At 53.0% G+C, this 143110-nt stretch overlaps 1 protein-coding gene across 1 annotated transcript; it reads right to left on the bottom strand.

The window, feature by feature from the left end:
* Positions 1–56518: 56518 nt before the first annotated feature.
* Positions 56519–127923, bottom strand: Rybp (RING1 and YY1 binding protein). The gene is made up of 5 exons (XM_077106185.1): positions 127874–127923; positions 127260–127385; positions 60833–61009; positions 60655–60753; positions 56519–60337 (listed from the first exon to the last, which is right to left on the bottom strand). Exons 1-5 carry the CDS (start codon positions 127903–127905, stop codon positions 60085–60087), a joined length of 687 nt encoding a protein of 228 aa, XP_076962300.1. The 5' UTR covers positions 127906–127923; the 3' UTR covers positions 56519–60084.
* Between the last annotated feature and the right edge of the window lie 15187 nt (positions 127924–143110).

The following is a 143110-nucleotide window of genomic DNA, read 5'->3' as shown; positions in this document are numbered from 1 at the left end:
GCCCACTGTCACCTGCTGCCTTCCCCCCACAGGACTGAAAATGAACCCCGGGGGACAGGGGCCACTGTCAATCACGCAGTGTCGGACGGAGGGCACAGGTGACTGTCAATCACGCAGAGTCGGACAGATGCAGGTCCTGGGTGTCGGACAGATGCAGGTCCTGGGTGTAGGACAGATGCAGGTCCTGGGTGTAGGACAGATGCAGGTCCTGGGTGTAGGACAGATGCAGGTCCTGGGTGCCGGACAGATGCAGGTCCTGGGTGCCGGACAGATGCAGGTCCTAGGTGTCGGACAGATGCAGGTCCTGGGTGTCGGACAGATGCAGGTCCTGGGTGTAGGACAGATGCGGGTCCTGGGTGTCGGACAGATGCGGGTCCTGGGTGCCGGACAGATGCGGGTCCTGGGTGCCGGACAGATGCGGGTCCTGGGTGTTGGACAGATGCGGGTCCTGGGTGCCGGACAGATGCGGGTCCTGGGTGCCGGACAGATGCGGGTCCCGAATGCCCGGGTTGTGGAGGAGGGTCAGGCGCTGGCCTTCGGCCACCCCCGGAGCACGCTGCACACTCTGGGGAGAGCGAGTTCAAGGCCACGTGGCGTTCCGTTCGAGGTTTCTCAGGCGCATCCAACTGTCCTTGTGCTAGAAGCAGCTGTGCCCGGCAGAGCCCTTGCCGGCTTATTCTGGAGCCTGTGGCATGTGAATGGAGGTTTGATCCCCGCGTTTGCTTGTCTCTGGATCCTCCTCTGCACAGTTCTGAGAGCCGGCTGGCGGATGTGCAAGGCCTGGAGACTTTTGAAGAACGTTCTCTTCCAAAAAAAAATGAAAAACAGCGCCGGCCTTCACTGGCAGAGCCCAGGGCCTGGTGGCCAAGTGCCTGGCATGAGCCAAGGCACAGGAGCGGCGTCCCAGGAGGCAGGTGGAGGCTCAGCCGTCGTCCTCCTCCTGGAGCAAGGCTAAGGACCGTCTTCCACATCCAGTGTGGATTAAGCACCTACTGTTTACAGCCTGCCATGTTACAGGCAGGAGAAGGCAATCTCCAAAAACAATCAGTCCGTGCGCTCGCTCCGTGGACCTCCTACCCCTTATCCTGGGGTCACTGACTCTGTCCATCCAAGGCCACTTAGTCAGTAACTCGCCCTCCCAGATCCAAAGGCCTCTGTGGCCAGTTCTCCACTCTTGTCACCGCAGCAGGAGGAGACCTGCAGGCAGCTGGGTGACGACAATCAGCCACACTGGGGACAATCAGCCAGACTGGGGACAATCAGCCAGACTCGATTCACAAAAACAGGGCTGGACAGATCCGGCCCTCAGGTCAAGGTCATAAGGTGGAACCATGTGACGTCACTGACCTCTGGCTGTGGCAGTTCCCACAAGGTCCCCCCAAAGGTCGGGGACACAAAGTAAACACAGACACCTCTCACACCAAGAGAGAGCCACGAAGCTGTGGTCAACGGAGGAGGACGTGGTCCTCCGAGCATTCCCGTGAAGCGAGCTGACGTTCCCAGTCAGGTGACCTCAAACCCGCGTCTCCTCGCCCTCCCCCTGGACGGACCACAGTGGCCTCTGCTCCCACGGTGACAGGTTCAGCCCTGGGCTCCCAGCAGGATGACACGGGGCCTGGCAGGTGCAAGAGCTTTGTAGAAGGGGGGACCCCTGGGGCTGCAGAGAAGCACGGTGTCACTGATGGGGACGGGCCAGCTCCCTGCAGCCGGCACAGCCTCTGCAATGTGCGTCTTGGACATCTCCACTCGCGGAGAGGGCGGGGTGCTGCCCCCGGCTGGATTGACCCAGAGGGACTTGGACTGTGACAGGCACCCTCCGCGGAACTCTAGGAAGACACATGAAATGCTTGGGCCTCGGGGAGCAGGTCCTTCCCAGAGCCACGTGACCCTCCAGTGATTGGCGGAGGCTGGAAGAGGGTGGGCGAGTGGACGGGGCTGCCATCAGCCGGAGCCTGCCCAGGGCCGTGGGGACGAGGGAGCCCAAGTTGATTTGGTTTGTCCCCCACTGAGTGCCCGCAGGTGGGGGGCCAGGGAGGAGCAGAGACTGCACACAGAGGGCTCTCGGGGGGCCCAGGAATTGGAGCCCCAGGTGCCTCTGGCGCAGGCCTAGGGCGGTGCTGAAACAGGACGCTGGGCTGGTGGTCGGGCAAACTTGGCGCCTTCAGTCCATCCAGCCCTCCCGGGCCCACAGCACCAGGCAGAGGCCTCAGTCTGCAGCTGGAGGGGCGGGTGACTCCCAGGGGAGGCCGGCCGGGGAGGCTGGCCGGAGAGGCTGGGTTCCTCAGGATTGCAGATCTATGCTCAAACAGGGAAGGCAGCCAGTATCTGTGCCCCGGAGAGGGAGGCTCAGACTTGCACCCCAACTCGGGTCCAGAACGCCCACTCTCCAGCTCAGCCGTCCTGCCACCAGCCACCACCCAGATACATGGGCGCACGCCCCGGGCAGGAGAGCCGAGTGCAAAGCCAAGGCCTATGGAATTCGTAATCAGAAAAAATCAGCTTTTCCAACCAGGGGACGAGCAGGGCTCTGGACATCGGAGGGGTTCCTCCAGCCCCACAGAAACCAAAACAGATTAAAAAAAGGGGCTGAGACGGAGGTCCTTGGGGACACTGGCCTCCAGGGAATCCTGGCCTCCTGGAGAGAGGTCCAGGAGAGCCAGCCCTCCCTGCTCCTGGCTGCACGTGGAATCCCACCCTCCTGCACCCGCAGCCGCCGTGGCCACCTGAGCCGGGAGAGGAGACCGAGGCAGCCCTCGTCACAGAGCCTGTGCTGGGCGGCTCTGACCGTGAAGCCCCCGAACTGAGAGCTGAATAAACCTCTTTGTCTGCATGAGCAGCCTGAGTCAGGTGTTTCGCTACAGTGACCCAGACCCCGGGACAGCCTGCAGGCCACACAAAGGACGGCATTATGCCACCCACGACGCACGTGCTTGTCCCCGGAGGGCAGAAGAACAAAACAGCAAACTTCCCCCTACCCCAGGAAGAGGGCATCTGTTCCCAGGGATGCCATTCCCTGGGCATGACGCAGTGTCACTCTCTGGACTTTGCACCCCTACCCTGGGTGACTGGCTCTTTCTATCCAAGGCCAGAGTCCATACGTTGCCTTCCCAGATCCGAAGGCCACTGTTGCACCGGAGCAGCCGCTGACGGCACAGTCTGTTCCGGAAACTTGCACAGCCAGACTAGCCAAGCTAGTGCCTTCATAAGGTGATTGTCGCGCGGCCTGGCCACCTGGCCAGGTGTTCAATCCCCAGCTTCCCTGGACCCTCCCCTGGAGATTCTGATTCAGTGGGCTGTGGTGACGGTGTCCAGAACATTCCAGAGCACACGCCGTTGGAACACACCAGGCCCCGGCCTGCTGAGGAGGCCGCCTCCGCCTGGACCCAGGCGTTCTAACAGTGGCCCTTTGAGATCCGGGACCCTGAATTCGGAGCTCTGCTCTCTGAGGGGCCTGGGGTCTGGGCCCTGCCGCAGCCATCGGATAGAAGGAGCTCAGATGCAGTGGCTTCTCGGGGGCCAGGCTGAGTCACCCTCCGTGGCCACCCGGGCATGGGGCTCCGGGGAGGCCGGCCTCAGCCCAGCGGAAGGCAGGAGGCTCTGGACGTCAGAGCTGCCCCTGATGGCAGAGGGCCTTGGGAGGCAGTCAGTCACCCCTCTGGTCCGGGAAGGAGCTGCCCTCCCTGGACCGGGGGCTGCTACTTGCAAGGGGGGTCTGCAGAGGCCCCCAGATCCCCGTCACCTCGGCCAAGGCAGGGCCCTGGCTCCGGAGGGTGCTTGTAGGCACCCCCAGTTATTCCAACGTGAAGTCCACACTGAGAGCCCAAGGGGGACCCCAGGGGACCCCGGGGAGCGGGGCTGGCAGTGAGCGACCTCTGGGCTCCTGTCCAGCCATCTGCATCTCAGAGAGGAGGCAGCAGAGGCCAAAGGGAGGAGGAGGATGCACGTCCCCTTCCCACAGCCCGGCCGTCACCTCAGATGAGTCGAAGTAGGGCAGAAGCGCAAAAAAAAATAAACCTGTCCAGCGCCAGGTGGACACGCACGGGGGCCACCCTGTCTGCTCCACAGAGGCCGCGTCGTTTCACCTGGACGCAGCCCCACGAGGGACGGTCAGGGGTCATCACCAACCCGTTTTAACTCACAGGAGACGGAGGCCCCGACGGTACGGAAGCTGCCCAGAGCAGCCCAGCGAGCCAGAGGTGGCCCTGGGAGTCGGACCTGGGGACAGCCCGGACCTGGGCCCTTAGGTACCCGGCTGCACTGCCTCGTCCAGAAGAGGGGCCTGTGGGAAGGAGGGGCCGCTGGACGGTCAGAGGGCTTCCTGGTGGGAGGACGGGGCCAGAGAGGTAGAAGGGAGTGGGTGTGCAGAGAGGGGAGCGAGGGGAGGCGCAGCGCAGCCAGCCAAGGTGGAGCCGGGAGAGGAGCGCAGGCAGTGCAGGGAGCAGGAGGGGACGGCTGGAGCCCGGGAGTGGATGGCTGGAGCCCGGGGGGTGGACGGCTGGAGCCCGGGGGGTGGACGGCTGGAGCCTGGGGGGTGGACGGCTGGAGCCTGGGGGGTGGACGGCTGGACCCCGGGGAGGGGACGGCTGGAGCCTGGGGAGTGGACAACTGGAGCCTGGGGGGTGGACGGCTGGAGCCTGGGGGGTGGACGGCTGGAGCCTGGGGGGTGGACGGCTGGAGCCTGGGGGGTGGACGGCTGGAGCCCAGGGCTGCCGCTCAAGCTCCCTGTAGACAGCCGCGTGGGCGCGAGCCTGCGTCTCAGGGGTCAGTGGCTCGCTCAAGGTCACTGGGCTGAGAGGCCGAGCCCAGACCCCACACCCAGGTCACATGTGCAGGAAACACGACTTCCTGTGAAGCCTGGTAGATAAAACGTGTTTTTCTCTGCTCCTTCCTGAGAGCTGCTAACTCAAGAGCAGAGGGATAAAAAACAAAGTCATAAATAAATCTGCAAGGAAGGGGGGACGTAAATGCCAGCCAGAGGGACCGCACGTGGCAGTGTCCGCCTGTGCTTGTGTGTGCGCGTGTGCATGCGTGTGCATGTGTGTGCATGTGTGTGAGCGTGTGCACATGTGTGAGAGCGCTGTGAGCGTGTGTGCATGTGTGTGCATATGTGTGAGCGTGTGCGCATGTGTGTGCTTTGTTTGCACACGTGTGCAGGTGTGTGCAGTGTGCACACATGTGTGCACGTCCCCATGCAGACATGAAGCCAAGAAGCGGGTGGGTGGATGGGGGGATGGCTCAGAGCCGCAGCAGCTCGGCCCAGGGAAGTGGTGGGAGGGGGGAAGCCGTCCGTCAGTCTGTACTTAGAGTCTCAACAGGGACCAAGGCAGAGGGTGGATTACAGCGTCCCTGAGGGAGAGCCAGATCCCCAGGTTCCTCCTAAAAGGGGGACCGGCCGCCCATCAGCAGAAAGGAGCTGCCACCCCGAGCTGACTCGAAGCCAACAGGCGCTGCTGTGGGCTCAGGGGCAGGGAGAGGGTGAGACCAAGGGAAGGGTCCAGAGAAGCTCCTCCCACCGCAGGCTTAGCGCTGGCTGACCCACTGTCCTGGTCACCCTGGGAGCAGTGGATTGTCAGGATGACGGCCTCAGGGCAACCACAGAGACCTGGGGAGACCAGGAGGAGGTGACTCCTTCTCACAAGCCTCCAAGGCAGGAGAAGCCCTTGCTGGGAAGTGGACGGCCAAGAGGCCCGGGAAGAAGGCAGTGAGAAGACAGAGGGAGGGGGAGGGGGGAGGCCTGAGACAACAGGCCACTCTGCAGATGGCAGGCAGCTGATGGGCGGGGGCTCTGGCCAGGGCAGCTGGGCAGGACAGGGCTGTCCACTCAGAGGCCGCGGCTAGGCATCTGGGACAAAGGACCACTGGTATGAAACAGCTCAGGGACGCCTGGAGGTCCTCAGGGCCAGCGTCTCATGAGTGTGGCACCGTGTAAGCACTCAGTGACAGGGCTGCTGGGGACCTCGAGGGCTTCCAGGGAGAAGGTCCACGCAGGGCAGTGGTGGGCACACCCAGCCTGGCCGCACGTTGCGATCTCATCCAGGTGGACCTGGGGAACATGGCCTGCCGTGCGATTCGTGCAATGCCCGGGTTGGTCCACCTGAGGGGACAGAGCAGGCCGGGGGTACGGGGTCTGCAGGTGGAGGGGAGGGGCAGCTTCCGAGGTTGGTTTGGGTGTCATGGAGGTGCCCAGGAGCAGGCAGAGGCGATGGTTTGTGGAGAGGGGAAGGCGGTAAAGGCCACCGAGCGGGGCACTATTAAAAGCGGCACGTTCTCTCTCTTATGTGCACGTAATGTGACTCACTCTTTAGAAAGCAATCTGGCGGAGTGAGACGCCATATGACTGGATCATCTGCCCCAGGCAAACACCAGCAGGAGCGTCTCAGACTAGGGCTGCACTCGTCTGTCCCCCGACCCGGGCCCTGTCCCCAGGAAGTCCTGGACAGAAACGGGACAAAGCAGGCCTGCTCTCAACAAGAGCCAGGACCGTCCCCTCCCTGGAGCCGTAACATGGGACACCTCAAGGGGTCTCGCCACAAGAAAATGAACTCATACATCAATCAATAAAAGTAAGCCCAAGCCGGGCCCCGTGGTGCACGCCTGTGATCCCAGGGGCTCAGGAGGCTGAGGCAGGAGGATGGCAAGTTCAAAGCCAGCCTCAGCAACATCGAGGCACTAAGCAACTCAGTGAGACCCTGTCTCTAAATAAAATACAGAATAGGGCTGGGGATGGGGCTCAGTGCACCAGAGTTTAATCCCTGGTACCAAAAATAAATAAATAACCCCCTCCCAATAAATGAGGGAAACACACACATAGAGCTTTGGCCAGTTTCCTGCCACCTGACCCCCAGCAGCCCTCAAGGCCCTGAATACCCCCGCAGGCCTTGGTGAGCTCTGCGATTCTCTCGCATGCACAAGGACCCACTGGCTTCCGGAATGTTCTCGTGAGAAACCGTCCATATAGACCGTGCTTTGTGCCACGGCCCTTGGGTTTGTTTGGGAAACACAGTTAGGAAGGAAAAGGCACGCTTGTTTTTCCCTGCGCAGACCTGGGGGAATTGTCTCTGCTGCTCCGAGGGACCATAAATACACCGCATTCCAGCCGGCCACAGGCAGCGGGCGGCCCAGGAATGCAGAGCCCCGAGCCCTGCCCGGGCCCCACGCGTCCCAGGGACTTGCAAGCCGCCCCAGCTCAGTCTGCTGGTCCAACAACACGTTCTCCTTTGCAGCAAAATGCTTTTTCTTTTTATGAAGGACTTTGACATCTGCAACCACTAGACATAAGGCCGGCTCATGGATGGAGCTGGAGAAAGACCCAGGGACCCAGAGTCCCTCCTCCTTCCCTCTCTAGTGCCCGCCAAGGGACTGCTCATCAAAGACACCCAGGGTTCCCCAGAGCACCTTTTGCTAACCCCGCTCTGGTCTGTGTCCCCACTGGACATTTCCAGAAGCCACACAAGCATGTGTCCCCCTCGGCCGTGAGCCTGGGATGTGGGGGGGGGTGCCCCAATCTGCGAGGGAGCAGTGGGCCCCCGAACGCAGTCTCAGGGCTGATGGGAGAAGCCGCCGTGAGCACAGCGGGGACCAAGAGGGGCCGCAGAAGGACGGCAGGTGACACAGGGGAGGGACGTCCTCCGGGCCAATGAAATCGTGTCCTGTGAGGGTGTCTTTCATACTGGACGGAAGTTATTTGCATGACCAGGGGACCAAGATTATTTGCAAGTTCTCCGTCTTGCAAACATGGGATCATCACCCGTTCCAGAGTCTGGGCCCAAACCCGTCCTAAAAGTGTGAATCAAACAGCGCGGGTTCTGCGAGGGCGGGCTCAGCCAGCTTCGCTGCAGTGGGGCAGACGTCAATCATCTCCAGCACGTCATGGGCCCCCTGGTCCCCAGGGCCACCACCCGGCTCAGCCATGGAGGCACAGGGAAGGCAGCGGGCACGGGACACACCTGCATGGGGGTGCTGTGTTCCTAAGGAACCCTCTTTACAAATTCAGGCCGCAGCCACCTTTGCCCGCGCCCCAAGGAGTCAGGCAGCCTGAGTGTGCGGGCCTGGCGTCCAGAGGACACACAGTCATCCCTCGGCCTATTTCCAAGCTCCACGGGCTTTTTCTTAACATAGAAACCAGAGAGGGAAAGCAACTTGGCTAAGGAGACACAGCCGAGCCGGGCTTGAAGCCACAGATCTGCTGGATCTTTGGCAGCAGGGACGCTGCCCACCGCCGTGGCCCCGGGGGAAGGCAGGCTGGTTCCGGGTGCAGTCTCCACATACAGAGCCCCTCACATTTCCCCCGAGGGGGGTACCCTCCCCTGCCTCTCCAGGGGAGGCCTCCCTCTGACTGCATGGGGAATCTTTGCTCTGTCACCCAAAGAAGGTTCTGGAAGACTGCAAAGCCCCAGGGCGGCGGCAGGGCAGGGAGCCCCTGCTGGACACGCCCCGTCTTGATGCTCAAATGCAAGCCAAGTGCGAGATGTGGCAGAACAGCCTGGTGGGAAGCGTGGGCACTGCCAAGGCCCTGGCAGACTGATTCGGGGGACGGTAAGGAGGCCATCGGACCCCAGAGACTTGCAAATAAAAGCACTTTGTTCCTTTTCCCCAAACCTACCATGGACGGTCTCTCCAGCATTACAGCGAGGCCCAGGGATTTTTAACGGGCTGTGGTGCTGGGCTGGGCCCGGCCCTGGAGGCCAGCTGCTATGTCCTGGGGAGGAGAAATGGGAGGGGAGGCCCTTACCTAGGAGCAGGGGAGGGGGACATGTCGCTTGGTTTCATAGCACCTACTATGTGCTGCGGAGACCTCTCCCCCTGGTTCATCTTTCCCTTGCTGCTGCCCGGGTTCAGATGCCCGGGCACAAGGACAAAGCTCAAGCATACCTGGAGGCGCTTCGTGCCCAGGCCTTGGTGCCCACTGACCCTCCATCATCTCCGGCACCTGGTGAGGGGCACGTGGTCAGCACCCAGGTCAGAAGAGGAAGGCCAGGCGTCCGGAGCACAGTCGGGGCTCGAAGCAGAGCCATGGGACTTTAGAGACTGTGTCCACCCGTCACACTGTCACCTCCCAGGAGGCCAACCAGCAGGCGCCAATCAAGAGGGCCAAAGAGGTGCCCGGATGCTTCCAAGGCGCACAGAGGGGTACGTAAGGCCAACCCCCAGGGGCAGGCCCTGTTCTACCTCTGGATCATTGGCTCCTAGGAAAGGGTCCTGGGCAGGAAGATGAGATGTGCCCTGGGTCACCCACGTCCCCACCACGTAATGGAAAGGACATCTCCCTGCAGTCCCTCCCACTGCCCAAGATGTCCCTAGGGAGAAGACGCAGGTGATGGACAACCTGCTGCCAGGTCACCACCCTCCTCCCAGAGACCAGGGCTCCCCGGGGCAGGTCTGGACACCCGGCTCTGGGGACTGGGTCGTGATCTATCTAAGCGACTCAGGGTGGCTCTGTCCCCGGGGACCCTTTCTGAGCCTGCTGGGCCCACAGCTGCTACCCTGGGCCGCCCCTGGCCAAGGCCAGGAGGGCCAAGGGCAGGTGCAGGAGGAGACCTGCTCAGGATCCTGCTGAGCTGGGAGTCGCCCTCGGCTCCGCCCGGTCTGGGTGCCCACCCCGCCTTGACCCCAGGAAGTCCCCCTGTGGGCACCGCAGCCTGTGGGCAGCGGCCACAGAGCAGGGTGGGCGTCAGGAAAGCCAGGGCCCCCCGGCTGCCCTCCCAGCTCCCTGCCCTGAGGTCCCAGCCAGGGTGTCCCCAGCTCAGCCGCCTCCTCTCAGGAAGAAGCTGCAGCCCCCTCCGCCTGCGCCTGGACCCTGGCCAGCACTGAGCCAGAGGATCAGCCTCCCCAGTGCCCCCTGCAGCGCGGAGCGCAGGGCCCTCCACAGCCAGGAGCAGGGCCAGCAGGCGGGGGGCGGGAGGGCGCTGCAGAGCTGCCCCACCACAGGCCGAGGCGGCCCGAGGCTGCCCCTCTGCCCTGGAGCTCCAACGTCAGCTGCACGGCACGTGGCTGCCCAGGACAGAGATGCCACCACAGCCTCTGCAGCTGCACAGGCCACGGGGCCTCTGCCTGGCCAGTGGGCGTGGAAGGAAGTGAGACGCAGAGCCCGGTGCCTGCAGAGCAAGGGCCTGCTTCTTCCTCCTCCCTTCCGGCCACCCTGCAGGCTGGGGACAAACCCACCGGGCAGGGCCAGGACTGCAGGGGGTGGGGGTGCCCCCGCCCCGGGAAGGCACTGCTCCCAGGGTGCAGGATGCAGACCCAGAGCAGCGGCCCTCACCACTGACCCAGAGCGGTGGCCCTCACCACCGCGCCCCACGCTTCACCCCCCATCACATCTGTGATCTGGCCCCCGTGGACCAGGCAGCCGCTGGCCCTGGAGACCCTGACAGCACCTAAGAGTAGAGTCCCGGCTCAGTCACTCCACCACGCAGTCCAGCAGCGGGGTGGGCAGCCAGCGCCACGCAGAGCAGAGCAGAGTGCCTGGTCAGCAGCCCCGCGCTGTCCCCCGGGGCCGAGGGCACCCATGCGGGCTCCCCCAGCCCCCTCTCCCAGCTACGGCAGGGACAGGCCCTCCAAGACAAGACGCGCCATTGTTCTTAGAATAACTCAGAAACCACAAACAGGAGAGTGTCCTCCCCGCCCGGTCACGCCCTGCTGGCCCTTCCTTCCTCAGGCTCTGTCCCCACCTTCCTTGTGCCCCTGGAAGCCCCCACAGTGGCACAAGTGTCTCTCTCTGCCTGCCAGCGCTGCCTGACCCTGCAGGTCTCAGCTGGAGCCTGTCACCTGCCTGACGGTGGCGGGGGCGCTCCCGTCCCATGTCCCAGGCCTGCCCTTCCCCATGCCACCTGCATGGTCCCCTCGGAGGCTCTCCTCCGGCTCCAGCTCCTCAGCTGGGTCCCCGCCATCACCGTGCAGCCCCCAGGCCCAGTGCGGTGCTGGCCCCCGTGGGGTGCTCGGAAGCAGCTGGTGAAGGAGGATGTGGGCTCTGCTGGAACACGGGCACAGTGGCCGCGGCTGACCCCCACTCAGGTCCTCGAGCGGGCTTCACGGCCTCCGGTTCAGCTCACTACCCTGTCCCCGGGTCATGGAGTGAAGCCCCACAGCGTGCCCTGACCCTGACCTTGGTTCCAAGTCCAGTGCTATTAACCGCCCACCTGCGGCGGGCAGGTCCCAGGGACGCACCAAGCCAGCGTCACCACAGGGAAATCATCGGGGACTCCTGGGGTCTGCTGTTCCCTCTGCTTAAGATCACCATGATTCCCAAAGCGCTGAGCTTGGAGGGAAGGCTGGGCAGGGTCAGGATGGCCACCGTCCACTGAAGCCGGTCAGTTTTGCTCACCCCCTGCCTGTGGGCAGGGCCGTGGATCCTGCACCCCAGAGGAGACTGAAAAGGGACCACGTGCAGGATCCAGGCCCGGAGGCAGGAGGATCCCAAGTTCAAAGCCAGCCTCAGCGACTTAGCGGGACCTTAAGTAACAAAACGCACTGCGGCTGTAGCTCAGTGGTCGGGCTTGGTCCCTGGCACCAGAAAAGCAAAGAAATGCTGGGGGAGGGGAATCAGCTGGGGGAGGGGAATCAGCAGGGGGAGGGGAATCAGCAGGGAGAGGGGAATCAGCAGGGGGAGGGTGCCGCAATCGATTAGTGATGTCTGTCACTGGCAGGGGACGGGCGCAGGTGGTCGATCAAACATTTTAGCACCCAACTGGAGCGCTGGGAGGAGTCAAGGGGGCGTAAATAGGGACACTGGGTCAACAGGCGTAAACTGGGAGTGTCCCCATAAAGCCAGAGCACCCCAGTCACCCCACTTCCATGCAAAGACTGTTGTGGATCGGATGCTCTCGTAACAGAGCTCAGAGGGAAGCAAACTAGAGGCTGTCTAGACCGACGAGCCCCTGAGATCCCACACGTTAATTTTTCTTTTAAGTACTCTGTTTCGGGGTATGGTTAGGTATGAGGAATTGTTCTAAAGGACACATTAAAAATTAATTAAAAGAGTTTCCTCCAGTACTTAATCTCAGCAGCCGCGTACTCAGAGTGCTGTATTCCCAGGCAGCGCGTCAGGTCCTGAATAATTAAACGAGAAGGGGAGTCTGGCTCAGCCGCCGGAGAAAGTTCTGGGGGGTTTCGGAATCAGCCCAGAACCCAGGACCCCCCCCCCTGCTCCACGCCGGCTGGGGAGCCCCTTCCGGCCTCAGCTCCTGAGGCTGGCCTCAATCTGGAGGCACCGGGGAGGTGGGCGCTCACGGCTCTGCAGACGGCAGCCCCCCGCACCCCCTTCCCTGCTCCCAGTGAGTTATGGGAGCCTCGGGGCTCCTCCGCCAGCTCAGCGCCTCGTATTTCCTGGCCTGCGACACACGCGTCTCGGTTTTGTAACAGTTTGAGAAATCAGGACAGGAGTTAAAATCAATGGGAGGATTTAAGGGGGCGATCCTGGAGGTGTCGTGGGAGACGGTTAGGAGCAGGCGTCCGGAGACTCAGTCCTGCCCACCCTGGCTCCGCGTGGGCTGGTGACCCCAGGCCTACGCATCTGCGCTGTCAATGCCCGTCGCGACCACAGCACCTCGTGGAGACGGTGACAGGGTGTCCCAGCTCACTCCGTGGTGACCCCAGGGTACTGCCGCTTCTGCCTGGTTCTGACGCTGGGCAGGGACATGCACGTTGGACGGTGGGACTTTCTGACATCGCGGATACTCAGCTCAGTGCAGGAGGGTGCAGATTCTCTTCCCGACTCCTCGTCCTGGGACTGGACTCCCCCGGGACAGGAGCTTTCTTCTCTCCCCTTCCCAGGGCTTGCCAAGGTGCCCACTCTGGCCCTGAGCTCGCGATCCACCTGCCTCTGCCTCCCGCGCAGCTGGGTGACCAGCGCGAGTCACCGGGCCCCGGAGCAGGTCTCCAGTTTTAGCCCTCGATGTTCGTCATTAGGTCCCTGGAAGTGTGGCTGTCCCTGGGGCAGCTGTCCATGGACTAAGGCAGCCAGAGCCGGTCACCAGGGCCAGTGAGGGGCGTCGGAGGCCTGGGGGTTCTGAGAGATGGTGAAAAACCCAGCTCTGAGCTGGCCCCTCAGTGCCCCTGGCCACCGCGTCTGCCACGTGGGGTGGACAGACCAGCCTCAGGGAAAATCCTTCTCGAAGCGTTTGCCATTGTTGACGCCCCAAAGCCCCTTAAGCCCACATCAGGCAGGGATGTCGGGGACAAAGGGCAGAACCAGCTCCAGCTTTCGTTAAGCAGGAAAGGATTTGTCACAGGGGCTCGAAAAGCCCGTGCCCGGGAGGGCGGCGGAGGGCCACCGTGAAGCCCACACGGCCAGCCCCACCGTGGGGACTCTAGAGAAATCCCTCTTCCCTTGTCACAGCAGGAGGTCCTTGGACACCCAGAGCTGGAGCCGAGTCCCTGTCCAGGCTGACCCTGGAGCAGAATTCCTCAGCCACAAAGCGCGCAGGTGACCAGGGCTCTGACCACTGGGCTCCCGAGGGTGCGTCCGACGCACAGGACGGCCGGACGCCATCCAGGACACCAGGGGATCCAGGAATGTGGGAAATGACCAAGACAGAGGGAGCGGGTCCCCAGGTGAGCAGCATCGACCCCGTGCCACTCTGCCACTAGGGACTCTGTCCTTCGGTGACTCGGCTTAGACCTCTGTCTGAGTGACGCAGCTCCCATCACCTCTGCCCTGGCCTGGGCCAGCTTCTAAGAGCCCAGGTCCCCCTCCACCGTGTCCCCTGCCTCCGGTGGCCCTGGGAAGCAGCAGCCCAGGCTTCCCCATCGCCTTGAGGGGACAGTCCCCAGGGTGGTCCTCCTGTCCCCGGGACGCTGGCGCACCTGGGGGCCCTGCTGGCCCAGAGCCCCCCACTGGCTGAGTCCCAGCTGCCTGCCCTTGGCTGGAAGGTGGCAGCACCTGACCTCCACCGGGGCCCTGGAGGACATCACGCCACGTCCACCTTTCTCCTGGCCTCCCTGAAGCAGAGTCCGAGGCTGAGCTTTAAACACAGGAGTGTGCCCAGCAGGTGACGGGCGCCCCAGGGCGGGAGGGGGTGCGAGGTGTCACAGCGGGAGCCTGGTAAAGGGCACAACAACGAGCTGGTGGCCACTGCGGGCAGCTGGGGCTCCCTCGGCTGGCATCCTCTGAGAGCGCAGGGCACGTGGAGGGCACAAGGATGCTGGGTAACCACCCGCTAACTCCCGTCCCTTACGGGCTGAGGGCTGCGGGTGCCCCCAGGGACATGAGGCCTGGCACTGCAGCCGGCTGGACTTGCGTCTGCCTTCAGGAAAAGCCCCCGGGGAGAGCGGCCAGGGCTGCCGGGAGACCACCCTGCATGTCCACGCAGCAGGTGACCCCGGGGGGCTTGGGAGGACTGCCTACTCCTCCAGTCCTGCCGTGACCGTCCCCACAGCCAACGGCTTTGATCAACAGAAGCATAAAAGTGAGGAGGGCAGAATCAAGGGGGTCCCTGGGCCCCGCTCCTCCTGCAGGCCTTGGGGGGTGGGGGGACTTCCCTGCGGCTCCCGGGGTCCTCCGAGTCTTCACTGTGGCTGTGTCTGAATCCCCCTTAATAAGGGCAGCAGTTGTGCTGGGCAAAGGTCCACCTGCTGCAGTGACCTCGGCTACATGGCACTCTGAGGCTCAGGGGTCGGGGCCTCGACGTGTGCCCATGAGGCCTGTTCCTCAAGGGCAGCCCGAGGTAGACGGGCCTCTCCCCGTATCCCCAGGAGCAAATCACAGCTCCGAAGGGACATGGGACCCGCCCAGGGACTCCCAGTGCAGCTGCTTCAGGGCTGGAAGCCAGACAGTCCCAGCTCAGGCTGAACTCTCGCTTTTCGTCCTGCGGTACCCACCAGCGCCCAGGGTGGCCGTAAAGAAGAGCTGGCGAAGGCTCAGCCTGCAAACCCGATTCCCAAGGTCAAGATTCACCTCCGTGGCCAGCCGCTCTGAGGCATCTGCGTATCCTTGAGCCCCCGAAGGCTCGGCTTCCCGAATCTGGAAACTGGGAATCAGGACGGTCCCTGCGCGGCCACCTGAGGATTCAAGTGGCGATTCACTGAGATAAGGTGGAAAGCCTGACCGCCGTGGGCAGCAGCGTCGTCACGGTCAGTACTGTCCCGGTACCAGGGGTCGTCTTGGCCTTGAAGTCTCACGAGACACATCTACACAAGGGTCGTCTGCGTTTCCAAGCCACAGGCTGACCATTTCCGTCTCTTCCCACATTGTCCACGTGTGAGCCTCGGTGCAGACAGGATGGGCTGCTGGGCCGGGGGGTGCCAGCCCTTCTCCCCTAGCCCTGCACGTCCTGACCAAGGGCCCCCCCCCCCCCCCGGGCTGGCGAAGGCCCAGGTTACGAGAGACGAAGGAGGCAGTGACAAAGCAGCACTTCCTAATTGGCCTGCCGCTCGCGGCTCTCTCGGGGCCCCCTCCCAGGTGCAGGGTCTCCAGGGCACATTCAGAGCCCCCGTCTGGACCTCCTCCGGCCCAGCAAGGAGCACCCGAGGAATGTGAGGTCCCCCGGGGCACGGCAGACTTCCAGGAGCCCGCAGGGGCGCTGCCAGGGCTGGGCAGAGCCGGCTGACCGGCCCCAGTGCACGTGAGCGCGCGGGGCTCTTGGTTGGTCCAGCTCAGCTCCTCCTACGGGCCTCGGCATGGGGTGGAGAGCCGACACGGGTCTGAACAGGTAGCTGGGGCTCGCCCGGGGCTCCCCCTGGCCAGAAACCAATACATCAAAAGTGGGTGCTGACAGACAGGGGAGGATGGTTCAGTCTCTGCCCGGCCCTGCACAGCCCACCCCGGCCAGCTGGGGTCCTGGGCACCTGGAGCGGCCTCCCCACTGGCTCTTCCCCCGTGTGCCATGTGCCCACATTGTTCCTGGGCAGGATGCTCCCAGGCGCTTCCCAGCACCCCCCCCCCCGAGAAGCCCCTGAGCTCAGGGACTTTGGAGAGTGTGGGCCCAGGACATGCTGGGGAGTCAGAGCTGGAGAGGCCGGGGGAGCTGCCGTCAGACAGGGGAATGGGCTGGCAGAGGGGTGCCCAGACTGCTCGCTGCCAGCCTGGCACAGACGGTGACCACTGGAGACAGATGCAGGCCACAAACACCCCTTAGCTGCTTGATGCTCCTGGGGAGCTCCCGGGACAGCGGCAGATCATTAGGAGCCTGTTGGAAGTGCAGGGTCCCCTGACGTCCTCCCTACGTGACAAATAGGAGTCTCCTTTGGAACCAGCTTTTCAACCTTTGGCAAGATTTATCTGGGTTTGGCGGGTGGTGCTGGGAAAGGACGGGGATTCCGTCCTCTCTGTCCTTTCCCCAGGGACAGCCTGGGGAGACCTGGACCTCGGCACTCTCTGAGGCTCTCAGGCCGTGCTGTGAGCTGCCCAGGAGAAGCGCCCATGCGCCCGTCTCTGCCACCTTCTTAATTAGCTTGGTCAGGAGAAGGCTCCGCTTTGGAGGGTCTGAGTGGCTGCCGCGGGTCCCCGTCTGCACACCCAGCATGGGCTCTGACCTGCTCTGCCCCGCACGGAGGGGTCGTGCTGGTGGGGTCCACCTTGAACGTGTCCACCAGCTGGGGCAGCTTGGGCCTCTGAGTCAGGGGGCCAGTGAGTGCGGACCCCTGGCTTTGACCATGGCGGGGGCGGGGCAGGTGCTAAACATGACCATCTCCTCAACCGCGTCCCGGAGCCAGAGAGAAACAGACAAGGACTTCTCACCCTGCTGGGTGTCCTGGACCCTGGGCGTCTGACGAAGCCGCTGGACCCTTTTCAGAAAGATGCTTTTATATTCCGTCATAAGGCTGAGGAGCGAGACGGTTTGGAAACACGTCCATCAGTCTGTCAAAGGAGCTGTGCGTGTGCGGTACCAACGCCTCAACCACAGCGCCCGGGACGCGGCTGGTGGGGACTGTCCCGCCGCGGGGGAGCCTCCGTGATTGTCCTGGGGACAGAGTCCCCCAGTTCCACTGTGGCTGGTCACTGACGTCCAAACCCTCAACCCTGGTCAGAAGTGAGGGGAAGTCATGCACCGTCCTCCACGCAGGTCCACCACCGGCCTTGCCCTCACTAGTTACATATCCTGGGCTGTGCCACCAAGTCCCCGACCTCTCAGGGTTGGGCTCCCACACCTGGGGAACAGGCCACCAGGGCTGCCTCAGTGTGACGGGAGGTGCCTGCGAGGAGTGCGTGACACCTGGCTCTCGGGCTGACGCCTTTTCCGCTGAGCCCTCTGCATCCTGTGGCCCTGGGACACGGTGGCTCTGCGGACGGCTGCTTCAGCCTCACCTCCTGGTCTGCTTCCTTGGCTGGACCGAGCAGGACACCAGGGGCAGAGAGGGCTGTGTCCCCGAGGGAGGCCATGGCTGGCTGTGTGGGGTTGGATGGAAAGGCTGGCGCAGGGGGACCGTCCCTGCCCTGGGCTGGCTGCTGGAGGGTCACCGTCCCCCCCTCTGCTCAGGCCTTAGTGACACTGACAGCCACACAGCTTCGGGGAGGGTGTGACATCCCCGTCCAGCCAGGTGCTGGGGCTCAGGACGGGCCCCTTGTGGTGGCGAGAGCTCCTGTCTCCACGGGCACCGGCACGGGGAGAGGGAGTCAAGATGCCATTGAGCAAGCTCAGGAAGGGGGAGCCCCGAACAGAGGACCCTAGAACACAGAGCCACCGACGGAGGTGGGCGGAGCAGAGACACCAGGTCCTGGAGACTCATCCAAGTGGCTGGATGTCACTGTGCCTGAAGCTCGCCCCGTCCAGCCCCTGCTTGTTAAAAACCAGCTTCGGTTGGGGTCTGTGCCTTTTAGCCGTGAAGTCCTGATACGGGTTTGGACCTCAGCGGAGCCTCGGGGGGGCTGTGTGGCCTTGTGCAAGTCTTGATCTCTCTGAACCTCAGAGTCTTCATCTGTGGAACCAACAAAGCCCGTCCAAGGTCACGGTGAGGACCAGGAGAAACCACGCAGGTCCAGAGCTTGGTATCTACCCCATAAACAGCAGCCACGATTAGCTGATTGTCAGTCCCAGGGTGGCAGATGCTCGCTCCCAACACGGCCCGTGTTGGCACAGAAGGGGAAGCACTTAGCCTAAAGGACTGGGCAGCCTGAGGGTTAGCGGCCACCCAAGAAGGGAGAAGGCCCAACTCCATCCGGGAGAAGAGGACCCAGGAGGGCGTGTCCTGGCCCGGCTGCCTGGCTCCAGGCCCTGATTTGGCCCTGACCCTCTGACCCCGAGTCCGTCCAGCAGGGCCCTAGGAAGCCAGGCTCTGCCTCTCTGGGTACTGGACGGTCTGATAGGCCCGGCCCTCCTAATTGTGTTGTATTGACAAATATATTTGTTTGGAACCAGCGAACGTATGGCAGGCAGGAAACGGACCAATTCCAAGAATTTATTCTGCTTTTTGGCACCGCCGAGCCGGGCTTAGCATTCATTACACGCCCGGGGAAAATGGCCGCGCAGCACGCTGGCCTGAGTTATCTTCTTAATTATATTTATTTTTCCAGCTGCATTTCGGATCATGGACAAATGCGAAGCTGGGCGGGGGGGGACCCTCCCGCCTCCCTGGAAATCGCGTAGCAGGGATTAAATGTTCAGAGACAGGAGACAGACCCCGCCCCGCAGACACGGGCCATTATCCCCGACGGATGGGAGATGGGGTTAAGTCACTCAAATCCCCGCTCTCGGGCCAGGGGAGTCCACGGAAACCCAGTCCTGGTCTCCAGGGCGACGTGGGGATCCGATCTGAGCAGAGAGACAGAGAGGTCGGTGGAAGGCACCGTGGAGGGGACTGCTGGGAGTCACCATGTCACCATGTCACGGTGCGCCTGGCAGCCACCTCGACGTGTGGCCCTTCCCCCTGAGTGGATGAGAAGCCAGCACCTGACCCCAGAAGGGTCAATCGGAGACCCTGCTGGGGACGCCTGGCCGGTGCAGGACACCATGCTAGAGGCCACGTGCCCAGAGGAGAGGCAAAGGCCAAGCAGAGGGACACGAGGTGGAGACACCAGGAGCCGCCCTCCCTGGGCTCTCGATGCTCCCCTCCTGGCCCTGCTGGACATAGTGTCCTCTCACTTACCTCCGTACAAGGGTCAGCTCTGCAGAAAGCAAAGGAAGCCGAGCAAGAGAATCAACATGAAAAGGTGCCCGGGACCCTCAAACGCCCCCTCCCCTCCCCGCTTCCAGATGCTCACTGCGCACCTACTGTGTGCCGGAAGCTGTGTGGACGCCAGGAGTGGGTGGTGGCCCTGGTCAGGCTCCCCGTCTGGGTGCAAGACGTCAGGAAAGACAGGGACGAGCCACTTCACTAGGAAGAGACACGCCAGCCCAAGGCAGGGGGTGTCCCATCCCAGGGAGCCCAGCCAGAGCCCAGTGCTGCCGGCCAGCTGCCTGAGACCTGGGTTCCAAAGCCGCCAGGAAATCCTAGAGCCTCGCGCTCCAGGAACATCTCAGGAAAAAAACGTCACCCCGGGCCCCGCCTTGCCAATTAACTAGAATGCCCAGGTTTTCTCCCCATTCCTAAGGCCACGTTGTCAGGAGCATCCGGGGATACACGTGGGTCACCAAATAATTACACCAATCCGTCACGCATAGACGGACGCGCATTGATGCAATCCTCATAAGGACTCCAGAAGATCGGCGCTCTGTGTTCCGGAAAACGGAGGTGGTGCAGAGAGGCCGAGTCACCAGCCTAAAGTCACACAGCTAAGAGGAAGTAGAGACGGAACTCCAACCCAAGGCGTCCGGCTCCAGGAACCTGCGGGCGCTGATCTGCTCTGCAGAACTGGAGATGGAACCCGGGGCCTCCCACAAGCCAGACAAGGGCTCTCCCACCGACTGTGCCGCTACCTGTGACGCCTTGTCCAACAAGCCCTGAGCATCTTGGCTGCGGCTGGGTGAGAGCTGCAGGGGCCACCGGGTCCCCACATGTGGGGACACCTCCCTGTCTCTTCCGAGCCAAGTGCCCAGCCTCCTGCAGTCGAGAGGGGCCCCAAAGCAAGGCTGCCTGAGCCCCGCAGGGTCCGTGCCTCTAAAGGCTCACGTCCACGCTCTCCCGTGGGGCGGCCACACAGCCAGGGGGTCCCCCTCGGGAAGGTTCTGGAAGCAGTCTCAGGCGTGCCCAGAAGATCCTGACCTCCAGCCACCTGGGCCCCGGGCAGGCCTCCCTTTCCCACAGTCCTGGGGTCCTCCCTGACCCTCTGCTCCTGATGGGAGCCAGTCCAGCCCACAGGCCGGGTCATTTTAGCCTTAAATTCCAAAGTGAGACCAGGATGGCAGATTCTTGTCTCCCAGGAAACTCCTCAGTCCCTGGAGTGGACGGAGGAAAGTCCTCAGTCCCTGGAGTGGACGGAGGAATGACATCACTTTTTGAAAAAGATAAAGAGGTGTTTGTGGCACAACCCAGAAGCGTCAGCGCTCGGAACGCAGACGGGAATGTCGGGGAAGAGAGTCCTCCCGGGCAGACCCACCAACGCCTGGCCCTGCTGACACGACGCAGCTTCTGTCCAGGGAGTGGACACATCCAGCCTTCGTCTTGTCCTGAGGCTCCTCCTCCTTCTCCACGTCTCAATCTGCACCACTTACTGAGGTAATGAAGGTCAGTTTGAAATGTCCCCCAAGAAGCGGTGGCCTGTCCCTCCCCCGGTGGCCACCCCACACGGGTGCTGGCAGACCCTCCATCACAACGTGGTGAGTAGAAGGCGGCCCTGGCCAACACGGCCTTGGGTATCTCTGGAATCAGACTCCACGCCTGCGGCCCAGCACCGCCCTCCCCTGGCCCCAGCCCTCCCGCTGCCCCCAGCCCTCCCGCTGCCCAGGGACGGCCAGGCCAGCCTCTCGTTCTGGAGAATGGGAACCCACTGAGTGCTCGCCTTCCTCCAGAGAGCGGCCCGTGCATTTCCTGAAGTGACCGGTCAACTGGGAAGGGGGCCAGGGTGGGCCTTTGACGTGGTCAGCCGCAGAGCGAGGGGAAAGAAGAGGAGGCAGCCCGGAGCCGGGTGGAAAGGGCGCTGCTGTCCCTGTGGAGACAGATCAAGGCTGGCAGAAAGCTGACTCGCACACCCCCGCCACACTGGACTGCCCAGAGCAGACATCACCAATCGATCGCAGCCATTGACTCCCCCAGACCAGCCCGGCCCAGCAGGCCCGCTGCCAACGCCGAGCGCAGTAGACGCCTGTTCTCCCCGGTACTCAGCCAGGACCACTAGCACCTCCTGAGTGCCATTCTGAGTGGCTGCTCCCCTCTGACTCAGGCAGAGGTCCATCGGCATCAGGGAACCTGCCCTGGGTGTCCACCCTCTGCACACGCCTTGGTCTGCCACTCTGTTCCCAGCACCCGGCCACTGCCTCCTCTTACCCCCAGGGGCCGTGGGAACAGGAGTGGTCACCCTGCAGCCAACTCCACTCCCATCCCGCCAGCCTGCTGGGTGGCCTGGGGCAAAACTCTGAACTTCTCTGTGCAGCTCAAGAGACCCGAGCAGCAGCCAGCACCAACCCTTCAAGGTATTTGATGTTCAAAGGCGTCGGCTGATGCCCAGGGCTCCCAACACTCCCGGCCACAGAGCAACCCAGGACGGGCTCCGCCCGACAGCAGGGGCTCTGTACGTGTCCCCCCAGGGCCCCATCCAGGCCTCAGACTAGGAACTTGCTTTATTGAATAGGAAGGTTGGAGAGCTGGGCACGTAAGTCCTAGAGAGGCCAAGCAACTTGTCCAAGGCCACACAGCAAGTTGGAGGCCGAGCCTCTGCCTCCTCCAGTTCCGCTGCACCGGGCACGCACCTTGTGGGGAGGCCGGGCAGCAGCAGCTGCCGGAGCCCCTGCAAAGGCCAGAGCTGCTCGTTCCACACCGCAGCGTCGTCCAGCCTCACATGCAAGACGGTAATGGACGAGCCCCGGTGCTGCTGCTGTTAGATTGTAATTGATTCACACTGAAACTCAAACCCACCCTCGACCCCACAGCCGGCAGCTTTTACAGGGTCTGGACCGCTCGGGCCGGGGGTCGCCTTTCTCCACTGCGAGTGTTTTAAAACCCGTGTACCTTGCAGCCTGCCCAGGACTGTCCACTGACCCCTGCTGCCCGTGAACTCGGAAGGAAGACTTGGTTCTCCAAATCGCCGGCTCCACGCCTCGCCAAAGCGCGCGTCTGTGATCAGATACCGCAAAGGCCCTGCTCAGGATCCGCTGGGCTAAGGCCTTATTAACGCTTCACCTTTTTAAATGTTTCTACCAGAAAATTGAGATTTCACAGGACACTCACGCTCCAGTCCCTGGGGGCGCTGGGTTCCGAGGGACGGGCCTGCAGGAGATGGGTCCCGGGCTGGCTGGCTCCAGAGGGCAGGACTGTGCACGCTGGGCTTCTTGGGAGGCCGCGCTGGCCCGGGGTCCGGCTCCCAGGCCTCCCGCACAGGCCTGGGAGCCGCTGGGGATTAGCGTTAATGCTTCCCTGCAGGCCGGCGGGAAGGTCAAGGGCCCGTGCAGCCACCGCTGCCCAATTAATCCCAGCGAGGGAAGAGGGCCGAGGAGGCGGCGGGGAAGGTTCCCAGGGAGCGGGGGAGCGTTGGCCTGCCTTCTCCCACTGTCCTGTCCAGGGGGGGTTCCCCAGGGCTGCAGTGGGGCCCTCACCTCCCGGGACCTCCTGGGCCTTGGGCTGCCCGGCTGTCTTCCCAATTCTCCAAGCCGCGGCCCAGATACGGGAATCACCCACGCTGCCTCTGCTGCTCAGATTTCTGAGCGGGGGACGTGGGGGACGTGGTGTTCCATTGACGCATTTTAAAGCTGGTAGCTGGGCACAGTGGTGCCCGCCTATGATCCCCGTGCCTCGGGAGGCTGAGGCAGGAGGATCGCAACTTTGAGGCCAGCCTCGGCAACTTAGCAAGCCCCTATGTCAAAATGAAAATAAAAAGGGCTGGGGACCTAAGTCGGTGGTAGAGCACTCCTGGGTTCAATCTCAAGTACCAAAAATAAGAGGAAAGCCACCCTGGTTCACTCACAGGGTGGCACCCGGGGCAGGCGTGTGGATCCTGGGGCCTCAACTGGATCCCAGCTGAGCCCAGGCTCCTGTCCCCGAGGCTGCACTGGGTGATGTCATCTTTGGGGCCTTGGACGGTCACAGCGCCTCACTCACGGGGAGGCTATTGACCGAGTATTCAGGAAGGTCTCAGAACACAGCCTGGTCATCCGGGGAATGGCCCCCAGCCAGGTCCCCTGCAGGGAGGCCCGGCCAGCCCGGGTGTGGGATCCCTGCACACCGCCAGCTCGCTCCACGGCTCCAGCAAACAACTGCTCCCAAGGCCTCGTTCCAAATGGGCCATCAATCAGAGCCAGGGGCTCCCGCGGCCGCGGCTGGCAGCCAGGGCCCTCCCCCGGGTAATCGGAAGCAGATGTTGCTGCCTGAGGGGTCCCCGGAGGCCCGTGTACCTGGCTGCTCCGTCACAGCAGTTGGCCCAAGAATTTCCAGGAGCCTTTAAATCAAAGGCTGTCAGGAGGACCGGCCTCCGGGGCTGCCAGATGTGTGGCTGCTCCTTCCAAGGGGCCAGGCAGGCAGAGAGGTGGCCCGCGGTGCAGGGGCAGGAGGCTGAGGGCCTGGGGCGGCCTCTCTGCTCCTCCCTCCCCAGCCCGGGGCCCCACGGGGAAGGAGGGGCCACCCGTGGACCTCAGCGTCCTCCCCTGTGAAACGGGTGCGGTGCCGCCCATCCCGCAGGCACTCGGAGGGTGGGGAGGAATGGAAGTCAAAGCTCCAACGCGGTGAGCCAGCAGGGCCCCCCCAGACAGAAGGCCATCAGATGCCAGCCCCGGGCAGCCTGTCCCCCGCCCACCGGGCGCCCTGCCGGCCGGAGCAGGCCAGGAAGACTTTCCCGGCCACAGCTCCTGCGCCCCAGGCTCTGGGAAGGTCCCCAGCCCCTCGCCAGGTGGCTCTCTTAGGGGAAAGGAGTCCCCTTGAGCTGTCTGTCACTCCTGAGGGACCCGCCCCCGGGGGGTCTCCCCCAGGGTCTCTTCTCCAGGCCTCGGTTTCTTCGCCTGCAAAATGGGGGGGTGATGAGTGGCATTTCTCGGCGTGGCTGTGGGGCCATCGGAGGTGCGTGGACTGCAGGCGGGGACCCAGCCGTGGTCACGGGCTCAGAAGGCATCGCCCCGTGAGCGTCCTGGGGACAGGTGCTCCACACACAGGTCCCAGCCTGTCCTCTGTGTCATCAAGGTTAACAAGCTCCTGGGGCCACCTCCGCAGCGCTGGTGGCGGCCTGGACCCTGCGGACGTTTAGAGGTCCCGGGACCTGGGCCTCTGGAAGCCAGTAGCGGCCGGTCCCAGCTGTGACATCACGGATGTCTCTGAGACGCTGCCAAGTGTCCCCGGGGAGGGGGGTCTCTCGGTCCCTTGAGAGCCACTGTGATCACAGAATAAAACGCAGACCTATGTTCCCCCGACCGAGAGTCAGACCCCGACGCACGCAGGGACCTCCGCCGCCGTCCCCCGGGAAGCTGCCTCCGTGTCCCCTCGGAGTCCCCAAGGGCCAGGGAGGAGACACCACCTCCCACGCTCAGCTGCGCCACGGTCTTCCTGCCCCGGGAGGGTCAGCTGCACGGAAGAGAGACTGTCCCTCTCAAAATGGGCGCTTCCTGCTGGGGCTCGCTGGACGCCGGGGCAGGGCAGGCCCAGGGGGTTCTCGTGTCCACGCTCCCATGGGGTGTAAGGTGGCCGTGACCTGGAGGGTGCCGGCCAGCTGGGGACAGGGGCACCTGCAGGTGGACTCTGGGGACCTCGCTCTCCTCAGGCAGCCTGGCCTCCCCTCGCTGGCCTCCTGGGTGACCGTCTCGCCCCGTGACGGTGGCTTCGCGGCTGTGTGGCCCAGGCAGTCAGGCCCAGCGCTCAGAGGTGCCCGGGCTCGGTCCTGCTGCTACCTGGAATGGCCACTTTCTGAACTCAGGGCCCCTATTTACACCTTGTCCCGGCCCCATACGTCACATGTCCCTGTCACCGCCCACTGCAGCTCCGCGGAGAGGGTCGCACAGGACCAGCCACAGGATGCTGGGCCCCCGGCCACCCCAGGAGCTCAGGCCACCAGGCTGCAGGCATGCCAGGGCCACCTCAGAAGAAGTCCCCAACCAGGGCCAGGACCGTGGCTTCCGGGACTTGGAGAGGCTGGTGTTTGTCACCCTCGCCGCACCATCTGTTTCCTGTGGCCATGACTGCTCACATGGAAAGGCCTGTGGGGGACCTGGGAGGGGACAGGCAGGACGAGGCGGGGCAGCAGGCCGGGAAGAGAGTCCCCTGGGAGAGGCCAGCAGCACCAGGGCCACCCGGGGCCTCAAGGGGAGGGAGGCCGGTCCGACTCTGCAGCCTCCAGGGAGGGGGAGGGCTGCAAGCGTGGAGCTGGCTCTCGGGGTCAGCCGTCCACCCTGCGGACCTCAGTTTCCACTAGACGCTCGGGACAGGCTGTGTGCGGGCCACCAGGGCCAGGCAGGGACACCTAGGGCCTATCCTCCCCGTCACTGCCACCACGGACGGGGGCCAGGCCCCGTCCATCCCCACATGTCCTCAGAACAGGTGTCCCTAAGGGACAAGGAGAAGGTGCCAGTCCACAGCTCACCGCTGGGGGCTGCCCGGACCCGTCCTGCCCACCCCAAAGGCAGCCCCCCAGGGTCCTCAGGAAGGACAGGCCGCGCAGCTCCTGGCCACCAACAGTGAGGTAGCCCAGGGAGTGACCCAAGGCTGGCACTGACGGGCCCCTGGGGCATCCCGGGCTGGTGACCAAGGCATGCTCCTGGTGCTACGTCCACTCTGCCCACCGGGCCCTGGGTCCCCTGTCACACTGCTTCCCCTCCCCACCCAGGCCCCAGTGTCCCCGTCCCCAGCTCCTGCCCTGGCCCACACTCGGGGTCAGTCCCCCCCAGGCCAGGCCTGGTCCTCAGGGCGCCGGGCCCTGGGCTCTGCTGAGTGTCCCCAGAGGCCGTGACACACCACAGCTGGCCGCGGGAGGAGGGCCGGGAAGCAGGGCTCCAGGGACCGAAGCCACATCCGTGCACACTCGAGGGGTCACGTCCCAGCACGTCTCCCAGGACGCCGACGAGACCCAGGCGAGGACTGGCCCACGAAGCTGAGACAGGCTCTCGGCAGGGACCCCCAGAGCAGCCCCATGGGCACCCCGCAGAGAGGAGCCGCCTGACACTTCCCAACGGCACCGCAGAGGTCCCAGCCGGCAGGTCTCCTCAGGGGTGGCCGTGCCCCTGGCCGCAGGGAGCCTGCCCCCAGCCAGGCACAGCCCCGGGACCGCCTAGGCCCACACGGATGGCCTGAGGGGTCCCTTCCTCCTGCTCCCCATCGCGGGCTGCGGCCCTGGGCTCAGGAGCTCGGGTCCCCGTCCCCCACACCCAGGCCCCAGCCACAGACAGATGAGCGCAAGGGACAGGTGAGTCCAAGAGCCGGCTCGGGGCCACATCCGCCCAGACTCAGGAGACGCCCAGGGAGCCACCGTGCAGCAGGCCCCAGTGGTGGGGGGGGGGACCGTGGCACCAAGAGCCTGCCCACAGCAGGACGACTGACCACTGGACACACCCCAGAATCGTGGGGTCCCCAGGCCCCGCAGATGGCTCCCCGCCATGGGCCCACCCAGTAGGAGGCCTGATCTCAGGAGACACAGCACCCTAGTGCCACCTGAATGTGGGTCGGCAAGGGTCCAGACTGCAGACCCCCAGGTGGCCTTTGGGACCAGTGGCGCCAGCACTGGGGACAGGACGTCACCGGAGCAGTTTGGCGTGGTGCCTACTGTTTGCAGAAGAGGGCTGCGGAGGTGACACTCAGAACTTGGACATCTGCAGACGCCTGCCCACCCCACCCCGCACCCCATTCCAGGAGAAACGCCCAGGTTTCCTCCAAAATCAGAGGAGCGGCCCCGCTGGGGTGGCGGTTTCTCGTGGCAACAGCTGGCCAGAGCCGGACACTGGTGTGGTGCTCCCTGGCCAGTGGGCCCAGGCCCTGACAGTCCCTCCTGCCCAATGCACCAGGCCCGGCTCACCGCAGGAGGCTGCCCAGCTCACGGCTGTAGGATCTCCAAGGTGCGTGCGTGGGCTCCGCCGGCCCCTGCCCAGCCGCTGTGTGGCCTTGAGCTCTCCTCTGCCTCTCTGTTCAGCTGAGATAGCCCTGCCTTGGAGCCCTGGGTGAGGGGCCAGTGGAGATGCCTGCGGAGGGGGGACGGCCCCAAGCTCTGGCGGGTCGCAGGGAGCTCCGGATAAGGGCAATCCGGATCACGAGAGCCGCTTGCTGTGGAGGCCTGGCTCCCTCCCGCCATCCCCTGGGCTCCGACTCAGCCCACACAAGCTGCCCACCAACCCCACCTCTGAAAGCCACCCGGGAGAGCGCCAGCGGACGGGCAGCGGCCCAGCCACAGCCCTGCCTTTGAATGTAAATATTAGTGTTGGCCCGGCCGGCCGGGCGCCCTGGCTACAGGAGGCCAGCAACTGCAGCCCGGAGCACCGCCGGCCAGCAGCGGCCAGGCGGAGGGACCACCCCACGGGCCCTGCAGGCTGTAGCCCGGAGAACTTGCTCTTGGCAACGGGTGGACCCCACCCCACCAGGAGGGCTGATCTGGGCCCCGGCCAAGGCCACCCGGTCGACCCTGATGGCAGAGAACATCTCACCCCCTGCTCTCAGGGAGCTGCTGGGGAGCAGGGGGCGGACAGCAGCCTGGTCCCCGTCACAGTGTCCAGCGTCCCCGGGCAGCTTCTTCCTGGCTCAGAGCCCAGCACGGGGGCGGAGCTGCCAACCAGGGCTGCTTAGGACAAGTGGAATGATGGCCGCCATTCCTGGCCACGCTGGGCACTTCACCTGGACAGCCACATGGGGGTTACTGCTGGGGACACGGCCACCCAGGGGACGTCCCCCTGGGCAGTGCTGCTCCTCCTGGCGTCACCGTAGCTCCCAGGCTGGAGATGCAGGGTCCCCACGGGAGCAGGTGGGCCACCCGTGCCCTGCTCTGTCTGGGCCAGAGACGCTCCACATTGGCCCCTTTGCTCTAAGTCACGTCACTCTTGGGGCCAGCGTCAGGATGCCTTCGACTGGGTGGCTGGCCCGCAGCAGAGAGTGATCTCCCTCGGCTCTGGGCGCAGAACCGTCCAGACCCAGGGTGAGGACAGACCCTGGCCTGGCAGCCCCGCCCCTGGCCCTGGTGGCCTCTGTTGCTGGGTGGGAGACACAGGAGCCCTGGGGGCCCTGTGGGAAAGGCGCTGGGTGGCCCCACCCTGCAGGGCGGCCACCTCCCAAGTCCCTACCCTCACTGCACCCCTTCGGGGGCGGTTCCATCCCTGTGGACCTGGGCAGGGGACCTGGGCCTGGGCCCCTCTGCTCACTCCAGCCCATCTCCTCTCTGAAACCCGGGCTTTGTCCACACGTTGGCAGCCCAGGCCACCCGTCCTGGGGCTGGTCTCCCACCTGCTTGCCTGGGGCTGCCCGCGGAGGGGACAGGGCCAGCACAGGCCTTTGCAGTTTGAATGAATGTCCCCAGGAGCCAAGGATCCAACTTCTGGCCTCCCTGCACCAACCCGCTGCCTGGCAGGCCGGGGCCTGTCCCTGCTCAGGGCCAGGAGCCCACAGGTCCCGAGAGGCCACTTCCTCCTTTGGCAGTGACACGGCGCTTTCTCCCCCGCAGGCCCTGCCGCTCCCGGATGCGTGCCACCTGGCCGGGGGTGGGTGGGAGGCCCACCGTGCCCTAGCACCACAGACCCCGTGCCCCATTGCCCTCCCCGGGCTGCACCGCGCACCATCCTGTCCCTCTCCCTCACGGTCCCCCTCACCAGAGCCACCAACACCCATCGCAACTGTTTCTTGAGCACATTCTACGTGCCAGACACTGTCCTGGGACAGCACATACAACAGGAAAGTCCCTGTCCTCTGGGGCTGGCGTCCTGGTGACGAGAGGCAGAGCCAGGGGTCACGTGGTAGAAACGGGGGGACTGGGCGGGAGTGTGACTGGGAAAGAGGACAGAGAATGGGGGATAGCGAGGACAGGCCTCAATGAGCAGGTGACATTTGAGCCACGGCAGGGGACAGGGAAGAAGTGACGCTGCGGACGGCAGCGGGAGGCAGCTCAGGCCGCGGGAACGGCAGAGGTCATTCGGGGGCAGCGCGAGCCTCTGTGTCCAGGCAAGAGCTGGGAGCCCAGGCTGGGAGCACCCCATAAAGAACCCGCTCTGCAGTGATGACCTCCGTCTGTTCCTGGGGACAGAGCCCTCAAGACCCGTCCCCTCCTAAAAGGCCGCCCCTCCCAACACAGTGGCTTTGTAGCCTGAGCTCCCGGGACCTGCGCACCGCGAAAGCCGTAGCCGTGACCTCCCTGGGTCCCCAGCGCTGAGCACAAACCCTTCACTCGCATTTCCCATGAAGTCCCTCCACGTCCCCCGCCAGCCCAGGGCCCGGCTCCCCCATGGGCTTCCAGCAGGTGCCTGGACTCCACCATTGTCCAGTCATGGATGCGGGGGAAGCGTCCTCCCTCATGGGGCTGGACAGACTCACCCTCCCCAGCCCAGAACCACTGGCTCCCCTGGGGGGTGTCCCCGGGGGGTGTCCCCGTGGAGCTGCCGCAAGCAGCCTCTACCGCGGAGGCTCCAGAGGGTGTCAAGGGTCGGGGGAGGCAGAGCCGGGGGAACCGAGTGGGGGTCACCATTTGACCTGGGCTCCGAGGTCCAGGTGCTAGGGTCTGGGCTGGTGTCCCAGGGAGAGGACACTGGGCTTGGCTCGTGGGAGGAGCCAGGACTTGCGCCCTTCAGGGTCCCCACTGTGAACTGGAGAGCCGGCCTGATGGCACCTGTGACCTCCAGGGCCACTCCGGGGTGACGGCCTGCAGGGGCAGCATCTACGAAAGGTCCCGGCACCTCAGGGGTTTCAGAAGCTATGAGTCACCTCAGGGAGATCAAAATCAAGCGCCCTCAAGCCACAGCCACCCCGCCTTCCCCAGATGTCACACCTCCTCCTGGGCTCGGCTTCGGGGCGCTGGGCACCCAGCGGGTGCAGGGAAGGCACTTCCCCCCGGGCAGCCCCTGGCCAGGCCCCAGGTGGCCTCCAGGTGTGGCTCCGGCAGACGGTGAGCTCACCCGGCTTGTTAGTGAGCTCGGTCGCTGAGCCAGGGCCCCGGCTCGCTGCCCAGGCCCTGTCCCCTCCCGAGGAGCCCGGCCACAAGAGGACAATAATCAGTCCTGAGTGCTTCAGCCGGGGGACGCCCCGACATTTCCTAGGGTCCTCACCCAGGCCTGCTGCCCAGGGACATCACCGTCTGGTTTCCCAAGTGAGAGCCGGTGGCCCAGGGCACCCTCGGGCCTCCCTGCTGGCTGCAGACCCCACCTGCCGTGGGGTGCGGTGGACTCTTCACACTGTCATCTTTCCAGAATCAGTGACCACGAGGAGAGAGCGGCCGCGGGCTTATGTGTCGCGGGTGTGCCCCAGAGCCAACCAACCCACTCCTCTGCCGTCCTCCCCACACGCATGGACTCCACCTGTCCACCCCTCTATAGCCAGGGTCCACCGCACCCCAACCCACCCTCCCAGAACCCACCCTCCCAGAACCCACCCTCCATTCCCCCTGTGCACACCACCCCGCCCACCGCCCTCCCCAGCCGACCCAGAGGGTCACCCAGGGATGCGCAGTGAGCACCTACTAGCCACTCACGTACTCACCAGTCCACACAGAAAACCTCACTATGGATCCCGTCCACTCACTGCACAAGCCAGTGTGTCTACACCATGGGGTCTGGTCTGTCCTTCGGGCCACCAGCGCCTACTAACCGCTACGGACTCACATGGTGATGGTGAAGCCGTTGGCCATTACACATTCATCCTATCTACACTGACTGGCCATTGTCTGAATGTGTCCTCCGGGGCGCTGGGGGGCCATCACTGACTGCTGCTGGACCCTGCTGCAGACCGAGGGACCTGTGGTGCTTAGGACAAAGTCCCTGCCTTCAAGCGAGAGTCCAAGCCAGGCAGGACACCACCCACAGACCCCCACTCTGCACGCTTCAGCAGCTGGACAGGGACCCTCCCGGAGCACAGGGCGGCCCCAGGGTGTGTGGAGTCCAGTCTGGACGCTCTAGAGAGGGACTCCCGACGGGGACAGGCGAGCAGGGCTGCACTTGGGCTTGAAGTTCAAGCCGCGGACCCCCAGCTGTCCCCCTCCCTGTGCCTTGAGGCTGTGCCTTTCCAGTAGATGTCGGGCCTGCCACCTGTGCTACGGGGACAATGTCAGTACTTCGCCTGGTGGAACTGTGGGGTCGGGACAGAAGGGCCCCGGCCTCCTAGATGAGAAGCAGGCCGGGCACGTCCACGGTGCCCACCTGCCCTGCTGGGCTTGTGGCCCGAGTCTGGACACCCTGAGCTGGCCACGGGCTGGGTGGAGTGGACGCGGGGCTGCAGGCGCACCGGGCAGGTCTCCAGGTGGGTCTGCCATCAGAGGCTCCTCCAGGCCCAGAGCACAGGACACGGGGGCCCGGAGTCCAGTGGGCAGGGGTGCTGCTCCTGGGAGGGGGTGGGCACTGCCTCACCTGGGGGCAGCCTCACCTGGGCACAGCCTCACCTGGGGACCCCTTACTCCCAACCAGAGAGAGTCTGGGACCTCCTCCCCTGGGGACCCTTCATTCCCAAGGAGAGGGGTGGCCTCTGGTTGGGAGGTTAGGGTCCCAGGACGAGGCTCAGCACGTTCTGGGGACAAGCAGCCCTCCCCACCTCCGCCTGTCACGCGGGGGACCTCGCAGGAAACAATGGGCCTCCCAGAGCCCTGCGTTGGCGGCTGGCGGGCGGGCGTCAGGCTCACAATGACTCGCATTTCCTAGGAAACGGAGCGGGCTTGCACCTTCCCTGGGAGCCTCCGCATTTGGGGCGGTCACGTGACTCGGGAGCTATTTTTAGCCTCCCTGGCCCTGTGTTGTAGGAGGAATGATTTGATGAAAATACTAAACTCATTAAAGCCTGGGGGAGGGGAGGGCAGGCGCTGCGGGCGCCGGAGCAGGGAGGCTGCAGCCTCGGATTCTGGCTGTGCAGAGGCACGGAGGCCACAGGGCCACCTGGGCTCTGTGCCCGGCAGAGCCTCCCAGTGGGACCGACTCTAGCACCCGTCCTTCACTGTGGGTCCCAGAGCCACAGCTGCGCTCCACGCCACTTGTACCCACCCATGGCAGTCCTAGAACGTGACACCAACACCCCTCCGTCTTGCAGATGAAGAGACTGAGGGTCCTAAGGGCTAAGGAAGTGGCTCAAGGTCATAGGCAGGAAAACTGGGAATCCGGGGCTCTGACCCAGGTGGGCTGACCCAGGAGCTTGCTCCTCCCCATCCCCCTGCTGGGAACCCCATCTGTCCCCAGGGCTGTTCAAAATCGGGGAGCAGGGCCCAAGCAATTGTACAGGTGGAAGGCGCCTGAGCCTGGGTAACTGCTCTGTGTCTTCAAACCGCCGTCTCACTGAGGATTGAACCCAGGGCACTGGGCCACTGAGCTACACCCCAGGTCTCACCATATTGCCGAGGGCCTCAAACCTGCCATCCTCCGGCCTCAGCCTCCCGAGTCCCTGGGCTCACGTGGGCTCCAGCCTGCCTGGCTCAACCTTTCCGTCTGGGACCTGCACTGTGGCTTTGCACGGGGTCTGGCCCGGGGTGTAGCGGGCCCTGCGGACTCGGCTGCTCTCGGCCAACCCCTGGACCTGCATGTTCACAGCGGCTCCATGTGTTTTCCTCCCAGGATCAAGGAGGACTTTCCTCCCCTCCCGGGCAGTGGGATCCGGGTCCTGGAGACAGACGGGGCCTCGTGCACAGGCACGGGCCCCGGACCTGCTCTCCACAGCCCCCTCCTGCGGTGGCTCGTGGCCTGCGGTCCTTGGAGAGTGCCCCTCGCTGGCCCCAGTGTCAAAACAGCCACGTGGGCAGCCAGGCCAAGGGCAGGCGACACTCCCAGAATCCTCAGGGGCTGAAATCCTCTGGAGCGCAGAGCAAAGCCCCGCGTCCCAGGCTGCTCCGGGGAGGCCCAGGCGTCCGCTCTGCCGCGTCATTAAACACACCCATACCCAGCGTCTCCTGCCCTCCCGCAGCCCCAGGGGGCTGGCCATGAGAAGAGACTCCATTTACAGATGTGGAAGAATGGACGTGGCCATTCAGCCAGGGTCATGGCCAGAAGGCGGCACAGCCAAGGCTAGACTCCCAGCCCCACCGCGAGTCCAGTACAAGTGTCAGATCCCACCTGGGCTAGGCCCACCGCTTGTCCCCTTGGCCCACAGAAAAGGGTGGCTTTGGCTTCTGCCTGCGGCCCCTTCCTCCAAAGACTCAGGGTCAACGAGGGGGTGGAGGGAGGACTGACCCTGGACCTGAACCTCCAGCTGTGTGCCTGCTCACGTTCCCCGGAGCCAGAGTACCTCTCACCATCAAGGGTCCACTGTCACGGTCCATGGTCAGCCATGCACAGCCTCGGCTGACCCTGGGGCAGCTTAGATGAAGAGGGCTCCGTCTCAGCAGACAGGAGCCGGCCCCCTTCCCTCATTTGTTCTGTGACCTTGGGTAAGTCAGCTCACCTCTCGGAACCTCAGGCTCTTCTTCATCTATAGGAGAGGGTTGGGGTGATAGTTGGCTCTCTGTATTCTGATTATGAATTGATGCCGTGACCATCAGAATCGGGGACTCAGACTCCAAACCCTGCAGCTAAAGGTACCCCGACTGCGTACCCCACACACATTGGCCACGTATCCATGCTGGAGAAGTTGATGGTAGAGGCAGCTTCCAACTGGTTCCAGAAGTTTCCAGAAGCATCTGGGAAACAGACAGATGGGCCCTGGGTGTTTTCCCTGGTCCACCAACCAGAGCCCTCCCACTCCAGTGCCCAGAAGTCCACCTCAGGCCCCACGGGGCAGGCAGGTGTCTCTGTGGCCTGCCAGGGGTCCCGGGGTGCTCTCCATGGAGGGGCGGCTGGGGGCAGGGCTGGGCAGTGGCCTTTGGGGGGATGGGCAGGCCTCTGGACACTGTGATGTCCACGGGGAGCCTTTTTCTTCCCAGGCTTGTCACCCAGCAGGGTGGCCCTGAGAGCTGGCCCTCTTCCTGGGAAGCAGGAAATGGCCGGTCTGTGGTCAGCAGGAGAGGAACAGGCTTCCGGGGCCCTCGGGCCTGGAAATTAAGGGCTGCTGCTGCCACGGCCACCCCCTGGCCCTAAGCCCTCAGAGGGTGTCACCACTGCCCGGCATGTTTCCAAAGTCACAGGGGCTTCCCGGGGCTGCCCGGCGGGCGGGGAGGCAGCCCCCGGGCACTCGGCCCTGTCAGGGGCACGGGCCAGCCCCGGGCACTCGGCCCTGTCAGGGGCACGGGCCGGCCCCGCCCCACCCCGCCGCTCCCAGGAGGGTTCACAGGTGAGACATTTCTGGTCCTCCCTAGAGCCATTGTCACCGGGAGTCCTGCCCCCAGATCAGGATGCCCTCTGCCACCCCTTCCTCCGCAAGAAGTGGACTCCTGCCTCCCGTCTCCCTGCATTCCTGGGCCAGGCCAGTCCCCGGGGGGGCCGTGATGAGCCCCCGCCCAGGCCGCAGGCTCTCTGGAGAAGCTTAAGTGAGGTCTAAACCCAGGCTGCAAGAGGAGGCCGTCATGGACAGGCAGGGTCACCCGACAGGAGCCACCAGGCCTCAATGGAGGGCCCCCCGCGTGGCCTGCTTGGCTGGGGGGTCTGCAACCAGGGCCACCTTAAAGAGGAGGGCGGGAGGACCCAAGCCCCACGTCAGCAGGGCAGCCCAGGGGTCCGAAGGGGTCCAGAGCCCCCTCTGCCAGGAACACGGCCCCTCCGGTGGAAGGCAGCCCTGTCCCTCTGAAGTGGACAGTGCTCCCTGACCTCGGGGATCCAGGTCTCTCCCCGCTGGACTCCAGCCAGTGCTGCTGGTACCCAGAGCCCCTGGGAGCCCCTGCCCCAGGGAGAGCCTCGGCCCAGGGAACCCGGAGAGAGACACCTCCCTGCCCAGCCTTCCCGCCAACCCTGCCCCAGAGGAGCCGGAAGGAGCAGAGGCCCAGCGGGCGGGTCCAGGACACCAGGCCCTGCGGGAAGGAGCCCCAGAGGGCTGGCTGCTGGGCAGGCGGAAGCCCCGAGAGCAGGGCTGGGGGAGGTGGGGACAGGACGTCCTGAAGTGGGCAGGCAGCCAAGGAGAGGGCGCGGTGTGGCCTTGGGGGGGGACGCAGGCGTGTGAACAGGGTGTGACTGTGAGTGTGTGTGGTGGGCAGGGGAGGGAGGGTGTGTGGTGGGCGCCAGGGCAGGGCCAGGAGGAGGAGGCAGCTTGGGCCTTGCTCCAGGCAGACGGAGGGGAGGAGGGAGAGGAGGAGGGAAAGGAGGGAAGAGGGAGGAGGGGGAGGGGGAGGAAGGAGGAGGAAGCAAGGACAATCTCCCCAGTCCCCCTGCCCCTCTCTACTGGCAGGGGGCACCCAGGTGGGTGGGCAGCAGGGCCCTATGTCTCCTGGCTGGGAGAACCCAGTGGGTGGGCAGCCTGCCCAGTGTCTCCTGGCTGGGAGAACCCAGTGGGTGGCAGCTGGGCCCCGTATCTCCTGGCTGGGGGCACCCAGGTGGGTGGGCAGCCTGCCCCGTGTCTCCTGGCTGGGGGCACCCAGGTGGGTGGGCAGCCTGCCCTGTGTCTCCTGGTAGGGGGCACCCAGTGGGTGGCAGCTGGGCCCCGTATCTCCTGGTAGGGGGCACCCAGGTGGGTGGGCAGCGTGCCCTGTATCTCCTGGCTGGGAGAACCCAGTGGGTGGGCAGCCTGCCCAGTGTCTCCTGGCTGGGAGAACCCAGTGGGTGGCAGCTGGGCCCTGTATCTCCTGGCTGGGGGCACCCAGGTGGGTGGGCAGCAGGACCCTATGTCTCCTGGCAGGGGACACCCAGGTGGGTGGGCAGCCTGCCCTGTGTCTCCTGGTAGGGGGCACCCAGTGGGTGGCAGCTGGGCCCCGTATCTCCTGGTAGGGGGCACCCAGGTGGGTGGGCAGCGTGCCCTGTATCTCCTGGCTGGGGGCACCCAGGTGGGTGGGCAGCGTGCCCTGTATCTCCTGGCTGGGGGCACCCAGGTGGGTGGGCAGCGTGCCCTGTATCTCCTGGCTGGGGGCACCCAGGTGGGTGGGCAGCGTGCCCTGTGTCTCCTGGCTGGGGGCACCCAGGTGGGTGGGCAGCAGGACCCTATGTCTCCTGGCAGGGGACACCCAGGTGGGTGGGCAGCCTACCCCTTGTCTCCTGCCTTCTGACCCAGCTGACCTCCCCAGCAGGTCACCCACCGGTCCCCGCCCCATCGTGCCTGATGAATCAGGAGCAGGGCAGCACCCTGAAGGCCGCAAGGCAGGCAGGGCGTGACTTGAGGCTCCTGTGGGAGCCTGTGGGTGCCTGGTGCTGCTGACGGGGTGGGGTGACGGGCTGGTTGTCACAGATGGGCTTTCCAAGGCAGGCAACTGGGGGTGGGACTGACCAGGCCAGCGAGGGCGGGCGCCTGGGTCAACCCGGCCAGCTCTCTGCTTTGGTGACTTGCTCTCGCTGAGACAGCACCTCTGACCTGGGGCCGGTGGCCACGGGAGCCCTTTTCCAGGACAGTGAGGTAGTCACACTGCTGCAGGCCGCCCGCCCCTCCTGCCTGCATAGTGCCCTGGGTGACACTGTGACTTCGGAGCACTCCACCCCCACCACCTTCTGCTCCCGTGTCCAGGAGGAGCGTGGAGTGTGGGCACAGGTGTCCAGGTCAGCACCCCACGCTCGGCCTCACTGGCCTCACACTCCCCTCACACTTCCCGTCCCCACAGGCCAGCGGTCAGTGACTTTCCCTTCCAGTGACTGGTACCCAGGAACCTGTCCCCTGGGATGCCTGCAGCTGCACGAGGGATGGCACCTGACTGGCCAGGTGACCTCTGACCGGCTCCCTGACACACGAGGCCAGCTGGCTGCCCACCTCCTCCAGACCGACCGGCCAGGGAGCTCCCTGGGGGGGGGGCTGTCCTACTGCCCACTGTGGCTGAGTCAGTGTGCCTGGCCAGAGGACACAGGCTGATGACCGCCTGGGTGACCCGCTGAGTTCTGCCAGTGCTGAGTGACAGTGTCCCCAGGCGCTTGTTGAGGAGCCCGATGGGTGGCTGGAGGACTGCTGCCCCTTAGGGTGCCTGGGTGGCTTCGTGACACCTGGACAGCATCTCTGCTCCCGAGGAGGGGCGGCTGGCTGCCTGGGGCTTTTTCATGGCCGTTCCCGGCAGGGCTGTGGACAGTGGCTGCCTGGGACTAATGTCCTGTCCACTACAGGCCTACAGAAGGCCTGGCCTCTGCCTTGGTTATTGAAACCTGGCTGTCCACTGCCCAGGTGGACCAGCTGCTGGGAGAGGGCTGGCGCCCTGTGGTGTGAGCCGTGGTTTCTGATGGGACAGCTGTGACTCCTCCCTGGACGGCGGGTGGAACGTGCAGACTGATCCAATCGGCTGTGGCGGACTGGTGGCCACGACTGGCTGTTGGCAATGACCACCTGGCCCTGCCTTGGCTGATGGACCGATGGTGGGTGGCCTGAGGTTGGCCAGGTGGCCCGAGACCTGCTAGGCAGTGACTCCAGTGGGGGAGGCCGTGCGTGACCTTAGGTATGAGGTGTCCCCCAGCAGCTCCGTGGGAGGTGGTGCAAGGAGGTCAGAGGAGATGGCCGGCTGTGGGGCCCAGTCTGGTCCGTGGGTTAGTCCACCTGGGGATTGGCTGGACGGTGACTGTGGGCAGTGGGCGGGTGCAGGAGGTGGCCCCTGGGGCTGCCGCTCGGGTTCATACTTTGTCCCTGGTGAGCGGAGCTCGGGTGACCCTCTGAGCTGCCTTCCTCCTGCACGCCCTCCGCCATGATGAGACCAACGGGGGCCACCTCGGACAGAGAGCCACGGAGTCGGCCATCGATGGACGAAGCCTCTGAAACCAGGAGCGCCAAGTTAACTCTCCTTCCTCTAAAATTGGGCTCGTTGGGTCATTTGGTCACTAAAGCAGAGTGCCAGGAAGCTGACCATAGACGGTGGCTCCACAACAACCAGTCGGCCGAGATCAGCTGGGCTTCCAGGTGACCCACCACAACTGTGACTTCCCCTGAGCCTCCGTGACCCCGACAAGTGTGGCCGTAAGAGCGGCCACTTACCTGACTGGCCGAGCGTGCTGACCGGCTGACCGTGGCTGTGACTCACCTACATGTGGCCACACCATGCTGGGTGGCCCTGGCTGGGTCTGGGAGTCTGACGGGGACAATGGCAGACGGACTGGCTTTCCCTGGCTGACCGCCTCCCGGTCTCCTTCCCAGAACTATTACAGGGCCCAAGTGGGAGCGGGCCCAGCCCGAGGGGGACAGAGTGGCCTCTGTGGAGTGGCAGGGCAGGAAGGGGGAGGTCGGAGCCCGAGGGGAACAGGAATAGGCCCTGCCCAGGGCTGGGCCCAGATGGAAAGTTGTCCGCCTGGCCCGCGGCCGGGCCCTGGCAGGCCTTCTCGGTGGCTCCTGGCCATCTCACTGGGCCTTTGTCGGGGGCAGGTGGGAGGGGGCGGGGACCTATGAAACCACGGGGCAGGACCCGCCTTCGGTGTGGGAGGGGGCCGCCAGGAGCCGGAACCCTGCGGGTGGGACTGAGTTCATGGGCTTGGACGGGGGCCAGGGCTGTCCTGGCAGAGCAGGGGAATGCAAGGAGCGGACACTCCGTGGCCACACTGTAGCCCAGGGAGCAGAGGCCCGCAGCCCTCAAGGGCCCGGAGGACGCCCCAGACCTGGCCCTCGGGGTGGCTGCAGACCCCACAGGTGGTGGGCCCCGGGACGCTCTCCGGCTCCAGGCCTTGGGACCGGGGGGACGGCCTTGGCTAGCCCTCTGCCCCTCTGAGCCTGTCCCACCTGTTGGAGGGACACGGCGAATGGGACGGGTGGGCTCCAGCAGGGAGGCTTGACCCTGGTGCCCAGTTTCCTCGACCCCCAGAGGGAGGGGTCGGGGACAGCGCCTCTTGCGCCAGCTCCTTGGGAGGCAAGAAGACACACCCCAGGGGAAGGCTTCAGCCCCAGACGCCACCGACAACCAGTGACCCCTGGGACTGGCCTCTCGGGAGGTGCTCAGGACACACCAAGGCCTCCCAGGTCAGCGTCCTGGGGACCCACGACCTCAGCCCCTGGGAGCGGCCAGGCAGCTGGTAGAGTCTGATCAGAGGGCCAGCAGAGCACCCCAGAATGCCCTGCTCCCCCAAAGGACCCCCGCTGCTCCTGCCACTCAGCCACGGGAGCCTGTCCCTGGGACAGAGCAGGAAGCCACAGGGTCATTCCCCAGGGTCCCCTGGGAAGGACCAAAGGCCCGGTGGGGAGGGGGAAGGGGAGGCCCGGCTCTTCTCTGGAGCTGAGGGGAGGCAGGGAGGCTCAGGAGGAACACTTCCTGTGGGAGGCTGGGAACCTGGACTTGGGATCCCTCACGTCCAAGGGCTGCCGAGGAGGGGGCTCAGGGTGCCCTTCACGGCACCTACCGCAGGCGGGAAGGCAGCCAGCCGGGTGACAGCGCCCTCAAGGTCAGGGCCAAGGACCGCTGCAGGCCACGGCCACCCATCCCTCCCTCGCCGTCCTGCCTGCAGGGAGTCTGCTGAGCGCTCAGGGCTGCCCACCCCACAGGGCACCCAACCTGACCCAGCGTCCCAGCCGGCTCAGCCACAGACCAGACCTGCCCAGCTTCTTCCCCTCTGCAGCGGGGACGTGGCCCCCCCTTCCCAGGGGAGGCCAGTGCCCTCCACTCCTGCTGCCTCCAGAGCGGGCAGGACTGGCCAGGGTCATGAGCAGCCAGGGGCCTCCTCACCCGGCTCCCCAGGTGCTGTGCAGGTCAGGTAGACCCGACCCCCTGGGAGGTCCACGGTGGCCCTGGGGGGCACAGAGACGGGCTGTGGACAGGCGCTCCTGGCCTCTCCCCTGCAGCAGGGGAAACAGAGAGGGCAAGAAACACTGAAATGCAGATGGACACAGCTCAGCGGGGGCACAGGAACCCAGGGGGCACAGGAATCGGGGGGCACAGGAATTGGGGGGGCAGGTGCAGAAGGGGAGAGGGTCCCGGGCGGGTCTGAGCCCGCGGGAGCTCCTGGGCAGGGAACCTTGCTCAGGCCTGGGGACAGAGAGGGGGAGCATCTAGGGACACCTTGGACCCAGGAGGATGAGGCAGGGAGGGGCCCTGGTCTGGCCTGGGGCGGGGCCAGCTGAGCAGGGCTCTGGGCTCCCAGGCACCCGGGCTCCTCCTGGAGACCTTGCCCCAGGGCGGGTGCAGCTGCTCAGCCAGCTCTGCAGCCTCAGCGCTGAAGGCCCAGGAGGAGGGGTTCCCTGCCTCTGCTCCCAGGCAGGGCCTCTTCCCAGGTGGCTTTAACCCCTTGCGTGGCCCGTGCCAGCTGGTCCTCTGACCTTTGCCACCTCTCACGAGGGCCCCCTGATGGCCTGTCCCTGGAGATAATCTGCTCATCTCAGGATCCTTAACACATCTGCAGAGCCCCTCCAGCCCCAGGGACTCTGCACCAGCTGTCCTCTCTGCCCGCAGGGCCTTTCTCCCGGAGGCCCACACGGCTCTTCCCTTCACTCCTCAGGATGGAGCCCCATCCGGGTTCTCCTCCTGCCTCTGACGGGGCTTCACTTTTCTGTGCTCCTCTGGTCACTCGCGTCTTGGTTGTGGGTTTTTCACCAGAGTGTGGGTGGCCCTAGGTGGGTCTTGTCCTGAGGATCCCAGCGCCCGGCACAGCACCTAGCTCACAGCAGGAACTCCAGATAGACACAGCGGGGATGCAGAAGTGGGGGAGCTGCCCAGGCGAGCAGCGGAAAGCGGGGACCTGCCCTCGGCTGCCCGGTGACGGGGCTGGGGGTGCCCGTCCGGCTGAGGGCGCAGCTCGGGGCCTACCCTGCTGGCACCACGCTCGCGAGGTCTGAGGGTGGGTGCAGGAGGCCCTCCGCCATGCATGGGGACGGGCCATCACGCTCGGGGCCGTCTCCACACATCATCTATTCACCACCCGTCCACCTACTTATCTCTCTAGCTGTCCATCTGTCAGCCCAGTCCTGGGAATTCGGGGGTTGGGGTCTCTGGCGGGTCCCTCTCCCGCCCGCTGGCCCTGAGGTCTGGGTGAGCAGACTCGGGCACAAGTGGGCATCAGCGATCCCCGTCTTCTACCCCCAGGTCCCGGCCACATCCTCCGCCCCCCTGCCCATGGCTCCCAGTGCCCCTGGCTTTAGCGACGGGGTCCACCCAGCAATCCTGAGAGCGAGCCCCCTCCTGAGGCTCCGCCGTCCAAGCCTGGGGCCGGTGACAGCCACGGCAGCTCTCCCTGCTGCACTGGGCTGGGCGGCCAGGCGGCGGGACAGACTCTGGCCAGACGTGTCCTCCCCAACGCGTCCTCCCTCCCCCGGAATTCAGAAAACCCAAAGCAGACACTTGGTGTGTCTCCCGGCCTCCTCCCTCCACGCTGCAGGGCGGACTTGCTGTCCCTCCTTGGGAAGAAAAAGGCCACAGGAAGGCGGGGATCCCTGGCCTCCGTGGCCACCCCTGCCAAGACGGGGCGGGGGGAGAGGCGCCAGGGTCCCTGGGCTGGCCATGGCAGGGGCATCAGAGGGCCCTCGTGAGAGGTGGCAAAGGTCAGAGGACCAGCTGGCACGGGCCACGCAAGGGGTTAAAGCCACCTGGGAAGAGGCCCCGCCTGGGAGCAGAGGCAGGGAACCCCTCCTCCTGGGCCTTCAGCGCTGAGGCTGCAGAGCTGGCTGAGCAGCTGCACCCGCCCTGGGGCAAGGTCTCCAGGAGGAGCCCGGGTGCCTGGGAGCCCAGAGCCCTGCTCAGCTGGCCCTGCCCCAGGCCAGACCAGGCCCCTCTTCCTGCCTCATCCTCCTGGGTCCAAGGTGTCCCTAGATGCTCCCCCTCTCTGTCCCCAGGCCTGAGCAAGGCTCCCTGCCCAGGAGCTCCCGCGGGCTCAGACCCGCCAGGGACCCTCTCCCCTTCCGCACCTGCCCCCCCATTCCTGTGCCCCCCATTCCTGTGCCCCCCGATTCCTGTGCCCCCCGATTCCTGTGCCCCCGGTTTCCTGTGCCCCCCGGTTCCTGTGTCTTGCCCCCTGATTCCTGAGCCCCCCGGGTTCCTGTGTCCCCCGCTGAGCTGTGTCCATCTGCATTTCAGTGTTTCTTGCCCTCTCTGTTTCCCCTGCTGCAGGGGAGAGGCCAGGAGCGCCTGGTCCACAGCCCGTCTCTGTGCCCCCCAGGGCCACCGTGGACCTCCCAGGGGGTCGGGTCTACCTGACCCGCACAGCGCCTGGGGAGCCGGGTGAGGAGGCCCACGGCTGCTCATGACCCCGGCCAGTCCTGCCCGCTCTGGAGGCAGCAGGAGTGGAGGGCACTGGCCTCCCCTGGGAAGGGGGGCCACGTCCCCGCTGCAGAGGGGAAGAAGCTGGGCAGGTCTGGTCTGTGGCTGAGCCGGCTGGGACGCTGGGGTCAGGTTGGGTGCCCTGTGGGGTGGGCAGCCCTGAGCGCTCAGCAGACTCCCTGCAGGCAGGACGGCGAGGGAGGGATGGGTGGCCGTGGCCTGCAGCGGTCCTTGGCCCTGACCTTGAGGGCCTGTCACCCGGCTGGCTGCCTTCCCGCCTGCGGTAGGTGCCGTGAAGGGCATCCTGAGCCCCCTCCTCGGCAGCCCTTGGACGTGAGGGATCCCAAGTCCAGGTTCCCAGCCTCCCACGGGAAGTGTTCCTCCTGAGCCTCCCTGCCTCCCCTCAGCTCCAGAGAAGAGCCCCAGGCCTCCCCTTCCCCCTCCCCACAGGGCCTTTGGTCCTTCCCAGGGGACCCTGGGGAATGACCCTGTGGCTTCCTGCTCTGTCCCAGGGACAGGCTCCCGTGGCTGAGTGGCAGGAGCAGCGGGGGTCCTTTGGGGGAGCAGGGCATTCTGGGGTGCTCTGCTGGCCCTCTGATCAGACTCTACCAGCTGCCTGGCCGCTCCCAGGGGCTGAGCTCGTGGGTCCCCAGGACGCTGACCTGGGAGGCCTTGGTGTGTCCTGAGCACCTCCCGAGGGGCCAGTCCCAGGGGTCACTGGTTGTCGGTGGCGTCTGGGGCTGAAGCCTGGACAGGACATCCACCCCTGGACAGACAGCTTGCTGCCCTGTCTGATCATTGAGTCTCTGTCTGGTGCCCAACAGAGTCTTTAAAAGGCCAGCGGCAGCCGGGCAGATCTCCAGGGACCAAACCCAGCCCCTTCCTCCCTCCTCAGAAATGGCCAGCCAGAGAAAGGGGCCAGTGACGGCTGCTTGGGAGCAAGCTGACCCCAGGGCCCACTCAGTGTCCCCAGGGTGCATCCTGGAGAGGCTGTGGGCTATGGCTGGGCTTCCCTGGGCAGGGCGACACTGTGGGTCAAGTGTTGAACAGGGACTCAGGTCCCAGGCCTGGTGCGTTGACCGGAGGCCACCAGAGTGGCACCTTCAAGTCTTGACCTCTGGGACCTCTGTGTGTGGCTTTAGCTGGAAAAGGTCTTTACAAGATGTCATTAAATTAAGGATCTTAAGAGGTAGCTTCACTGCCCTTGCCCCCACCCCTGAAGCCAGCTGACCCTGCCGTGTCCCCAGGACTGTGGAGAGGCCGTCTCCCTGGCGGTCAACCGTCCAGTGTGGGCAGCCAGGGAACTCACCTGCTGGGGAAGAGGGAGTTCACCTTTTTCTTCAACCCCATGAGGAAGCTGCTTCCAAGAGTCACGACTTCTCTTCTGGATGGGACAGCAGCCCGAGTCCCCTGACCTGGCCTACATCTGTGATGCCCAGACAGGGCGGTGCCCCCAGGAGGGGGCTGGGGTGGGAGCACGGTGGACATAGGGAACATGGTTTGCATTCCCAGGTGCCATGGGGGCCTGCCTTCCCTTGACCACTGCCCAGGAGCCTCCTGTGTCCAGGAGATGGGCTCAGTGGATGGAGAGCAGGGCTGGCCTCGCTGTGGGGCCAGGATGGCGGTGGCAGTCCCAGGTGCTAATCCTTCTGGGCCCAGAGATGGTGTCATGGTTTAGATGTGAGGTGTCCCCAAAAGCCAGTGTGTGAGACGGCAAGAAACCTCAGAGGGGAAGTGGCTGGGCTAGGCGAGGCCAGCCTGGTCAGCGGTCAGTCTCCCGGTGGGATCGGCCGGGCGGTGACGGGGGCAGGTCCCTGGGGAAAGCCTGTGGGGCTGATATTCCGTCAGCTGAGCTTCGTCTCTCTCTCTCTGCCTCCTGGTGCCACGTCCTTCCCTCCTGGCCCCTCCCACCAGGATGCCCAGCCTCACCTGGGCCCAGAGCTGACCAGGACTGCGACCACTGGCACTGTGAGCCCCGCAGCAAACGGTTCCTCCTTGAATGTCCCTGTCGGTCCTTTTTGATCACAGTGGCAAAAAAAGCAGGCAGCCAGAGGATCAATGGTCAGTGTTCACAGTGTCCAGAAGTGGGTCAGGTGTCCAGCCCTGATGACACTGGGGTCACCTCAAGCTCCCACCTCCAGATCACAGGACTGAGGAGGAGGAGGAGGAGGAGGGTCACCAGAGGGGAGGTGGCCAGCCCACCAGCAGAGGAGGGTTCCAGTGAGCGGACCCTGGACACTCTGGGCCTCTGTGCTTCTCCCACTACTCTCCAGTAAGGGTCCCTGAGAAACGTCCAGCCCCCCGTGATGGACAGAGGCAGCAAGGCCCTTGCCCACCATGGCAGGACCAGATGGCCTATACATGGCGGTAAGTGCCCCGTGCGTCCCTGTCCCTGGTGTGGGCATGGCCATCGGGCTCCTGTAGCCCAGAGTGAAGGTGCGTGGGCAGCACGGGCTTCGCCTGTGCCCCTGGGGCGGGACGTGGACCTTGGTCCACAGGAGGCGCCCTCTGCACAGCCTCGGATTCCAGGCCTGGAGCCCAGCTGCCCCGGGTGCCCCAGAGCCATGGGCAAGGCAGGTCCTGGTGCTGGCCACCGCTCTGAGAGCCTGTGGGGCACTGCGGGGGCCTCCTCCCAGGGCCGAGCCAGGCGACCCTTGGACCCTGGAGCTCTGCCTGAGGGACTCTGCCCTTGGCAGCCGGTCATCTCTGAGCTGTGGCCATCTCGGCCTCCTGGGTGTCCCTGGGGACCTGCACAGGCACAGTGTTTGAATGCAGCAGCCACAAATCCAGTCCCGAGAGAGGACGTCCCCAAAGGGGCTTCCGGGACTTTTCTGGAGCCTGAGATTTGTGCCCCCCTCTGTCTTGTAGGATCTGGATACTGCATGACCTGAGGCCAGGCCTGTGCCTTCTGCCAGCCTTCATTTATTCTGCAAAAAAAAAAAAAAAGACACTGCTCTTAGCTCCAGTGACTGGAGAAAGGCCAGGGAAGGCCCAGGATTGTGCCCTGCACCTGGGAGCTGAGGAATCGGGTCCTTCCAGAGGCAACGGTGATCTGGGTTTGGGGGGTTTGAATTTTTTTTTTTTTCTGTTAGTTGCTGGGTTTTGATTCAGGTAAACTCACGGAGTTGATCCCTTTGATTATTCATCATACAAAGGGTGCAAAGAGGCCGGGCCGGAGGCACACGCCTGTCATCCCATCAGCTCGGGAAGCCGAGATAGGAGGATCGTGCATTCAAGCCTGCCTCAGTAACAGCAAGGCTGGGGAGGTGGCTCAGTGGTCAAGTGTCCCTAAGTTCAATCTCTGCTAACAAAAAAATAAAAAATAAATAGAAGTGTGAAGATTAACAGCCTCCATCACCCCCAGCTCCTGGGAAGGGCCGTGCTGGAACAGAACCCAGACCAGCAGGCGGGGCACACGGAGCTCCCACGCCTCCATGTGAGGCTGGATCTCAAGCCGCTGGACAGACCCGCCCAGTCGAGGCTTGCTCAGGCCCTGCCCTTCCTGTCCTGGGAGGTGGCTGCTGCCTGCCATCTCGGCTGAGGTGTGTCACACTTGGGGGACCCTCCGCGATGTGCCACGTCCCACAGCCAGCTGGGGTGAACCCGGGACCTGAACTTGGCTCTGATTCGAAGCCTGAGCCCTGGGTCCCGCTGAGGCCACCCAGCATAGCCCTGGGTCTGTCCACCCCAGTGGACGCCAGGTCATCTTGTAGGTCGTCAGTGTGGTAAGATGAATAGAATGGGGGCCGTTATTGGAGAGTGGAGTCCAGGAAAGCAGAGCAGCACTGGGGGACATTGAAGTGTTAAGGTCCCCAAGGCCTGGAGCCCGTCCTGAGGAACTGTGAATGAAGCAGCCCCCAGCAAACAGGGAGGTGCTCATCCAAAAGCCGCCCCAGGCCCGTCCTGCCCAGATGAGTCCTGCAGCCCTCCTGTCCCCCACCTGTTGGGCCTTCCCACCTGCATTCCATCACTGAAAGGTAACGGAAACAGAGGACAGGAGGGTGGGGAAGCTGAAAGAAGAACTTAGCTGTAAAAAGGGAAGACCTGCCCCTTCCACGGAGTCCGCCTTTTGGGTCCCCTTCTTCCTCCGGGAGAAGTCTTTTCTGCTGTTCCTAATAAAGCCTTCCACTGTCCACTGTCCACTCGCCTCGGCCTGCTTCTCTGGTGTTCTACTTCAGCATCGGGGAAGCAAGGACTCAGCCCCAGAGAGCAGCTCGGCCTCCTGAGGGCCTGACTCGCCTCTCTGCACCTGCTCCAGGGGTGGGGATGACCATGAGGCTGCTGCCCCTTCAGAGACCCCCCTGGCCACATCCGGGAGAGCACAGACCTTCTGCCCTCCTAGCCAGCTCCTCGGCCAGGGCTTTGGAAGCAGATGTCCATCCCGCCCCCCACCCTAGGCACTGAGCAAGGAGCTGCAGAGCCACAGTCCACGGCCAGCACCACGTGTCCCCGCTGTGTGGCCTCCGCCCAGGGCCTCGGCTCCCCTGGCTACAAGACTGGCCACAACTTGGCTCAGTGGTTTCCTTGTTCAAACCATTTGGGCTGGACCTGGCCACGCCGTCTCCTCTTGCTCAGCCTCCTCATGGAGGGCCCGAGGGAACCAGTGACCTTCCAGGCCCCGCACAGGAAGGAGGCCCCGGGAGAGCTGAGGGGAGGGACTGTGGGCGGGTCCGTGGGAGAGACCTTGGGAGGGGCCGCGGGAGGGACGGTGGGAGGGGCCACAAGAGGGACGGTGGGAGGGGCTGTGGATGGGTCTATGGGAGGGGTCATGGGTGTGTTGTGGGAGGGACAGTGACAAGATTCGTGGGAGGGGCCGTGGAAGGGACCATGAGAAGGGCCATGGGTGGGGCCGTGGGCAGGACGGTGGCCACACTCAGGTGGAGCGCTGGCCCAGGCGTTTGGAGACGGGCTCTTTACAGAGGCAGTTCACAGCAGGTCATTAGCTGACCTCCAAGCCCACAGGACTGGGGTCCTTACGCCAAGGGGACACCTGAAGGGGCAAGAGGACGTGGGGACTCAGGCAGAGGGCAGCCACAGCCATGGCCAGCAGCCTGGAGCAGGTCCTCCCCGCACAGCCCCAGTAGGAAGCCACTTGCCTGAGCCCCTCCAGCCTCCGGACCCCAGGCCGGGAGCTCCGGCCCTCCAGCCGTCCAGCCATGGGCAGCCTGGTGACAAGGACGGCCCCAGGAGGCACCTGTTTTCACTAGCCTTTCCCACCCCATGGCCCACTGGAGCCTCGCCCCCTGCCCCAGGGGCCCAGGCACATGCCCTGCAAACCCGCGAGGGCCCGGGCACGTGGAGTCCACCAGGGAGTGGCTCTGGGGGAAGCTGAGGTCAGACAACCAAAGCGGAGGTTCAACGATGGCTCGGAGACGGGTCCGTGAGGTCCCAGATTAAAAGGAGGACAGGACCTGGAGCCAGGACCCGGCTGGGGCCCCGAGAGGCTGCAGGACCCGGCTGGTGCGAGGAAGATGACGTTTCAAAGAAAGGGCGGATGGATCAGCCTCTACCTGCTGTCCACCGGCCCCCCATAGGCACCGTGAGGACACGGGGACTCCATCAGGAGGCTCGGCTGATGGCTAAATCAGAGTCTGTTCTCTCTGTTTGGCGGAGCAATCCCAGGTCACCCGCACAGGCTGACCACAGGTCCCCGAGCGCTGCTTCCCATCTTCTCAGGACGACTCCTTGAGCCCCCTATTTGGGGTCGCAGACCCGGGCGGGCTCAGCACGACCCTCTCCTGGTTCCGGGAGACCCCAGACGGAGCGCACCTCCCCGACAGGCGGAGGGCGCAGGCTGCCCGGAAACCACCTCTGACCCTCCCACCATCCCGAAGGGGGTGCTGCTGCCTTTTCTTTTCCTTCCAGACCAAAGACCCCCATCTTTTCCACACGTGGTCCTGATTGTGAACCTAAAAGGGTCTCAAGTTCTGGCCCCGCCGCGGGCGTCACGGCGCCGCAGTGGCTGTTCCAACCAGGCCCAGGCGCTTGCTCCAGCTCCAGGGACGGTCAGGCTGCGGGTACCCCTCAGCCTCAGGAGCTGGACAGGCCTGGCCTGGTCCTGCAGGTCTCCAGCGGTGGCCACACCCCTCCCTGCCCCCCAAGCCTCACGTTGGGTGCAGAGGGCCCTGGGTCTGTCTGCCTGGCCCCTCCCTGCCGGCTGGCATCTCACCAGGTGGTCACTACGGTGGTCAGCTCCTGGTGACGCAGGTCCTTGATGCAGGAGGAGACCATCCTAGATCTGTGTTCAGAGGACAGGCACAAGGCCCCTGGGACCTGCACTTGGTGGGTCAAGGTCATGCTTTCTGCTTTTTGTTTTTTAATCTCTGTGCACTAGGGATACCAAGAATCGAGTTTTCCCCTGATGGACGGTCCAGACAGCAGGCCGATCACCAAGTCAATACTAATGATGATTACGACAAAATGTACCCAGCTCGGACCGTGCCGTCACTCAAAGCACATCGTCTTGCTGGATTCCCAAGACACTCCTCTGAGCTGAGATCAGCACTCTGGAAACCACCAGCACTCCGGAAAGATGAAGAAAGCGAAGCGTTGGAAAGACTAAGGAACTCGCCCAACATCACGTGACGGGTAAGACTCCAATCCAGTCAGTCCGGTTCAGGGTCTTCTGACCACGAACACAGAGCAAGCAAAGGAAACGGGAGGGCATGACATCAGTTGAGCCCCTGAATCCAGCCATGCCTGAAGCTATCCCCAGATTTCACAGTAAATACAAACCAATCCATGCCTCCCATTGGCTCAAGCTGCTTGATTTCCACATTCTGCTTGGGCAGAAGATGGGAGAAAAGGATGTTGGTGTCTCCTGGAGTCCACGTAACAGGGCTCTGCCCACGAACACAACATCTCTTCCTGTGGTCCTACTACTAATCCTGCCCTAGGAAACTGAGGGTAAAGAGATTAAGCTCCTCATCCAAGTCTATGCAGCCAATCAGTGACAGGTGGGCTGGAGTTCACTGTAAGCTGCCTGACCAAATGTCCCTGACCTTGACCTCCTCCATTAGAATCCAGAGTGTCCTTATGTCGATTTGTAAGGCACAGCCCAACCTCCCCAAAAATTGGCATCAAGGATTCCCATAGAGACCCAGAAGCCAGGGCAGATAAAATGGGGCTTTAAAGAGATAATAATAACAGACGGGCGTGATGGCGTGAGCCTGTAATCCCAGCAGCTTGGGAGGCTGAGGCAGGCGGCTCACAAGTTCAAAGCCAGCCTCAGCAACTTAGTGAGGCCCTAAGTAATTCAGTGAGAGACCCTGTCTCTAAATAAAACACAAAATAGGGCTGGGATGTGGCAGATTCGTGCACTCACAGGAGTCTGGGACCGCTCTGTCCAGACCACAGCAACCATCCTTAGCAAGCCAAGTCTCCTCACTCTGTTGTTCAAGTGCAAAAGCTTTCCATCTTATGGCGTCCGATGCATTCCCAGTTCCTTGGTTGCCTTTGGCCTCACGTAAGAAAGCTTGCCACCTCAAAGGGATGAAGACACAGCTGCAGGTTTTCTTCTAAGCCTTCTATGTTTGTAGCTCTTGCAGTGAGGTCTTTTGAGTTATTTTGCACTTAGTATGAAGTAGGAGTCTATTTCTATTATTTTGCAGGTGGCTCTATAGTGGTCCCAGCGAAATTTGTCAAAAAAAAGACTTCTTTTCCCTGTTTAATGGCTTTGGCCTCCCTGTCAAAAATCAATGCACCGTGAACGTGAGGCTTTATTTCTGGACTTTGGATTCTGTCCCACCGACCCACGTGTCGACCCCGATGGCACCACCGTAGGCACCCTGATTCCTGCTGTTCTGCGTGAAGTTTTCAGATCGGGAAACGTGGACCTTTAACTTCGTTCTTTTTCAAGATGCTTTTGGCTACGCCGGGTCCCTTGCGTTTCCATGTGAATATTAGGACTGCCTGTCAATTTCTGCCCAGAGGCCACCTGGGATCCTGACAGGGATTACACTGAGCCTGCGGGTCCACTGAGGAACATGGGTCCTCAGCAAGTCTCTGGCCTGCGGACTCGGGGTGTCTCTGTCTTATTTCTTCTGACCACTTTAGGGCAATTCTTTTTCTTAAAATTGTTCCTGTTTTGTTCTTTAGGATGCTATTACGGGATGGAATTGTTTTCTAAGTTTCTTTTTCCAATGGCTCATTGCAAATGTACAGAAAGGCGATTGATTCTGTACCTTGATCTTTTCGCATGCAAAATTCTGGAACCTGGTCATTGAGACCTGGTTTGGGGAGCAGCATCCTTTGGATTTGCTATAGACGAGATTACGTCATCTGTAAACAGAGATCACATCACTCCTTCCCTTCCAGGCCACACACCTCTTATCTCATTTTCTGAACTAAGCCCTGGCTGGAGGCCCAGGACCGAGGTCAGGAGGAACGGCGAGGTGGATGCCCCTGGCCTGCTCCTGACCGGGAGGTCACACGTGCCCTTCCACCCTGGGTCTGCCATACCCTGCAGGCGCATCCCAGCCAGCTGTTCTGCTGGGTGAACCGCAGTCTTATAAACAGACCTGAGATAAAGGTGAACCTCCCCCACCGCAAAATAACCACAGCTTCGTGAAAAATGGAAGGAGATAAAAAGAACAAGATGGAGAACAGATGGCCCTGACCAGAGAGAGCCCGGTCCTGCGCCAACCTGTGAAAACCAAGAAGAAACCAAATCTTCCAAGAGGCCAGGAACTGATGGCTCTTGTAATTCCAAAAGGGAGGTAAAGGGTGGCCAGGAGAAAGCCAGGACTGGTTGGAAGCTGCCCCAGAAGGAGGCGGCTCTGTGTTCCTGCCCTTCCTCCCTGCCCACTGCTGGGCAGGCAGCTTCATGCCTAGAGAAGCAGCCCTGGGAGGCCTGGAGGCTCCGCACAACGGAGGCCAGACACCCACAGACATTTGCATTTGGGTCCCAGCTCAGTCCCGGCAAGTCCCCCAGAGCTGCCCACTTGGGGCTTGGTGCTGGGGCTCCTCCTCCTCCAACCTTCAACAGGAGGTTTCCAGAGACCTGAGCAAAGCCCGGGGCGGAGACTAACCAGAACCTCAACCGTCCCAGGGGCCAGGCCGGGCAAAGACGGCTCCACATAGATACAGCCTCCATTCTCTCAGAGCCACGAGGGAACGTACGGCAGGCAGGAACCAAAGCAGAGGGTGCAACGCCGAGGAAAGGAGCCCAACAGAAAACAGCGTGGGAAAACCGGAACCTGACAGCAGACATGGGACACTCAGCCGCGAGAGGCAGAGGTGACGATGCCCAGAGCTGCCACCACGGGGTGGCTCAACAAGGGACATCCAGCTCCGCGGGTGCAGGGTCCTTCTCGTGGGAGAGAGCGTTTCATCGCTGGGGAAATACCCGAGAAAACAACGGGGAGGGAGAAAGGCTTCCTTTGGCTCAGGGTTTCGGAGTCCACGGTTGGCCGGTCCCCCTGTCTGGGGTCAGCGAGGCCGAGCATCATGGCGGAGGCGTGGGGAGGGAGGCCCACTCAGTCCTCCGCAGCCAGGAAGCAGAGTCGGGAGGCCAGGTGAGTTGAGCCTTCCAGGGCACAGCCCAGTGACCCACCTCCTCGGCCACGCCCACTCACTCGGCCACGCCCACTCACTCAGCCACCTCCAAGGCCACACCCACCCTCAGTCACGCCCACTTCCTCACCACGCCCACCTCCAAGGCCACGCCCACTTCCTCACATGCCCACCTCCAAGGCCACGCCCACCTCCCAGGCTCCACCCACCTCCATCCAGCACCAGTGAATTAATCCACCAAGGAGGTCGAAACCCTGTAATCCACTCACCTCCCAAAGCCCTACCTCCCGACAGGCTGCAGCCCTGGGCACAGGGGCCTTTGTGGAGCACTCCAGGTCCATGCCACAGAGTCCCTCCTGCAGAATCCGACGGGGAGTCCATGCCAGGCTGCCCTCCTGGGGTCTGGGGTGGCTGGTGATTTTGGAGTTCCTGCCCAGACCTCTGCCTTCACCTTCACATAGCAGTCTCTGTGTGTGTGTCCCTGTATCCAGTGTCCCCTATTATGAGGAGACAGTCACCCTAATAACCTCATCTTAACCTGGTCATCCCAAAGAGCCTATTTCTGAGAAGGGCACATTCACAGGCCCTGGGGTGGGGATGCCAACATCTTCTGGGGGCACAACTCAAGCCGAATCACGAGGAACTCTCTTTCCACGAAGAACAAAACCCCCAAGAGATAAAGCACCAAAGAGCAGCCATAGGAAAATGAGAGGAGATGCAACATCTGAATAACGGAGCTGAGATAGCCCAGGGAAGGCGGCCAGCCCTGAGCCAGCCCCAGCAGCTGCCTGGAGTCCAGGGCATAGCTATGAAGTCAGTGCCCAGGCCCTGACCTGGTGACGCTCTGGCTTCCCAGGGACGCCAAAACCACAGCCACGCTGTGTTTGGGTCTGTGGTCAGAATGCCCAACCTTCCGTTCTGCAGCCAGGTGGTGTTTGGTGCCTGAGATTGGCCCCCATCAGTCCCCGTGAGGCCCCAGGATGCAAAATGAGCTATCACTTTGCAAGCTCCCGTGGTTCCCAAGGGGCCCCTCCAGTGGGAAATGCAGATTTCAGGATACCAGAGTTCCCCAGGGCAAGGCAGGAACTAAGGTTCTGAGCACCGACCAGGAGGCAGGAATTTATCAGCTAAAAGCCTTACAAATTGCCATTCTACAGAGACAAAGATGGGGTTCAGAGAGGCTTGATGGTTAGCTGAAAATCAGAAACGTCATTCATACTAGTAGGCTTCAACTACAAGCCCCTTGCTCTGCTCACTAAACCCTTGCTCCAAGTCGTGTCTGTTGGCAGAAGGTACTCACGTGTCACCACCATAGCAAAGAGAGTCAAGTGAGTCTCTTTCATAGACTTTTCAATCACTGTTCCAATAAAACAATTTGCAGGCATTAAAATCTGAATGTCATATGATTTTCGCAAATCATACCTATTATTCTTTAAAAATATTTTCAGCCACTCGTGCCAGGCACAGTGTGCATGCCTGTCATCCCAACAACTTGGCAGGCTGAGGCGGGAGGATTGCAAGTTCGAGGCCAGCCATAAGCAACTGCTAACAAGAACCTGTTTCAAAATAAAAAGGGGTGGGGATGTCGCTCAGTGGTAAAGGGCCTCAGGGTTCAATCCCCCGGCACCAAAAAAAATTAAAAAAAAATAAAAATTTTCAACCACTTGAAACTGTGAAAGTCCCGTGCATGCCTCGGGAGGCCTACAAGACCAAGACGGAACCCGTAAAAGCTGCCTCCCTTATTGCTAACGTAAGTTGGGCTCTGGGGATGCCCCTCCACGTTCCGCAGAACTGTCACAGGGCTGGGAAGGTATAGCGGTCACAGGGAGGAGGCCCTGCACCACTAGGCCCCAACACACCCTCTCTGTGTGGCACCTCTTCCCGTGGGGACATTTCTGCCTTTAGGAGGAGCCATGTGCCTGGCTGTCCCCTCTTAGCAGCCCCCTGAAGTGGCTCCTGCCTCTTCCGACTGGTGGCCTGGCGACGGGCCGCCTGCTCCAGGGTGAGTGGGGGCCGCCCGGCTCCTCTCCCTCCCATTACCTGATCTGTTCCTAGGCTCCGTGGGTGCTGCCACGGAGATCCCCGCAGCAGGCGTCCCCTGGAACTTCACGGCATCCTGTGACAGGTGGTTTCGCCCCACGGGGACGTCTCAGACTTGCACGTTTTTTCAGACTGTCTCCCCTGCGGCCAGTTGGAGGTCTCCGGCCGACCCCTCTAAGTGGGCACATCCCTCTGCGCACAGGCCAGGAGGGCAACCCTTTACAACTGCCTCGCTCCACACCTGGGCCACCATGATGGCAGGATATAGGCGTCCACTCTGCAGACTGTTGGTGGCTCATCCAGAGGCGGTAGCTCCACCGTCTCTGTCCTGGGGGCTTGGAGATTTGTGCGGCACGAGAAAATCCTATTCTCAATTAACAATAGGGACTAAGCATGAACTCAGGCTTGCTAACACTGAAACAGTGGCAGGCGGCCAGGAATAATGAGTTCTCCCACCGACGCCATAAACTGTAAAAAAAATGAAAGAGACAGTAAACATCACTGAAACAAAAAATGAACTTTCAATGACGAGAAGAGAAACCACATTCGTCCCAATGTTGCTTGTAAATGCAGAAAAGTCAAGTATGTGTCAAAAATATCACAGGATTGGGCTGGGGCTAGGGCTCAGTGGCAGAGCGCTTGCCTGGCCTGTGTGAGGCACTGAGTTCGACTCTTAGCACTGCTTATAGATAAATGAAATAAAGGTCCATCAACAAGTAAAAAACATTAAAAAAAAAAAAAAAAAAAAACACGGGATTTCGTTTTGCATGTGGCCCTGAATAGATTTGTTCCTTTCTTTCTCTGGGCCACAGAAAATAGTGAAATTAAACAGCCTAAGACAATCCCAAAACGCTTTTCATCCCTGGTGTTATCAGTGAAGCACCAGAATCAAAGTGCAGGGGGGGGGAAATGGGGAGAACAGGCTCCAGAGACTGTTAGAGCCACCACCCACTGCGGGGTCCCGAGTCTTGAGCAGAGGCCAGGGACACACTCCTGGGGGCCTGAGGTGGGCCTGGGGCTCTGACCACCTGAACAACATCCCTCTGTGTCCTGCGGTGACTTCTGGGGCCGACAGAGTCGGGGGGACAGCCTGGGCAGGACCTTGTCCACAGGGCCTTGGGATCTGGGACTGGGGACTGCCCTTCCAGCCAGTACTGGACGGAGGCCCTTCCACCCGGGCCTTGCTCTGGACAGGAAGCTGAGCTCTTGAGAGTGACTTTCGACTCCCCTGAGGTCTCCGGGGGGCCCTGGATTCCAGTGTCCATGACAGAGGACTGCATCCCAGCTGTTGGGGTGGGTTCTTCCAGGGCAGGAATGGCTAACGTGTGGCCGGGGAGGCCAAGTCTGGACTTGGCTGGAAGGGAACACTCTGCTCCGTGGTGCTGGGCAAAGCCCGAGGGTGGACGGGGCCCACGGGTGGACGTTTTATGCCACTGACTGGCCTTGCAGGTCCAGCTCACCAGTGCCTGCAGGGAGGGCCGTTTGTCCCCCCCACCCCACCCCCTGCACACACCACAGCCACCCTGTGCGCTGTACTGGGCAGCCCTGGAGAATGGCTGGGACCAGGGACATGCTCAGGGGCTGGCTGCCTTCCTGTGCCCCCGCCGACCCAGGTCTGCCCAGCCCCAGCCCCCTCCTATTTCTGACCATCCTGTGTCCTTCCTAGGGAAGTCGGGGCCTTCCCTGCAGTGCCCAGCTGGGCAACGCATCTCCCTCCAACGACCGGTGGACGGGACCTTGCTCCACCTCCAATCCCACAGGGCGGCTCCAACTCCACCTGGACACCACCTCAAGGCTCTGAGCAGCTCTCTCTGCACTACTGCTGAGAGGTCAGGGCGAGATGCCCAGGACCTGATGCTGACCCTGCCTCCTGCCCCCAGCAAAGGTGGCCAACTCACAGGAGTGTGGCAGCAGATGGTTGGCACAGGCCCACGCACACTGCAGCTGGAGAGGGGTCTACCTTTAGTCAGGGTGGCTTCAGCCTGGTCTTCCTGACCATGTCACCTGGCCCCACACCTCAGCAGGGGCCTGGACGCTTGCCCTCAACGCTGGACCACTAGACCAGAAGCCCAGGCCTCCTTTCCCATCCCAGGGCTGCAAGGAGCGAGCCGGCCCTCTCCTAAGAGGCACACCTGCACCATGGGGCTCCAGCAGTGGGTGCCAGGCCAGCCTCTGGCAGAAGAGCGAGGGGAGGGCTTGCAGATGACCTCTCATCTAAAACTGGCAGGGGAGCGCTGGTAAGGTTTCCTTCCAACGGAATCTCTGCCACTCAGGACCCCCATCAGGGTCCCCAGGAGGGCACGGTGGTGGCGCACATCTATAATCCCAGCTCAAGAGGCTGAGGAAGGAGGACTGCAAGTTCAAAGCCACCTCAGAGACTTGGCGGGGTCCTGGGTAACTGGGGACATGGGTCAGTGAGTGGTTAGGCGCCCCTGGGTTCAATCTCCAATGCTGAAATGGGACCAACAGGGCAGCAGCCGGTGACCCCGTCCAGCCCCATCCCCTGGGGCTGGACACCCTTTCTTCCACATTTCCCAGCTCAGCTGCATTTTCACCTGCGTCTCAGAGGCACTGGCCCCCAAACGACTTTAGCTCTGAAGGACGGAGGAGCCGAAGGAGTGGCCCTGGCCCTGGCCCTGGCGATCCTGCCCGGGTTCACCCCATAGGGGCAGAGGGGAGACGCTCTCCTAAGGGCAGGCGCTCTGCGTGACACAAAAATAAAGATTTTCCAATGTAAATTTTACTATTTTATTTGTGAAAAAACTACAAGCAGAATTCATAAATAGACATTTCTATTTAAAGCAGGAAAATGATAAAGTGGCTTCTAATAACATAGTCGTGCACATGCCAGTAACAGGAATATATTAACATCTTTTATTTGCTAGACAAAGAGCAGTGTCCAATATAAATTTCCCCAAAACATTTAAGACCTGTGAATTTCTGACCAGTTCACAAAACCACCAACTGACACTTTAGCATGAAGAGAAAACAAACCTAACAGACCGTCAGCTCTAGAGACCTTACAGAGCAGAAACTTCCAAAAGCGTTATACAAGCTGTCTTTCTGGGCAAATGGAAAATAGAGCTCGTATAATACATGAACAAAAATTCACAAGGTAAGATTATGTTTTGACATACTTAACAAGCATTCTCTATTTGTCTCCAACAAACAAAGCTAAGGAAATAATGTAACCATCTTTACACAGTAAATTAAGGTTACGAGTCATACACAAGAACAGAACTGCTTGCGCATTAGAAACTGTCCGGCTCCATCGTCCAACTCTAAATGTCGGCTCTTACACCATTTTCGGTTACATACAAGCAAAGGTTATTATATATTCAGCAATTAATAAACTTTCAATAATTTAAGATACGGTAGCTTAAAAAAGTAGACTGAGAATGGTCTCGGTAAGGCAGGTGGAACATCATATGGAAGGACTCACAGAAGCTCCTGCCGACGTTGTGTTTGAATATCCAGATTGGAACGGAAAGGTTTGGGTTCAAATAGTTAGTGGGAGTCGGAGGTCTTGACCTCTGTCTTAACTGCGCGACGCAAGCAGAGCGGACAGGTCAGCTGCCGCACGCGAGTGACATCGTGTGGTGTCGAAACAAAGGGAAACTTGCGTTAACACTGTGCTTTTTGTTTTGATTTTTCACCTGCTTTCTGTGCCACTGAACACCGAGTGTTTCTGGTCCTTTCAAGGTACATCCTCATCACCTACGCTAGTGTTCGGACGCACTGCCTAGGAACCGCAGGGCGGGATGCAGCCGTGGGAAGTGGGATCCCGTTTCCAGAGATCCTGCCTGAGGGATGTCACCAATTTTGGAAATTCAAGGTCTCGGGTCCCCACCACCTCGCTGCCCCAGACACGAGGCAGCTGTGGGCTGGCCCTGTGACATCTGGTGCTTGGACAACACGCCCTCCGTCTTGCCCCAAAGGCAAGCTGGGCCCACTCGTCCTAAAGCCAACCCCCCTTTCCTTCACCTCTCCCCATTCTTTAATTGATCACGGAGGCAAAACCAAAAAACCAAGACACTGGCGATGGATCACTGAGCAGCCTCTGAGTAGCTGGATCGTCAGCTTTTCCACTCATTAGGGGTCCAATCACTTTACATGAAACTGATTTGCAAAAGCACACAGTGTTCGTGAACAAAGTGCATGCCAACACTGACTGGTTCCAAAAGCAGTGCAACCCACGAGTTTGGTGGCATTTAATTTTTTTAAAAAAGTTAATTAAAAAACTTAGCAATTCCTTACACCTCTGGAAAATAAATATGGCTGACTAATTTACCCTCCCTGAGACCCGTAATAAAAGGAATATTAAAACTTTTTAGAAGGAATGTCTTTGCAATATCCCACTAATATTAAAACGTGGATTTAAAATTCATAGTCAAATCACTATGTATTATATATTCTGATGCTTATAGAAAGCACCTGATTTCCTTTGGTTCATTAATAAATACTTTAAAAAGGTATTTAAAAAGATAAGCACAGCTTGCATCCCAGATACAAGCATTATTTTAAAAAGAAGGGAACATTGTCCATGCATTTGAGAATAGGACCACAGCAACGAATGGCACTGCTTTATAATCTATGGTACATTGGTGACTACAGCATCGTTTTAATGTAAATGTGAGAGGAACCTTTCCTGCTGGCTACTCAATTCAAGCTGTTAATTTTTTTTTCCTTTTACTTGTTGCCTCCAGATAGAAATTAGTTCTATTATTAAGGAAACCAGGTTCTTAACACCAAAATGTGGTGCTTCATTACATAACACACCCTCCCGTGAGTCCTTAAAGCAAGATCAAATAAAGGAAGGTTAACATCAAGTTCCCACGCCCGAAATGACTCTGGTGTACTACCAACTCAGTGGGTGTGAATGGGAAAGTCGGGGAGAAGAGAGACCCCCAAATCCAAACAAAAGCAAAGCAAAGCAAGCAAAGGCCGTGAATCAAGGAGGATGGTGTCACTAGATCAGATGAGTGGCTGCCCCCCCCCCCCCCAGGACAGTCAAGAGAGGATAAGGAACTCTGGAGCACGCGCTCTGGCCAGGGGTCTCTGCCAGGGGAGGCCTCGCGGGGCAGGCAGCATGGCCTTACCCTGAGCCTCGGCCACTCAGCGCCAGAGTCCCCGCCCTGGGGGATCTCGAGCTGGGTCTCCAGCACGGGCTCCGCTGGGGGCCTCTCGTGTGGCCGCGACCTTTGCGGAGGAGAATGAACCACAGTAGGTTTTAAGAAAGAACAAGGAGGGAGTCTCACGTCTGCACCAGCAGGGCGAGGGTCTGAGTGACAGGGACGTGAGGCAACCAAGTCCAACTGTAAAGCCCCCACAGCCAGGACCCCGGAGGTGGAGGCCAGGGTGGCCCTGGGGCCCAGGCCTGAGGGGAGGCCTGGAAGATGGGTGGACCCAGGGAAAGCCCGTGAGGCCGGGTGCTTGTGCACAACAGCAACGTCAGCGTGTGGCCGTGACTCACACCAACACGTGGCATTTGGAGCTCCTTCAGGTACTCCTGGGCGACAGAGCCCCCACTGCACCACCTGTGATTTGTCATTACCCCCTGCCAATGCAGGCCATCTGGAGCAGTCTTTACCTCTGAGATCACATTGTTTAAAAAATAGAGAATCTTTCTATCGTCAGGACTCATTAGACAGATGAGAGTCAGGTTCCCACGTGGGTGGGACATACTCCACGCGAGACCGACTGTGACTCAGTCTCAGCACTTTCTGGAAGGGACTGTCCCAGATCTGCACTGTTCCATGTTGTCTTCACAGTGTATCAAGCACCAGCGCTGCCGTGGATTGGTTTCAAATAACCCTTTATATATAATTTTATATTTATATATATATAGTTATATCAAAACTGATAGTACATAGTATAACTGGAAGAAAGAACTAAACTTAAAGGATATGCTGAAAGGATGGAGTTGTGAACACAATAAATAAAAGTCCCCCCCCCACGCCCCCTCAACAAAACAAAAACAAAAAACCAGTTGTCATGTACATGGAAAATTGTGCACAGCAGATTTTTTTTTATATAAAAAGTAGATTCAGGAGCACATCCAATTATAAATGATTGTTAGGAAAATCATATAAAACAATGGAATACATAAAAGTGTCACGAGTAACCGTCAGGGTGCGAAATTCCTGGGTGGCCAGATGCCCGTGGCGAGCAGGAAGCATCCTGCAGAGAGGCAGTGGCCGTCCACAGAGACTCCAGGCGCAGGCGCACGGGCAGGTGGCGGGCTGCATCCTATACCCTGATGCGAGGTCCTCACTGCCCCACGTGCGGCCTCAGAAGGACTCGTCCTGCACTGCTGACATGTCGCCCTTTGGCGTGGAGGAGCGGGAGGAGCCCTTGTCTGTGCTCTCTGACCCCGAGCTGCTCTGGTTCTGCTGTTCTGACCCTGCACTGGAGGTCACTGTGGACGAGGACGTTGAAGAGGAGCGAGTCTTTTCTTTAAAGTCTGTGATAATGACGGTGACGTTGCCCACAGTTACTGCCAACTGCTGTGCGGTGCTCCTGTCCACGTTTTTCAGCCGGGGCCTGAAATGCCAGGGGGAAGGGCGGTTAAGAAAGGTGTGGTTTAACAGCAGCTTCCAGCAGAGGGTCACCCCACCAGGACCTGCTGGCACCAGGGCTCCAAATCCAAGGGGCCTGTCACAGATGCCCAGGGATGCCAAAATGGCCACTGCCGCTGCCACCCACCCACCACGGGTGCTGTCAGCCGGCTGAGCTCCGCCCATCACAATCCTGTTCCTCACCGTCCCCACCCAGCTCCTCGCCCACCCCCAGGGGCCGCCCTGGGCTCTGCACTGTGACTACAGACTGACCGGTCAGCGCCTGGTCCTGGCCCCGCGTACCTGGAGGTGTGATTCGCTTCGCTGGTCTTTGCTGTGGCGTTGGCAGACTGTATGCTGTTGGCTTCGCTAGGAGGGTCTTTCAGGATGTCCGACTTTGGTCTGGGGAAGAGGCAGGGCGTTAGCTGCATGCACCCCAGGGAGCCGCCCCCCGCCCCCAGCGGAGCCACCCCCGACTCACTTGGTTTTCTTGTTGGTGTTCTTCTTGGTGACACTAGGACTGATCTCCTTCTCCTTCTCGGGCTTCTCCTTGTCCTGCTTCTCCACTTTCTCCTTCTTCTCCTTCTTCGGGGGTGGTGGAGTGGCATACTGCTGAGCCACCTGTTGTGCCACCAGCTGAGAGTTGATCCGAGGTTTTCTGAAACATTGAAGGAAAGGTGGCGTTCAGTGGTTTTAAGTATCTTAAACACTCACTCTTGCTTGCTGCCTTGTTAGGTATTTCATTACAGACATCTGGCGACTCAAGGCCAGATTCTGTGGTGCTGCTTGAACGTTCATTTCCATACAGATAGACGAGGCACAGAAGTTCTCCTTGTTCAAAGGAGGTGACACACTCACACTGCTGTGTGGCCAATAAAAGAGGACAGTATTCTCAGAGTGCCAAGAACACTACTTCTTTTGAGCTGTCAAGATTATACTGACTGACATCTTTCAAACACTCCTGCAGCACAAGGTTAATCTCGTTTTATTAAATGGACATCAGTAATCCCTTGAAAAGAATGAAATTAGAAGTGTGACATCCACTCCTCCGTCTAACTGCTCCGGCGCTCCCTGCAGCTATGAGTGGCAGGGACGACCCACAGGAGCGAGGGGACGCCGCAACTGCAGCTCACACCAGCTCCCAGGGGTGCAGACTGGAAGTCACTATGGGAAAGTCAGACAGTGGCATATTCATCATGCCATCAGCCGTTACGTCTGTGCCAATCTCCAGCTGACACTGGCGCGTAGCACTATGCTCACAGAATCCGCGTGGTGTGGAGCGCTTTCCAACGCGTGACCACTGGGACCCGAGGAAGAGAGGAGCAGACACCTGTGCGTTTCCTCCCTGGGTGGACCTCCTCAACTGCCATGAGACATCCCAAGGCTCCCCACGGGTGCCAGATCCACTCGATGGGTGGAGACAGACCTGATACCCCCACAACTACCAACTGATCTCAGGCCAAACAGCTCACACAGTGTGGGGATGCTGGACAAAGGGACAACTCGTGTCCAGGTCAGGACAACATGCTATGCTGCAAGTTCTTTGCAAGACTTGGGAAAGCGTGCAACTAAAAATCCATGAAATGTTTATTTCTGGAATTTTCCACTTGAATTTTTTTTTTTTTAAACTGTGGTTGACCACGGGTAACTGAAACTGAAAAATGAAACCTGGGATAAGAGGACTCTTGTAATACTAATTTCCAAAGACCCCCTCATTGACACAGACATGCCCTGCAGAGAACACACTCCCCAGGTGCGAGCCAACTGGGCCGTCCACAAGCTGAGGGACTGGAGGCCTCAGAGCAAGGACCACCCTCAATCTCGAGCTCCCCTCCATTCTCCAGCACAGACAAGCATGGCTGGCCCAAGAAAGGGGGCGCCTGGACCAGCGTCAGAGTTGGTCTGCGAGGAAAAAAAGAGGCTGGGAAAACCCAGGCGATTCTGCTGTTCTTCCTGGGGTGCAGCAGGGTAGGACAGCCACCCCAGGCAGCAGCAGGGGAGCCTGGGTGCTGCTTGTGACGGGGCTCAGTGGTGAGCACACAGCTGCAATCTCTCCACTGGCTGCCACCCAGCCTCCAGGTGTGCTGGCTGGAGAGCAGGCCACGGGGCACCCAGGCCATTGGCCACTAAGAGGCCCCTAGAGGAGGGGAGCCAAGGCCCTGCAGACACTAGCACGTCCTCTAGGCCTCTCCTGTCTCTTCGTACAGTCTAACAACTGAAGTGGCAGCTACTCTGACCCATACCACCATCTTTAGAGGATGGCCTGTTAAGGCTCACAGATGACAGTGACACTGTATGACACTTCACAGCCTGCACAGGAATACGACCCATCACAAGCCTCAGGGAGCACCTCAAGTCCCAGCAGGGTCACAACAAACCGCCATGCATAAACCAACCCTCAGGTGCTCACACAAAGTGCCTCAGCCCATTCAGTGAAAAAGCGGCCTGAACTTCATGCCAAAGAACCCCTCGAGGGAGATTTTCAATTAAAGCCACCATGGATAGTTTCTTCCAGAGAAAGGCCACTCAAAGATCAGAGGGTGGCCGACCCTGGTGCATGGGCTCCCCCAAAAGAGAATCAGAGGCCAAGGGACTGGCCACAGAGAGTCCCCCAGCAGTCACCAGCCTCCCCAGCCCGAGTCTGAGAGGCTGCTTGAGTCGGGACATCGGGCCACCAGGCAGTTTCATGATGCCACTCACAAGTTGCGCCTTAACTGCCAAGCCACCATGCACCCTGAAGGCAAGGACTACACGTGTTCAGCACAGTGCTAGGCCAACTTAGGAGGTAAGGCAATGTGGGGTGCAGGCTGGCGTTAAGGGTGCAGCTCTGGACTGGAAGGAGACCCAGGCATGTGGGGTCACCAGAAGCCAGGGACAGGACAGCCAGAAAGAGCACAGAACTGTCACTGAGCTCCTCCTGAGAAGAGTGGGGCCTGGGCTGAGTGGTCTGCTGCTGAGCGACAGGCACTGTGCAGGCCAGCTCCTGGGTCATGAGCTCCAGAGAGGGACAGGCCAGGTGAGAGGGGTGTGTAGGGCAAAGGACAGTCCATCTTGGGGAAAGGCTTGGTCCCTTCCAATGAGTCAAGAGGGCTCTGAGGGAAAGCCAGTGGACACTTCTGCCGCCAAGAGGATGGTCCGAAGAGCCTCTCAGCTAGCTGTTCCCACCCATGAAGTGGTGACAGGAGGAGCTGGGTGGGGTGGCGGGCTACATTTGGGAAAGTTGGAGAAGAGACCTGGAAACCATGGAGATGGGAAGCGGCACCAGGCTTGCCAGGTTATATTGTGGGAGGAGCTGGACATGGAGAGCAGGAGGCGGCTACCTGGCTCACAAGGCCACAGGGCGCGCTCTGCTCCCCAGGGCTCAGGGTTCGCCCAGCAGCAGCAGCAGCAGCAGCAGCAGCAGCCCGCGCTGGTGAGCGCTCTGCCTCTGGAGGTGCTGTGCACTGCAGTCAGGAGGCTCCCAGAGTCAGCTCCAGGCCCCACCCAGGTAAACAGTGGCCACAGCCCTGGTGGCGGAGGAGCACAGGGCTGCCAGCCTCACCCTGCCCGCCCCTGAGACTTCCAACCAGAGCAGTGACAAAGTGCGTGTTCCTTCCTCTGCACACATCAAAGTTTCCCAAAAAGAAAAGGACCCAAGGCTGTGTGGGATCTGATCATCACCAAGAATGGGACGTCTGCAGGCCCTCGTGTTGTCTGGAGACTCTCTTCTCGTATGTTGAGTGAACGTGGCATCCTGTGGGCCCTCCGATGCCCTCTGACAGCAAAACACATAGGCACTCAGTACTTCTGACCAATTAACTGTCTTCAATCCAGGTGTCTCAGCAAGAGCGACAGTACTTCTAGGGTCAGGGGCACTTTCCTAAGTAGGAAACCCACCTTTGGGCAGGGGGAGGAAAGCCACCAGTGGGTACGCACTCTCCCAAGGAAAGGTGCTCCTGCGAGCACGCGCTCTGGGAGCACGGCCACCTGCCCCTTCCTTCTTTCCAGGCCAAGACTCTCCCGGCTGCCAGGAGAGCAGGATGAGCAGCCCTGACGGGAGGGAGCCTCAGTCCTTACCGGCCCTTCAGTCCTGGGGGCCATCCTCCAGACAAGGCATGCCAACTGTGCCCGAGCAGGAGAGGCCATCACAGGGCAGGCACACAATGCTCCAGAGAAGGACTATCCACTCCCTTTTATGAATTCAGAATGCAGGAGGACAATGTTAAACTTGGCTATGGTTCAGTAATGAGGCGTTCAAACCCAGTTTTGCCCGGACACTCCAGCAACTGCTCTCAAAAAGGTGTCCACAAACTGGCCTGGCACCTGAGACATCCCAGCAGACTGTGTGTGTGTCTGTGTCTTGGGTGAGGGGGTGACTTGGGCACAAGGTACTAGGGATGAAAGGCTCTGGTGAAGGCACAATTTAGGCAGACACCTCCCTGAAACCCCGGGCCCTCATTAGTTTCCCCTCACCACACTTGGGCAAGAGGGGGCTGCTGGGTTGTCCCTGAAGAAGAGAAAAGGGTGTGGTGAGCTGGCTAGGGTGCGTTCCTTGCTTCCTACTGCACCTGGAACATTCCCTTAAGAAATGAATCCCATCCCGACAATGAACCTTGCTGACCAGTGAGAAATAACTTCCCACCAACCCAGGTTGCTTCATGGAGTCCCCACAAGCGACAAGCTAAGCCACTGTGTTGACAGGCGGAGCTTCCTCACATCTGCAGCCGACTGCTTCAGAGCCAGGGCTCCCAGCGCACAGCCAAGACAGCCGTCGGCATGGCTGCAGCTCCCAGCATCTCTGCCTCAAACTGAAACCAAACACGGCAACCACAACCACCACCGGCCAAAACCAAAACCACGCGTTTCCCGCATTAAGTGTGGCACAGGCAAGTTTCCGGAATCTTCTTCAAGATGACAACTTCTTATGAAAAAATACCACCTTCTTGAAATTAAAATGTGCTATGAAATTTCAATAACAGGCATCATGAGGAAAACACGTCTATTTGTTTGCATTTAAACAACAAATTTTATTTCACAAGAGTCCATTCCATAAAAACTAAAGCGAATCTTTACTTGGGGACACCCATGATTTCTGAAGCAGCAGCATCCTAGAGAGTGCCCGTGGGCACAGGAAGTCTTTCTGGATGGCCTGGATCTGTGTTTACTCCTGGGTGTACTCAAGTGCCTTTCACAGTTCAGCCACAGGAAGTGACAAGCACAAGGCCACCTTCTGGTGTCAGCAACACAAAGCCAGAATTTTTTCAATGAACTGTCTTCTGTTCATCCTTTACTGAATGCACGGTTCAATGAATGAATGCCACCTTTCAATGAAACTACCTTAAAGACTCTGGACCCATACCATCAGCTCAACTGCAGGGCGGGAGGGCGGGCGGGGTGTGTGTGTGTGTGTGTGTGTGCGCAGGGGGTGCTTTACCATCCTGAAAATTCACATCTCCACCACCAACCTTGAGTTCTGTGTCCTCCCTGGCACTGGACATTTGTAGTGAAGAATGGTCAGCTAGGAGATGGCCCTTCCAGAACAGGCACTCTCTTAGCAAGAGTAGGTGGCATCCCCACCCCGGGTGGGAGGGGCTACTTCACTGCAAAGGAGCCTCCTCTGGGGACTCTCTTCCCTACGTTCAAGTGCTCAGGTCACACCCACGCACAGGGTTTGACTAGGATGCATTTGACCATCAACACTAACTGGGTCTTTGTATTACGGACACCCCCAAATCTGTTATGTTCCAGCAAAAAACATTCCAAAACATTCAGCTATTATTTGGTGGCACCTGCTAATGAAAGTATCTTGGGTGGGGGGACAGTAAATCGTGACTTCAGGGAACTGGTAGGCCAAGAAGGAGAACATGCTATTATAAACTGCAAAAGTGTCTTGTTAAAGCCACTCTGGAGCTAAATAAATCCGATCATTGTTGGACTGGCCTATATAATGTTTCCCAAGTTCTAAGTGACCAAATTACAAATATTCTGGACTACAAACCATTCTTTAAACTGGGCAATTCTTACATGGACCTCTAAGGCAATCAGGTGTTAACCTAAATGTGCCCTTCACAACAGCAGCATCCACTAAACACCAATGGCCCCCAGGTCCCGTGACCACAACTTGTCCTGCCAGGCTCCTGCGCCACTGCACTTTTAAGTATCAAGGAGGCTCTGTGGCCTGGTGATTTCATGTCAGCCCAGCCATCATTACCACATGGACAATCTGAAACCTCAACGGTCACTGAACTTGACTAAGACCACACTCGGCGGGGTAGCATTAATGTCTTGGGCTCCCAAACGGTGCCTCTTTTACAGGGCTCTTTCTTTCCTACGCCTTTCCTCTTGCAAGGAAACACTGTCTTCCATGCCTCTACTCCCTGGGCTCATCTTTAAGAAGCCTCCACTGGGTGACCCTGAGAGAACTCAGTCCACTTCAGGCTACTCTTTCCCACAAGTACACATCTCTGAGTGTGCTCTGTATTAGAAACTAAACGTGGACCGGGGTACTGCTCACTTGGTAGAGTGCAAAACGCACAAGGTCCTGGGTTCAATCCCCAGCACCAAAAGAAGGAAGGAGGAAGGGAGGGAGGGAGGGAGGGAAGGGGAAGATGTGGGGAGGAGAGGGGATGGGAGGGGAGGGAAAGGGGGGATCGACCAAACGTCTCCCACAAACCCAACTCTTGCTAATCAAATTTAAAAGCCCAGGCCACACCCTTTTTTAAAAAATCTCATATCCTTCCTTCTGTTGCAGGGAGAAGGCAGCAGAAAGGGAGAGTGGAGACTCTGTGGAGGAGACTGCCCTCTGGACCACCAGGCCTTGGACTGAGTGCACACAAGTCCCTTGGCATGGGAACGGGGCTGCACCTCATCTCCCAGGGCTGGAGTTGAGATGAAAGAGGTGACCGGCACCGCCCCACACGGCACGGCACTCCTGTCAGAGCACCTGGAGACATCTGACAAGAGGACTCTGGTGAGACTCACACACACGTCAATCACTACATCTCCAGCTGTAGACGTCTACTGCCCTTGCTCAGATCCTGGGAGGCAAATGGAGACACAAATCCTTTGCGCATGGCAGTGTGCTGAAGTTAATTAATTATGCCACTGCAAGGGCAGCGCTGAGGAAGCCCCCTCAGCCCAGCTGCCGATCTCCCTGTGTTTTAGAGAGAATCCTGGTTTGTGGTTCTCCCTTCAGAGGAGGCTACCTCAACATGTCTATCACAGCCTCATTGGAGGCAGCTGGTCAGAACCAGCGGCTCCAACAGAACTAGCAAGCATCCTAGCAGCAGATCAGTGCTCAACTCTGGATTCAAAACTGTCCCTGTGAATACTGACTCCCCTCCTGTGCCCTGAGAACACACTCACTCTTTTGAGTGCCAGGAAGGGAAGGCGCTGTAACTTTCCTGCAACTCAGAAACACACAGTCACACAGCAAGCATGACTAGTGGATTGGATTATTGGAAACAAAACACCTAGTTCATAAAGCAGTCTGGTAGCCACTCACAAATATCTCAAGTGTGGTGGCTCTCCAAAAAAGAAAAAAAGAAAAAAAAAACCAGCCTGGCATCTCCTGAGGTCCCCAAGACTTTTCAGAAGGATCTACAAGGTACAAACTACTTTCGCAGTAATTCTAAAATCATGTCTTCTCCCTTTCATTATCTCACAAGTTTACAAGAAGCTTCCTGAAGACTCGGCGACATGGGACAACATCCTGGACAGACAGAGCTCAGCGGGATCTCAGTGCCCCAGCTCTCCCCTCTGCTGTCGGTACTCACTTTGGTGCCCTCACTCTGACTTTGAATAACTCACACAGGCTCTTCACACCTGACTCCTCGTTGACCAATGGAAGTGAGCTCTAGGATTCTTTTAAGTCAGACACTTGCATTCAATATTTAAGAAGGACAACTTAATATTAATAAAGTTATGTTTATTTTTGTTTTTGTACTTGAAATTGAACCCAGAGGCACTCTTACACTGAGCCACATTTCCAGACCTTTGTATCTTTGGCGGGGTGGAGGGTACCAGGGATTGAACTTGGCCACTGAGTCACAACCCCAGCCCTATTAAACTATTATTAGAGACAGGGCCTCACTGATTTGCTTAGTGCCTTGCTTACGAAGAGGCTGGCCCCCCACGCCTCTTCAAAGATGGAGAATTACAGGCATGCCCCCAGCTGTACTTTTTGAGATAGTGTCTCCTTAAGTTGCTTGGGGACTTGCTAGTTGCTGAGACTGCCTTTGAACTTGAGGTTCTTCTGCCTCAACCTCCTAAGCTTCTAGGATTACAGGCTTGGCCACTATACCCAGCTATGAAGTATTTATTCTTGATAGTTTGCTGTTCAAGCTAGTAACTTGGTTTGCCTATTTTCAAGTCAAACAAAAATACCAGATGTTACAAACATGCTTCAAACTATGTGCTGTTACAATTATTTGGACAAATGACCTCTCCTCCTTCCTCCAAATGATACACAAAATTACCTTATGAACCAGGTCAGTGACCAAAATGAATCCTAGAAACTACAAATCTCTAAGCTAACTATAGTTTCAGATGTAGGAGAGTAAAATCAATTCTTTCTCCGTGAAATACTCCATTCAAAGCAATTCAATATGGTCTGCAAATTACCTCACAGTTGTCAGTGTCCCCATGTAAAATGTATGCAACCATTTTTTGAAAGTACAGCTCATGCAACAAATGCATTTGTAAACCACAGAAGAATCAATCAGTAATTCTTTAAAAAAAAAAACAACAACAACAACTATGATAAAGAAAGTGAAGCTCTAACAAACACTTAATTAGCTGACCTCCTCATGTATGTTTCCCCACCCACCTATTAAGTCAAGGGTTGTATGCCTAAGGTGACATAAGGTCTCCTTCAAATCTGAACTTTAAAAGAAAACAAAAGCTTCAGTACTAGAAAATAACAGTTGTAATAAACAAGTTAATTCCTGATCAAATGCTCAGGTTGGGATGGTTTTCCCACTGCCACCCAGGAAGGACCAGCAGCTCACCTGCACAGCGACTCAATGGCAGCAGGTGACACTCCGGGGCCTGTGTGCTCTGTGGCCTTATCACATGTTCAGCAGCCCTACAGATGCCAGCAGCACCACCACCCCAGGTTAGAGACAAATGGAGGGGGTGGTAATTGCAGACACAAAACCACACCCAGGTGAGAATCACCTTTCTCATCTTACCCAGGTGAGAATCTACCCCTACCACAGAAGTGGCATAAGGGACAGGACTCTGTCCCCCAACCAGACTCCCTGGGCTTCACAGGAAGACACCACAGGGGCTGACGCGGATCAAGCTGGGCCACACTCTGCTCAGCCCAGGCCCTCGAGGGCAGGCTACGCCATGTCTCCCCAGTCACCACCAGCTGCACTTCAGACACTCCTGGTCAGCCTCAATCTTCACTTCGATGAAGGAGGAGACTCTGAGGGTATCTTTACTTCAAATGGTTCAAGAACCAGAGGTGAATGGAGGCCAACACTGCAAAACCCTTCAGACAGATACTAGCACTGAGTTCTGGGGTTTTTTTTTTTTTGGGGGGGGGGTGGTGCATGTGGCCAGGTAGACAACAGGAACTCACACTTCAATTCAAACAAGGTCAATCACATTTATTACACATGGGCGAGTTACTTCTCAGAATGATGAAAATAATTACTTGCCTAAAGTACAGAAACCCAAGTCAAGATGGAAACATCAATACGCTCAACATGCATATATTCCAACATGCCCAAGCACACACTAGGCCTCAGCGCCTTAAGAAAGCCACAAGTATGAAGTCCGCTGCAGCTAAAGAAGGCATTTCAGAGAATCTTGTAACCAGCTCCTTCTAGGCTGTACTGGCCCTGAGGGATGACAGAAAGCAGCATCTGACATTAACAAGTATTTCTATAGGGCGCTAGGGCAGGAAGATGCCGAGCAAGGCCAGTCTGGGCAACTGCACGGGACTCTCTCTCAAAATAAAAGGGCTAGGATGTAACTCCATGGTAGAGCACTTGCCTGGCACCCGTCAGGCCCTGAGTTCAATTCCCAGTGGCTTAAAATAATAATAATAATAATAAATCTATACAAAAAGTGAATTCTCTGTACCCTCTGCCTCCAAGTACTTTTCTTGCCTAAGCAAAGTTCTCAAAGCAACTTGCCTGCAGTAAGTGTAGCAAGCTGATGCCAAATTCCCCTTTCTAGGGTGCCGGCCCAGCCCAGGTTTTCACACCAGGTACCTGCGCTCCTGTGCGCCTATTCTGGCGCACCAACTCTTGCCCTCCTCCTCATTCTGAGCACACAAAGGGGACCACATCAGAAAAGGCTCTCCAAGGGCTGAGGCTGTAATTCAGTGGTAGGGCGCTCGCCTAGCATGTGTGAGGCACTAGGTTCGATCCTCAGCACCACATGAAAATAAAGATACTGTGTCCACCTATAACTAAAAAATAAATATATATATAAAAAAATAATTACCTTTAAAAAAAAAAAAAGGCTCTTTCCAATGCATCCCACCCTCGTGGTTCTCCTCCATCCTAGAAAGGACCTAGCGGCTTCTTCCACAAGGTCCCTTTTGATCTTCCATCTGTCTTTCATGCTACCAGATCATGGATCCGAAAAAGAAAAGGTGATCTGATTGCCGAGACCACTGAGGAACACCTCTGTGGCCACTGAGGCTGCATACAGAAGGCCATCTCCATCCCCAGTGTGACATGCTTGGGCTCCTGGGTTTTCCTCCACCAGTCTACACTGGCTAAAAGTCACACTGGACTTCTCCATACCTCTCTCACAAAACATTTCTCGCCACTCGCCGTGTTGCTTTGTCTGCTACTCCTTCCTTTTTGTTTTTTGTTGTTAAGTGTCTCCCTGCATTGCCCAGGCTGGCCTCACACTGCAGTCCTCCTGCCCTTGCCTCCCAAGGCACTGCTACCCTTAGCTTCTTAAACACCCTTCTCCATACTTCACCGGCAAAGCCTTCACCTCCCAAAGACCATGCTTGAATGCCACTTCCTTCCCAAACTCTCCTGGGCAAGGAGCAGACTATGGCCAGATTTTCAGAGTTTCCAAACATCCTGACATCTGTCTACCACTTAACACTTCTCATTATCATTTACCACTTATGTGTCTATGTCTCCCCTCTAGACTCTGAACATCTCCAAGGCGGCACTGACCCTTCCAATGTTATGCTATATTCCAAAAACCTGCTTCAAAATGATGGTTTCCTGACAATAGTAGCTCAGTTAATGCTGGCTGGAAGTATGTATATCCTCTGTATAATGTGGCTGCTGTCTAGCAGATGCCGTGTCGGCATGTGGCATAACATTGCAATATAATGCTGTACTTAACTGTTTGGCTGAGCCTCAGAACAGAGCCCTTCAGGGATTTTATACAGCTGCTTCATCTTCTATACTGCCATTCCCTAGCAAGAAGCCTGGGACACGGTAGGTTCTCAACTCCACAGATGAGAAAGGCCAAGGGAGGAGGCATCATGCCGAGTGTCTACACAGCCTCTTCCTGGAGTTATTAGAGGAAACAAAGGCTGAAGCTCCAATAGGAAATCCAGCACCAGACTGGTCAAAGTTACCTTGAGTTGAACCCAAGTTCCTGCTCCCCACTAAACTGCTCTGCCCACCCAGCAAACTGCACCTTGACAAGGGAAATAAACAGAAGCCCATGAAAGGAAGCGAAGGAGAATGGAGCACCACTTCAGAAAGGAGGGAAGAATGGGAGTGCTCAGAGTGCAACGCGGAGGACAGCAGGCCCCGGGTCTGACCTCAAGGCGGGGACTTCTAAACCTGGCTTTCCTGACCCCTGCACTAGACCAGGAACATGCCCCTTTAGTCCTGTCTCCACACCCCAACCAAGCGTCCTCCACTTATACCACAGTTCAATGTGAAGAAAGGGACGTCCCTCATCTGCTTTGTATGTCTGCAACTGTGAACATACAGGGCCAAGGAGCCAGAAGACTCTTAGAATGTGATCTTCTGGGAATGCTGCTCTTCACTCCTTTCTATTTCTCATGCAAGTAAGAAAGATGTATGGGGACAGTAAACAGAGCCTAGCACATGAATAAACCTGCTCACACTGTCACCAGTGCAGCAACTCTGGCATCCGCTGGGGTTCCCATTATAGACTTCTCCAAATCCTTGGCTTATAAAAAGCAACGCAGGGATCAACTGGGCTGATCCCAGACTGCGTTCACCACAGCACCTGATGGGCAGACTCACCCCGACACGACACGAGAGACCTTCCAGCCAGGCAGGGTGATGCTCCCTGTAATTTGGAAACTTGGGAGGTGAGGGAAGATGATTGCAAGTTCAAGGCCAGCCTGGGTAATACAGCAAGACCCTGTCTCAAAATGAAAACTAAAAAGAGCTGGGGTGTAGCTCTGCTGTAGACCCACCTGGGTTCTATCCCCAGTACGCCAAGAACAGACAGACAAACAAGACCTTGTCAACCTGGCATCCACTTCAAATTAAGCATCTGCCTTGGGCATCAGAGCAATTCCACTTCCATTCCTTGCGAAGCTCCTGGCATTCCAGGAGTCTGTATTCCTTAATGACTCAAGGCCTGAGAAGGGCTCTTCCCCTTCTTAAATTTCTACAAGTACACTTTCTGCAAAGATTTTCCAAAATTTAAATTTACAAATTTGAGGACAAAATAGATCTTTTCCAAATGCATTTTTAAAGAATTATCGTTATTATTTTTTAGTTGTCAATGGACCTTTAAAATATTTATTTATATGCACTGCTGAGGAGCGAACCCAGTGCCTCACACACACACCCGGCAGGTGCTCCACCACTGAGCCCCAGCCCTAGCCCTGGGAGTAGAAATTTTAAATGTTTCATAAACAGCAGAGTTCCCACAACCTCACCCCAGTTCCCGTAGTGTTAGGGGCTTACAGAAACACAGCACAACAACCCACACACCAGAATACCTGTCCCACACTGTCACCTAAACTGCAGTTCCTTTTAGGATGTCCCCAGTTTTCTCTCTGAAGTCCTGTCTGTTGCAGGGTCTGGCCTAGGCTGTCACACCACAGGCTACTGCTTTCATTCCTTCAGTGTCCTCCTATCTGACAGCCTCTCAGTCCTCCCTGGGCCTGGTGCCTCTGAAGCCTGCTGTTCAGTCTGTCTGTGTAAAAGCCCCTCCCCTGGGGCCTGGTGTTCTCTTGGGATGGGATGGGGCCACATTTCTAGGGTTCCTGGTGCTGCTGAGTCTTACTTCTCCACCTTGAAGTTTCTTTCAAATAAACATCTTGGTGGAGATGCGTTTAACTGTACAAAGCACTTTCTCCTTAAACTCTCAGCCACTAATTCTAGCATCCAAATGTGGGCTCCACACAGTGACTACTATTTTTCAGTCAGTGGGTTTCCTTCCTTATTTCCTTCTGTGGTTTACTCGTGATCTTCCAGTTCCCTCTTTCCTTTCACATTCATTGACTGCAATTTTTCTTAAGATCCATTTCTTCTTTCCCATGTACTTATTTTATTCTATGGGTCAAAACCCAAAACTATCATTATGTGTTTTCCCCCTCAAACTGTTCTGGCTTTGGCTCTGAGGCTTTGGCTCTCCTTTCTCAGGCTGACCCCTGTGGTCTTCCTTTAGAGAAAACCCCCATCATTGTTTGAGTGCTTAGAAGGCCATTAAGATTTTTTGGATCTAATGATCCTTGCGCTGTGATCCATTCATAAGCAGTGTATTTGAAAACTAATGCAGACCATATAGAGAGAAATAAAACATTTTTTAAGCTTGTCAATTCGGCACGGTGGTAAATCATCACACTCCATGCAGCCCAGTCCTGACAACAGCACTGTTATCAAAAGCAGGCAGGTGTCTACGTACCTCACTCAGTCCTGGGATATCAAGGCCACATCTTCTGAGTTTTTTGTTGTTGTTGTTGTTAATATTTATTTTTTGCAGTTGTAATTGGACACAATAACTTTATAACCCCAGCCCATCTTCTGAGTTTTAATCTAAATTACACCACTAATGTAATACCTCTACTAATGAAAAACTGCTGTGTTTGAAAGACACTTGATATCAAACAATACGTGGCCAGAAGTAGAAGTGCTGAGAGAATCAAGGACAGATTCCAGTTAGATGAAGTGTTCTCAAAGACGTAAAATACAGCTGAGGAAAAAGAGAAGATCTCAAACTTCAAGAAACTGCAGCTCGTCTGTCCAGGAACTCGGTCTGGAGAGAGCCAGCAGCCTGCTGTGCGGGAAGCAGTGGAGAGAGAGAAAGGGCGTGCTCTTCATTCATGCGCAGCCCCTGGGCATCACTAACAGAACTGAGGGTCAAGGGGGCTCCAAATACCTTTCTCTCCCCCCTCAGAGGTGCCTCCAAACATGGCCATTCAAACAGAAGCCGAGGGCAAGATCAGCAGGTGCTGCAGTTTACTGACCTGCTTGACTTGGCCCATTTTTATCTTAATAAAATGGACAATTTTTATTTTATTTTTTATTTGTTTTACTTAGCTGTACATGACAGCAGAATTCATTTCAATTCTTCATACACAAACGGAGTGCAACATTTCAATTCTCTAGTTGTACATGGCGTAGAGACGCACCACTTGTGCCTAGGATAAATTATAACAGGGTCCAATTTACATGTGCAGGGGATTTTTGGTGTGTTGTTTTGTTTGTGGAAGAAAGGATACAGGGATTTACCATGTTGCCCTTGAGCTCCTAGGCTCAAGCAATCCTCCCGACTCTTGACTTCTGAGCAGCTAAAACTATGGACCATGCATGTACACTGTATGTATACACTTTAAGAAGTTGTTACAACAAATGTACACAGCAGTTGAATCGCCACCCCAGTCCTCCTTTGTGCCCGATCACAGACAATCCAACTCCAGCTCCAGGAGGACAGTGATCCACTTTCTGTCACTATGAATTAAATTTGTTTCCTCCAACTTCACATGTGAATCGTACACTATACACGCTCCTTGTGATGGCTACATCCTCAGAGCACTATGTTCCTGAGATTCATTCATGTTGCATGTGTTGTTTATCCAGTCTCCTACTGATAGACTGGTTAGGCTTTTTCCAATTTTAAGCAATCATGAATAAAGTTGAGATGAACATTCAAGTATAAATCTTTGTGTGGACATATGTTTTCATTTCTCTTGGCTAAAAGATCTCCGGCAAGTCTATATTCAACTTCTAAGAAACTGCCAAGCTCTTTCAGAGTGATTATGCCATTCACGTCCCTCCAGCAAAGCCTGCGCATTCTGAAGGCTGCGCTTCCTCAACAGCACTGGGTACTGTCAGTCTTTTCAATCCGGAGCCCTGTGAGTGGGCGTGCAGCAGCGTCTCAGTGTGCTCTAACTTGCGACTCTGGTGACTGGCGATGAGGTGCCACCTCTTGCCTCCATGCAAACAGCACAAGCCTGGCCTCCAGAGCACCGGGCCTGTACACCATTCATGAACACCAACAAGACCACCCGGTCAACGGTCAGGCCAGCCATGAACAGGAGGCTGATACTGTCCAAGTTTCAATTAGATCCATTCTTAAAAGTCAAAAATAAACAGGCCACAAGAAGCCTGCTGGACTACAGGCCTAGAGAAATTAATGTCTTACTTCAGAGCTATAAACAGTTAAAATGACACCTGTCCAAGGGAGGGAAAGAGTAAAAGAATTTAACATTTCTTAACTTGGGATGAACAGCTTTACAAGAATCTAAGATCGGGTTGGGATGTGGCTCGGTTACAGAACGCTTGCTTGGCCTACGTAAGGAGGCCCTGGGTTCGATCTTTAGCGCCTCAAAAACCACCACCACCTCCACCCTACAATCAACAATGTCTTCAAAATTAACCCCCAGAGCAGGGTAAATCACAAGCTCAAGGCCAACCATAGCAATTTAGCAAGGCCCTGCCTCAGAATTTAAAAAATAAAAAAAAAAACAAGTCAGGGGAAAGGGGGGGCGGCGACAGGGACAGGACTGGGTGTAGCTCAGAGTAGAGTATTTCTGGGTTCCAACCCCAGTACCAGCTCCACCACCCCACTGAGTAAGAACATGTACTTATACGAAGGTTTGCAAAATCAGTGAGTTAGATGTAGACTCAGTGGACAAGTGACAAGGCTGCAAAAGGATGGCTGGAGGGACACTTAGATAACAGAATCAAACCTGAAGGGCTCGGTGAGCTGGAATAATGGATTTGCGATCAGACAATAAGATTTCACAGGACAGCAATATTTATGGAGATAATCTGCTTGCTGTAATTCCCATTCTGAATGTAAATGGTCTACTGGAAAGAGTAATAGGATGTTAAGAAAATGGAGGTTCAGCCCTGGCCTTTCAGCAATCTGCACATGAATTACAACAGGAACCAGAGATTCAGACTTGGTTTTCCTAGCTGTTAAAAAGAAGAAAACAGCAGTCCCACATTACTCTCACATAGGGTTGAAGATGAAATGTTGGAACTCACGAAATATATCCTTGAGGGAATACCGAAGGACAATTTTGTTTCCCCCATTTTTGGATATATAGTCATAAAACAAATTCAAGTTGAAAAAATCTTTGCTTTGGCTGGTCCTCGTGGCACATACCAGTTATCCCAGCAACTAGGGAGGCTGACACAAGAGGATTTCAAGTTCCAGGCCAGAACCTCTTCGGGGTGGGGGGTTGCTGGTGGTGGAACTCAGTGACAGAGTACCCCTGGGTTCTGCCCACAGTACCACCTAACTACCCCCAACACCCACACACCCCACGTCCCCTCTTGGTTTCAGCGAAACCAAATGAACATTTTCTGCCACACTCAAATAGCTTAAAGGGTTGGTGTTGCGTAATCAATTCCGTAGCAGGAAGGGAGGTGGGGAGACAAGCCTAACAGCTAGGCTACACTTACTAAGTGCCATCGCTTACTAAGCGCCATCGGCCACCGCAGTTAATCCACTGCTACTGCAGTACCACAGGGAGCGCCACGGGCCCTTCCCGGCGGCCTAGGCTGCTATCCGGCCAGGGGTCCAGCAGAGTGCACGGCACAGCTGTGCCACCTCTGTTACACCAGCAGCTGTCCATGGTCCCTGCTGCTATTTTAAAAGTCTTCTACACTGGCACCCAGCCGTCATTCTGGGAGATTGGAATGCATTTAAAACAACATGCTGCTCCTTCAGAAGCAGACCACAGTTTTGTTCCATTTTTGACCACTGACTCAGCATTTTCTCAAGTGTCTTTTAAAGAGTCTCATCCTCTTCAATGCTAGATTACTGCATTCAATCTATTGCTCACAGAACTCCAGTCAAAACTTTCTTATACTTAAATATTATTAATAAACTAGCCACAGCCATGTTATCTGCGCATGTATCCACATCCCAAACTGAATTTGTTAAGAAACTGAAGAAGAGGCACACACATCTAAGTCCTATTCATCTGCAAATGTGAAGTGTTATCTCATGAAACCCACGGGTCACAGCCAACAGGCCCAAACCCTTTCCTTCCTTCAAACAGCAGCTAGGAAACAAGTTCCTGGCTCACCGGGGGGCAAGCCAGGACCTCTCATGACTACTAAATCTCAACCATAAGCAGGGCGCAGTGGTGCGTGCGTGCAACTCCAGCTACTGCTGGGGGCTGGGTGCTTGAAGCCAGCCTCACCAGAAACCATCAACAAAAACTCATAACCATAGAAGAGGTGGTGTCTATCCAAAAAACTAGAAAATTCACATTCCTAAATCCTACAAAAGCACAAAATTCAAATTCCCATTAAAAACACAAAAAAATGCACATTAATGACCAATTTAAACTTTTTTATTTGCATTAACAACAGAACTAATTTTTCGCAACTCTTGGAGAGGATGACAGACCCCTCCAGACTCAAGGGGAAAAATATGGTCATGTTTAAAACACACATAGTGATAAGGAGACAAGCAGTTTAGTTTAGTTGTGGGGGGAAAGGTCAGCAAACAAAAGCCCCCTGCACCCTAATTTTGAGTTGTGATCCACAAGCTGCAATAAGTCCAGACAAGAGCTGACAACCAAACTCTCCAATATGCACAACTCCTAAAAAGCCCATCTCTGGATGTTACAGCTTAGATATGAGGTGTTCCCAAAAAGCTCACATGTGAGACATTGCAAGAATGTGCAGGTGAAATGATTAGATCAGGAGACGGAGCCTAATCAGTGGACTGATCCGGTGGTATGGGTTAACTGGGTCATAGCTACAGGAGGCAGGGAGTGGATGGATGGCATGCATCTTGGGGTGTGGGGGCTGCTTCTGGGGTATACATGTTGTCCCTGATGAGCAGAGCTCTCTGTTTCTGGCTGCCGTGTCCTCAGCTGCTTTCTTCCTCTGTGCCCTTCCCTATGCTGCCTCACCTTGGGCCCAGAGCTATGGAGTAGGCTCTCTATGGATTGAGAACTTTGAAAACTGAGCACCAAATAACCTTTCCTTCCTCTAAGTTGTACTTTTCAGGTATCTTAGTCACAGTGACCAAAAAGCTAACTCTAGGGCAGTCAGACCCTGTCTGAAACCTCAGTTCTGCCTGAGCAAAGCAAAGCACCGAGGGAAAATGAAAATGTCCACACAAATGGAAGCACCCTCACTTGAGCTCCTTGCCGGGGATGGGGGCTTCAAGTTCAGGCTTATTTAAGGATCTCCGAAATATAGAGGCGGCCTGACACTGACACTGCAAGGAAACACAAGCTGGGCACTAGTGCAATGTGCAGTGGTGAACATCAAAAGAACACAAACTGGACCAAAATCTCAAGCAAAGTGTAAAACACATCCCGTCGGGACAATGAAAGCCAGCTTTAAGAAGGAGTTTCCAGTGGACTGTAAGGAACTGCAAAATCTGCAAACCTCTGAAGATGAGCTTAGCCTTGTGGCCATAAGGTAACTCACAGAAAACCAGCCATCTCCGGTAGTGCTTGGTGAGGTGTGGAAAGGTGATGTGTTTTCAAGAAAGAAAACTGAGGGACGTCTGTCACAGAGCCCTCTGTAAGGTTCACAGTGTCCAGTAAGCACTGAAGGCTGAAAAGCGCTACTCCATGACACCTGCAAGACTGTTCTCACCCAATGAGCCTGTACCCGTGTGCTTGGGGCCTTCCTAAGTCTTGTTCCCGTTGTGCATGCTGATGCTCTGCTGGCTTTCTGTGGGATGATGGTGGTATTCCCTACTACCCTGAAGACCTGGGGTTCTTTGCTTTCCCCTTTTGCAGTAATCAAAGTTCATCAAAGGTGCCCAGCAGGGTGAGGAGTTTACAGCACCCCACTCCCAGGACAGGACTGCTAAGTGCCACTCAGGAGGGACGGCAGCTGCAGCGCTGCCTCCAGGACACTGGAGGTGTTCCCTCCTCTGCTGTCACTTCCTAATTCTGAAGAACTCGCCCATCTACAGAGGAGTGGACAGGCTGAGAGAGAGCCAGTGATTTTCACAAGAGCCTCAGCTTTAACCTGCTACACACTATTAATCAACAAACAGGCGAAGCACCTGATCAGGACTCCCCACATTTTTGCCAGTTTAGAACAGAAGGGCCAAAGCCTAAATGGAATCCTTGGTTCCTCTATCTAAGCTGCATCTGATGTCCCATCCTCTTAAAATTCCCAAATGTCAAAGGGAAGTTTTTACACAATTACTTCACACTCCTACTTTCTGACTCTGGTGCCAACCATTTTAACATGTCACAATTTCAGAAAGGTGGAATGTGGAAATGACATTTCAAATGGGGGGATGCTTTACTTGTGTGGATCACTCTGCACTTAGTTACCACTGCAAAATATGCCAAATTAATTTTAAAAGACCGGTACACTCATTTCCCCTTACCCAGTTTTGCTTCCCAAGGTTTAGTTAACCAGTCATGACCTGAAAATATTATATAGAAAGTTCCAGGAATAAACAATTCCTAAGCTTTAAATTCTTTTTATTCCATCAGACTGTTACAATTTTTCTAAAATTGTATTATCCATGCTTTCAGGCAACAATTGGACAGTTGTGGAACATGCTCTTTAAAGATATGGGGGACCAACGTATTGAGTCAGATGAATTTCTTTGTTTAAAATAGTTTACTTTTCTTACTATTTAATCCAACCCTTTAGGAAGTCACCATGTCTATCACAAAACAAAGAACTTCTTAAATTATCCTAGAAAAATAACTCCTGGGCAGGGGCTGAGGCTCAGCAGTAGAGCGCTTGCCTACCATGTATGAGGCACTGGGTTCAATTCTCAGCACCATATTTTTAAAAAAAAAAAAAAAAAAAAAAGAGTGAAGGCATTATGTCCATCTACAATATTTTACAAAAATAAACAACTCCCTTAATTTGTGCTGCATTTAATTCTGATGTTCCAGGCTTACACAAGTAGAAACAAGAAGCAAAAATACAGGTTTCTGGAGGAAAATATGGGGCATCTACAGTTATCTTTCCAGAAAAGTATCAGGCTTGTGTCCCTGGGAAACATGTATTCACTGTGCTAAGTGCCGAGAATATAGATGAACACCATCTATATCACAAATAAAACCTTCACTGGTCTTGATTTGGGGGCTGGGTGAGGTCTCTTCTAAAAGCCTTTGTGCCTAAGATGAAAAGAGTGCACCACAAGTTGGCGCCTGAAAAGATTCTCAGGATCTGTGAGTTCCAGATCATGAATCTAAGGTCCAATGGACACAAGTTTACATAAAAAACAAGCAGAAAAGAGGTTAAGACTCCACGTGGGATCTGCGGAATCTCACTATGTCACATTCAAGATGTCTGATTTTTCCTCAGTTTTTCAACTCTGAGAACTACAAAACATGGTAAATTAAAATGACTGAAAATGGCCACACACAAACATCATCCTACCTCTTTCCTAGAGACCTTCATATCTGTTATGTGCCCAACACTTGAGGAACAACTTCATACGGACATCCAAGAATCATGCCCACCCTCCCCCTCTCAACCTCTGACCCATCACTGCTTTTGATTACAGAAGGATTAACAGAGAGAGGGAGGTTTTCTAACTCCTAAACTGAGTTTGCACTTGCCCATTAAATTTCTCTCAATTTTGCATACCCCACAATCAAGGACTGTAGTTTTCCCTTTTTACCATTAAGACCTGCACCTCTGTAACAAAGATCTTGAAGACAAGAAGATATCAACGCCCACTATTAAAGAATCAAGAGCTGTCTTTCTTTCCTCCTCGAGGACCTTGAACAACACTGATAAATGGAAAGCCCATACTATAAAGTGTTCCCAGGACACAGATGCTCTGGAATGTGCTCCAACAGGAAAAAATAACTCTTGATGTATCACTAGTCTCCTTCCTAACTGAATTTATTGGGCCCACCTTGAGAATGTGAAGCTTAAGACAGTCTGGAGATATCTCACGCACATCCTTGAGTTGATGGAAGTCGACTAAAATGGTGACTTGGGTAACATTAATTCCACAGGTCTGTATAGCACAGTCCACAGATCTGTGTCTTGTAGGGAATTAATAGATGTGTGTTGGTACAAATACATGTGGGTAATAAATTATTTCCAGTTATAGCAAAAGTAAAGATAAAGTAAGTTTCCAAAAGCAGGTGTGGCCTCCCAAGAGGGTCTCCAAATGAAATGTCGACCTGCCTGGTGATAGTGAGGAGCCTACCCCTTTCCCACCAACCAGCCTTCCTCCCACAGGACAGAGTACCCAGCGTGACTCTGCACCAACCTCAGACATACTAGTACACACTCCTTCATATACACACCCCTCCACACACCTATGAGCAACCCCAAACACACTCTACACAAGTGTGCCCCTCAAATATACCTACCCTTCAGGCATACACACCAAGACCAACAAAATACACACAATCCACCACTGCATAAACCAGTGTCCCCAATGTCACCTAAAATACAAATGCTCCAGCAGCCGCCCCCCCCCCCGCCCCACCTTCAGCTGCTGACCATACAACATGCAACACAACCCACCTTTAATCCACACACCTTCCAGCTGGTGCTCCAACTACGCTACGCTTGCCACCCCAGGGAAGCAGACTGCCACAGCCTTTAAGTTTGTCCATAGTCTTTGGTACTCCTCCCTCTGGGAAAAGAAAAGTCAAGGAGCCAAAGTCTCTCCTCCTTTGCTGTGGGCCACACTCAGTGACTCTCACCTAACAGAACAGGAGCTCGCCCAGTAACTACACTTTAAAAGGAACACTGGCTCTCCCCCTGCTCTCTCTTGATCACTGGGGGCCAGAGTCTCATCAAAAGGAGAACACTCACAACACCTATGGAGAGGCCACCCAGTGAGCAACAAGACCCTCCAAGGGCTAGTGCAGCACATAAATCAGTCCCCCTGAGAGTTCCCCGTGGAAGCCACGGTCAAGCCTTCAGAGACTGCTCCAATGTCACTAGCCTGAGCCAGAACCACCCAGCTAAGACACTTCCAGATTGCCAACTCTCCAAAAGTGTCAAGTAATACTTTTTTCCATCGCTAATTTGGACATAATTTATTGTACAGCCACAGGCAACTAACATACAGAAAAACACCCACATATCCTCAAATATGCAACTCCTTTTTATTAAGAAGAATGCCAGAAAAGAGGGTACAGGGTCCAGATCATGACCCAGCTATTTTCCCCAATGCTGAGAGCCACAGCTGAGTTGGAATGGCCCCTGGCATTTTGCAAATAGTATTAATTGACAGGTGGGGCATTACTATCCGCCTCCACCGCTACTTTGCAGTTCTCACCCTACTTTGGAGTTCTCTTGGGGATTCCCGGAGGGTTCCTATTGGTTGGGGAAGTGCAGGAGGAGGGATTTCCGGAGGATATTTCCGGCTGCTGGTTCCTAGACAAGCTGCGTGGTGTTCGGGAGGAGTTCCCGGGAGCATGTGTGGAGCGTGCTGGTGGAGTTCAGAAATAAAATTTGTTCCTGCTTCAGTGGCTCGGGATTTGTGCCCAGCCAGACTGTGGCACCCCAAAACTTTCTTTAAAGTTCTATGCACTGAGCAGATCTATTCTACAGGGAACAATGTTTAATTTGAAAAGCTACAAGTGGATCTTAATATTTCTGCATCACTACATCCTGAGAAACACACCACTAGGCCATTTCATTGTTGTGTGAACATGAACGTACAGTGACACAAACACTGCCAGCCTCAATGCTGCACAGGTTGGGTGTGTTGCGTACCGTCTATACTCCTAGGGCCACCACTGGTGAACAATCACTGGAGAAAAGACAGCCTCTTCAACAAATGGTGCTGGGAAAACTCGAAATCCATATGCAGCAAAATGAAATTAAGCCCCTATCTCTCACCATGCAAAAACTCAACTCAAAGTAGATCAAAGACCTAGGAATGAGTCCAAAGACCCTGTACCTAAAAAGTAGGCCCAAATCTTCATCATGTCCCATTAGGCCTCCTTCCTTAACAAGACTCCAAAGTCACAAGAAATAAACATCGAGAATTAATAAATGGGATGGACTCAAATTGAAAAGCTTCTTCTCGGCAAGAAACAATCAATCAGTGAGGTGAATAGAGAGCCTACAGAATGGGAGCAAATTTTTACCACACGCACAGATACAACACAAATCTCCAGGATAAAGAACTCAAAAAAAACTTACCACCAAAAAAACAAATAACCCAATCAATAAAGAACCTAGGAACCGGACAGACACTTCTCAGAAGAAGATAATATAATCTATCAATAAATACATGAAAAAAACAGTTCAAAATCTCTAGCAAATCAAAACTACTTTCTAAGGTTACATCTCACTCCAGTTGAAATGGCAATTATCAAGAATACAAGTAATAATAAGTGTTGGTGAGAATGGGGGGGGGGGCACACTTACACATTGCTGGTGGGACTGCAAATTGGTGCAGCCAACATGGAAAGCAGTATGGAGATTCCTTGGAAAACTTGGAATGGAACCACCTTTTGACCCAGCTATCCCACTCCTTGGTCTATACCCAGAGGACTTAAAAACAGCACACTACAGGGACACAGCCATATCAATGTTTATAGCAACACAATGCACAATAGCTAAACTGTGGAGCCAACCTAGATGTCCTTCAATAGATGAATGGATAAAGAAACTGTGTATATATACACAATGGAATATTACTCAGCAATAAAAGAGGATAAAATCATGGCATTTGCAGGTAAATGGATGGAGCTGGAGAATATCATGCTAAGCGAAGTTAGCCAATCCCCCGCAAAAAACCCAAAAGCTGAAAGTTCAGTGGATGCTGATCCATAATGTGGTGGGGAGCATGGGAGGAATGGAGAAACTTTGGATTGGGAAAACGGGAGGGAGGGGACATGGGGGTGGGAAAGATGGTGGAATGAGATGGACATCATTACCCTAGGTACATATACAAAGACACAAATGGTGTGACTCTACTTTGTGTACAACCAAAGAAATGAAAACCTGTGCTCCATTTGGGTACTATGAATCAAAATGCATTCTGCTATCATGTATACAAATTAATTAATTAAAACACAACTAGGCATGAGACACATGGCTACTGCTGACATAAATAACACAACATATTCTTTTACAGAAGACTATTTTTAATAAAAAGGAGTACACTTACGCACATAAGGCAGTAACACTCATGTGCTGTCTGTATCAACCTGCCAAGTGTTCTGACCTGAACATAACTGTCTGCGCTGTACTACACATGGTGGCTGTGCCCTGGGTTTGCTTACACCAATATCCCCACAAACACAGCACACACTGTGCTTCCACAGTTGACACCTAGGATGTCACCAGGCAATAGCAGTTTTTCAGCTGCCTTACAATATTATGAGGCTCTCAGTGTGGATTTGGGCCCTTCGCTGACCACAATGACACCAGGCAGCACATGACTGTGTGAGTAACCCAGCTCGGAGTTCACAGTTGAACTTTAGAAAATGAATCGCTTTGTCATCAAAATTTTCTGTATTCCTTTAGATCAAGGATCAAAAGGCTTCTCTGCAACAACTAGACGTAACTCCCTTAAACTCTAAAGGACAAGAGGCAAAAACCAGAATAGTACGTACACAATTTACATTTTAAGTGCTTGTTACATAAAAGAAAAAAATACGTTCTTAGGCTGTGGATCATAGTTTGTCCACTAGAGTCCAGACTACAACAAGAATGTGTTCTCTTAGATAGCAGTCCTTAAATGCGCGCTTCCTTCAGCCAGGAAGCTGGGGTCAGGGGACTACTGCAGTCTAAGGTTCCCTCCCTCCCTGGTCCTAGGGTAAAACCCTACCCCAAGCAGTCAAACAGGAGGCTGATCTTTGGGAAGTGCCTAGGTCGTGAAGGCAGAGCCCTCGGGAATGAGGTTAGTCTCTCCCCTTCCAGCATGGAAGGAAAGAGAGGGTACCACTAGTGGGGGAATGGGCCCTCGCCAGGCAATGAATCAATCTGCTGGCACCTTGATCTTGGACTTCCACCTCCAGAACTCCGAGGAATCATTTTTTGTTTGCAAACCAACAAGCCAATGGCATTCTGTAAGAGCAGCACAAACAGACTGAGACGGGGTGGAGGTGGCCCTGTTTGCAGCCATAGACCTAGCACCAAGCAAGAGGAGCAAGGCCAACCTACACTGCCACATCCTCTGGAGTTAACTTTTTGTTCATCTGTTTTGCTTTTTGTTTGCTTCAAAGAGCACCGAGCTCTGTGAACTCACTGCATCTGAATCAATGGATGTCTAGAATGAGGTTAATCAGATTACATGAGTTCTTACAGCAGTAAAGTCGGGAAATGGACAGCCAACAGCTAGCCCTCTCTCCGTGACTAGTGAGTGACCTTCTGCCCACTCATCTGGTTTCTCTGGGATCCAGAGGCTTCATGATGGAGCTCTAGCTTACTACAGCTGACTCCTTTGAATACCACAAATCCGTGGACCTAAAATAACTTAATTTTGTCTCCTTAATCAATACTGGGTGGTGAGCAGGTATTCTTATACTAAAAAGAGGCAAGAAATGAAAAGAATTAAGGCCTAGGAAATATCATTGTGCTTTGCTTCTCACATTAGGACGAGTCTAACCAGTGAGGTATTTCCAAAGAGAATACCAGGCTCCTTGTTTAATTTGCCTTAGAATTTATTTTGTCTTTGTCTCTAAAATTAGACACCCATTAATCTTCTTAACAGAACTCTCCTTCCCCTCAATAAAAGCTTCCCATTAGATGTCCCTTTTCAGGTGAAAATATCACTGAAGGCCCTTGAAATCAGTCTGGCGGGCCAACCAATGACCATGAAGACACCCACAGGACAAGAAACAGGAACGGCTACAGCTAGCACAAATGGAGAACCAGGTGCTGGTTGTGAAATCCCATACAGTCTCACACTCACTCGGCTGCAGTCTCCTGCACGGTGGCTTCGAGCACTTGGGGAAGACCGCACTTCCCTCCGGTGTAGCATCTGATAACTAGCACGAGATCAAGATGGCTCCTCGAAGTGCACGGAGTAATGCCAACTGCTAGATGTCTTCAGTATTTCAGACACACTCAGCATGAAGTTATGAATGTATTTAGAAGTCCATACCGAAGTAAAGGTTTTTAAAACCTGAATTATAAGCACCTTAGGAAAACAGTACTTTAAGAAAAGTCACATTTTCTTAACGTAAAAATAAATTTAGTATTTCAACATGAGTAATCACCTCTCCTCCAATGAATTTATTCTATATATTACTTTAATGAAGCTAAGGAAAGAGAAGAAGAATCTAAATGTATCAAAGAGTGGAAATGAAACTAATATTTAAATGAGCTTATTTGGAACTTAAAATGTAATCCAACCAACATTCCTATCCATTGTTTTACAAAGGATGAAGTGGTTTACCCAAACCGACCAACCAAAGAAAGCCTAAAACCAAGAAACTAGGGCTGGAGTCAACATTTCTGCTAAATGTAGTTGAACTTCAAGGTTGGCTACAGGTAGCTGATGAAAACAGAGACAAAGAAAGGAGAGAGGGGCGGGCATTCCTTAACCCAATAAAAAACTGGTCCTTACAGACTCTTCTGAGACCCACCAGGCTTTCACACAGCTTCTGCAGAGTCACTTGATCCCCGAGGAAAGAGATCCTTGGGGCAAATGTACTACATAGCCTCTAATCTTTCTTATCATTTTTTGGACAATTTTGAAAAAGCTGAATAGAACAATCAGGTGGAAGAAGGAATTTGAGGTCCTAGAGATGGGAAACCAGATACAGAGGCAGGTGCATGAAGGCACTCCAACCAGGCCGCTCACCTGCCCATCACGGGGCAGATTGCAGGTGGAACTTACTTTTTTTTTTTTTTTTTAAATTTTATTTGGAGAGCCCACCTTGCTGTATGTATAAAAACCACAACCTGGCCACTTAAAATTCTGTATGGCAAATTTTCAGAGCAGGTGCCCACCAGGATCACAGAAAACCCTTCCAAACCTGGTAGTGGAGGACAGCCCGCTAAATAGGCTTAGGCTTCTTGCAAGGGTAGTGATCAGAGATGAACATTAGCCAATCCCAGGCATTCTGAGCCCGGGCCATCCACAATTAAAACTGCCAGCCACAATGATCTTTCTCTTGAAGCTGTGAGGTCAGTCTAGACAATAAATAACAAGAAAACAAGTGACCATGTTCAGTTGTCTCTTTCTGCTGAAATATATTCAGTGCACTTCTATAAAGAAATGAAATCCAGATGCTCAGTGATTTGTCAAAGGGTTAGCTGATATTTATTGTGTATTAAAACCCTGTTTGTTGCTTTTAAATTCCATAATGCCGCTTTTCTTATAACATTCATACAAATATCCTGACATTATAGTCATAGGTAAGTGCTAAAGTATCAAAAATTTGTCCTACGACTGATTTGCTATTAATTAGCAAGCATCATATTAATGAACAAGTGGCTTGCCTGGCATTTAGAACTTGGCTTAGCCCTTCCTTCTGGAAAAACAGAGGGAGAAACCCAACCCTGTAAGTCAGGTAAAATCTGTAACAGCAAGCATTGGCTCTCATTTGATAACAATTCCTCTGAAAAATAACTCTTCGTCAACACTGCTTAATTTACTCCACCCTCCAGTTTTCATCCCACAGTTGCATCTTTTAACTCATGCCTAACCTGACACCTGCCCATCCAACACCTGCCTTCCCGGCAAGGTCCCTTTACCCAGAACAAACAGATGGGGCTGCCTGACCCTTTTCGGAGGAGCTCCTGCTCACCAACCTGCTAGCCATCACTCCCACCCTGTTCCTGTCCCAAGCCTCTGCACTATGGCTGTATATATATCAGCAGCCTGCTAGTTCTGTCCTACACACACATGGAGTTGGGTCCAGTAACCTTGCACTTTTCATCAATCAGCATATGCTCTGACTCAAGCACTGTGGAGCTGCCAGAAACACAGACACAGAGGTAAGAACTGGCAGAACCCTGCTCTCAGTAGAGTTGGTCTAATAATGGAGCCAAGCAAGCCAGTAATTGCAAGTTCATAGAAGACTGCACCTGAGGAGTGTTCTGAAGGGAAGAGAGAAACACAAGACAACATTCAAAGAAAGTGTTCCCCTCCCTGTAAGCCCAAGGAATAAACCAGGTTTAAGGGGGAAGGAAGTGTCAAGGATGGGAGATCTCGGGCAAAGGAAATATGGAAATAGGGTCCTGGTAGGAAGGAAAATCACCACCTGTTATTGAACAAAATCTGAAGTTACTGAAGAAATAAGCAGACTGGTGGGAAATCCAACAGGATCCCACACTCACTCTTAAGAGAGCAATGGCTTGCAAATCCAACAGCACACATCAGCAGGGATCAGCCGGAGAAGCTTTAGAAGAGCAAGAATGCTCTGGCCCACCCACAGAAATTCTGACTTAATGGGCTGTGAGAGAGGGCACACCTAGAAAAGGGTATTTTAAACAGCTCCCAGGGGACTCTCTCACACACTATCCTGGGGAAGATGGATCTCTGCTCTGCACAGCCTCGTAAGCAGCAGCAGCTCAGAAACTGCCTTTTGCTTTTTGCAGCACTCCTCACACACCAGGTGTGTTTGCCTCCTCTTCTTCCTGGACTTTGCCCAGATGCTGGAGTCCCCACACAGGTGAGGAGCCACCCTCACTGTAGTCATACCCTTCCAAACAAGGAAGGTTGGTGTCAAAACACGAGCGGGTCTGCATGCTGGGACAGATAATAAAACTACCCTGAAAGTAAGCACTTTGGCCCTGCATACTTCCAGCTGAAACCCGGCTTTTGGGTAAAATCCCTCAAACTGGCACCAAACAAAATGAGTGACATCTTTGCAAGAGACACATCTTTTCATCCCCCCCCCCCCCCAAAAAAAAGAGCAAGAGAAAGGAAAGTACTTGGATTCACACGTGCTTGTTGTGCCCCAGGCAGAAAGCTCTTGAGGATTTGACAGGCATAGGGTCCCAGGCATCAGGATGAGGAGTGCATTCAGAATCTCTCAAGCTGCAACCATGTCACAGTTACAAGAACCCCAAAAGCAAGTCAAATACAGGTCAACCAACTATTAAAACTGCCAGAATTTAAGTAGAGATTTGAGGACACTAGAGCAAAACATTTATCTATGAAACAAACAGACAAACAAACAAACAAACAAACAAAAACAGATGCACTGGGTACAAATACATGATAAAAATTTTATTTTCATTTCTTGTTTGGGTGTTTAGTATCAAGTTGTTCAATGAAGCGGGAAGTAAAATTACTGGATAGAGTACTTACTTTACCTTCAAAAAAGTATGTAACTGCTATTTTACTCAAAAAGTTCAGCTTTCTCAATACAATACCACCACCACCCCATCCAAGTGCTCTTTTTTTAAACAGGTAATGTGTGTTGGTAAAGTGTGATCCTTCCTAACAGTAAGACCACTTATTCCACACAACAGAACAAACTTAAAGGTCTAACTTCTTCAGTAAAATAATCAGAACAAAAACAAGGTACTCACTGCAAAAGTATAAGCAAGACCAGCTCTGTCTCTGTTGCAAGGAGCAAATCTCTATCAATAGCTACTAGCTGCCCACCCTGCTCTGCTTCCTGGAACTACCTCCTGGGTCACAGCGTGGGGCTACTATGTGTTTCTGGATAGACTGCTTCCGTTCTCATCTTTAGGGTTACAGTGGCTACTGTAAAGTTAAAAAAAAAAAAAAAAAAAAGATACCCCTCAAACGCTTTGCATTGAGCCTGGCTTTTAAAAACGTCAATAAATTATTATTATCACACCTCCTGGGATAGATCAAAGTACACCTCACCTGTGCTTACTTATCAGAAAGAGGGGCAAAGTTCATTCTTCCATGGTCACTGATCAGACTCTAACCGCCTTCAAAAGGAAGGTCCCCACAAGCACTTCCAGCCAGACCTCAGGTCTCGGACCTTCACAGTGCAATGTCGCAGCGTACCATTGGTGCTACAGCCCTCCTTTAAGGGCACCTTTTGCCTAGACCACTCCTTCTGTCAATCTTGTTAGTTACATCCTGAAGCCTCTTCTACTGACTCACAGAGATTTACCCCAACACCACTCTGATACCCTAGATACCTCTCAATAATTCAAACCTAGGATCTGTGAGGTTTCTCTCTACACTTCGCATATCTATTTGTTTTCTCATTTTTCACACTCCCCCATTTATTTTGAAGAAATCCTTTCAAAAGGACGATGTCACAAAAGAGAAAATGGCATGAGAGGCTCAGAGACGATGGTGACCTTTTAAGACATCAGTTGGTAAAGATGCAAGCACTCCCAATCAGATCTGCTGAGAGCTTCATCCCTCCTTCAGAGCTCTCCCGTCTGTTTTTTAAATACTGTGCTGGCTCATTCTCTGCGATCATACACACCTGGGTCTTCCACCGCTCAGAACATGCTCTAGCGTCTCTGCGCTCCTGTCAGGTCTTGCTCGTGGGTTCAGCTGGTTTGGGCTTGGAGTTAATGAGGACACAACTATATTCCTCTCTCCATGAAGGTCTGGGTTCTGGGGGCCCGATACCAAGCTGCCGTTCCAACAGCACAACCTCACTGTAAATGCCCGTCCTCAGGCGGCAAGAACGCACAGGAACCACTCTACTCACCCATGTGCATTAGGTACTGACCATCTAACCAGCCCTGCTCTCCAGGGATGGAGGGGCAGGAATGTGAGGGGCTTCTGTAAGACATGTATGGGTGACAACAGTTACGTTAGGAGCCTACACAGGGTGTCACAAGAGGGACTCCCAACTTTGTACTGGTAAACAGGACAGGACTTCACAAAGGACCTGACCAGGAAGTCAAGCTCAGTGGCACTCCACTAACACCATTTCACACATACTTCAGCTCTAAAGCCTCTTTTTTCCCCACATGACATAAAAAAGAAAAGCTTTGTTATAGCCAAGCACGTGCTTGTAATCCCAGTGGCTCAGGAGGCTGAGACAGGAGGACCACAAGTTCAAAGTCAGCTTCAGCAACTTAGTGAAGCCCTAAGCAACTCAGTGAGACCCTGTCTCTAAATAAAATACAAAATAGGGCTGGGGATGGGGGCTCAGTGGTTAAGTGCCCTTGAGTTCAAATCCCAGTACAAAAAAAAGGCTTTGTTATAAATACATCCAGCTGGCCCTTCCTGTTCATAGTTCTATATTCATGAATTCAGATAACTGCAGATCAACAATGTTTTTTTAAAAAATCACATCTGTGCAGAACATGTAGGCTTTTTTTCTTTAAAAATTATATACCAAATCTAACATGTAAATAATACGTATTATATGTATGTATAAAGTGAGGGACCAAAAAGAAACGTGAAAACTCCAAATAATTTGGGCAGGCAAAGCACATTACCATCGGTGAAAGAAAGAACAGTCGTGTTTACTGTGTGGGTCACTAAAAAACAAAAAGCGTGTGGCAGGTAATGTCGCAAGCTCAGCGCTTATAAACTCACATGAGGACTGACTGGATCAGTGCCTATTTATGGAGTGTCACAGCCTTTCTCAGCCTGAACCACACAATACCAAAGGGCAGGAGTTGAGCCCTTTGTTTTACAGATTAGAAAAAAGCCAGAGAAGCTCAGGCAACTTGCTGGTGGACACAGGGTGCTTGGGGCACAGCCCACAGAGAGCCCAAGGATCCCCACACTCCCTTGCCAGGTACTATCTGTACCCTCAATTCACTACACTACCTTCAGAAAAAAGTCGGAGGAAGCGAAGGTCTCCCAGGATGATCAGCAACAGCTGATTATGGAGCACGATGGGTGTGCAGGGGCATCGCTTTACAACCCTTCCCCAGCTCAGCACAACTTACCTCCTCTGGATGCACTGCAGACTCAACTTCTTCAAGTCTGAAACTACATTCAAATCTGTTTACTGTGTCACTGGCCCTGCCTTGATCAGTGGGAGACCCTGTTACTGTCAGGAGAAATACTCTATGGTGCAAAGGACACCTAATGCAGATGCACCCTAGTGTGCATGTAGTAATTTCTTCAAAAAACTGAAGTTAAATGAAAAAGACTTCAATCTTTAAGCCTTATAAGAACATATTTTATAAATTCAACTTTTTTTTAGTTGTAGATGTGGACACAATATCTTTTATTTATTTATTGTTATGTGGTGCTGAGGATTGAACCTAGTGCCTCATACGTGCTACTGCTGAGCCACAATCCCAACCCTTATAAATTCAAGGTCAATAGCATCTTAAAAATGTTTTTTGTTTATACACAACATCAGGATACTCCCTGGCATAATCACAAAACCATAGAACACAGCCAGCTGCAATTCTACCTCCAGTACTCCCCACTACGCTCCTCCTGCTCCACGGATTCTCCTTCAATCCATTTAGTTCAGTTTTGCTTGTTTGTTTGTTTTTTAAAAAAGTATACTGCGGATACACCAGATGCCAGGACCCACAGTGCCCTACACCCCGGCACGCACACACACACAGAAGTTTGATTGAGTTCATTCCACTGTCTTTCCCTTTTCCTGTCCTCTCTTCCTCCTCCTTAACCCCCTTCTTCTACTCTACTAATCTTTCCTCTATTTTAATGAAATTCTCTCCCACTTTTTTTCGCTGACTTCTTAATAGCATCTCATATCCATTATACCTTTGCTTTACTAAAAGGGATAAAGCAAAGTTTGAATTCACATGGCTCAAGCAAAAAAAAAAAAAAAAAAGTAGTAGTATATTTTCCTATGCTACAGATTTTCACCAGGGTTTCTTACTTCTCTTTTGCTGTGAGCTACTTAGGAATTTTAGTCTTTTAGCAATACAGATATCTCAGAACACGAATCTAAGCACATGATACACATGGAGAGTGAGTGCTCACCCTTAGCAAGGATGACAAATTTTAAATCAAAAATAGCAAAGATTATTGATTTGCCAATTTTTAAATCCATGGCAAGAAGCCATCCCAATGTTAATCGATGGAAAGTAACAAAAAATAGTATCTCCAATATTACACTGAAACCACCTCCCAGATGACGAGGACCACAAAAGCACCTGAGAAGTCATATGTCTGCAGAGGCCACAGCGAGGCTGGCTGCTCTTCACTCTGCACAGATTACAAAGGGAGCCAACCAATCCTTGAAAGCTGCACTAGTAGTGCAAATAAGAGACAATAAATAATCCAAATTTGTTTCCATCTTGCACCAAATGGGATTCTATTATTTCTTAGCACATTTTTCTGAACAAATGCTTATAAGCAGAAAAGTCTAGAGATAAAGAGGCTGCACAAGTCCCCTGATCAATCAGCATCCTTTTCAAAAATGCTCCCCCATTCAACTCCCAGACACTGACAAACAGGTGTTCCAGAGAACATGTTCAATAACAGAAAATCAAAGTACATCACTAGCACTGTGGGAAGAAGGCAGTTAACCCGTACGGTGAAAAGTAACCAATGGGAGTCAAACTTTCACACTTGGGGCAAAGACTCAAAGTCCAGTCAGCTGCCATGCACAAGTCTGTAACACAGACTTGCACGTATGTAACTGAAGGACAGCAACCAACTTGTCCTAGGGGTAAGTGGCGAATCCCTTCCCTTTGGAAGAGTCCGGGTGATAAGAGGGGCAGGATCCACTACCACATCACGAGCCACACGCCGCCCTCCACCATGAGACCTGAAAACACCAAATTCAAATGTGTTTCAAGCAAGTCCAAGATAATAGGTGTTTAAAAATTACAACATGCATATGAAAATACTCCCATTAACAAATATGGACTGGGGAAAAAGTGAGATGACGGCAAAAATCAGGTGCTCCATCTATAATACAACAAAGGCCAGCCAACAAGGGTTAGCCTGGCACAGGAGCTCAGCACACTCCTCCACCTCCTCTCCCAGGTCTGTGGTCCACTCCCTCACAGAATTAGCTCATTGAAGTAGTTTCTCAGTGAAGTATCAATGAAATTCATATTATTTTTCCCCATATCACCAAAGTTTAGATGACTTATACCTTTTAACTAGGCTAAAAAATTTTTTTAAAAAACCTGCAGTTTTCCCTACTTTGGGCTTGGGATCAAATCCAGAGACAGTCTGGATTCAAACACTGAACTACATTCCCTGACCCTTTTTTTTTTATTTGGGGGACAGGGTCTTGCTAAATTGTTGAGGCTGGTCTTGAACTAGCTATCCTCCTGCCTCAGCCTCCCAAATAGCTGTGATTATTGGTGTGTACCACATCACAAGGTAAACTTCTACTCTTTATAAAATTACCCAGCTTCAAAAATTGTTATAGCAGCACAAACTAAGATAACACCAGAGTTCATACTACCCTGTGCCATCTGGAAGATGATTTCAGACCCCTACAGGTTCTCACCTCTACAGTCAGATCTGCCAATATGGCATGTGGTCCACATATGTTTACACAATGCTCAAAAGACCAGGACACTTTTGCAAAGAGCAGACTGGAAGACGAAGACAACTGATGCACAGAAATGCCAAGGAGTCAGGAAAAATAATCAAATGCTCTCTTTAGCTTGTTCCTTGTTCTGAAACCCACCAGAGGCTCACTTTAAACCCAGTGTTCTCCGCGTTGCCCAGGCAAGTGCAAGTGCAGATGCTGAGAGGGGAAAGAAATCCAATCAGTCCCCACACCATAATAAGTGCAGACTTTCTCCTTGTTTTAAATAGTATGCACTCAAGACCTATTTCCCACTTTGATAATTAGTACTAGTAAGCTAAAAGCAAAGTGGGACATCACTGAGATATTCAGCATGAAGGGAGAAAAAAGATGACAAAAATCTGGCAAATTTCATGTCAGATCTACATTGCTGTACTTGATCTTCAGACAGCAATTTCAAAAAAGAAACTCAAATAGCAACAATATCATCTTTACTTGGAAGTTTTAAATAGAGAAATTATAGACTTTAAAATATTTCCTTTGCTATCAGTGTCTGAACAGAGTAAAGATAGAAAACAGACCTCAACGAGACCCTGGTAAGTCTACATTTCTAATAACGGATTGTACTGGCATTAGAATATGTATTACAAACATATTAAATATTGTATAATAATAAATATATTTAGTGTATCTAAATCAAGCTTAATTACTTGCTTACTCTTCAAAAAAATGTCCAGAGCGGTCCTAGGCTAAGAATATCACTTTTTCACTATAAGATGATGATGAAAAAAAAAAAAAAATCAAACTTTCCACATAAGGTTTATAATATAACTAAAAAGGTCTTGGAGCAAAAAGAAGAGACGTGCAGATTCTTTCTTCATTGTGTGGGTAAGAAAACTAAATACCAAGAAGAGTAAAGGTGATATCCCAACACGGTTTAGAAACAGACTTTTAGAAGGCAATTTAGGTATATATCATTCTTTCCTACCTAAATTTCTTCCTTTAAAAAATGTAGTTCTAGGGCTGAGGCTCAGTGGCAGAGCACTTGCCTAGCACAAGTGAAGCACTGGGTTCGGAACTCAGCACTACATAAAAATATATAAGGATACTGTGTCCACCTACAACCTCATATATATGTACGTGCGCGTGTGTGTGTGTGTGTAGTTCTAAATAAGGGGGAGAGATTATAAACTGGACTCTGTCTTAGACCCTTCAGGCTACTAGAATAATACCTTAGATTGGGTCATTAACAATAAAAATGGCTAGCTCTCAGTTCCAGAGGCTAGAAATCCAAGATCCAGCCAGGCTTGAGCGGGCTGTGTCTGGTGAGGGTGGGGCCTTCTGTGCTGTGCGTTCTCACACGAGGAAAGAAGCAATGACCTGCATGGGCACTTGGTAAGGGAGTGCACGTGCCACTCAGGAGAGTGGGTCTCACCACCTCACCTAACTCCTTTAAAGGGCCCCATTTCCACACACTAACGATTTCAACACATGGAACTCTGGAGGGACACACATGCTCGAATCACAACAGACTCTACCAAAATTAATTCCTTTTGCTCTTCAGAAGACACCAACAGGGAAATGAAAAGGCCCATCTGTCTCTAAAGGATGTACACACCACAAAATAGACAAATTAAAAAAAAAAAAAAGGCCAAATCCTTAAGTGAGCAATAGACCTGAATACAAATTTGACCAAAAATAATCTACAAGTGTCTACTAAGCACAAGAAAAGATGCTAAATATCCTAGTCATTTGAAATATGTCTATTAAAACCACAAGGAAGCTTCACAATACACCCACTCAAAAGAGTATAATAAAAAACAATACTAGGTATTGGTGAGGAAATGGAAACTGGAACCCTCAGGTGTTGCTGGTGGTCATATAAAATGGATCAACTATTTTGGAAAACTTTTCTTCCTTAAAGGTTAGAAAGTTTCCTAAAAAGTTAAACCTACAATTATTAAACTCAGCTATCTACTCCTAGGAATCTACTTAAGAGAAACAAAGACATATGTCCACACAAAGACTGCAACACAAACGTTTACAGCAACATGATTCACAACAGCAATAGATGGGAAAGAACGGTAATATCTAACAACTAGAAGACAAAGAAAATGTGGTGGTCATCATACAAAAACATGCTACACAGCAATAAAAGGGAAGGAAGTATCAGTAATACAGGCAAATATCAAAACCATGCTGAGTTAAAGAAGCCAGACCAGAAAAAGACTGTATGCTTTGTGGTTCCTATAGAGACTACAAGCCAGTCCCTGGCTGCAGAGACAAAAGGACTGGCTGCAGACGGACACCAGGAAACCTTCTGGGGAGCTGGAAGGGATTGTGGTGGTGGTTGCACAGCTACATAAAATCACTAAAAATCATTAAATTGTGTAGGAAGCAATTTTTATGGAATATAAATTATACCAGAATGAAGCTGTTAAATAAAAATTTTAAATTCAACCTTCAATTAATACATAAGCTACTTTAATTTTCAAAATATTCACCCATTTTGTTCTGTACAAGTTTCATTTTCAAGCACGCACTGTAGGTCAGATTAATGAAAATCGAGAGAGTAAGTTTCTCATTTAGAACATAATGTTCAGAAACTTCTGACACAATTCATTCTTATCAGTAAGGTCTAAGCGGGTGGAGAACCCATGCACTACCCAGTGACTATACAATAAGAGCAGTATAAACGACTCTTATGAAAAGACTATCCTGTATATTGACAAACTATACAAGACAGTACCCACAGAAACAAGGGCACATACTAAGAGAACAGGTAAAACCAGGGGAAGCTGAAAAAGTCTATGAATTATACAATGTCCACTTCCTGGATGGCATGCTGTACTACTGTTGTGTAAGACAGCATCGCTGAGAAAAACAGTCAACAGTACATGAGAATTTGCTGTAGTATTTCTTACAACTACATGTGGATCTACAATTATTTCAAGATTTGTTTTATTTATTTATTTAGGTACCAGGGATTGAACACGGGGATTGATGCTTAACAAATGAGCCATATTACCAGCCCTTTACTTCTGATACAGGGCCTCAATAAATTGTTTAGGCTGGCTTTGAACTTGTGATTCTCCTGCCTCAGCATCCCAAGCTACTGGGATTACAGGTGTGCACCACTGTTCCCAAAAGAAAAGAAATGGGAAGGAAGGGAGGGAGGGAGGACAGGAACAGATCAATGCAATGTATTTGCAGTTCTATGGAAGACCAAGACATCCTAAGGTTGAATTATGTTTAAGATCTGCAATACCTTTTTTTTTTCTTTTAATGACCAGAAACGTTTCTTGAATTGAAATGGATCTAAGAAATGCTGTGACAAAACTCAAACATTATTGATTCCTAAAAACCAGGGGGAAAGTCTGGGGAAAAAATTTAACCCTTAAAACTTTCACACCAAGGTGCATTAATGATCTCTGGAAGTGGATTTACAATGTTTGAGGGGGAGCTCCAGTGGTACAATTGGTTAGCATGCTGTAAAATGGACACAGAGGACAATAACAACCCCATTGATCCGAAAGGTATTCTCTTTCTAGTGTGGTAAAAAGAGCCATGCCTTCAAGTCCATACACAAACAAACACACCTGTCCTTCTGAATGCCAGACTTACTAAGCTCACTATCCAACAGGCTTCTAAAGACTTCACATCTAACAAAAGAGATCTGATAGGATACTTTGAGCACTTGAGCATTCTGCTTATAATTCAGACTGTTGGGAGCCTGTAAATCTTAGACTGCAAAGGACAGCCACCAGAACAGGGAACAGAGTGGGGAAGAACAAGAAAAACAAGAGGAGCTCCCACTTCTGTTCTTTTGTCCCCTAAACTAAGAGATAACTAAAAACAAAGGATGAAGGACATAAGAGGAGACACTATGAAATGAGGAAGGAGGAGTTGCTGAAGTTCACATTAGATCTCAGGAAGGATGCTCTAGTCAAGTGCACCCCGCCATGTCCTAATCCCGCAGCTCAACTCAGGAGCATTCCAAAGAGCATAAAAACTGTTCAGCCTTCTTGGTGAGGGAAGATACATTAGCACAATGAAATACTATTCCCCCGCCCTTTAGACCTACCCCCATGAAATCTGACAGCTTCAATGTTGGTATCATGTAGGAAAATGGGAATCCCACTGCGGAACAGACACTCTGCGCCATTTGACAAATGGAAGAAGCCCACAGCCTGCAACCAGCACCACCACTTGTAAGTATCTTAGCTGAAAAAAAATCTGCCAACTCTCAGGGGACATATTTACAAAGGCATACGTAACAGCACTACATGTTACGGGAAAAGACAACTAATATCTAGCTGAAACAATGGACAAGCTGTGTTTTACCCAATGAAACACTAAACAATTAAAATGTGCAAACTAGACCTACTGTCAATATGATTACGTCTCAACAGTGCACAGTAAAAAACCAAGATGCCCAGGACTGTGTACAGCACACCATTTAGCAGACTTTCAACACACACACAACAGGGATATGCTGAGAGTAGGTTCAGAAACACGAGTGTGAAAGATAGGAAGCTATGGGTAACAGGAGTGCAGTGTACCTACTGCAGGGACAGGCCTCCAAGACCCTGAGGAGGAAGGAGTCAGAAAGAGGTGGTTGTTGAAAACAGCAGATGGTGTGCTCTGTTTAAGAAATTTTAATTAAACTATCAAAAAGTAAATGTGGAAAACGTTAACATTTATTAATATTAGGTGGTGAACAAATGCTCTTAGGTTGCTTCTCTAGGCTTTTCTAGTACTTTGAAGCATTCTGCTTTTTCTCACATTTCTAAAAAGAGTAGCATATTAAAAATCAAGAAAAAAAGATACTAATTCTTACAGACATTTGAAAATGGTAAGGAAGAGACTATGAACAATTCCATATTTACTAAGGCTAACAGGCTGGATTCGATGTGTCTTGGATGGGATGCAGCTCAGAGGTAAAGCACTTGCAGGGTCACCCCAGTTCAAAAGCAAGCAGTCATCTCTCAAGTTTTTCCAGAAGACCACAGTTCACTTAAGAGCAGATCAAGAAGCCTCCCCAACAAACCAATTAGCACTCCCCCAAATCCTCAGCACTTAAAACATAAGAAAAACGTGTGACCCTCCCCCCAAGGCCAAGTGACCTGCTTTTACGAAAGAAAGAATTCTACAGGATCTTCAAGAGAAATGAGGGATAGAGGAAGGAACTGGGCTTCCAAAAGGAGCAAGATAACTACAAAGCAATCTACTTCAGTGAGATGGATCCAAATTTTAGACTGAGCACCCCTAATTTGAAAAGCTCCAAAATGCACCAACATAATGTCACAAGTGAACAATTCCTCGCCTACCCTCATGTAACAAGCCACCCATCAAAAGGGAGACCTGTTTAAAATATTGTATAAAATAACTTCAGGTGTTTATGAGACATCCAAACTCTGTTCTCATGCTTGGGGACTATCCCCCAGTCATCTCATTATGAGTATGCAAACACTCCATATAATCTGAACTCTGAAATGCTTCTTGTCCCAGATATTTTAGATGCCACATACCACCCCTGTGAGTAGGGAGAGGCTCACTGTGAAGAAGTCAGTCTGCCATCTTTTGCTGTTCTATCCAATATAATAATCACTAGCAACATCATTGTACCTAAACTTAATTAAAAATCAAAGAAACTTTAAAATTCATTTCCTTAATCTCACTAGCCACATTTTAAGTAGTTAACAGTCATGTACAGCAAGTGACTAGGATACAGTGGACAGTGTAAATACAGAAAACACTTCCATCATTATCAGAAGTTCCTTTAGGGGGTGTGGCTTAGTGGTACAGTGCTTACCCAGCATGCCCAGGGCCCTGGGTTCAACCTCCAGAACCACCAAAACAAAACAGAAAGTTCTTTTGGACATTACAGGCTCAGTACAATCCTGTCAAAATCCCAGGAACTTTCACAGAAACTGACAAGCTAATGAAAATTTACTGAAAAGAAGAGGACTTATTATAGTCAAAATAATTTCGAAGAAAATGAACCAAGGTAAAGTGCTAAAGATATTTAATTTCATGACTTACCTTGATTATTTACAATATTCAAGACAGTGTGATACTGAGGAAAACTCAGGTACAAAGAATAAATGAACAAAACAAGGTCCAGAAATATAGTCACCCATCTGATTTTTGACATGTCAACGTAATTTAATGGAGGAAAGTCTTTTCAACAACTGGAGCAGAAAATTTAGAATGTTCGATTAAGAACTTCTACCCATACCTTTTCTCCATTAACTCCAAATGACCACAAAATAAATGTAAAACCTTCAACTTATAAAACTTCAAAGACAACTCAAGGGAAATCTTCATGTCCCTAGTTTAAGGAAAGCTTTCTTGGATAAAACTTCATTACTGGATCTCATAAATATCTAACACTTCTGCCTTTCAAACAGACTATATTAAGAAAATGAAAAGCCACGGACCAGAAAATATTTAGAAAACACATACCAAAATAAGAACTGTTATCCAGAGTGTCTGAAAATCTCTAAAACCTCAACAACAACGAATGAACACAATTTAAGAACAGGTAAAACAATCTGACGTCACCTCACCAAATATACAATGATTTACACATGCACATGGGAAGACGCCCACTGTTGGTTATAAGGGAAATGGAAAAACTACAGTTACCACTGCACAGGCACTATGATGGCTATTTAATTCTAAAAAAGAAAAAAACAACTATCTGGAATTATCAAATACTAAGGAAGATGCAAAGAGATGGAAATTCATACATTACTGGTGACGATATAAAATGGGGCTTTCCAGGAGAACAGAAACAAGTATTTCTTGATTAGTGTTTTCAGGATAAGCTCATCAAAATGTACAGACCTGTGAACCTGAAAGAGCTTATTTTACTAGACAGAAATAGCTCAATAAACCTAATTCAAATAGTAATAATACATTCAGTTAAAAGAAAATAAAGGAGAAAAATGGGTTGGGGGAAATTAAAGGGCAAAAATTTTTCAGTTTTCCATTTAAAAACTCCTCCTGTAATTCCAAATGATCTTCCAAGAACCTCACATCCTGCATTAACCCTGTACCCTGCAAGGTAAGAAGGCAGGGTGTTCCAAATCAGGCAACCTGCATCTAATGCATGGGAATGTACAGGCAACCAATGAAACTTCAAGAAGGATGAGGACATGTGGGTCCTCCACTGCTGCCAAAATGCTCCAGATGTTCCACAATCACCTACACAGAAAGACCCCGAAAAGAATCATCAATATGAAAGGCTTCTAAACTCAAAGCAAACTTCACTAAGGCAAAGAACCACTATGGATATGCTACAGATGGTGACCATCCTACATCCATACATACTTCCCACTGGGGGAAATGAGGTGGGCAGAAAAAGAGAAACATATGTCAAGAGAAAATGAGCTCTTCCCTCATATCTAACACAAAGCTTTACCTATCCAGCCCAGCCAAATCATGGACTTCCTAAGATAGCACGGAAGAACTCAAGTGTGAGATGGGTCCCACAGTTCAGGCACTGTGTACTAACCAGAAGTGCCTCACAGCAGCACCCAGCTGGAGAAAAGGGAGAGCTGGGAACTGAGAAGACATGTCCCTGTTGTATTATGGAACCTCGTGTCCACCACAGATCTGACAGACAGGGAAAGGCTGGCACTGGGGGAGGGAAACCCACTGTTTCCTTCTGTCCTACAATGGTTAGATGAAATCATCTCCAAGGCCTGTGTATAAGGAGATTTTTTTCCCAAGAAGGGAAGAAATAGTAGTGTAATCAAGGGCAATTTAAAGGATTCTAACTCTTCTTGGCTAGATACACTATAGCATATTTCTTACTGTAAGTGAGGATGTAAAGCATATTATAAAACTCATAGTTATTTTGCAGTAGGATGCAAATGAGCTTTAAATAAAAAGGTAAAATGCTGCTCAACAAACCCCAAGCACAAGAAACACTTAAAAAAAAAAACCAAAACTTTACTAAGCCTCATTATAACCAAACTGCTAAAAACCAGTGATAAGGAAAAATCTTTTTAAAGCAGAGAAAACAAAACATTTTGTAGAGGAATAAAGAATAACACAGTGCTGAAATGATGTGACCCTGTCAGGTACTGTGGCACACCATCTCCAATCCTAGCTCCTTAGCAGGGAGGGTGAGGCAGGAGGATTCCAAGTTCAAAGATAACCTGGGCAAGTCAGAAAGACCTTGCCTCAAAATACAACAGAAAGGACAGGGGATGTAGTTCAGTAATAGGGTGCTGGCCCAGCATGGGCAAGGCCCTGGGTTTCAGGGGAGGGGAGGGGAAACATGAACCAGAAGACAATGGAGTCAATCTCTGTGATATAATGTGAAAACCTAAAGCTAGAGTTTTTCACCCATTAGAAAAATCTTTTTAACAAGGAAAAGAAACTGGAGGCCTCATACACTGTTGGGGAAATAAAATGGTGCAGTTATTTTTACAAAATTAGAACTGGAAGGTAGTTCCTCAAAAGGTTGAATACCTACTGCAGGATTCCATTTATATGAAATACCCAATTAGGCCAATCTTTAGAGGTGGAAAGTGTATCAGAGACTCCCTGAAGTCTTGAGGCAGGGTAGGCTGGCAGGCAGCTGATTTCTTGAGTGCAGGGGCTGTGGGAGGGGGAGTAAAATGTGGCCATGGTTTATAACTCTGAATATATTAACCCCCACTGAATTACAAACTTAAATAGATGAACTGTATGATCATGTGAATCATATCTTAATAAAGCTGTTAGCAGAAAGAAGCAAAGTTTGATCCTGATACATTACACACACTGAAGAATGACCAGCAGATCTGTACTCTAAGAACCACGGGGAGGTTCCTCAAGCAGAAGTCAAGTACTGCCAGGTAGAAACGTGAATCTACGTAAAAGGAATGAAGAACCCAGGAAATGGTGAAATGGGGGAAAACATAAAAAACCTACTGTGTTATATTTTTAAACCTTTAAAAAAGATTGTCTACTTAAAATTTATAACAACATATGGTGGGGATCACAACAGAAGTCTAAACGTATGACATAACAGAACGGAGGCCAGGAGGAAAATTGGATATTCCACTACTACACCTTTACACTGTGTGTGAAATACAGTTACTACTTGAAGATGGACTGCAGTGAGCAAAATGGGGAAGCAACAAATCAAGTAGATTTGTAGAGTATACCGATAAGTTAAGGAGAATTATTAAAGGAAACAAACCCCCAGTTAAACCAAAAGAAAGAAAGTGAAATGTAGAAAAATGTGTGGGAAAACCAGCAAAATAGTAGATTTAAAACCATTCACATATACACATTAAGTGTAAATTGGCTAAACACTGCAATTAAAAGGCAGAGATTGTGGTATCCGATTAGAAAAGCAAAACCCAACCATATACTGTCTACAAAAAAAAAAAAAAAAAAAATCAAATATAAGACAAAACTACAGGAAAAAGTATGCCATGCTAACAGGACTGAGAAGAACGCTGGAATGGCTAGGTAAACAGAGGACACAATGAATTTCAGAGCAAATAATAATATTACTAGGGATAAAGAGGGTTGTGTTTCAATTCATCAAGAAGAACCTAACGTTCTAAATATTTAGGAGCCTAATCGCAAAACTAAGCATAATTAAATTTAAAAACCAGAAGGGTATATCTGGAAAATCCTCACATCAGTAGAAATTTTTAAAGTTCTTCAACAACCTACCTGACCAAAAAAAAAAAAATTTCTTTAATGGAAAATAAGAAAGTACTTTGTGCTGAATAAAAATGAAAACAATATAGTATAGGGTAACAACTAAGTAATTAACAGCAGCAAACATCTGCACTTGGAAAAGAAAGGTCTCCAAATCAAGAACCTCAGCTGACACCTTCAGAAAATACATAGAAAGAAAGTGAAAGCTAAAGATTGTTTAGATCAATAAAATCCTGATAAGCAAGACTCAAAGAGAACACAAATTATCAGTAAAGAATGAGGTAACAGCTACAGACTCTACAAATAATAGAAAGATAGATGAATATTTTAAACTTTATTTCAATAAAACAGACAAGTTCCTAAATTTCTTGTAAAATATGAACTGCCAAATTCACCCGAGAAAAATCTGAATTTTAAAAAACATGTTTTATATTTTAAATATAAAATATATTTTTAAAAAATATATTTACAAAGTAACTCAAATTGTAGTTTATATATATATATAAAGAAAATTCTAGACCCAAATGCCTTCACCAGTACATTCATTAAAAGTTTTAAAGTAGAAACAATTACCAATTCTATACAAACTCTTCTAGAAAAATGAGAAGGAGGGTACATTTCCCAACTCATTCTATGAAAGTTGTGGGGCTGGGGATGTGGCTCAAGCGGTAGCGTGCTCTCCTGGCATGCGTGCCACCCAGGTTCGATCCTCAGCACCACATACAAACAAAGATGTTGTGTCTGCCGAAAACTATGAAAGTTGTATTACCTTAAATATAAAACCTGACAAATATTTTAGAAGGAAGAAAAATCGCAGGCCAATGTTCTCCGTGAACACAAATGAGAATACACTGACAACATAGGCTTTACCACTGGAATGTCAAATTGGGTTTAAAATTTCAAAATCAACCAATTTAGTACTAAATCCAATTTCTACTCTTTAATAAAAACTCTCAGCAAACTACTATAGAAAGGAGCTTCCTAAACCAGGAGGCAGGGGCCTACAGCAAACAGCATAATTAATGGTTTAAAAACACTACTACCCAACAGTTTTGACACTGTGTTGGAGTCTTTCTAGTATGACAAGCAGTTAGAAGAAATACAGGGCATCCAAAATGGAAAGGAAGAAGCAGCAGTGTGTTAATTCAAACATGACTGCCAATGGGGCAAACTCTATGGAATCTACCCAAAAAGCTACTGAAATTAGTAGGCAAGTTCAATAATGTTACAGGGTACACAATTAACAAAAATGACTTGTATTTTCAACAACTAGCAACAAATTTTAAAAATATAAAATACCTAGTGAGAAATCTGATGGAAGAGAAGTAAAACTTGTGGAAGAATGAAACCATGAACACTGCTAAGACAAGACCTAAATAAATAGATATACCATGTTCATGGACTGCAATACTCAATCTAATGTTTTGGATCATCAGTTTCCCTCCATCTTATCTAAAGTCAGCACATACTAATACAAACACTAGCATGCCTTTTATGTAGATACTGACAGACTTTTCAAAAGGCAAAGATCTAGGATAGCTAAATAATAACAAAAAAGTTGGAGGTCTTAACATTTCCTGATTGCAAAATTCACTATAAAGCTACTTAAGACCACAGAACAGATGTTAAAAAAAAAAATAGAACAATGGAACACAATGGAGTCTAGAAACAGACTCACACGTATATAGCTCACTAATTTCCATCAAAGATGCCAACCAATTAAAGAAAGAATAATCTTCTTGCCAGGCAGGGAGGCAATCTTAATCTTTAATCTCAGCTACTCTTGAAGGTGAGGCAGGATTCCAAGTCTGAAGACAGCCTGAGCAACTTAAACTTAGTAAGACACTATCTCAAAATAAAAAATAAAAATGCTGGGGATGTCGCTCAGTGGTAGACAGAGCACATGTACAAGCCCCTAGGTTAAATTCCCAGTCCCACCCCACCTGCCAAAAAAAAAAAAAAAACACAATCTCACAATTTACTAAAATCCAATTAAAAGTGAGTAATATGAACAGATACTTAAAAGAAAATGCACAGATGGGAAGTAAGCACGTGATACATGTTCAACCTCTTAGTTATTAGGGATGTATACAAGTTAGAACCACAATAAGGGATCAGTAGAAGCCTAAAATCAAAACCATGGACTGACTATAGGAACTTAGGATGTGGAAAAACCACAACTCTTCTCCTACAGTGCTAGCAGGAATTTAAAATGATAGAACCACTTTAAGAAATAGCTTGTAAATGTCCTAAAAAGCAAAACCTAGGGCTGGGAATATAGCTCCATTGGTAGAGTGCTTGCCTTGTATGCACAAGGCCCTGGGTTTAATCCCCAGTACCTCAAAAAATAAAAATAAAAAAAGCAAAACCTATCTTAGGTATTTACTCAAAGAGAAATAAAAACATATGTTTCTACACAAAGACTTGTTTGGGAATACATTGCAGCTTTATTTCTAAGAGCCAGAAAATGCAAACAATTCAAATGTCCACCATCTGGTGATTGGTCAGACAACCCTGCAGGTTACCCAGTGGAATACTATTCAACAGTAAGAGGAATAAACAATGATGACCTAAAGACCAGCATGCTGAGGGAAGTCAGGCACCCACCCCCCAAAGAACACATGCATTCACACAGAACTGAAACAAGGCTGGGTGTGGCTCAGCGTGGAACTCTTGCCAGGCATGTGAGTTCCATACCAAGTTTCCATACCAAGAAAGTGCCAACTAATCTACAGTGAGAGAAAGCAGAGGTACCTGGGGACAGAGAGGAGCAGGAAAGAAAATGGCAGGGGTAATGGTTGTGGTCACTGCACTCACTGTGGTGGTTTTCCAGAGTATATTTATATGTGAAGTTTCTTAATATGCTAGTTATACTTTAATGAGGCTGAAAACAATCAAACAAGCAAGGTAAATGTGGCACTTTTACTGGCTGCAGTAAAATACTTCTTGATTTCAGTTAGAGACTCAGCAATACTGAAATTGTACATCAATCTACAGAATTTACCTTAGTGAAGTTTTATTATTTGTCACCTTTAAGAGTAAAATTTAGTCCTTTAGTGCTATTTGAGAATGTATTCTAAAAACATTACAAATTATTTTTGTATGACAAACCCCACTACCTTGTATCTTCAAAATGCCACAGCAATGTATTCTAACGTTCTAGTCCTTAGTTATCAGTACCCTCATTACCATCCTATGCACACAGGAAACACACCACATACGTTCCAAGTCCATCCTCTCAGAAACAACCCATGCTGCGAGGACTTCACCAAGGAATGAAGTGGTTTAGTGACAGAGGGAAGTGATCCTCAATCTGGCTGTGCACACTGGAGCAGTTTCATGTATTTTGGGGTTCCCATGCTATTTGTCTTGTTTCTACTGATAATCCCATCTTCACCCCAATATCTGATTCAGACGTTTTCTATCTACAACGTTATGTCTTGCTTCACACTCTCTGACCTCTTGCGGCCAGTACACAGGGAGGTGTGGCTTCTTTCATTGCGAAGGTTTTTTTGGGGGGATGGGGGGTAACAGGGTCTTGCTAAGCAGCTGAAGCTAGCTAGGAACTTACATTCCTCTTGCCTTGGCCTCTCCCATCCCTGGGATTGCAGGTGCACACAAGTGTGCACAGTTCAAAAAATTCTGCAGTCCATCTCTTGAAAATCTCTTCCTAAGAGAATTACAACTATTCTGAGTTCTATTCAGCTGCAAAACCTCTAAGAAAAAAAACAGATTGCTTGATCTGGTTGGTTTTAGTCTACCTTTGCCTTCTTAAGCCACTTTCTGTGTTTCTAAAACCTTCAGCCAAAAAGCAGAGAGAAGAGAACTTCAGGAGAGCACTCTCTCTCTGAGAGTCCTCCTCAGAGATCACCTTCACTGACTGCTTCACAGAGTCCTCTGTACAGCCAACAGGTGTCTCAGCTGGAAGCCGAAAAGCAGTAATGAAGGTGGAAGGGAAACTGATCATGCGAACCATCTTTAGAGTCAAAGCAAAGAGTAAAATTAGAACTTTGAGTGAGGAAGAAACTAGTGGCAGTATTTCCAAGGCATTCGGGTTTTCTAAGTGACCACAACCCATCTGCAAAGAAGGCCAATCAACATCTGCCTTAATTTTAGTTTCTTAAAAAGAGTACTTAAAGAAGAGATAAGAGAAATAGACTGTCCATTATATTGAAGAATACAAAACACAGCACTTCAGTAAGCATTTGGAGATTTAACAAAAATAGGTCACTGTCTCTGTTCCTGAGGGTTTCTGGGGCAGCAAATGTAAACAAGAAATTTCAGGAAGAAATGATTTTCAGGCCATGCTGGAGACAGTGCACCCCTGCCCCCCCCCCCAAAAAAAAGTGTTAATGATGAAAGAAGAATCCAAAGATAGTGCAATAAGAGCTGGGTCTTGGAGCAGATGCTGGAGTTTACCTGCAGTTTTCACACAGTTAGACACCTAGGTGGCAAGCAGCATGGTGGCAGAAAAGCACATGTTCCCAAGAACATCATCAGCTTGACCAAAAAGTGCATGCAAAGAAGAGCAAGACCTCGCTGAGCAGTGAGGTGGCACCCACAGCAGTTGCACAGACAGATGACATGATTTACATGTTCTTTAGAGTTATCTCTGGGCAACACAAAAGACTGGACGTGGTAGACCAGGCTCAAGGTTACTGCAACAGGACAGGTCCAGATCTGGGCAAGAGAGGCTTAAAATTAATTGAACTGTACTGAAATTAAAAGTGAAATAATGAGGACCTAAAATAAGGTAGTAGCAGCCATAGTATCAGAGGAATAAAAACCAGTGACATTTGGTATCTGCTCTAGGTGTCTACAAATTGTTCCACTGTGTGGATGATAATGCCATTATCAGATAAAAAAACTAAATGACACAAGTGATCCTATGAAGCTGGAATGACCAAGTCAAGTGCAACTCTACTGATCTGGGGTTAGGAATGTGAGCTCCAAATCCCGTTTTCTCATCTGTAAAATGGGGACCAAGCCATGCATACCTCATTCTTCTAATGATTAAATGAGAAATGCAAGAAACAGTGTCTATTCTATGTTAAATGCCCTTAAATGGTGGCCCTTATTAGCACTGGCCAGGCTGCAAGATCACTACTGAGGTCTCCATGAACCACTGTGCCCCACTGTTCTTAATGAGCAGAGCCCCTTCCTTGTCAGCTACACTCACAGCACCTCAGACACCCAATAAACAGGTTCAATAAATGCTAAGCAAGAAAAACATGTAATGTACACTTGTTCTATTAGAACCAAGCTTTGCTGTGGGGCATAATTCAGTACTAACTATTTCAATAATAAAAATTCTTTTCAAAGAAAAATTTATCAGTGTCATTCTTTTAATTAAATAATGTAACAAAGTTCTATATATGCATTGCCTTAGGGCTGCAATCCACCAGTTAATACTTAAAAACACACTTGCCTTCCACACCAGGTTCACCAGGTTTTTGCTCTGCTGTGACTCCCCCATTTCAGAGATCCTAAAAGACTGAATTTAGCTTTGAATCAAACCACAATCAGTTAAATTTCTTAGAATGGGAAAATCAAAGACAAGAATTCCAAAAACAAAACATTACCTACAACTATATATTCAGCTACATATAAATTCAACACTACCAAAATTTTTCAGTGATCCCAAAATGCACAAATAAATATTCATTTATACATCGCTGGGTGGACTACATTACAAATATATTTGGGGGGTATCAGGAATTGAACTCAGGGGCACTCAACCACTGAGCCATAGCCCCAGCCCTATTCTGTATTTTATTTAGAGACAGGGTCTCACTGAGATGCTTAGGGCCTCACTTTGGCTGAGGCAGGCTTTGAACTTGTGATCCTCCTGCATCAGCCTCCTGAGCCACTGGGACAGACACGCGCCACCATACCAGGCTACAAATAAATTATTTTTACATGTTTTACACAAGTAATTTAGCACCATGGTATTTAAGATTCATTTTACTATAAATTGCCAAAACTGTGACAAATCTCAGTATTTCAAATCTGGGAAAGACAGAAATCAACCAGTTCTATTCATTTCAAATTTAAATCCCAACCTAGCATATACCTCTATACATATAAAAAGTTTCATCTTACAATAGTGGTATTTTAAAGCTTTTATTCACAGGCTAGGGATGTGGCTCAAGCGGTAGCGTGCTCGCCTGGCATGCGTGCGGCCCGGGTTCGATCCTCAGCACCACATACAAACAAAGATGCTGTGTACGCAGAAAACTAAAAAATAAATAAATAAATACCCCCCCCTCTGTCTCTCTCTTTAAAAAAATAAAAATAAATAAATAAAGCTTTTATTCACAACTTGACTGCAGTAACAGAAACTGTACATAGTGAAACTTACAAGAAATCTTGAACACGGAGATTCCCCTTCTAAAACAAAAATCTTTGAAACATGATTCCATTATATAGAATTTCTCCCCAAAAGCCCATTGGATAGTCATGTTTCAAGTTCTTATACCCTTTAGTTAATTAAAAAAAAAAAACACAGAATTTAAGATTCAAAAAGATGAGAAATTATGAATTCTTTGTAGAGGATCTTATGGATGCTCCATGTAAGATCTCCAGTTCTCAACCTATAGAAAGGATGAACAGGCAGAAAGGGAGGTGTTGCCAGGCTAATCATACAGATCCAAAAGGGGGTAAATCTGAATACCAAGCATCAAATAACACTCTACCTACCTACCTTCCCTATTATCACTCTCATCCTGAGCATCAAAGTATGATTCCCCTTCTTACAAATATGCTTCTAGGGTGCACACCAAGATTGCCAACATCGAGCTGTTCACTGTCACGCAATGTCCCACGGTACCCAAGAACAAAGTAGACATGCTATGGCTTGCTCAATATTTTAACTGAAGGGCTTGGAAATAAAGCTAAGTCCTGCATACAAAGGAGTGCAGAGCCTTCCTCCTGGGACACAGAGTCTGAAAGCCAGTGATACCTGCTCCATCTGACTCTGGCACAGGCACTCCAGCTGGGCAAAGTCAATCATTCAAAATCACTCCTTGCCCAGGAACTTCATGGTGACATGTAATGTTCTTTCAAAAAGTTGTATAATTTTAAAAGTAGTCAAGTGTCGAACAACACTTCAAAGAACCTGATTTAAGACAGTGAGTATATATTCCATATTCTCAGTCTGTTTTTATGGGTAAATCTAAGAGACAGGATGAGAAACCCTGAACTTTATAAAAGACAAACACAGCAAAAAGCAAAATAAGTCAATCTAGACAGCTTCCACTCACTTTGTACATTACAAGTGATGCAATTAGGCTAAAAATCTGAGCAAGTAACCACTCTACTGGCATTATATTATTGTCCTCCTCTAATTCAAATGGGCCTGAAAGAGGGCGATCCGTTCTCCCTTGAAACGACAAAGATGGAAGGAAAAGAAGGAGATGAGAACACTGGTAATCAAGCTCCCTTGTCCATTTAATTCAGTCAGTTTTTTCTACTTTACCTAGTAAGAAACCAAAGTTGACACTTCTGAGCCTCCATTTCTTCCATTTAAAATTAATAACAACTACCTCTCAGGTGGCTCTGAATATTATACTGGGAGAATACACACAGCTGGCATGCAAAATGTAAAGCACTATGCAAACAAAGCATCTCGGGATGGCCTAACCATCTAAATGCTGAAGGACCATTCAGTCAAGTCATACTCTACAAGTTAAGGCCCCAAGCTTTACATCTGGAAAATGAGAATTAGGTCATGCACCACACATTTGTGGTACACACCCATGATCCCAGCTACTCAGGAGGCTGAAGCAGGAAGATCCTAATTCCAGGCCAGCCTCAGTAACTTAACAAGACAGTGTCTCAAAATAAATTTTTAAAAGACAGGAAGTGTAATTTAACAGTGAAGCACTTGTCTAGCATCATGAAGGAGGCCCTCAATTCACTCACAAAAACAGCAAAAATAAATAAATATGTAAATAAATACGCCAATCGCGCTTCATATTGTTTACAGTATGTATTCTGTGCCAGGTCATATGCTAAGCATACTACAATCATTCAATCTTTTTTTTTTTTTTTTTTAGGGCGGGGGAAGTTACAGAGGAGAGAGTCCAGGGGTGCTTAATCACTGAACCATATCCTCGGCCCTTTTTTCTTTTTTATTAATTGTTTTAAGAGAGAGAGAGAGAGAGAGAGAGAGAGAGAGAGAGAGAGAGAGAGAGAATTTTTTTTAATATTTATTTTTTAGGTTTCGGCGGACATAACATCTTTATTTGTATGTGGTGCTAAGGATCGAACCCAGCGCTGTGCGCATGCCAGGCGAGCACGCTACCGCTTGAGCCACATCCCCAGCCCTTTTCTTTTTTATTTTGAGACAAGGTCTCACTAAGTTGGGTGACCCTCCTGCCTCAGCCTCCCAACAAGTCTGGGATTACAGGCATGCACCACTATGCCAAGCCTTATTTATCTTTACATAATCTCTACAGAGAAGTTAATGTCCACATTTTATAAATGAAAAATGAAAGAAAAGGCTCAAGTAACCTGAGCAAGGCCACTAGGCCAACAGCAGAGGTGCCTTTGCTCAAACTGAGGTTGACACCAAAACACTTTTTCTCGACTATTACTCTTCCTCTCCAATATGGCAGCCACTAGTCAAACATTCCCATTGAACACTTGAGATGCAGCCTGTCTGAATTAAGAGCTGTAATTACAAAACATACACCAGATTATGAAGACTTTTATGAAACTATAAAATATGATATTTTTTATTGGTTACAGGTTGAAACGATAACATTCTGGAAATAACTGACTAAACAAAATATATAAATTTCACCTGCTTTGTACTTTCTGCATGTGGCAACTAGAAAGTTCAAAATCATGCATGGTCTGCATGTGTCTACTTGAACAGCACTGATTCAGAACATCATCTACATACCTTGTAATGCGATTTCAAACTCAAGTACAACATATTCGACTCATTCAGATACTTTCCAATGTTAACGGTTTATTTCCATGGTATAGGGAGTTAAACCCAGCAGTGCTCTACCACTTACCTATACCCCCAACTGTTTTTACTTTTTTTGTTTGTTTGTGGGTTTTTTGGTACTGGGGATCGAACCCAAGGGCACTTAACCACCGAGTATCACATCCCCAGCCCTTTTTTCTATTTTATTTAAAGATAGGTTCTCGCTAAGTTGCTGAGGCTGGCTCTTTGAACTAGCAATCCTTCTACCTCCTCCTGAGCCACTGGGATTACAGGTGTGCGCCACCATGCCTAGCCTCATTTTTATGTTTAATTTTTTGAGACAGTGTCTTGCTAAATTTCCAAGTCTGGCCTCAAACTTATGATCCTCCTGCCTCTGCCTCCCAAGTAGCTGGGATTAAAAGTGTGCGCCACCACACCCAGTTTAATAGTTTAATTCAGTATAACTGATAAAAACATTTTAGTCTTAAGGCAGAAACAGTTTCACTTAAATTTCAATGTCTCAAAATAATTTTCTTAAAAATCTCTGATAACTGCTTTCTTCCCAACTACAAGTGATACAGACACACCAACAGAAATTATGGGGGGTGGGGGGGGAAGCACCGTTTCTCTCGATGATAGTTATTATTTTGATCAATCATTCCTTCTAGGTACGCATATTAGGTTGAATGGTACAAAATATTGAGATTAAAGTGGGACCATAGTTTTATCATTCTGAAACTTGCCTTTTCTAATTATTATACTATAAATACTTGCCTCCATCATTATATATTCGTTCTGAACAGTTTAACTTACTTAAGTTACAAAAATAATACAGAAAAGTCTCATGTAACCTCCACCCAGTTTCCTCACAATGTGCACCTTCTGGATTATAGTAAAATGTCAAAATCAGGAAACTGACTGTAGCATGTGTGTGTAAATAATTCTCTGCCATTTTTTGTGTGCTTTCCCATCTCAAGAATAATTTTAGACCCAATAACTTTACATACTTATAGGCTATGAGAATAGTTTGACACCTGTGTGCAATGTACAATGAGCAAGTCAGTGTGGTTATACTATTTCCATCGCCTCAAATTATGTCATTTCTTTACTAAGAACCTCTGAACTCCTCTCTTACACTTCTCTGGAAATAACAACAGTGGTGAACACCAATCCCCTACCATGGTGGACCACCAGAGCTCACGCCTCCCGACTTTACTCAGCTATCTGCATCCAACCTCTCAATCCTCCTCACCAACTCAAGCCATTTTTTCACACCTGTATATTCACAAAACTACAACCACAACCAAGACACACACGCCAGCCTTTTTAACTCACGCCCACCTCTCCCAGTCCCTCCACCAGCCCGGAGCATTGGGAATTCTGTCATTTCAAGAATGGCAATGGCTAGCATCCTACAAAATCTTTGCAACTGGCTCTTTTCACTCTGCAAAAGACCCCTGAGGTCCATCCAAGTTATACTAATAACCAGTACATGTCCCTCGGTATTGCTCAATAGCATTTCACAGCACAGATGTTCTAGTCACCTACTGAAGAACACCTAGGTCACTTCTAGTTTGGGGCTATGACAAAAAAAAAAAAAAAAAGACCAGATTTTGTGTGAACCCAGGCTTTCACTGCGCTGGGATAAACATCCAGGGGTGTGACCACTTGGGTCACATGGTAAGTACTGTTTAGTTCTAAGACACTGCCAGACTACTTTCCAGAATGTAAAGCATACTGTTCTACATTCTCATCAGCCAGCCATGTATGACAAATCTCAAACATTTTTTAACAGCTGCAAAATATTCTATCATGAATACTCCATATTTTTAACAACTCTGTGCTGATCCTTATTTAGGTGATTTCCAATTTGTTGTTATATACTGAGGAATTTATGTGGTCAAATTCCTAGAAATCATTTTTTGTTGGGTCACAGGGTACAAATATTTTACAAGCATTTGATACCAACTGCCATACTGGCCTCCAAAAACTTAATCAATTTATGTATCCATTGAAGTGAGAATGCCCATTTCCAAACCTCACTGAAATTATTTTTTAGTCTTTACAATCTGATTGGCCAAAATATGTTAATCTTATTTTGTATCTCTCTGAATAATGGGGGAAGTTATATTTTTCTCAAGTTTGTGTGTTTTTTTCCTAATGAATTAATTACTTGTTCAGATTATTTGCCAGATTTTTACTAGAATGTTGGTTTACTGATTATAAAACCTGGTTCCATCTAGAAACAGGATTTGTTAAAAAATATATTTTATCTGAAATCAAAGTGTTAGTAAAGTAAGGTAACAGTTAACTCTACAATGCAGAAAAGACACCAGCGTAGAACTGATATGGCCCCCCAATTTATATTCCTATACTTTGCACAGAATATTCATTCATTAAGGTATCACCGCCAATGCCAACCTAGGTCAATAATATGGTCCTAAAATGTTGACCACTTAGATAAGTTCACTCTGAAATACCAACACATCATGTTTCCATACAATCAAAACCTTTGCTGGGAATGGTGGCACACACCTGCAATCCCAGCAGCTAGGGAGGCTGAGGTAGGAGGATCACAAGTACAAAACCAGCCCCAGAAACTTAGCAAGGCCCTAAGCAATTCAGTGAAACCTTGTCTCTCTAAATAAAATACAAAAAGGGCTGGGGATGTGGCTCAGTGGTTAAGTTCCCCTGGTTCAATCCCCAGTACCAAAAAAATAAATAAGTAAATAAACAAACTTCCCTGGAAAAACCAGCTGCTCTTTAGGAGAGCCTAAGGTCATGTAGTTTCCCAAAGTACAGAATCAACACTACCTGCAAACTTACTAGAAATGCAAAATTCTCAGACCCTACACCAGTAAATTCCAAGGTTGAGATTCAGCAATGTCTGTTCAACAAGACTCTGAAAAGACAGCAAATGATACTGGCAAAACTGGATGTTCATATGCATAAGAATTAACTAGATCCCTCTCATTCTGCACAAAAGTCAACTCAAAATGGTCAAAGACCTAAGAATTAGACTAGAAACTTTGAAACTGCTAGAAGAAACCAGAGGGTCAACTCCGACATAGGCACAGCTATCAACTTCCTCAACAGAACTCCTAAAATTCAGGAATTAATACAATAATTGATAAATGGGATGGCATCAAATTAAAAAGCTTCTGCACAGCAAAGAGAATGAGCAAAACAAGGGAGAAAATATTTGCCAGCTCCTCTTCCAACAGAGAATACTCAGAATATATAAAGTATTCTAAAACTTACCACACCACCAAGGGAAGGAAAACCCAATCAATAAATGGGCAAATGAATTAAACAGACCTCTCACAAGAAGAAAATACAAATTGCCAACAAAAATATGAAAAAAATGTTCAAAGCAATCAGAGAAATGCAAATCAAAACACTGAGATTTCATCTCAGTCTAGTTAGAATGGAGAACACAGAGAATAATACTGGAGAGGATGTGGGCAAAAAGAATACTCAACTGTTGGCGGGACCATAAATTAGTACAACCACTATGAAAATCAGTATAGAGGTTCCTCAAAAGACTATGAATGGAACCACCATACGACCCAGCTATACCACTCCTCCATATTTAATCCTAAAGAATTAAAGCCATCATACTATTAAAGCAATACATGAATATCCATGTTTATAGCAGCACGATTTACAACAACCAAATACAGAACCAGTCTAGGCATCTGTCAATGGAGGAATGGGTAAAGAAAATGCGGTATACAGAATGGAGTTTTATTGAGCCATAAAGAATGAAATTATGTCATTCATGAGGAAATGGATGGAAAACTAAAAGCATTATGTTATGAGAAATAAGCCAAACTCAGAAGGTCAAGTGCTGTGGATGTTCTCTCTCCAATGTGGAAGAGTGTGAGAAAAAAAAAGGGGGGGAGTGTCCTCCTGAAAACAGAAGGAGGACCAATAGAAGAAAGGAGCGGGGAAGGAGGAGGAAGGGAACAGAGAGGTGTAGAGAAGGAAACTGCCCAACTGCACATGTACACATAACAACGAAGCCCAAAGCTTTCAGGTGATTGTGGTGCACATGAAGGTCCCAGAACTAGCACTCCATAAACACATTTAGAATGAAAACATTAAATCCGCATATCCAAAATTGTTCTTTAATGAAGGGTTTGAACAAAATTAGTATGCCTTTGAATTAAGAATTTACTATTCAGTTTTCCCCCCAAAATGAAACAATCTAGAAAAAAAATTAATTCCTGCTTTGCTCTCTAGAAATAAGAAACCTAAAATTGTAAAATGTTCACAAACTTCTTCTCCCTTAAAGAATCCAGACTGAACCAGATCAGAAGTCTTCAAATCAGACTTAATTTGTTTCACATCACATAGCCTGACCCATCCATTCCCACATGGAATACCTACTGCTTTAGAAACTCAACTGCCATCACTCAGATATTGTAGTTGCGTGAATAAATAAATTTTAACTCAATAAACAAAAATATTTATCAATGGCAGGATTATGAGTGATTTTTTTTTTTGTCCCCATACTTCCTAAAATAAATGTGTTACCTTCATAACCAAAACAAAGGACAAGGAATCATTTACCAAATGAAACTACAAAATAAAATAACCTATGGAACATTACCTTCTTTTGGTTCAAACCAGCCTTCACTGATATTCCTTCTTCCTTTACCCATACAAAAAAATATACAAATAGTTCACAAAGATGCCGGGCTGATACAAGATAAATGGAATCCAGCTCCCACCCTGGAGGACCTGCGCTCAGCTGTGGTGGGAATGTCCATCCACCTAGCAAGTGTCCCAGCTCCCTCACCCTGAAGACAAGTAAGGGGGTTTGGTCACAGAATCCCCACCTCTAGGCAACAAAGAGTGACCCAGGGACTGGGCGAGTGACAGCAGACCTGATTCTTGTAGTTCTTCCTTTGATTCCCTGAGTCCAAATGGATATGGACCTCCTCATTACTGGCCATGTGCACCAGTAAAGTGTCTTGTCTTTTGACTGAAAGAAGTTGGATTCCTACACTCTTGCAGCATTTATGATATTAAATCAGGTTTAGTTTTGTAAAAGCATGAAGAGGGTAGCTATAAACCCTCGTGTGACATCTCATCTGTTCTTAGAATAAAGCAGTCACCAGGTTCACTGCAGCCCATGACTAACCACCGTGCCCTGTGGAAGACCCAATATGCTGCTGAAACTGGCGGATGCCACTCTTCATTTCTTGCCCCCTCTAAAATCTGCCAAAGTTTCTCTTCGTCTGTATTGCTAGTGCTCTTAAATTGTAGAGAGAAATATTTTGGAAAGTTTTAAGACACTTTTTTTTTATACATATCCCTTCTGCTAGTTTCTCTTCCCAACCACAGGATAAATTAAACAGAGGGAGGAAAGCAGAGGAGATGGTAGCATCAAACTCTCATGATTTCTGAGTAGTACAGTGGCACATCTGCATTACCTTTACTCAGAATTCATTTTGGCACCATTTGACTGTTTTTGTCAATTAACTATATGGAAATGAAAATACAGCTAAATAAATGAATGAATTGCTTGAGTCAAGACTTCAACTTAACAGAAATAATCAAATTACTTGACAGATGGTAGCATCCACAGTGTCCAAGGTCCAACTATCATGCACAAAGGGTCCAGCTATCAAGTGAAGTTATTAGGGCAGAACAAGAGCATAACATTTCCAACATTAGTTAGTGTGTTTTGTAAACACTTTTAAGTTCCCTTAAGGTGACAGTTTACAAACATACAACTTCAGTTCCTTAGTACCCACCAAAATAGGTTTTGTACCACACGATCAATCCCTTGCTTCATTCTTACCAACCAGACTTTCCAACGTGATTTATGGCTACTGACACCACGAACTGGACAACCAGAAATAAGGCTTTTCACAATTAATGTTACTTAGGTAAACACACCAACGATCTGAAGTTCAAAAACCCCACTCCAGGAAGTGAGTTAAATGCACAGTCTACAGCCCCCACATCTGTAATCCTGTTTTAATTTCAAGTACTTGTTTAGAAAACAAAACCAGAAAAACAGGAATACTACCCAGACTTCATAAAGACCACCTGTGCCTGACCCAGTCACATTAAACAACACACAAGATGACAACCCTAATATATGATATATAAGAACGTTTAATAGAACTTTTGGGGGGATGGGGGGTGAGAGACACAGGGTCTCACTATATTGCCCAAGCAGGGCTCCAATTTGTGAGCTCAATGTGTGCTCCCCAAAAGTTGGGATCGGCGGTACATCCCCCCACAGCATTAGATTTCTTTCTGGAACCCTTTTCTTCCAGTCTTCATTTATTCTGTATGTATTTACTGAACCCCTACCAAGTGCCAGGCATTGTAATAAACATAGGAAAATAAAGATACAAAAGAAAAGTCCTGCCCTCAAGATGAGACAACACAACAGAAGCACCCTGAAGATCCCATAAATATAGTTCAACTGTTATGACAGAGGTATGCATGACTGCAGGGGAAAGAAAGGCTTCCTGAGGCCTGAGAGAGGACGGAGACACATCTAGTCAGGACACAAGAAGAAAGGAAAAGGACCGGCATGGAGGCGCATGCCTGAAATCCCAGGAGCTAGGGAGGCTGAAGCAGGAGGATCTCAAGTTCAAAGCCAGCCTAGGCAAAGGCGAGGCCATAAGCAACTCAGTGAGATCCTGTCTCTAAATAAAATACAGAATAGGGCTGGGGATGTGGCTCAGTGGTCCAGTGCCCTTGAGTTCAACCCAGGAAGGAAGGAAGGTAGGGAGTGCGTGTATGCGTGCATTTCAAAAGAAACCACAGAAGAGCATGAAGGCATGCAAGTGAGACCCCCCAGTCCACACTCAGAACACACCATACTAGGTGTGTGGAGGGCAGATGAGGTAGTGGTGGGCTGCTCACAGAAATTCTAAACAAAGACAGAGGAAAGGAACCCAATCCCAAAGCTCTTCGTGATAATCAGGATTTGAATTCTATCCTAAAGACAATGAGAACCAGGTCATAATTTTAACCAGGAACTGGAATGATCTGGGTGGCATTTGAGAAAACACTTTTACATTAATTCAACTTTTCAACCTATGGGGTAAGAACTGTTTTTAAGTGGCCCAAGTAAGAAACCCAGGACGCAGTGGCTTTTCTAACCCTATGTACACAGGCGGAGGTAGTGATGGGTGGATGGTAAATAGTACCTGGGCAGACACGGGAGAAGTAAAAAAGTGTGGATGATGTCATCTGAATAGAGTGATGAAGGTACAGGAGAGGAGGGGGCAAAGAACTATGTAACTTGTATCTGCCTACAGAACAAATCTGACATGCAAGAATCAGGGAGGCCCAAAGTTTCTCTCTACCCTCTTTCAAAAAGCACTTACTTTAAAAAAAAAGCACTGTCTGTCTCTACCTTGGACTCAACTCACTCCACTCGCACTGCGCCACTCACATCCAGGGTGCTATCCACCACTGGCCATCTTCTTACGCACTAACTTTCCAACAAGTTTGTTAAGTTCCCTGAAAGCAGGAGTTTCCCACTTATTTAACCAATGCCTTAAAACTGAAGTGACTGATGAACATACTACTGATGAAAGGCCATGACTGACTCCCTTTATGACCACTGGAAAGTCTTACACGCCAGGCCCCACTCCTCTCACACTGGGAGCTGTGCTGCCAGGAGGCAGCAAAGGCTGAGGTAGGTAAGTGAAGAGGGCGGGAGGGGTCCTCCCTCTACAATGTGTAAAAAAGGGTCTGCATGCCAAGAGTGAGCTTCAAGAGATTCTCAGGGATAAAACTGGGAAAATCAGAACTGCACACAACAGATAGGAGTCTTGCAAATACCACTATGACTGAAAGAAGCCAGAACCACACTGTGTATACTCTTAAGATTCCATTCAAAGAGAATTCAAAAACAAGCAAAGCCTTATCTCCTGTGCTACAAGTCAGCAGAGCAGGGGCAGGTGGCAGAGTACAAGGGCTTCTGGGAATGTTCTCTTTAAGAATCTGATGCAGAATCTGGTCCCAGTTACAAACACACAATCACCTTGTGAAAGAGCAGCAAATCTTTAAACTCACGATACATGCACCTTCAATTCAAAAAACTCTTTAAAAAAAAAATAATAAACTACGGGGCAGGGGTTGTAGCTCTATGGTAGAGCACTTGCCTCACACATGTGAGGCCCTGGATTCGATCTTGGCACCACATAAAAATAAATAAATAAAAACAAAGATATTGTGTCCATCTACAACTTAAAAAAAAATAACTACGGTTGCTTGACAATTTTGTAAATCTTAAAAAGTTTCTTCACACCTACTGAAGTACACAACCAATGTATGCCATGTAAATAATACACAAATGAATCTGTTCACACCCTCCCAACTCAATGACTAATAGAAACTGGTTAGTCTGAGCTTAGTCTACAGCATGCAACTCACTTTAGTAGGTTCTGCACCAATAATGCAGCTCTACGAAATGAGCTAAACTGCACAGGTAAAACTACACCTTAATTATCCTCAAGCATCAAAATAAAAGTAGCCCATTTCCTAACAGTGAAAATGCATACCTCAACACTGGTCCAAAGGAGGCCTCTGCCTGGTCTTCCTCACTCCACAGTTCCTAATCCTACCAATTTCTTCATGGCACTTGTGGCTAGCTGAAGTTATCTCATTTTTCTGTCCACTTGCTTTTCTTCTCTTCCTCTCCACAGTATTTCAAATCCCATGAGGATAGAGACCTTGTCTGTCTTTACACCACTGTATACCCAGAGCCCAGATGGCGGTATGCTCAATAAAAACATGTCAAATGACCACAACTACCCAGGTAATTTACTTTAAGGTCATCAAGTACACACAGGATCAAGTCAGTACCAATAAATCAGTTAAGTCCAATGCAACAGCAAACACAAAATAAATTATCACTCCACTCCTGGGTAAGAGTAATCTTTGAAACTGTACTACCAGCTTTTGTACCAGTTCTGAGGCTGAAAGGTTTGATGATTTGGAAGACAGAGGCAATTTTTCCATATATTTTATGGAGTATTTCTGTAAAAGACAAACACAACAAAACCAAGTACCTAAGGTGTAAAGCCATGGTTTGGATCCTCAGGAAGCACTGTTAGCCTGGCCTTCCTCTGTCCCAGTGCAGGTACCTCCTCCTCTTTCTGGGGGTTTTCCTTCCTAAAAAGCATCACCAGGTGACACCCTTACAAAGCTTCCAGCAGAAGTCATAACTAAGTTGTGTTTTCCCACAAAAAGTCTACAACAGTTCATAATTACCTAACGTGTTTTGCGTTGGCAAGGTATCTGAATTTAAGGGGGGAAAATTCCAAAGGTACAAAAGCAAAGAATCAGGGAGGCTAGAACAAGAAAAACCACACACAACACTGCTGCTGCCTCTCCTTGCACTCCAATATCCTGAGTACCAGCTTTTTTTAAAGCAAGTTATTTATTCCCACACCACAGCACTAGCAGAAGTCATCTCCTCGCTTCTTTTTCTTGTCTATAAAGGCTCCCAAAACAGTGAACTTTTCAGAGGTGCAGTAGTCAAATGATCAGGAATTAAATAAAGCATGATTTCAACTCAACATCATAAGAGCAAAGTTCTAAATCTGTGGCAATTGGCCAAAACAAAACTTTTCTAATTTTTCAAGTGAATGCAACGTAAACAGCAGTTGAAAACAAAAAATACAGCCCTACTAGCAAAGAAACATTCATTAATAAGAAGAGCATGGAGCAATGTTTTGGTAATTTTTATTTTAAAGACAACACTGCACTCACAGTCATAAGACCACAAAAGCAAAATGCTTCTTCACCAGTCTAGGAAGTGACTACCAGACACCTGCAAGTGCAACTTAAGAGAACAGTTAGGCAGTTCCCAACATTCAGCTTTGCTTCCCTTCCTCTCTTAAGGCAGCATCTTCTTTTTGTGTGTCTGTCAAAGCAGGAAGAGAAGCACTACTACAGCGATCACATAGGAAGGGATAGAATTCTCTTCCTACCCACCTGCCACCTCTCTTAACACTGAACCCCCCTCTTATTTTCCATCCAGCAGCACCGCGAAGCAACTCTCTAGGGGCCCCTGACTCCTCCATGCTCCAGGGTCAAAGACTTTCTATCAGAGAACAGGCATAAGGTAACCAGCTTAGGTGATGAAAGGTTCTAAACTACACCATGGTGATGACATCACAACTCTTTAAAATGACCAAAAAAATAATAATAATAATAATTGCAGCGTTAGCTATGGACGAATGCTATATGTAAATTACACCTTAACAAAAGTTTATGGGTTCGCTGTTGTTGTTTTATATTGGGGATTGAACTCAAGGGTGCTTTACCACTGAACCACATTCACAGTCCTTTTATCATGAGGCATCATCCAGCAAAGTTGCTGAGGTTAGCCTCCAACTTGGTCCCTTCTGCCTCAGCCTACAGAGTTACTGATGACAGGTATGCATCACCAAGCAGGACCTCAAAAAAGATTTTAAAACAAATAATGACCAAGGGCTAGAGAGTGGGATAGTGTGCTTGGGAAAGAATTGCATAAAAGAACCAGAGACCCAACATATAATTAATAATACATCTAAAACATGTATCTCCGTTGCCCCTGAGCCTTCCAAGGGGACTATTACAAATTCCTTATTCCTTAGGACCTTAGCATATTCCTTACGACCTCTTTTATCTCCCTTTCATTCTGCTCCCCCCCGCCCAAAAAAAAAGAAGTCCTCACTCTGAATCACCTTCATGATTATACCTGCAGAATTAAAAACATCTGATGCACATGGCAATAACAGTGTAAATTCTAGAGAAATCAATTCTAGTTGTCCAAAAGAAGGGGGGGAAGGGAACCATGTGATTGATTCCCCAAGCCAGACTGCTTCAATCCCATTTTTTATTGCCTCTCAGAGTCTTTACAACTTGAATTACAGTCATCTGGATACATGTCTTGCCATCCTTTACACACTGTCCCTCTCCTACCCAATGCCTTCAACAGTTATCTTCCACAGCCTAGGAAGAGTGGCAGTATTTTCCTAATCATATTTAGGAACATCAACTCTGTCCTCATAGGGCAAACAGAGTTCTGTTCCCTGCTGGGCTGCCACTAATTCAAAGCTGTTCTCCCGGACTGACTGGTAGATGACAGTGACAATAAAGAATGACCAAAAACTTCAAAATAACCATGGGCTAGGTAACTAGGCTGTTAAAATACAGCTAAAACAATTTCTATGTCAGTCAACAAATCATTCTAAAATCCCTGATTTTTGCCTATTACCCAGTTCCAAAACCCAACAACAGGGCTGGGTTGTAGCTCAGGGGTAGGGCACTTGTCTAGTTTGTGCAAGGTCCTGGCTTCAATCCCCCCAGACTGGAAAAGAAAGAAAAAGGAAAAAAAAAAAAAGTTTTGTACTGCCGTCAATACCAAGTCTGATTAATACCAGACAAGACAGAAAACGTCAAGTTAGTATCAAACCTGTGAGGTAGCAAAAAAAAGACCCAAGAAAAAACAGCGCAGTAGCAAGTATCACAGAGAAATTAACCAAGCTAATGCACAGAAGGACAAGACGAAACCTGTCAAAAACTCACTGTCCACATGACGCCCATCCGTAATTGAGGAAAGCCAAGGTGTTAACTGAATTCTGATTAATGCCTTCTTCAAAGATCTAAAACACTAAAATAGCGATAATAACCAAAGTCAAAGAAATCTCAGTCAAATAAGAGTATCACAACTTGGTGAGAGTTCAAGTTCTCAAACATGTGAAATGTCTGTTCAAATACTACTCAATGACAGACATCAAAAAACCTGCCTGAGGATCCATAAAGGTACTACACAAGCAACTTTTCCTGAACTTACTCTGAAATATTTCACAGTATTTGTTAAAAACTGAATTTCACTGTCATTATCTGTGGCCCTAAAAAAAACTTTATTCTTTAAAGTCAAAACCTTCCACGTGCTTCCAAAAACTTGATGAGTCAGGTTTTTAAAAAACTTTTCTGTAGAAACTGAAATGCATTTCATTATGAGATAATTATTCCCAGCAATAAATCAGATGTAAACTTTTGAGTTTGGCTTAAGTTTCTATTCACCAGTGAGATTCTCAAGTTCTTAGGAGTTTCCTAGTCATTTACTTGAACACCATCTACAGTAACACTCAAAGCAAAACCACAATAAAGAGGTTTGGCCTCTGAGGGATTCTACATGTAAAAAACATTACTCATAAATAATACACAATCACTATTGCTTTAAGTAACAAATATGTTTCTAAAGTTTCATGCCATCTGATGGAATCCCCTATTTTAGATAGCAAAACAAAATCCATGAAACCACGAATAAAGGTTTTGTTTTTTAATTTTAAGTAAGCCTATGATGAATTTTAAGTAAATCTATGATGATACAAAAAGGTGACATGAATTTACTTTTAGGAAAACTACTTATGGGGAAATATCTTCCTCAAGTTCTATACTATTTTTATTAAGTGGTTTCATTACTTAAGAGTTGGTGGAAATCACAGAATAGTTCTACGGGTAATTGGACCAAATAACCCCACTTACATGTTTTTAAGTTGTCCAGTATCCTATTTATTAATCCCAGGTATAAACACAGCAAGGAACCCTCAACAGGACACATTCAAACAACTACATCCAGTTGGAGCACTACTACACAGACACATTGGAACACCACCAATCAAAAACAGATAGCTAGTGCAATGAGACTCCTGGCCACCGACTTTAAGTTCTAAAGCATACACCAAGAACTCAATGTCTTCCTTTGACACACACCCCAACGCCTGTCCATTAAATGATACCAAGAACAGTCTCACTTCAAACACGACTGAAATTCCAGATAAAAGTTTAAGGATGACCGGAAGACCACAAAATCAGTCTTGACATTTCCTCCCAGGGGATCTAGAGTAGTTCAACTCCGTTAGGTACCTTACAGTCTACCACCTTCATTTACATGAAAAGGAATTCTTTCAACCAACATTATTTTCATCACAATGAAGCTTACAACACAAACTTCAAAATAGTCATTCCATTCACTTCACATTTTGCAAAACCCCATCACCACTCTGCATAAGCTAATCATGCAGGGGAAAGAGGAAAAAAAAAAAAACCTGACAACTCAGCCTTCCAAAATATGCACTTTCTTTATCATACCCCCAACGTCTATTTCCAAGTGCAAGAAAATAACAGACATTTGCAGCTCCAACAAGAAAAGCATAACCAGCCTTTCTGTACTACCACCATTAAATTTCCCAAAGAAGAGGAAAATAACTCAGGACAGGCAAATTAAAACCATTCTGCACATGGCAAAAATTAAAAAAAAAAAAAATAAGAAAATTTTAAAAAAAGGTCTCATGTCCTACAATCCATAGCAAGAGCACTGCCTTCCTCTCTTTCCGAGCCAACACCAATAAGCCAAAAGGATACAAGTGTCAAACCCGGCGTCTGTATGAAATAAGACGAAAACCTGGGAAAATTCCTTCCCATAAATCATCCCGGGAACACGAGGCACTGCACCCAACGCAGAAGACACACGACCCCAAAACCGTCGCCCACCCCCAGGGCGCAGGAAAAGCCGCGATCAACAAGTTGGAGCCGGGGCAGAAAAGTACAGCTCGCCGCCCTCCCCCTCCACCCCCCCCAAAAAAATTTTTTTTAAAGCCCAGTGCCCGACAAAGGGGGCCGGGCGCCGCGTACCTGGTGGAGGTGCCTTTCCGCACGTCGCAGATGCTGCATTTGAAGGCTTCGGCGCTGTTCCTGAAGGTGCACACGCTGCAGTCCCAGAAGCCCTCGTCCGCGGCGGGCTTGGCTTGCCTCTTCGGCCTGCGCGAGCGGGGACAGGGCACAGCAAAACACAGGCGCGCGTGAGCGGCGCGGTGCCGCAGGAATCCGGCGCGGCAAACTTCGCGGCGCCCCCCGCCCACCCCGCGCGGCCGCCGGCCCGGCTGGGGGCCTCGCGCACCCGCGGCCGACCGGAGGCCGCGGCGGGCGGGCGGTGCGTCCGGGGGGCGCGGGGCGGCGCGGCGGGGCGCGGGCCGCCGTCGCCGCCCGCCCGCCCGCCCGCGCCGCCTCCTCCCCACCTGGGCAAATCTCCTTTGTCTGGGAGGAGCGGCGGCGGCGGAGGGCGGCTGAGGAGGAGCCGCCATGGCTGTGGCGCGCACGGCCCCGGCCCGCGCGGAGCGCCGCCGCCGCCCGCCGCCGCCCGCCGGTCTCCATCTTAGCCGCGCCTCCCCGCGCGCGCCGCTCGGGCCTAGTCGCCGCCGGCCCCCGCCGCCCCGGCCTCCCTTCCGCCCGCGGCGCCGAGCAGGTACCTGGTCGGGCTCTTCTTGTCGCCCATGGTCATGGACGGGCTGCGCCCAGCCCCCCCGCCGCCGCCGCCGCCGCCGCCGCCGCCCGCAGGAGAAACGCCGCCCGGGAGTCGTCGCGGACCGGCCCCCCTCCCTCCCCCGCGCCCGCCCGCCCGCCCGCCCTCAGCCGCCGGGGCTCGAGCTCGGCCGCCGCCGCCGCCGCCGCCGCCAGTCTCCGGACGAGACTAGTCCCCGCCAGCGCCGCCTCCGCCGAGTGACTGACGAGGGGCGGGGCCGGCGCCGCGCGTCACGCGCCGGGCGGCCAATGGGAGCGCGGCGGCCGGCGCCGCGGGGGCGGGGGCGGGGCGCGGGGGAGGCGGGGCGTGGCGGACGTGGGCCGGCCGGCGGCGTGCGTGCCCGGGAGCGTGTGCGCGCGGGGGGCGCGCGTGCCTGCCGGGGGCCTTAGCGGCCCGGCGCGGCGGAGCGTGCGAGCCCGGCGGGGCGCACGTGGCCGCGCCCGGGGGCGGGCAACCGGCGGCGGGGCTCTGGCACGGCCGCCCCGCGGGGCAGCCGCCCAGACCCCGACCCCGCGAGCGGCGCCCGAGAAGTAGTTGTGCGCAGTTTGCGCGCGCCGCGGGGGCTGGCAACAGCCGCGCCGCTCGCAGCGCCTCGAGGCTTGCAGCTCCCCAGCGGCCGGCAGGGCCTCCTCTGGCCCGCGTGCCCGGACGCACTTGTGCTCCTCTGCCACGCGGAGCTCCGGAGCCGCCGCCTCCAAAGTCCCGGCCTCGGGTGGAGACGGCAGCCGGGTCGCGGGAGGGAACTCTGCAGAGAGGGTGTGGTGCAACTCATGCCCCAGGCCAGACCCCGTGCCGCGGGCCGTCGGCTCCCCCTCCGACTCCCCCGGAGCCTAAATAGGGCGTTTCCCCCGAGAAGTTGCCGTTCAGATCCTGGCGACCACATGCCTGCCTTCCAACCTTGTGCCGCAGCTCCTCGCCTCCAAAATGAGGCTCGTAACCCTCCTCCTACGGAGGTTTCGGAAATTCAGAGACACAATGGGTGGGAAGCGCGCAGATCCGCGCCTGGGCCCTGCCGGTGCACCTCGGGGGTGGGAACGGGCGCGCCCCTCGCTTTGCCCGGCTCCGGATCGCGCCGGCCTGGCCGACGTGACTCGGGAAGGGACGTCTGCCCAGGGGCGCTGGGGAGAGGCTAGGGACAGACCCCAGAGGCAGAGGCCGCGCAGGCTGGGCCCAAGCCCCAGGAGGGGGAGGCACAGGACCACAGGATGTGCCGGAGGTGGCGGCTGGGTGCGGTGCGGGGGGCAGATAAGACGGGCCTAGGCCCCGTGGACACACAAAGTAGGTCGTTATCAAGACTGGCCCGCGGAGGGTACGCCGCGAGAGGCCGAGAACCCGGGAAGCAGGAAGTCCTAGGATCAGCCCAGGGATCAGAAGGGAGAGAATAAAAGAGGGAGGCAGTGTGACCACGATAAGCGTGATCAGCACGCGATGTCCTCTGCAGGCAGGCACACCCAGGAGGGCCAGGAGGAGCAGCCTGTTTAACAAGGGTCAGCAACCTCCGGGCCGCCTGCTCAGCTGCCTCCTCAGGAGGAGAGGAGGAAGAGGGAGGCTGGATCCCTTGGGGCAGAGGGGCCATAGAAGCCAAGGAACAGAGCCATGGCCCAGTGTCTGCTGCCCTGGCCTCTGGCGTCTGCCTGGCATGCTCCCAGGACTCTGCCCCTGGTGGGAAGGTACTGGGCATGAGGAAATGCCCCTGGAGGACGAGGAGGCACTTCAGTGGTAGAGGCTGCCTGGGAGGCATGAGGGCCTGGGTTCCATCCCCTGAGCCTCAAAAAAGAAGAAAGAAATCACTGGAGGAGTGGCCTCAGGGAGAAAACCGGTAGCTGGGAGTCAATCCTTCGTGGAAAGGAGAATGACTTTGTTATTATTATTTGTACAGTAAAATACACAAGCCGGATGCGGCAGGGCAGGCCGGGGATCCCAGCAAGTTGGGAGGCTGAGCCTGGAAGATGACAGGATCCAGGAGACTCAGCAACTCAGCAAGACCCTGCCTCAAAAATAAGAAGGACTGGGGTTGAGTGTCAGTACCAAAAAAAAAACAAAGTAAAATACACAAAGCATTCTGTGGCTTGGTGTGTATTGTGACACCTGTGAATTCACCATCCAGGGGAAGGTAGAAGCTGTTTTCATCCTCCCCCTGAGCTGCCCACTGTTCCAGCCTCGGCTCCAGAGTGCTGTACCCACAGCCACAGGGAACTGCCCTTGTATCTGGCTGGCACCTCAACGTGATATCCACCCTGGCTGTCGCCTGCATCCGCCATTCATTCTTCTTTGTTTGCTTAATTAAGTGTGTGGAGTCCCGTTTCAGTTACACCGTGATTTATCTGTCCATAGGACGTTGACTTTTTTCAGTCTCCCCTCCTTTGTCTCTGTTAACTTTCCAGAAAAGAAATTATCTTTTAAAATATAGATACTAAGGGAAAGAGAGGTTCCAGAATACAGAGCTAGTCACCAGGAACTTATCAGGTCCACAGATCACCCTGCAGCCGGAACTGTAGAGGCTCTGATTGGGTTCAGAGGTTGGAGGTGAATGCTGATGGTCTCCTCCTAGTTTACCTACTTCTGAGTGTGTGTGCCACCGGGGATAGCAGAGGACACCTACGGCTGCACTGACGGGAATGTCAAGATGAGCCTGGTGGTACGCTCAGAGACCAACCAGATTCCCCAGGTTGTCCCAAGGTGTTGCCATGCACCAGTTGGGAGGGGGGGACAAGTAAGAGGTGACAGCTCCTGTGGGCTCCAATCTTGTCTCTCCCTGTCACCTTTCATTTGCTTTTGGTGGAGGGACCATTCTGGGGATTGAGCCCAGGTGCACTTAACCACACTGAGCCACATCCCAGCCCTTTTTTATTTTAGGACAGAGTCTCCCTAAGTTGCTCAGGGCCTCGCTCATTTTAGGCTGGCCTCAAACCTGCGACCCTCCTGCCTCAGCCTCCCAAGTTGCTACAGAGGCCAACCAGATGCCAGGTGAGGGGATGCAGAGGAAGGGAGGGTGGTGCTGTGTTCATTTCCTGGAAAAGCCAAGGCTGCCCAGGAGAAGACCAGGCCAGAGCTCTCGGCAGCTAAGGCTCACGGCTGTGGCTGAGGCTCGGGAGGAGGGGTGAGGCTGGAGAGGCAGCCCCGGCTAGGCCCTGTGGCAAGAGAGCCTGAGTTAGGTCAGAGAGCTGTCCCCTGAGTGCCTGGGAACCACTCAGGGCTCACTGAGAGGCACCTCCACCTGGGGCTGTCTGCAGAGCTGGGAGAGGCAGACCCCCGGGGAACATGGGAGGTAGGGGAGGGTCCTTTGAAATAGCTGGGGAGCTGGGCCAGGAGGGGCAGTGAGGATGGGCCTCCTTCCTTCCTTTGGCTCAGGAGGGAGCCCTGTGCATGCCAGAGAAAGGGTTTGCAGAGTGTCCAGCTCAGTGGCCTCCTGCCTTCAAATGAACATTGCCACCCCCAGGCAGGAGCCCTGCTCACCCACCAAGCCTGAGACTCTGTCCTTAGGACAGAGAAACTAGCCTTTCTTCAAGTATTTCAGGGGTCACCCTGCCGCACCCCTGCTTCTCCAGAGGGTCTGAGCCCTGCACCATGCACTAGGCTCTCACTAATTTGCAGCAAAAGGAGGAAAATCAGGAGTGAATAAAGGAATACTTTGACCCAGTAAATTACCAACAACTGCTTCTTGGGAAACAGTATTTTTCATTTTGAGGTCATCTCCTTCCAATTCACAACATCCTGTCTTTAATGGAGAGGTGGCATCAATCACCGCTGTGGTCTGAATGTGTCCCCCACGATCCATGTGCCTCTCTTAAAATGTCCTCAGTCAGCCAGATGGACAGTCGACAGCTGTGCCTTGGTCCTCTCCCCTCACCGACCTCATCCTTGATGTTTCCAGGGAACCAAGACGTCAATGACTTTGAGGAAACTTTCAGAGCTGGTGTGACTGAGGAGGAAACCGGATCTCAGGACGACCAGAGAGGTCACCCACGGAGGGCAGGAGCCGGGGAAGTCAGGCTTTGCACCCTAATTGGTGAGAATCAATGCGCTGCTTTGCGTGAACGCGGCTTCGGTAGTTTAAGAGAGAAAATTGCTTCTTGGAGCAACGAACCACTTGGGAGAGTCCATCTGGTTTTCCTAAGGACACACACGGGCTGCCGTGGGTGGACTCTGGAGAGGGATGCTGCAGATAGGAGGGATTCCTAGGGTAGGAGAGAGGCCAGCTTCCCTGACCAGCATGTCAGGGAACCACTTACCTGTGCACGTGCTCATCTGGAATGTGGAGTTTTATGGTTCTGCCTCTTCCACAGCAGGAAACACCAATTCCAATTGTCCTGGGCCCCGTCGCCCACCATTTGCAAAACTCAAACGACATCATAGACCTAGGTGTCCACCCTTAAAACTTCCAGAAGAAAATATTGAGAGAAAACCTTCATGGGCTTGGGTAGGCAAAGATTTCTTAGGTGCCAGGCACAGGGGCACACACCTGTGATCCCAGCAGCTCAGGAGGCTGAGGCAGGAGGATCGCAAGTTCAAAGCCAGCCTCAGGAACTTAGCAAGGCCCTAAGCAACTTAGCAAGACCCTGTGTTAAAATTAAAAAAAAATAAAATAAAATAAGATTAAAAAGGGCTGGGGATGTGGCTCAGTGGTTAAGCACCCCTGGGTTCAATACCCAGTGCCCGCCCCCCTCCCCCCAAAAAAAAAATTTTCTTAAGAATGACACCAAAAAAACTGATACATGGAAAAAAAAAAAGTTTAGGCTTCATCAGAACTGAGAACTTTTCTTTGAAAGACAGTGTTAAGAAAATGAAGAGACAAGTCAAAGACTCGGGGGGACGGAAGGGGGGGGGTGTCAGAATATTTACAGAACACGTACCTGGTGAAGCACTCGTGTCCAAAACGTCAGAAGAAGAACTTGAACTGGACAGGAAGAAGGCCAGCAGCCTCAGGCAACGCAGGCCAAAGGTTGTGAACGGACATTTCCCCCAAAGACAGACGTGTGGCTGGTGACCACATGAAACCAGGCCCGGCGCCCCTGTTCGGTAGGGAGCACACGCGTGCACCCACGGCGAGGTGGTGTCTCTGCGTGTTGGAATGGCTGAAACCAAAAAGCCTGTCCGTGCCAAGTGCTGGGGAGGCAGTGGGGCAACCCTCCCACATTGCCAGGGGGAGTGCAATATGGTACATTTCCTCCAGAAAAGCACTTTGGCAGTTTCTTATCAAGTTAAACATACACTTACCACATGAGCCAGCAAGCCCACTCCTAGGGATCTACCCAGAGAGGCGGAGGCATATGTTCACGCGGAACCCCGCGGCAGACACTGGCCGTGGCTTTCCTCGCGGGCACCCAAACTTGGAAACAACCCAGATGCCCTCCGGCTGGCGAACGACAGCACATCGTGGTACATCCACGCCATGGAGTACTACTGAGCGATTAAAAGGAACCGACTGCTGGCCTGGCCCCAGGCGACAGGCACAGATCCCAAATGCACTCTCTGAAATGAAGGAAGCCAGGCTCAGAATACAGCGACCCATGGGACTGATGACACCGATGTACATTTCTGGTACAGGAGAAGCGATGGAGATGGAGAAGGGGTCGGGGGGTGCAGGGCTTGGTGTGGGAGGAGGATTTGGGGAGTCGCAGAAACGGAAAACATCTCAATTTGAAACTTGTGTGTGTGTGGTACCAGGGATTGAACCCAGGCATAGATAACCACTGAACCACATCCTCGGCCCTTTTTCAATATTTTATTTAGAGAAAGGGTCTCACTGAGTTGCTGAGGCTGGCTTTGAACTCACGATCTTTTTTGGGGTCGTGGGTACCGGGGTTTGAACTCAGGGACACTCGACCACGGAGCCCCATCCCCAGCCCTGTTTTGTATTTTATTTAGAGTCAGGGTCTCACTGAGTTGCTTAGGGCCTCGCTGTTGCCGAGGCTGGCTTTGAATTCGAGATCCTCCTGCCTCAGCCTCCCGAGCCGCTGGGATGACAGGCGTGTGCACCAGACTTGATTGTGGAATTCCTTAGGAAAGGAAATGTATCGGTCAAAACTGAACCTCGTGCGCCAAAAAGGCTAAGTTTTAGTGAACGTAAGTTAGACCTCAGTAAATCTAACTTCCAGTCATTCTGGGTGGAGAAGTTCTCCAAACCCGTACTTCCCGTCTCACTTTCCCTCTTAAAGTGGTCGCCCTGAGAACTGGCACTTTGTGGTCTTGCTGTGGGCCTGGCCCTGGGCGACCTGCGCTGTCCCAAGGGCCATCCTGGCCAAGGTCCTGGGAGGTGCCCTGGACCCCTCCCTCCCTCCCTCCCGCCCTGCTAAGTCCATCTGCACTTGACCTTGAGGGTACGTCCTGAACCTGGCCTCTTCCCCTGACCTCCACTGTGGCCACTCCATTCCGAGCGAGGCTCACCTAGCAGCCCCCTGAGTGGCCTCCCCAGGTCCCCTCCTGCTCCCTGCACCTGTTAGATATGCCATGGTGACAGCCCCCAGAACTTTCTGATTGATTTCTGTCGGAAAAGACACGCTGCAGGTCGCTGCAGCTCTACCCCGAATCTCCTCACCCTGGGCCCCAGAGCGCTGCAGCCTGAAGGTGTCCCCTGCTGTCTCCGCGCCATGGCTGTGCTGGGAGGTGGGACCCAGAGGGGCGTTGAGGTCACAAGTGGACTAACGCCCGCCCGGGGAAGGGTTGCCCAGGGGGTGCTGGTCCCTCTCGCCTTCCGCCTTCCGCCCCGTGAGGATGCAGAACTCAAGGCTCGGCCTCCAGAGCACAGAGCAGCCGTCCCCGGAGGCCAGCACCTTGACCCCAGAGTCCCAGCCTCCAGAACCGTGAGAAACAACGTCCTGTTCTCGGAGAGGTGCTTTACAGCGGCCCGCAGACAGACCAAGAGGGAAGCCAACGGAGCCACGTCCGCCTGGAACCCAGGGCGTCACTGAGAAGGGGCTCTGGAGGGCCCCCCGAGGGCAGTGAGAAGCTCGGCCTGGAATGACTTGATGGGCACAGGGATCACAGTCCCAAGGTCACGGTCAACGGCAAGTTCAATCCACTTGTGCCTCCAAGGTGCAGAGCCAGAAATATCCGGCCATTAGCTTGGGATGACCATGGCGCTTCAAAGTCTCTTTTGCAAACAATGGCCAGAGGGATCCTTAAAAAACGTCTATCACCAGAAGGCGCACGGTGGCGCCCGCCTGTCATCCCAGCAGCTCGGGAAGCTGAGGCAGGAGGATCGCGAGTTCAAAGCCAGCCTCAGCAACGATGAGGCACTAAGCAACTCAGTGAGAGACCCTGTCCCTAAATAAAATACAAAACAGGGCTGGGGATGGGGCTCCGTGGTCGAGGGCCCCTGGATTCAATCCCCAGCACAAAAATAGCAATAACGATGTCTATGACCAGGTCACTTCCCGGCTCAAAATTCTCCAAGTACTTCTCTGGATACTTAGATGATCATCTGAAATCTTGACCTGGGCGCCCAGGGGCCACTAATTTCACCCACTTACAGCTTCTTGGTCCCCAACTCAGCTCTAGGCCCATGGGCACTTACTGTTTCCTTCCAAGTCCGACCCCCACTCTGGGCCTGCCTACGTGTTGAGACCCCCCCGCAGGAACACCTAGGGCTGGGGTCTACTTACATGTTACGGACTGAACTGTGTCCCCTGTAAATCCCTCTGTTGAAGACAGAGTCCCTGCTACTTCAAAAGGTCCCAGAGGCTTGGGAGGCTGAGGCAGGAGGATGGCAAGTTCAAAGCCAGCCTCAGCAACTTAGCGAGGCCCTAAGCAACTTGGTGAGACCCTGTCCCTAAATAAAATATAAAAAGGGATGGGGATGTGGCTCAGTGGTTAAGTGCCCCTGGTTTAATCCCTGCTACAAAAAAAAAAAAAAAAAAAGAGGTGATTAATGTAAAATGGGCTTCTGGGGTGGGCTGGATCCTCCCAGTGTCCATTTAAGAAGAAATTTGCCCATACACAGAAATATCCAACGTACCTATGGAAGGACCGTGTGAGGACACAGCAAGAGGCAGCCATCTGCAGGCCAAGGAGAGGCTGAGGGGAAACCCAGCCTGCCCACGCCGTGGTCTTGGATTTCGGGCTCCAGGATGGGAGAAAACACATTTCTGCTCTTTAAGCTTCCCCGCCTGGGGTGTTTTGTTATAGCAACCCTTGCAAACCAACACTGGTGCCATGAGTCTGTGGGAGCTAAAGGGAGGCTGCCCCAGATAACAGTGACCCCCAGGTCTGGAGCGTTTGCTCAGGCCAGGCGCTAAGCACCCTAGGGGTTTCAACTCAGGGATCACCTTGCGAGATAGATCCTACTAGAGTGTGCTTGGTGTAAATAAAGAAACTAAGGCAGAAAGAAAGAGAAAGGTCAGTCCCTTGCCCAGAGTCACCCATCTGGAAAGCACCGGGGCCAGGACTTGAACCCCGCAGCCTGGGCTCTGGAGCCCCGGCCTGAGGGTAGGAGTGAGCTCAGTCCCTAGCACTGTGCCCAGCACCAGAGGAGGCCAGTCGGACCCACAGCACGTCCCACTTCCCGCAGCCAGGTGTAGCAGAACCAGAATTTCAGGTTCTCTGTGCTTCTCGACAAACCAAATCCCCGGAACCCGAGAACCCCGCGTGCACTGGAGGAAGGGAGGGAACCCACCTGGAGAAACTAGAGCAAAACCCCTGTCGGTGCACGCCGTGGTTTGCAGGAGACCGACGTCCCTGACTGGACGACGGGGCCACCTGAAGGGTGGGAGGACCTGGTGAGAGGGGGCCGGGATCTGGGAGGGTGCCTCCTCTTCAGGGCCCTCTGCACCCCGCGGCTGCACCCGTACACAGAGAGGGCAAGACTCTCACCCAGGGTCACACAGCTCCAGGGCAGTCTCAGGATCCGTGTTCTCACTCGGGAGTGCCTTCCCTTCTTACTTCTGTTTTTAGTTTTGACAGGCATGTATGAGGCCCCTACTGTGTACCAGAGGCCAGGAGCAGACGGTGCTGGGTACGGGACGCTGCGGGCCTCTGCAACTGGGAGAAGCAGCCTGTGAGCTTATCTGCACTGGCATCTTTTATCTCGGGTGTCCCCTCCCCTCGGGCAGCTGGGCTGCGGGCTCTGTGTGGAGGAGAGAAGGCCCCGGCTCTCTCCGGTGCTGGAGCTGGACTCCACGTTCCCACAGGGACACTGTCAGGAGGGACACAGCCAAAGGCCAGGCAGGGGAAGGGGAGGCCGGGCTTCTGCAGGCACAGAGAAGACGCCCGGAGCAGGGGGGATGGAGGGCCCCGGGTGGGGAGCAGAGAGCCCACCCGGCCACCAGGCCCCGGGGCGGGCGCAGCAGCCTGGCTCCTGTGCCCACAAAGCCCACGGCCACCCCCAGGGGCTCCACCGGGTGCGGGCACAGCCAAGATGGCTCTGGGGCTCGGGGGCCAAGAAGAACGCCAGGCACGTCTCTATGGCAACTGGTGGGAGACAGATGCCCTGGCCCCAGGTGGACGCCGCCCGCTCTCAGAGGGAAATCAGGAAAGGAGCGGTGGGGGGGGGGGCGGATCTGGAGCACCTGGGATTCCGCCTGCAAAGAGGGACCAAGGTGCGCCAGGTGGGCCTGCCAGAGGGCAGCCCAGGGCAGGGGACAGCAGGTCCAGGGACACGGGAGCCGAGGCCCTCCCCCAGGGTGAGCAGGTGGTCGGGGCTCACATGCAAGACAGTGGCCGGCGGGTCACGGGGTGTCGGGGGAGGGGAGGGGCTTGTGATGAATTCTAAAACTCTGCCTGGGACCAGTGTCGATGGCAGTGACTTGGGGTCTGGTTAGGAAAGGGGACCGGAGACCGAAACCCGCAAAGAAAACCCAAAACAGAGGGAACCAGGACGGGACTCAGGGGTGAGGCAGAGGGAGGGGCCCAGGTGCTCAACCTGGACGGGCCACTCAGGTGGCGTCTGGCTGCAGGAGACAAGGGCCACCTAACAAGTCCGCCAAAGCCCTGCGCAAGCCGTGGGGGAGGTGCTGTGCAGCGGGGTTGAGGGTCCCGGTCCACCTGAGGGCCATCGGCCCGTGTAGGGAACCAGCTCCGACCCCACCCCTCCCTGGGTCTCTGCACCTCCCAGGCCCCATCCTTCCCCGACTGGCATCGGCCTTTGGTCCCGTGTTCCCAGGCGCGGGGCTAACAGGAAAAGACTATTTCCCGCCCCCATCTTTTCGGGAGGAAGAAAACGACAACCCCCCCCGGCAGAAGTCTCCCCCTGCAGTGTTCCTGGAGGAATCGGGTCAGATAATGACCGGATTGGCCAATCACCAGGAACGGGAAGGACAGTGGGGCCACCCCACCCCACCCCAAGAGACCACTGTGACCCACGCGACGCAGAGAACGTCTCTGTTTATTTATTCATTTATTTGATAGGAAGGATTGAGCCTGAGTCCTATCCCCAGCCCCTTTTTTCCTCTTTTGAGACAGTTGCTTAGGGCCTCGCTAAATTGCTGATGCTGGCCTCAAACTTGCAATCCTCCCGCCTCAGCCTCCCGAGCGGCTGGGGTGGCAGGCGTGTCCACTTCCCGTGGTCAGTGGAAAGATGCTGAGAACATCTGGAAAGAAGGACCCGAGGGCAGGCTGGGGCCGGGGCAGCACACAGCTACCTGAGGATGAGCGACGCGGTTACGCTCCTACAGGGACCGCACAGGGGACTCTGGAGAACACGCCTCTGCTCGCCGAAGGGCCACCGAGAAAGGGAAATCAGAGCTGAGGCGCGGAGACCTCGGCTGGGATCCCGAGTCTGCCGCTCACTAGCTGTAGGACCTCGCGGGAGCATCTGTCCGTCACTCAGGGTCTTGGTGTCTGGGTTGCCGCGAAGACGCACACTGACCGGCCCCATGGCCTCGCGGTGGCTGTGACCCAGCTCTGGAAAGAGCGAGGGGGAAAGCCAGAGATGGCCGGTGGGTGGGGTCATCAAAGCCGCCGGGAGACCGCCTCCAGGAGGAAGAGTGGACAATCATGTCCTGTAGTGAAGGAGGTCAGGGCAGACGGCTGCAGAAGGCCCCTTGCATTTAGCAATTAGAAGGTCACCGGGACCCTTGTCAGGGCTCTCTGAGTGACACACAGCGGCGGCGGGAGCCAGAGAGCAGGGCCGGCACTCAGGCCCGGGGCCAAGTGGCCCGGCTGCCAGCACCGGCCGTGCCCTCTCTACGCCAGGAGCTGCTGGTTCTGAGAGTGGCCGGGTAAGACGTGCCTGCGAGACACTCATCCAGGGACGGTCACTGGGGAACCCCGCCATGCGCGGCCGAAGCCCCCGTTCATCAGTCTTCGTCAAGCAAAGGTGGCGGTCCCCCTATCAGAAATAGGTGGCATCTTTTCGTGGGCTTTCTGTTGACGTTGTCATTTCGTTGCTGTGTGGTTCTTTTTCCTATAACATATTTTGCAGAAAAAAAAAAAACCAACCAAACAAACAAAACCCAAACAACATATGTGTTTGGCATTCAATGCAAAGGAAAAAAAAAAAAAAGAAATTCGAACCCCACACCCTGCGTGCATGTTGGAGGCAAAGTGTGCGGCTAGGAGAGTTCTAGAAGAACCGGGCGATGTGGCACGTCCTCCCTTAGCCAATGAGAGCGGTTGATTGTGAGATTGACCTGGTCCTACGGATGGGATCGGCCAGGACTGTCCGCAAAAGCCTGATGTCTTTCCGCGGCAGAAGGTCCCCGGTGAGCCCAGCGTGGGCAGCGGCCGAGCGCGGTCAATTCCGTGACCTCCGACTCTCCCAACCCCCCGGGGGATTGTCCCTCACCCCGGGCAACAACCAGCTGCTACCGTTTCTTGGCTCTGGCAAGGAAAGTGGGCCTGGGGCCAGCCCCGCCGTCCAGAGTCCCCCGTGGAAGATGCTAGAAGGCAGCAGCGCACCCCCTCTCACCGCCCAGGACCCGAGTGCATCCCCTTTGCCCAGCATCTGGATTGCGACACGGAGAGTTCAAAGGTCCCCAGCGTGTGTCTACACCTGGCCCAGCTGTTTACACGGAGCTGACCTCGCGCCAGACACGCGGTGGCTCTGCTTTTATTGATGCACAGGGTCCCCTGACAGACAGCAGCGCCTCCCCACCCCACCCCCCCTGTGACTAAAGGTGCACATTAACCACCTGCTGGGCTGAGAGAGCTGCAGGTCACTCTCAGCCCCCGCTGACCTCGTCCCCCAAGCAGGCGGCTCTCCTGTCCACCCACCAGGCTGAGTGGCTGTTGACTTAATGACATCTCGGCTCCGAAGCCCGCCTCTGGCACCCTTGGTCGTCTGGTGGTGGCATGCTGCAGAGGTGGCGTATCCATCACCAGAACAGGCTGGTGACAAAGTGCCTTGTCACCGGCACCGCTCAGGAGTCCAGGCCGGGCTGGGGCAGAGTCAGAGGAGAGCAGGGCCCGGGGAGTGGGAGCGGAGGCCATGGTCCCTCAGCTTGGCAGGTCTGGTGACCCCTTCTCTTGGGCCAGGGGGGTTCAGTGGGCCTGGCTCAGAGCGGCCAGGACGGAGCAGGTGTGGCAGCACAGGGACAGGTCAGGCCCCCGGATCCCTGCCCCTGACCTTGACTTTCTGCTTCTGGAAAAAGGCCTCAAGGTGGAGCCTGGTTTGATGGCTCAGACGGCAGCGCACATGTCACTTTGATGGGTGTCCACAGACGGTGCTCCGAGTGCTGGAGGGCAGGGTCCTGGGCACAGCACGGGGGCTAAGAGGACACAAGGCCCAAGACCCAGAGTCAACACTGCGTGAAAGTGTCCGGTGGGGCCTTCTGTCACTCCTTCCCCGATCGCTGCTTAGTGCTCCCCGCCCTACCCCAGCACCGAGCCGCGTCCCGGGAAGACGTCGGAGACGGCAGACCAGGTGGCCACCACCAGGAGCCCACTCCCACGGAGCCAGGGCAGGCCTCTTAGAGGCGGTCATGGTGGAGGAGACCCTCCCACGGGTCACTTCTTGATTTGGTCAGTTTTTTCGTTGCTGTGACCAAAAGGCCTGACAGAAACCATTAGAGGAGGGAAGTGTATTTTGGCTCCTGGTTTCAGAGGTCTCAGGGCACAGAGGGCCGACTGGTGGGGCACTCCTGTGCTTGGGAGGCCGAGGCAGGAGGACTGCAGGTTGGAGGCCATCCTCAGCACATTAATGAGGCCCGATCTCAAGGCCCGAGGACGTAGCTCAGTGATAACGGGGAAGCGCTCCTGGGTTCTATCCCGGCACCCAAAAGGAAAGGAAATCTGAGCCTGGGAAATGAGAAGCCTCTCGTCTGGAGCTGACCACTTCCCAATGTCCACTTCCTAATAAGTGGCATGTCTACACTTGCAGGCTCCACCCCTGGAGGCTCCGTCACTCCCGCCCCGTGGAACGGACCCCTCGACTTCATCAGTTTGATAGGAGAGACTTTGAGTGGCCTGGTGCTGGGTGCTGAGGGCCCGGGCGGCCTGCAGGGTGGGGTGGCCTTTCGGGTTGACCCCCTCTTCCGTGTTGAGGTCGGCTCCTGGTCATCCCCTTCTGGCGGATCACGGCTGCAAATTCTGTAAGTCGCTTCCGTGGGAGACTCATCCCAGAACAGGGTTTCCATGTGCTGGGGGCACGGCGTTCTCCCTGTGGCCTCCCTGCCATGGCCACAGGCTCCGTCCCACCTGCAGGGCCCACCTTGGAAATGACAGGGAAAGAAGTGGGAGCTGGTGGTAAAACGCACTGGGCAGACCGCGGTAGCCGGGGAGCCCCGGCTGGTCTCCGGGCCTCCACCCAGCCCAGAGCCCTGCGGCCGGCCGAGGAGCAGGACTGTTTGTGGCCTCTTTACTAGGACTGCCCAACACGCTACTGTGGCTTCAATGGTGCACGTGTGAAATGCACCCGAGGTATATTTGGAATCCATGCTTTGGACTATATTTGGAACAGAATCAGGATTTGAAAGACAGAGAGAGATTGTGAGTCTCCGAAGCTCCTTCTTCCTGCTTCTCCAAGGATAGACTGAACATCCGGGTGCTCACGCGGTCCCTGGAGAGGTTTGTGGATGGCGGCACCTGGGGGCACCTGGGTGATACAGGGCACGGTTTAGAAATGACCCATCTGGAGGGACTGGTCTGGGTGGGTTCTGCCACTCACCGACCAAGTGACCTTAAACAAATGGCTTAAACCGTCCAAAGTCGCAGTTTTTTCTTATTTTTTTCCCCCGGTACTGGGAATTGAACCCAGGGGCACTTAACCACGGAGCCACATCTTCAGTCCTTTTTATTTTTTTATTTTGAGGCAGGGTCTGGCTCCGTTGCTGAGTCTGGCCTCCAATTTGCAACCCTCCCACCTCAGCCGTCGAGTCTCTGTGATGACAGGTGGGCACCACTAGGCCCTCCCTGCTCAAAGCCCCCCGGGAGGGCTGGTGACCTGGGCCATCGGACACCTGTGAGCACACTTAGCAGCCTCGTTCTCCGGGTCCCAGGGACCCTGGGTTGGAGAGGCCAGCTTGCTGACAAAGGTGCAGAGTTGGAGCGGCTGAGTTTGCAAATTTGTGGGGGGAAATGAAATGTCGAAAGGCAGGACAGAGGACCCCCGGCAGCCGGACCCCCAGGGCCCCATCGAGGAGGTGGAACGTGGCCCGAGTGTTCGCAGACGTGGGGTTTGGACAGCCCTGGGTTTGGTGCTGCCCAAGAGGTGCTGGGCAAGTTATGGGACCTCTGGGCGCCTTGGCTTTCTTCTACGTCAAAAGGGGACATCAGCGGCACCTCCCTGTGTTCTGAGGATCGAGCCGACGAGACTAAAGTGCCCGGCAACAGTAAGCCTGGGTCCCGTGCGCCTTATCACCAGCGCCATCGTCATGATCCTGAGCAGCCTGTTGGTGCTGCTGAGCAAGAGACGGGAGATCTGTGGCCAGCCAGCGCGGGAGCGTGTGCCAGACGAGGCTGGGGGTACAGGGTTTCTATTTGGGGGGGTGGTAGTGAGATACCAGGGATTGGACCCAGGGGCACCTGGCCACTGGGCCACATCCCCAGGCCTGGTTTGTATTTTAATTAGAGACAGAGTCTCACTGAGTTGCTTAGGGCCTCGTCATTACTAGCTCTGGACCTGCCATCCTCCTGCCTCAGCCTCCCGAGCCGCCGAGATTATAGGTGTGGGCCACTGCGCCCGACTGGCACAAGGGTTCTGTCCTGCATGTCAGCTCCGGAAGCCGACTCTTCTCTTCAGAGCCCTCTCTGCTTCTGGGAGGCCTCTGCGTTCCCCCGTGGCTGCCACCACCCCGTGAACGGCTGGATT

The sequence above is a fragment of the Callospermophilus lateralis genome, chromosome 20 (assembly GCF_048772815.1).
Source record: "Callospermophilus lateralis isolate mCalLat2 chromosome 20, mCalLat2.hap1, whole genome shotgun sequence".
Taxonomy (NCBI): domain Eukaryota; kingdom Metazoa; phylum Chordata; class Mammalia; order Rodentia; family Sciuridae; genus Callospermophilus; species Callospermophilus lateralis.
Note: the sequence above shows the minus strand (reverse complement) of the source record. Positions and strands in the feature narration are given on the sequence as shown.

Excerpts from the sequence above, each read along its gene's own strand:
- Rybp (XM_077106185.1), bottom strand. The coding sequence starts at position 127,905 with ATGACCATGGGCGACAAGAAGAGCCCGACCAG. Across the intron at positions 127,386-127,873 it reads GACAAGAAGAGCCCGACCAG|GCCGAAGAGGCAAGCCAAGC; the intron begins GTACCTGCTCGG and ends CCGCTCGCGCAG. Across the intron at positions 61,010-127,259 it reads CGGAAAGGCACCTCCACCAG|AAAACCTCGGATCAACTCTC; the intron begins GTACGCGGCGCC and ends TCAATGTTTCAG.